Source organism: Patella vulgata, chromosome 2 (assembly GCF_932274485.2).
Source record: "Patella vulgata chromosome 2, xgPatVulg1.2, whole genome shotgun sequence".
Lineage (NCBI taxonomy): Eukaryota > Metazoa > Mollusca > Gastropoda > Patellidae > Patella > Patella vulgata.
The window spans coordinates 41,091,390-41,211,397 of NC_065880.2; the positions used below are offsets into that span (position 1 = coordinate 41,091,390).

The 120,008-nt window shown below is 33.0% G+C and overlaps 2 long non-coding RNA genes across 2 annotated transcripts; one reads left to right on the forward strand and one right to left on the reverse strand.

Moving 5' to 3' along the window:
* Positions 1–4,974: 4,974 nt before the first annotated feature.
* On the reverse strand, positions 4,975–95,728 carry LOC126811512 (uncharacterized). Its single transcript, XR_007675616.2, has 7 exons — positions 95,448–95,728; positions 66,965–67,082; positions 63,819–63,847; positions 50,233–50,321; positions 30,649–30,701; positions 20,979–21,030; positions 4,975–5,897 (listed from the first exon to the last, which is right to left on the reverse strand). It is a non-coding gene; the product is annotated as an uncharacterized LOC126811512 (long non-coding RNA).
* Positions 92,445–97,231, forward strand: LOC126811513 (uncharacterized). Its single transcript, XR_007675617.2, has 3 exons — positions 92,445–92,701; positions 96,353–96,485; positions 97,072–97,231. It is a non-coding gene; the product is annotated as an uncharacterized LOC126811513 (long non-coding RNA).
* The last annotated feature ends 22,777 nt before the right edge of the window (positions 97,232–120,008 follow it).

Consider the following 120,008-nt stretch of genomic DNA (forward strand, 5'->3'; position numbering starts at 1 on the left):
ATACCATGTAAAACGTATCTATAGTTAGAGTTTTATTAGACTAAAGAATAGGTCGAGTCGTACAAAACATGTCAGTAAACACAGATGTAGATGAGAATCGTGCACTTTTTAATTGTGGATATAGTTTTTAAGACAAACCCTCTTTCATCCTAAGTTGTTGATGTTCACGTAAAGCGAGTAAAGGTGATTTGGTGCTACGGGAAGGGTGGAAGCTGGCAGTGTACGTCACTGTACTTTCCACCCATGAGCACATGTCCACAATTTCATTTAATTGTACAGCTTCTTTAAAAGTAATTGTACCAGCATCAAGGATCGTTTTGAGAGGGGAAATTCACAAAAAAAAAGCAGCGAAGTAGTGGAGAACAACATAATTAATATAATATATAGCAGTGTTTCCAAATCTTTTTGCACTTGCCGATCCCTTGCGGCAATTTATGTAAATCTCCTTGGACCCCTGTTTGAGAATTACCGACCGATATAGTATGGTAAATGCACGTGACGTCACAGTATTCTGTTATTACGAATACCATTGGTATGCGTTTTAGCGCCATTTGTAACAAGGGACTCGAAGAACGAGGCTAGACATATTCCACAAGTCATGTCAAACGGTGACCACATATTCTGACGCTAGAGATGGCCATTCGATTGAGACTTTTGGCGTATTTCGCCGAACTTAATTGATTTGAAATTGGAGTAAAAACAGAAACGATTGAATGTAAATCAGATTATATACACTCATATTACATTATTATATGCATTGTGACCCATTTGCGTCAATTTCTAGGTCCCGAATATTAGCGATTTAGCTCCTTTAAACCCAAAATACCAATAATATCGCTTAAATTACCTATTTCTACAAATCTAAGTGGTGGACAAATTATTTTTTAATTAGGAATGCTCAGTCACAGCAGACTACGTTCTTGCAGATTGAAGTATAGTTCGTTAGTATTACCAACTTTAAACAGCACTAACAAAACAATTTTGTACCTTCCTCATCCCGTTGCTTTTCGCATAAACCTACTATTTGTACAACGAACGTGTAGGTTTGATTTTCAAAATTGTTTCTAATTTTCGCGTTAGATGCACGATACATATATTCAGTGCTACTAGATTTACATACAGGTTTTTCAGGGTGAGACCTCGGGCCTCAAAATTTACGGGGACAAGAACTTGGTGTAGGCCTGCTCTATAACAGTTTTGTCGCTGTCATTTTCCTTTCTTTAATGCGCTTTCATCCTCGTCTTTACTTAATTTTGTATAAAACTCTCTTCCATCTTCCTTTAGTCATGAGGGTGGAGCCTAACAAGTAGATTAGGCTACGGCCTCTCTTCGACTAAATCTGGCACTATATATATTAACAAATGAATTAATACACTCAGATAAACTGGGTCTCCAAAAGAATCTGTCCCAGTTACAGAATACTTGAGCCAAATTAATAATAAAAGTTTCAAAGAGTAAGTCATAGTGCCATAGCGATAGAGGGTGGACCTAAGTAAACATATTCGTGTTGCGCTTGTGCACGATTTGTCAGATATGCTTTACTGATATTGCTATCAAATTTCAAACAATCGTTTGGAATTTTCTTTCAGCCCTAAGGAACGAAACTAGTCCTTGCCACTTTTCTATTTACAGCCAATGGGCCAACACGTTTATCAAATTATGTTGATTGTTTTGAGTAATACACGAGTCTCCAAGATTATTTGTTTTTATATTCTCAAAACATTTCAAGATATTCCTGCAATAAACAGGGTTCCTTTACATTTATATAACCATTATGGAATCAATCATGCAAAAGTGCTTTACTTGTCATTCTTTGCTTCCATTTTCGTGACAGATCACGTCCATGCGCTTGATGACGGGGGAAGAGACAATGGCCTAACCCTCTAACCCTAACAAATATTATGACATATTCCGAATATACAAGCTATATATTTCGTTGTACTCGTAGTCTACTGTTTTACATGCTCTATACCCAACCGATTATAGAATCGTGCCAGGTTTGGGAACTGTTTGGCATGCTCCAATGAAACCGAACAAGTTACGTGCCGGTTTTAAGCCTGAACAAATTATTAATTTATAACAGCAGATAATTCAATATTTTAACCCAAACATTCTGCTGCAGAGCTTTTCAGTATATCCGAACTGTTTTATTATTAGTATAAATCTTTATTAGGTGTTGAATTTCTTATTTATTGATTTGATGTTGCATTTCTTGTTAATAGATGTATTTTTTCTTTTTAACTTATTGTTATTGGGTCTGTTTATAGTATGTCTATCATTATACTTTTAAAAATGTGATAGATAAGGTCGGGTTATTTCTTGCATTTAAAACTAAATATGGTGCCGAGAAAAACCTGGCACTGAATCAAACCACGGCATTGACACAGCTACGTCCTCACGTCGGTCAAAATACTCCAATCACTTGTTAACTCCAACCAGCACCAAATGTTTACTTAAATAATAAATTACGTTTTGGACTTTTCTTAAATATTCAGTTTGTCCCTAGAAATATCGTGTACGGACTCGGGGGAGGAGGGATGACAATATGCGTTTCTTATTCAAGGGGTCACATTGACGGACGCAGGATATTTGGTGGTGGTGGTGGTGGCGGCGTTCAGGAGATCACTCCCGAAATGTTTTTGAAAAATGGGAGTGTCAATGGTGATTTGTGGCGCTTATCTGGACAAGAATATAACATTTTATAACATCATCTGCAATATACTTTAGTATAGTGAATTAAATTGTCATTGTTTCATTGAAACAAAATAACAATGGATTCCCATCTTTTATTCTGTTATTTAGGGGGGGGTGGGGGCATGGGATCCTAGGGCCCCACATGGATCCGCATTGCAAATGGAACAAATGCCAGCTTAGCTGAGAACTTAAGCACAAAGATTATATGTACTTATTATCTACAGTCACTAAATTTAAAAGATGCCCGATTAAAAAGAGAACATTTTTTGATTTTCTCAGTATACTGGCTTATCAGAGGTCGAAGTTGTTCCAGAAGAAACCAAGTTTCAAGCGGTTTTGATGCTGGAAGACTGACCTAAGTTTGACTTATTGTTATGTACATAGACCTTTTGTTAACCCATTAATAATTTTTAATCAACACATCCATCATATTTTGACAGTTCAGCACCCTTCCTAGATTTGGTTATCATCCTTCCTAGATTTGGTTATCAAGGGAATTGCGACTATGATGTAAATGTTTGCCCAATTTTCGATCGTTTATTTCAAACATAGCCCAGTCACCATCTTCTGGAGCAATTCTCCTGGGATAAAACGGACCAACACGCTCATTTTATGAGGATGATTGTGCACGTACATGGAAGTATATTTTTACCATTTAATGATATTGGCGTCAACAAAGATGTTTCTTATCTGATATACGGAATGGCACAGAGTGTTTATCCTTATTACATGTTTAGTGTGTGATACATTATAAACATATACGTTCAATGACAATGCACGTATTCCTGTTCGTCGACGCTCTAGTTGAGCATGTCTGCGTTTTCTTATTTTGACAATAATTGTCCTCCTACATCCATAGATTCCATTTCGTGCTTCTTGTATAAATAATATAAAATATACACAAAAAATATTTGCTGACGCGACATCGAACTCGATTTATGTCATTTTAATTGAAAAAAACCCATCAAATTTGTTTTTTAATTAATTTAATTTACATAATATATACATGTTTCTATCTGATTAGCGAGGTTTGCTTTATCACAAGGGTTTGTATCCAATCTTGCTAAGTGATATGGTTTCCAATCTGCATGGTCTCCTGATGATTAAAGTCAACAAAATCAGTTTTCACAATGATCTCAGACTTTTTGAAACTATGAAACCACTATGAAAACCAGTTTCGTCTTTAAATTCCTCGCCTATAACCTTCTGTCTAGTCTTGTTGGAGCTAAAGATACAGCTAAATACAGATATTGCTAATTTAATCAAAGGAATATAAATATACAACCTGGTCTTTTTCTATTAGCATGAAGCGATATATATACTAGTATTAATGAATTAGTAATACCTAAAATTGGTTACATTTTAACACTACAGACTGTTCTATTCATAGGTTCAAAATACATTGCACATTTGAGCAGTAAAACTATAAACATCTAATAAAGACCCCTTTTTAAATTCAAATATCTTTGAATACACTTCACAGACCAAATGGTTCCAAATATAATAAATTGACATAATTAAATTTTTCTTTTAGCTCTGTCATTTTAAGATCTAAATTAAAACATCATCATCCCCATAATCTAGTCCCATAATATTTATCAGAAATAATGTTCTTTACCAGATAAATACTTTATCTAGATCTAATTTTGAAAGATAAGAATAATCATATAAACAATTTAAAATTCCAACATTTTTTTTTATCTTGTTTTTTTGAATCATCAAAATAAATTATTAGAATATTTTGCTTAACTATATGTCACTGATGCGGAATAGCAGAAATATTCTTTTTAAGTTATCAATCAGCGCCATGTCTGTAAAATATGCTGAATTAGTGGAATAAGTGGAAATTCCTTAAGAAAGAGTTAAGAGATGTGCTGAAGATGGTCATAATCTAAAACTAAACATGGCAACCGAGTGTCTGTTTATAAATGAAAGTATTAGCGGGTCAATGCTGTTTCTTTTTCTCATGACCTATTTGTCATTTTACTGCCTGTTTAATTTCAAAGTCAATATTTTGGATTTGGTTTGTTGAACTTATGTTTAACACATACTGACCTAATGTTAACACTTAGATTTGTGGTCAGTTTCAAATACTATATACATGTATATATATTTATATATACTTGTAAGTATGTAATTAGTAGATTGCTGTGCAACATACACTTTATGCATGTAACTAAATAAATTAAAAGTAATTCTTGTGAAACATATAATATATAAACTTGAAATTTATTTAAACTTAACATTCATACAATCAATTTTTTCTAAAGATACCATGTTTAATGTCTTAATGGCAAGATTTTTCTACATCCCACATAAATCTCATTACACAGCTAATAAAATCACCTTGTCATAATTGTCAACTAAAGATTACCTTATCTTCCGGTAATTGTTATATATTTGAGATTGACAGCAATTAAAAAAACTTTTACTCGGATCAGCAACTGATGACTCCTCAATATTTTAACTTTTTTATTCTAAAATCTAAGTGGACCTCTAATTTTGGTAGTATTCACAAGATAATCTACGCCCTTAACAATATTGTGACTTTTTTTATTATAGATGTTCAATCTAAGTAGGCAGGCTTCAAGTAATATTCACAGGTAAATCTTAATCTGTTCAAATTATGTTTAAACTTATAATACAATATACAAGTAAAGAGAGTGTACTTTGATTTCTTTGACCTAAGTAGGTTTATTTATAAAATTCAAATACTACTATTTGAGAGATAGAGTACTAGAACAAAATATTATAACACACCTTTATTTACCTCACAAATCAATAGTAACTCATTTTTCAAACTTTGATTGATATAGTTCAAGGCCAATCAAACAAAAAATAACAAAAGAAATTTGTTAATCTACCAACTCCCCCTCAAAAGTTTTACCCAACACCTCCCACACCACATGGGTGTGAACATTTGAACATTTCTCACATCTGCTGTGTTACATATAATGTTGACAAGTGTACTTGTCACTGACATGACAGTATGACATTGACATGTCATCTGTTATAAATCTTGGTTTATCATAATATAACATAAATCTTATAAACTGTGTAGGAGGTTTTTCTTTCTGCCGTTGTAATATCAAGCATACATCTGGAAGTTGATTGGTTATTTAGAATGACAATTGTGTCACATCTTTTCATCTGATGTACAAATCAACACTTTATTTCCTGCAAATTCATCATGATCAAGTAACCTGAAAAAATACAAAATACAACTTTGTCTAAATGTTGTGTCAAATGATGATGAAATAACATATTATTAAAGTAACTGTGCATGATTTGTATATGGAAAATATTAAATCAGATTTCTTACAGCTTAATCCACACTAACATGTACTAAGATTATTTAACATTTAATTAAGAAAAGAAAATTAAAATCTCAACGCTAGATAATGTCCTGGCTTGTTTTCAATCAGATTGAAACAAGTCTATCAATAAGAATTCACAAAACATAAAGATGGCGGTGTATAATTTTTACATAAGAAGCAGCATAGATCTATGGAATTTCAGTTCATCGTATATTTGTAATTACTGAAGAGAATTTAACTATTCTGGACTGATATTCCTATGAGAGATTCAACTTTTACAATATTGTAGTTTGCAAGAGATTCCTATATCACCTAAATAACTCTCAGAGACTTTAAGGTAGTTTTTAGTTTTAACATTTTGAAGTAGGTAATAATTCTATTCTAACAAGTTCTACAGTTGATAGACCTGATTGTTAACGATTGTCACCTTCATGAAATATAATAAATATTAATATTCATAAATATATATATATTTTTAAAATAATGTGTTTTGAAAACACTGAATAGTTGTACACCAATAGAAAGTGGTGGCCCCAGGTGGGACCCCAAAAAACCAGTATAAAACAATTCACTTAATGTTATGTTTCTATGAAACATACACAAAACCCCATCGATACCCCAATTTTTCAAAATAATCTCAGAAGAGGACTACTGATCTCAGCCAAATATCCTCTGCCAACAGAACATCATTTGATTTGTCACCTGGTCAGATGGATTAACGTATAATCATTATTAACATGTTTTAATACACTGTACTTATTATTAATAATTATTTTACAAGATGGCTGGTCATTAGTCTTGACTGATTTAACATGGCCCATGGCAACAATAAGAGGAAATATCAACTTGTTTTCCCAGCTGTCATAATCAACACGTCAACCAACATGATAGCTTATTCAGTTCACACCAAAAGTGGTGTAGACCAACACGAAAGATACAAGACATTATGATAAATGATATTACACGTCAGTTACCTGTGGTCAGTGGTTATCTGAGCTGACCAGGTGAGACAATCTGACACTATTTTGGACTGTTCACACTGACCCAAGCATCATTGGCTCTTTGAAGTGACAGTAAGATTAAAGTAATAACACGCTATACACCATCTTATAGATATTAATTGATATATAATTCAACTGGGTCATATGATTAGATTAATAGGTATAGCTTGAGTAATAATAGGTATAAGAATTAAATGATTACAACTTCACCCGTGTCATCTTGAAAACAGATTGGAGAAACATTCAAAAGATTTCAATGTGCTATATTTTTTTATGAATAATCAAAAACTGTTAGCCATATCATCTGCTTCCCAAAATTATTGTTCTAAAAAAGTCAGTATACCTAATATTTTTCACAAAAGTCATTACTCATTGTAACATTAGTAACAAGTAATATTTGACTGTCAGTTTAAATTTATAAGACAAATTCGCAATCTAAACAGCAAATAGAATACAAATATATAATGTACTGATTTAATAGTAAGTGCAGCAGGACTGCACCACACACAAACATAACCCATAAGACAAACTTGTAGCAAATCAGGCTACTAGTATTCTTTTATTATTCCAAAAGACTTCTACATGTGATGTCCAAGACCATCTCTTGTCAATAGCTATGATAGTCTAATATACTATTCAGATGCTCAAGTTTAGATGGTCTGAAAGCCCTAGTTAGCTTAACTTTGCCTACTGAATGTAAAAATGGAGCAAATTGGCCACTACCTGTTTTTGAGAAAGGTTTATTTCCTAAACTGACTTTTACTAGCCATATGATTGATTTGGCTTAAAATTGGTTGGCTTCAGCCAGAATGAGCCATGCACATTTCATCACCTTTTGAGGAAATTTGCAGTTTTAAGTAAGAGGTATGCATGCATAATTAACTATAACATGTGAGAATAGTTAATCTGGTTTTGTATATAATCCATGTGAACACATATACTTTCCTGGTTAAATAGCAAAAGCATTCTGGGCAAGACAGTGAAAACAATGTTAACCAATTAGGGCTACCTAAAATACTTTGAAGTAACTTATGCATATGCATATCAATTCTTTTTGAAAAAGACACATGGAGCATATTACTGAACTGTAGTTGAGGACATTCTTGAAACAGAAAGAATTTTTCAAAGTACAGCTTAAGTAATAATAGAACAGACAAGAAGAAAAGTTTGAAAGAAAGTTGAGAGATCTGTATTTTACCTGGGTTTACGTATCTTCGTTATTTCCAGAATGATGGAAACTGGTTGTTATTTCTCACCTTTAAAACATCAACTGTATCTCCGGCGATTGTGTAAGGTCGAGAATTTCATAGTGGAATGTTAGAATGTGGAATACAAACCAATCTATATTGATTTAAACAAGGTGTTTTTTTTTTACTAAACTCATTCAGTGTGAGAAGCAGACAATCAAACCTTAGCACACATTTCTTCATTTTTCCAAAAACAACCTCCATTTTTTTCTATATATTTTTAGAAGCATAAACGAGCCAAGTATGTAATCATTAGTTGTTGTTCCTAAAGCATAGGTTTGATCATACAATATTTGTCTTACACTTGTTTAAGTTAATCTAAACGAAACTGGTAATTTATTATGTCAATCTACTAACAGAATTGTTTGGAAACATTCAAATAAACTGAACGAGCAATTCAACAGTTTCTATTGAATTTCTTTAACAAGCAACTTCAAAAAAAAAAAAAAATCCTGCATATCAAATTCAATGGCAAGAAAAAACCTAGGTATGTCAAAAGAGACATGCTTTATTTTCTTAGTCAATAGAGATATAGGCCAGGACACAATGTTAATTTTTCAAAAGGTTTGCTTGCCAAGGTGTATATAACAAAAGATAGGTTTAGTCAAATTTATAATTATTTATTCACTGCTGCACTTTTGATGTATATTTCGTCCTCCTCACGTTTAAATTACAACCCAAAGAAAAGAAGCACATCCTTTACGTAAGAGTGGAAACATCGCATTGAATAACTGATCCTTTTCAAAACTAAATAAACTTTGATAACCTACTAGGGTCTTCACTGCAGTACAGATTTCAGGTTTTGCCTTTCGATAACTAAATCTGCAGATAAAAATATGGTTGTCAAGTCTGTGCAAAAAGATTGACACAGCTTTTATTTTAGTAAGCTTTTGTTCAGGCGAACAATATGACCATATCAAATAAACCAAAACTCTGGTTAAAACCCCGGGATGTCAATCATTCTGTCTCAAAGACCGGGTCAATTACATAGAAATACTATCTAACATTACCTTGTGCGTTTTATTGAAGGCGATGTACATGATATTTTGTTTGTCGTCTGCTAACCTCCCTAAAATAGGAGTTAACAGTACATGAATATTAGCCTCTAACTTTCAAGATTTACTGATATTATATTTCAACAATCTTGTTAACTTCAAGCACAAAAACAGCTACAAGTCCACACTGACTAATGTCCTTTATATTCTTCCCTTGAAGGTACATGAACATGAAACAGTAATTGTAGACTTGTGGAAAAAAAAATCAAGTCTGTTTGTTTATTAATATACAAGTGTGGCCAACAGTCAAACACTTTGAAGATTTCACATTTCTTCTATTGCCTGCATAATCCTGATAAATCAGATTAAAGCCATTCAATCAAATCTTGACTTTGTTTTTTTTTTGCAATATTTCAAAATCTGACACAAATATTGATGTAATATTGTAAAGAAATATAAATTTGAAGGTAGTTTACAACTTAGTTTTCAAGAAAATTCTTCAAATTGAAAGAAGCTATTAAATTAGAACATTAGCTTTAAAAATTTCATCCAGACAGCAGCTTTCTGCCTAATCTTTTATTTCCAACTGTCAAGGGGTCTTTTATCTGCATGTCAATGTGATAAAGACGGGAGAACCCTCATCGTAAAGGCAGTAGAAATAAATCCTTCAAGTAACTTATAGCCCGTTCAGACGCTTAAGTTGAACTGGTTTAAAAACCCCGGGGATCGTTAAACCAGTTTAAAAAACCCTGCTCGCGACCTTTCTTCGAGAAGGCTTTTTATTTTAAACTGGTTCATCTTAGTCGTCTGAACGGGTTGGCTTAAAAACCCCAGCTCCAGCTTGCTTCGAGCATGCGCAGTACGCAGTTAGTTACATTCCTGTGAAAATATTGGGGTTAGACAGTGCCAATGTTATCGAAAGCGTGCGAGAACCGAATAAAGAATGTGAAGCTACCCATGCGCAGTTAACTCTAACCTCCGACCGAAGAGGTCAGAATAGTTAAACTGGTTTGGCTTATAGTACGTGTGAATGCAACACGATGCTGTCTTAAAAACCCCAGCGATTATGAACTGGTTTAAAAATAAGTGTCATGTGTTATTCTCATCCAGTTACTAAATGCCACTTAAACAATTTACAATCCTGAACCTTAGTTTATCATCCCTTTTGAATGACTAGGCAAACATTCCTTTAATCATACTTTCTTTGACTTTGTTCATTTTTGATAAAGTGACCTCCCTGAACAAAAAATATTTAAAACTGACTTGGATATCTTAAACATTAGTATCCAGATGGTATTGGAATATTAGGAATTAATGATTTTTTTTTTATCAGTTTTTCAACTCATGCGTCATATCTTAGTACAGAATACAAATTAGGTGACATAATAAAATACTAATATAATAGTGAGTAGTCTTTAGATATTTTTTTTTTCTTATCAATGAATAGAGTTTCACCACCATTCATAAAACTTTACTACAGACAGGGTACAACGTGGAGTATATATAAAACTCATTCATGTTCTCATCTGCTTCACTTATTCACTAATTCTTTTTATGTGTGGCTACTCAAATCTCATTGATGTCAAGTTGAAATTGTGTTATTCTGGTTTCCTATACAAAACACAGCCGTCTGTTATTGAAAATTACATAGAGAAATCACTTCAAGGGTGGTCCATTTGCATAAAGATATGCATGATCTCGGATTGAAATAGGACACTGACTTCTCCTAAAACTCCAAAGTTTTTTCTGTAAATTCTAAGTTAATAAAATCATAGTCGAAACATGTTTAGAGCATAAAAACTTATGTCAGTCTTTTATGTAATTTTTATGTTGGATTAAGATGTTTCTTGACAATTATTTGAAAAGAGGATTGTCAGTCAGAAGGCAGTAAAATCCCATAAAAGAACCTAAGAAAATTAGTTCTTCAAGCAAACTCTTCACTACAACAAATGTCAGCCACTCACCAATGACTTCTGAATATCACATCAAATGTTAAATTTAATTCAAATACACCTAAAAATACATTGAACTTAAACATAGAGTGTCATGTTCTGTCAGTAATATTAGTGAAACATTTATATAAATATTTGAAAACACGATTGTAAAACCATTTGGATGTCAAGAAATAAAAATGAATCTCAACATTTACACATTTATTGGAAAAACAATCTGACACGGCCTGATATATTGTAGTCATAATTTGAACCAATTTATAGTTTCGATGGCGATGGCTTCACATGTAATAAAAATCATTTTGCATCATAACTTCAATATGGTTTCCAAACAGGTGCAAATTTGCATATTGCTTTCGGCAATCTTGCACTTTTAAAAGTTAAATTAAATTTTAAAAGATAGGTTGTTAGGCAATGAAATATACGCCCACAGCAGCCAAGTCGTCTGAGCAATCAAAAAGGGCTGTCACATATTTTTCTTTTGTCAGTAATGAAAACCCGAAAACCTGATTAGTCATTAGAATTAGTGTCGATTGTTTGTCTCATGAAATTAACCACCTCTAGCGCGTCATCAAGATTTCTCAAGTGATCAAGGGCTGTAATTATCGGAAATCGTTGAAAAGCAACATGCATCTCATAACCTTAAACACTGTGTATTAATTTTTGATCAATCGGATACTAACTTTTGCCTCTAAAGTGTCCACAAAATATTTCAAAGTTATGAAGGGCCATAACTCTGGAAGTAATTATCGGAATTTGTTGGAAATCAATAGGCATCCTCGCCTCATGACCGTAAACACTGTATAAATTTAAAGTCAATTGAATATTAACTTTAACCTCTAGAGCGTCCACAAGTGATCAAGTGCCATAACTCTGGCAGTAATTATCAGAAATTGTTGAAAATCAATCTGATTCCTCGTCGCATGATCTTAAAATCTGTGTATCAATTTGAAGTCAATCGGATATTAACTTTAGCCTCTAGAGTGTCCACAAGCAATTGTTGAAGCCGGACCAACCTACGGACGGACTGTGGCCGTATAAAAACAAAATACAGATATTCTAATGAATAATCATGAACTAACCTAATTCAAAACTCTATTTTTGGTTTCCATTAATTCTGTCATTCTGAAACAATTCAAATAATCAAACATTATCTTCCATCTTTCAAAAACCATTGCTACTCACTGTCCATTATTTCTGATACTTTAATGACTGATCATGAACTTTCCTAATCCAAAAATCCATTTCAGGTTTTACTAAATTCAATCATTCTGAAACAATTAACCCTCAGAGTTCCGAATTTGAATATATCATCCATCTATTAAAGATCTTTGCAACTGTCCACCATTTCTATTTAGCAAAGCTAAAATCTTGTTCTAATTTAAAACCTATAACAACCTATACTAAATCTCCACCACTGTGAGATACCAAAATCTCACGACCTTCCAGATAACCTTGGATTCTCTATGCCCCATACAAAACATTATATGATAAAACAATACAAGTTAAGATAAGAGGATGACAATAAGATGGAAATGGGCTCACAAGTTCTGATAAAGGCAGCAATTAGTACCAGTAGAAAAGCATTTATTTCAATAAGAAAGTTCATTAATTATCTTGAATATCTGGTATAGAAGCTGAAACAGTAACAGTTTGTACAATATCAAAATAATAGACAGTGACAGAATACATGAATGTTTTCTATTTCTTATGGATTAATTAGATTATGTTATATTTCACCAATTAAATTCTTATATAATCTAGTCAAATGGTGATGACATACAGATGGGAATAAAATGGAATTTTTGTTACAAAAATACAAATTATTGAGTAATGATAACTGATTGTGTTGTATTGTGCTACATAATGTCCAAGAGTCATAAGTCCATAGTTCTAGCACAGACATTTGGTAAGAAGAAGAGTTTTCAAATGTTTTAATTTCCTGAATGTGTCTTGGAAGATCATTACAGATGTTCGCACCATGAACTGTATGCTTCCCATACAGACTATCTTATTTTTGAACACACAGTAATGTAGAATCTGTAGATGATCTAAGGTTAGGTCCAGATTGTTTATAGACACAAAAGAGTTCTTCCAGGTACACAAGCACTAAGTTCAAAAATGGGTAAAGTTGATTTTTTAAAATTAAGTAAAAATTATAAGGCCACCATGCACTGCCTAAAAATATCAGTGTGTTTTATGAAACATAGATTTTCAGGAACTGTGCAATGGCTAAAAGTACTTTTTTCTATAAAGTACAACTTATTGAAAGACTGTCCACTAAATAATCAATAATTCTTAATCAAAAACAAACTTTATCATTTTATATTATAACAGTCAAGAGCTTTTATTAAAGTATTTCTATAACCTAGGGGATAATGCTAAACAGAAAACTTCTAAAGAATTTTAATTAAGTTAACCATCAAGTTGTACAAAAATATAAATGTATCAAAATGTCTTTCATTTGTAATAAATGGTACTGTCTCGCCTTCCAGCCAATAAACCCCATAAGACAAATCCCTCATCATTCTAAATTTAACCTAGTATTTACCTAGCGATTATTAGGATGGTCCTACAATATTTTTGACAAGACACGGTTTTTGACAGACATGGGTCATGTCTCATGGCCTGAGGAAAACGAAAAAAAAACCACATCAAAATATGACAAAAAGATCATGTAGTTTTTGTTTAATGTTTAACATTACATAGAGAAATGGTAATTGGGTTATTTTTAGACAAGAAAATGTTACAATTGGGGTTGAATTTTTTTTGGGAAGAAAACACCTGTGTCGACATAGCCATGGATGTCATTCCAAGGCTGGTTTTGAAGAATTTCTGAATTGTGCTCATGAATATTATAACCAGTTATTGCCTATGATCCCATTAAAATATTCTGCACTAAAGCATGTATATATCTTATACCTAATCCAGAAGCAAATTAGATTCATTATGGTTGCCAAACATATAAAAGATTTTAGTATATAAACATATTTTCTGCAATTGAGAGAGCCAATCTGCATTCCAATTGGTGCCATAGACACAAGATATACAATTCTAAACATGGAACATGCAGTGATATTTAAAATCTATATCACGGTCTAAGTCATCTCCTAGTTTTTGATGTTTTCAGAATCAGGTGTTCAAAATCTAACATCAATGGCCTAATATATGTTTTACCTACTATTATTCAGGGGCTGAACCAAGGTGAAGGTGAACATGTATATTTTTGTGGTTTTACATAAAAAGACCTTGTGAACATTGATATAACACTCATTGTCTATTGCGGATCTCAAATTTTCTAGGATATGGTTGACCTGTTTGAGCTACCAAGTCAGTGCAACATCAAGTTACAGCGAACATGAATCATAATTATTGTAATAAGGATTATTATATGCACACTGTATGTCGGATTATTATCTACCTTTCATACAATACTAATAACAACAGACTTCTGCATGTGTACAATTCATTCAGCAAGAAGATGACGCATATTAAAAACACAACATTTACACTGTATTTCACAGTATTTACGCTTTACTTACAAGAACATCATGAATATACCCTTGCAACATCGTAATTCAAAATGCAATAAATAACTTCCGGCAGCTTATTCATGTAATATGTAATGCTGGCTTCTACTTTTATTTTCTAATCAATATCCGTTACACATAATACATGTATACGCATAAAACAAGCGTCCAGGTTTAAATTTTTTTTAAAACAATTCAGAATCCTTGAGAGAGTAGACAGGGGTGACACAAGATATGTGATTTTAAATTATAAACATAAAAGCATTAATAATAATTTATTCTGTGAGAGTATTTTCTTTTCCTTTTATTGCTAATAAACTAATCAAATCCAGTCATTAAAGCGGAAATTATTAAGTATTTCAGCGCTCTTTCTCTCTGGGGTTTTATAAGGCTTTCACCTTAATAGCTGTTCTCCTCTTATCAGAAAATAATTATTTGCCATTTGGCTTAGTTTCTAGTTATTTAGTTTACTTTAATCAAGCAGTGTTATCTATCACTGGCTACCTTAACACTTGAAAAACACTTCTCATGTTATTACACTTTAACATGCATTTGATCATTGGGTCAGTTTCACCCGTCATAGAGTTATCTCCCATATTAAAACCAGCTTGATGATACTATGGGTCATACATTGGCTTACTTTATTGTACATGATAACAGAATCCTTTTTTTTTATCATGTTTTATCCAATGATAATGTGTTTTGAAAATGGGCTGAGGTTTAGGGGTTATCGAAGATGATAACCTTTGTTACCACTTATTTTTGATGTTTTCAGTTTGCAGATTCTTGCTTTCCATCTGCATGCAAATGGAATTTTAAGGTATCTTCCCAGTTATATAATATTCTTAATTAACTGAAATTCAAGTAATTTTATTTTTTTCATAACTGAAAAATTTTTGATAAAAGTCAAGAAAAGGTGGATCCTGTGCCATATAGTTGTCGAATGCTATAGTTGCTCTTGCACTAATTCCTCTGCGCCTACTAAATAACCAAACCCTAATCTGTGTCCATGCCTTTTTCCTACACGTCTCACTTAATAAACCTTATTTAAATACGGTTATCATTTCATCTCCTCAATGGCTCCAGCAATCAGCGCCAGACACCTATCTTTGTCAATGTGTTCCCCATGCAAGTGCACTGAAATCAGTTAGATTTAAGTGTAAGGTTATCATCAAGAAGGACCTACAACATTTCATTTTGCTCACACCATATCCATTACTGACAACAATAGTTAACTACTTATCACACTTTATCTTTTGTTTAAATTGCATATCTAGCTTCTGTTTACATACGTCTAGTATACCCATCACAAAATTGTACATTTCTATTTTAAAGAGACAAAGGTAGTCTATCAACTTTAAACAAATTTTTTTTTAGGGTATATTTTTTCGCAAGAAAAGAAATGTAATCCATTCAGGAACAATATAATTAATAACCTTATACTCCTCGGGTTACCAAAAAGATCTGAGTAAGATATCCTTCATTAGTTTTCATTAAGCACCTTGACAACAACTACAAAATATACATTGGAGTCGTGTATGTCCGTCTTCATTAGCCCAGTCAGAGCAGAACAGTAGGACGTTAAACCCCATTTCATTTCAAAATATCAACGACTCATAAATCGATAAGCTAATATGTCTATCCCTGAGCAAAGTACTGACAGATTTATTTCTAATTTGAAAACATCAGATGTAAATGAATAGTCAAATCAAAATTAATGTTTTACAAACATCAAAGATCTCAAAAGCACTAATGTCCATTTAACTTGTTTATAAATAAAAGTAAACTGCAATAGAGTACTGTGACATCATACGAAGAAGGTCTTTATGTAACTTAATGTTTTAATTTTGTTAAAACAATCAATTCTTAAAAAATAATAAAGTACTTCCTTAAAAAAAAAATGTCAGTTTTAATCCTAAATTTAATGGTACTGTCTGGCCTGACTAAACCATTTCCGCTTATCAACATACATAAAAATGCATAAAATTTAACAAGCCCTTGGATGGTATGACCCATTAGTAGTGTTAGTGATATATGTTTTTTGGGGGTTTTTTTTGGGTGGGGGGGGGGGGGGTAATCTATAACTATATTATTACATTGTTAATCCTTTAGCACTTGGTACATGTAAATATTAACTACTCCTTTTCCCTGAAAAAATCTGAATTAAGGTGATGCATTTTACATTGGGATTTGTAGATCATTTTTGAAATAAATTGAAACTACTGCTCCCTAGAATGCCTCAAATCACAGAAGTTATAGAAATAGTATATATACTGTCCTTAACCAGTTCACGGCTATTCATAATAAAACAAATTAGAAAGCCAAAAATATTGCTTACAAATAAACAATAATTGTATTCTATGGAATTTTGCCTGTCTGTATCCAGTTCTATTACTAAATACCAATGAAACAGATCAACTGAAAGATTGGAGACAAATCTGCAAATCCATTCCTGATGATGCAGACTACTTTTAGTTTCCAATTCTCCAATGGTCTTGATCCATCCAGTCTATATTGACTTGAGCAGTATAAATATTAGTCTGGACAAAATAGCAGCTATTGTGTATATATGGTATATAATTATAACTAACAGTCTAGCTGTTCAATTTTACAGTTCCAGAAATGACTTATTCAAAATAGTGTCAAATACAACAATTTGCGATTTCAAATACAACACAAGAGGTCATTTTTCCTCTTAACAAATCCTAAGACGTAAGAAAATTTCCACACGAGCTTGAACACTGTATACAAACTTAGTACTATATTGCCAAAAATATATTTGCTATAGGTGAAACATAGACACTATAGGCTGGAATGATCAAAACTATATGACTATGCCATAGCCACCATTTATTGGTCCATGAATAATTTTCATGATCTAAGCTGTTTTATCAGATATTGAGAGTGTAAATATTTGCAAATCTTAACTATCCTTGTTTTTCTAAAATCAGAACTTTCAATTTCTCTCAGTATTTGAAGGCATGTGTTAGAATAAGTGTCTAAAGCCTTACATTACCAATATATCAACAACTTGTATATATAAACATGTAAATAGAGAAGACACAGAGTGTAATAGTATCCCTACCACCCACCAGGACACAGTTTCAACCATTCCCCATATAGCATTATCTACATCCAACAGGTTCTAATGTACATCGCTTAAATTACAGAAATAATCTCAGAGATATTCACACCATTTTCATTTCATTCCAACCCATCAGACTTAAACAAACTATGAAATTGAATTCCAGTTGCAGGAGAAAATCTGAATTGAGGACCTTCAAGGGCAAAATCATCGCTTCTCCTCAGGTCGTCATTTTGTTTTTATAGACACACAAGCTGCCTTAATTAACATAATCTTTTAGAAATTCGCATAATGATATGAAATCTTGTATTTTTCAATTCCATTATTTTGAAAAATTGTGAGTTTGCCGGACAATGAATATCAATGGATAAATGAATAATATAAAGAGGGGGACACCTACAGAGCTGTGCACTTTTCACAAGATAATTCTCCATGTAGGCAATAACTTATTAACCGCAAAAGCTGTAATTCCAAATATATGTTGTTTTAGCATGAGGTCAAACACATCATGTCAAGTAATCTCCATAGGCACCTTGTAAGATTGCATTTATCTCAATGTATTAATATCAAGAACTTCTTGCTTTATTATTTTTGTTATTAACTTCAGAACTTTTAAATTCCTTTTCCTGGCAGGAAGATAAAAGTAACTATTTCAAATAAATTCCATGTTTGTATATATTTCAAATATTTGATTTAATGTAGCTAAGTCTCCAACTGAATATCATCCAAAATCTTTGACCTTGAAAACATGAATTATTTGTCAATTTAAATCAACATTATTATAGTGATTTTACTGGGAAAAGATGGGCCTCTAATCCAATATTTAAGACAAATCAAACATTTTACAATTGGTACACGAATCGTGTACCATAATGCGTTTCAGCACGATTTGTAACAAGGGACTTGAAGAATGAGGCTAGACATATTTCACAAGTCATGTCTAACGGTGACGTTGTATTCTTATATGGAGAGCATGTGCAATAAATACTATCGGTGTAGACTGGAATAACCAGACGCCAGAGACTGATATTCGATTGAGACTTCTGGTGTATTTCGCTGAACATAACTGATTTGAAATTAGGGTAAAAACGGAAACGATTGAATGCAAATCAGTTTATATACATTCATATTACATTATTATATGCAATGCGACCCATTTGTGTCAATTTCTTGGTCCCAAATATGAGCAATTTAGCGCCTTTAAGGGAATGTTTACAATGACTGATATTCAGATAAAATTCTAATCTGATGAAGATATCAATTCTTACGCAAAAAACTTGGGCAAACTGAAGAAGGTATAAAAATCATGATATATCAATATATATGATCTCTCTCTGCACATTATAGTTTGAACTGGAGAGTAAAGTTAGCTGATTACATCATGTCAAATACTTGCCTCTATTTCACCCAATTCTTTCGACAAAAGCAAAACAAACAAAATCTAGAAACAACAAACATACAAGTCGAAATATCATCTGTTGTATTTACATGTAAATCTAACGGAATGCGATTCGATCACGATCAACGGTATAAGAGGTCTGTGTAATCAGTTCTTAATATCTAGAATAAAAAGTTGACGATCTCTAATCTTGGTGGTCATACCAATATGGCCATCCGCCAACTGATATCATATCATATCTTAATATCAGTAAGTTAATCAGGGACTTGCCTTCAGAGGGAAACTTATCAGACGACACTGGTGAAGAGAGTTTTGCTTATTGATAACGATAATTCTCATAGTGAGTGTGATCTCTTTAAACAAACACAAAATTATAAACAAAATTTATAAACAATCATATAACTTAAAGGGGCAGTTAGCGTTATACTGTTTAGGATAGAGGATTCACCGCATCAGGGTGCTCTCAGTCAAAATTGTCACCAACTCGAGATAAGCTCAAAATTAATTAAAATTAATAGAGTACAAGTCAACTAAAACTAAAAGTTCATATTTCAGTATAAAATCCCAAATGTCAACAATTTCTATATTTATGTTTTATAGTAAATGTATAGTATGAATTTACAACTGCTATGTATGGGTTATATTATATTTCTTAATAATTTCAAGAAGGTTTGACTGAAGTACAATGGTAAAACTAGAATTGGGCGGAGATATTTGTAAGATCATAACATGATTTCCTGATACACAACAAGGTATATTTACTAGGAAGCACATTCTCCAGTCTTAAAGAAGTAATATGTAATATTTATGAGATATTTAAGCCATAGGTCAGTTTGTGGTCTCACATCTCGATTATCATTTAAATAGACCTTCTGTCGAGATAAAAACAAGTTCTGTGGTAAGAAGTATATCTGATCTGTACCAGATGATGATCATCATTATTGAGCTAACAAACAAACACGGAAAATATGTATTGCATTCCATTTTTATGTACCTTAGATATCATATTAAATACATGCAGGTGATTTATGATAACTATCCTCCTATTTCTATTCTCTCTCAATCTCAGACTGATTATTTCACTATGAAATTCAAGACAAATTAACTCCACCCTTCTTTTTCAAACCCACATATACTTTAGTTGACAAATGGGGGGAATGGACATTTAATAGGAATAGATATGCAAAGAATCAACCATAAAAACAAACAAGAGTTTGGGAATTTTTACCCACTGCCTCTGAATTTCATAAATGCTTTAGTATATTTTAGTTTGTTTCACTTTTCAAAGTTAGTAACCTTTATTATAATCTGTCTATTATAACTAAACCTATTTGATTTGGGCAAAATAAAAATTGAATTAAGTTGATCAAATGTGTTATTTGACTTGTGATAGGGCAAGATATTTGGTAATATTACACATTGGTTTAAAACGATCAAGATGTACACAACATCAGTAAGATCTTAACTCTGGCTTTATCGATAAAGAAAGACAGATTGTCATCCCACAAAGGAAATCAACATATAAAATCTATTGAAATTATTTTGTTGACTCAAAGAGATCTAGTCATTATAAGTTTGTTGTAGAATTATTGTAATAATTATATTTTTTAGTAAAGTAATAAATAATGAAATACCAGATCAGTGTAAAAAAAAAAACACTGCTAAACTTAGAAAATGAAATGAGGTTTAATATCCTTTTTTTCTGCACTCAATGGGCTAATGAGGAAAGATAATAGATATAAGTTTAAAAAAACTTACCAATTCTACAACAAATCAGTGGAACCTTAAAGATAATTTCTGTTATCAGTGTCTGAAAGAAACCAGTACATCATGTATAAGCATTAATATTGACAATCTGGATTATGTACAAGCCTGGAAAAACGACACTGGTCATTGACACTGACTGTCAGGTATGTATTTTTTCTGTGTTTTTATTGATTTAAATATATGTCTGGCACAAATTTCAAAATGTCAGACACTAGTTCCATACATCTTGTCAGGTACAACTAAATCCCTTATTTCCAGAACTGATTATGTACATGGATTGTGAAATTTTAAATTACTTCCTTTTGAATATTATCTGATTTTTCTAGATGTGTTTGCATATTATCTCCAACCAATTATAAGAAATACAGAGTTTAAATTGTGTAGGCGGATGCAAGAATTTCCAGGAGAGACATCAACTGGATTGGCAGCAAATGTGTCTAGTTATTTATCAGGATAAGGAAAGTCAATTTTTTCTATAAATTTGAAGTTTAAATTTCATCAAAGATAGATTGAGAATTTATGAAGGAGAGGATAGAAACCCCTTTACCCTGGCAAAATGTTATCAACATAGTTAGGATTTTAGCACCAAAAAACAAATTCATTTCACTTGACAAAACCTTGTTGCTCTAGCCATATTTTATAACCTGTATAGTCATAGTTAGGCTTTTAGCACTAAAATACAATGTTATTTCACATTTGTCGATGCCTAGACTTACTTTTTATAACAGTAATGTCATTTAAAATCTTAAAGAGAAATAGTACTTTCTATAAGTACTAAATTCTGGAATACAGACAGAATTTCATGCTTTATAATCTTTCATTCCTTCTGTTACATGTCAAGGTGTCAGACAGGTAGGGTGACTCACAAATTTTTTTGGCTTGAATAAGGAAATTTATCAAATGTTTTTTTTACATCCTTTACAGGTGTCACAAAACACAGGTAAAGTCAACAGTAGATATTATATATTATTACTAGTGTACATATATACTGAACGCTTATATGCTTACATCGGAAATGATTCACTGAAAAACAAACTATTTGGGTCAGACCTACCCATGTATTTTTATGTAATATGTCAACAGTTTTTATTCATGATACTTAATTGTGTAATTAATTGTGAAAACTGACTTATTAAAAGGGAAAGCAGACACATCACTTGGACTTGATTACATTTCTAGCTCTGACATTCAAAAATATAAAGTTTATTTTGATTTTTTATAACTCTTACTGTATTCATTCCATATCAGTTATCAAATAATTGTTTGAATATTCATTTAATTACATTAATAGATATTTAAAGAAATTTGAGTCATTACAATATATATATATATATTGAGAAAAAGAGAAACAGGGTTTAATGTCCACTCAACATAAACTAGGTTATTTCGGGACTAACACATGGTTCAATTTTATTTCAATAATTCGCTTGCACGTAGGCTTCTTTAGCAGTGGGAGGAAACCGGAGGGCCCAGAGAAAAACCACGAGGTTGGACAGGCTACCCTACTCCTTGTCACATACAATCACACCAGTTAACTCAATGACAGACCTTATGATACAGCGTGCATGTGCTAACCATTCGCCCCCCCCCCTTTCATTACAATATAAGTAAGTTGAAGTCAAAACATATCAATCAATTCTCCATCAAAAGGACTTAGGTATAGTGAAGTGTATTTTAACAGAAAGTTAAACTGGATTGATTGTTTGAGACATAACCAGTCAGTTTAACTGAGACTAACAAATCATTTTCTAAGCTAACTTTGTTCAACACAATCATATACTATTACTTTCATAAATATCTGTAAGCTATGCAACTGGAAAATCAGGCCAGTCTCTAGCAGTGATCTATATTCCAAATAGCACTTCTTAGTGATTAATGCAATGATGTAGGCTACACTTGTGTTTTAATATAATATTTCAACAAACTTTCAATTCTTTTTTCATTTCAGCACCACATATATATCAGCTTAGTGCCATGACTACAGACCACCTTAGTGAAAATTATTATGTAATGGTAACAATAAAATTTTACTCTCTATTTTTCCTGAATCAACTTCAAAGACTTTAAAGGGCATTGGAAAAATAAACTTTTTAACCTTTTTTTTAAAAAATGAAATGAATCCTTAAACATTAAAATATCATTTGCATGTCTTGTTAAATCTTAATCAACATACAACAAAACAAAATCTTAAACTGATATAGATACATAGCAAACTGATTAGCTAAGTTCAAGAATTTATGTAATTTCCAACAAGGCGAATGATACAAATAGTATAGCTACAATGTGCGAACAAGTTTACAGAAAACCCATCTCAACCAATAAGAAAATATTTAGCATGAGGAGGTAAACGAAGCCATGTTGTAAAAGGTATTTACAAACACGAGATCTATGTAGACTGTTCATATTAAGATTGAAGGCAGGAAAACACTGGCTGACACCATGCACTTAATTATTTACCAAACACCCTAAAATACAATGGAGGTCTTTATGATGGCATCATGTGGGTAAACAGGCTTGTATCGCTATTGTTGCTGTGTCGATACGCCAGGCGAATCACAGATCAATACATAAACAAACACAGACCAATGCAAAGGATTTAGATGTTTATTTCTATGTCTGTGAGGGACAAAAACTTTGAGCCTTTCAATTCTTCTACTTCTGCAAGCTTTGACCATTTTAGCCAATAAAATTTCAGCTATTCTTTATCTCCTAATTCTTTCTCAAAACATTTCTTTAGATTTTGCTTGCTGAAACAATTTAACTGATTTTGTTAGATTTGTCTCCATTTCTCTTTTTTTACAACACATTTTTAACTAAACCACAGAGTTTGAAAAGGATGTGATCTCTTGACAGTTATGAGCCAGTATCTTTTGATATCTTCAGAAAACTTAAGTATTTAATTTGTCAAAATCACCCCACTGTTCATTCACTGTATAATGAAAAGCAAATAATTATTTTAATCTTTTCTACTCCAGTGAAGAAAGCTGAAAAGTTAGGGACACAAATACATCTTATTAGAATAGCCAGTTAGCTATCATTTAGAAGCGAAAGTCTTTTTCTTTCTAACACAATTAGAAAAAATTATCAAATAAAATTACTTAGACCATTATAGAGTTTTGCTATAGTCATTTTTCCTTATTGACTAATGATACACATCAAAATTGTATGGAATTATGGAGTCACAGGGCTCAAGTGTAATGGCACTAGTTCACTAACCACGATGTTGACTGAAAAAGCTTTCCAAGATTTTCCAATCTGGTTTCCCTTGTCATTTGTGTAGCAAGCATGGATGGCCTGAGAGGGAAAATAGACATTCATTTCGGTAGGGTCCTATGTATACCACTGGCAACACATTCAAGAACTCCTGATAGCTGGCAATTGAAACAAGAGCCTGAACAGTATTTCCCTCATAGCACACTTCCATCTTCATTATCCCAGTTGGTTTAGGAAAGTAAGATGTTAAACTCATTTCATTTTATTTCAAAATACTACAAATTCATCTGATTTAATCATCATTTTTTTTTATCCGAAATGACTATCTAGCCTGGATGACAAAGAATTCCAAAGACTGGAAGAATTATTTGTTTCAATCTAACAAACAGCAGACGTGAAATGTCCGCAACACATTGTACCTATACACACAGTAGTGTAGTATTTTTACAAACATACAACTGCAAATCAAAGGATCCATTGTTATAATCCGAAACATTATATTTGTAATTTAAAGAAGGTCAAATGACAGCAGCAAAGAGGTCAAGCACATCAATACGAACTTGGTTATGTCATGGACCTTGCGCTCGACCTGGAAGTTATAATATTTACAAACCTAAGATAAAAACAATTGTATTCCATCATTTATTTACCCATTTTATAAGATATTTGGACAATTTATTTATCGAACTAACAATCCACTTAAAAACCTGTTTCAAATTTCTATAAGATTTTTTTTTTCTTCTGAGAATTTAACCATTTCCAGACGGAGAAAATAACCCATGTCCCCATACTTATCTGAACCATCCATTTTATATTATCATCATATGTAAAAATGTCACAGAGGAGTTGAATACAAACTTATTGACATTGTTATTGAATATCTTTTAGTTAGAGCATTAAAGGGTACATGGCTCTATTCTTTGGAACCTTAAAATAGATGAAAATGGGTTTAAAAGCACATATTAATGTAATATGAATGTATATAAAGTGATTTATATCTTTTTTATTGTAATTTCTAATCAATTATGTTCCGCGAAATATGTGAACAGTCCAAATTGAGCAGCAGACGTTTACGCCTGCTTAGTCCAATCTATGCATTTTTTAAATTATTATTATTTTGACGTATGTGAATCAGCCATTACTAATTACTTCTGCATTGTCTTGTAGGATATGTTTTTGTTGTTTATTACAAATGACGCCCAAAACCATAGAAATACATGACTCGTATACTGATTTTAAAATATTCATTATGTTTCAAATATTGGATATTAGCACCATATATTTTCACAACACGATAACTATATCAATATTGATTGAAATGGAAAAATATTGAATTTTAGGTTTATAATTTCAAATTTTATGGAAAATATTGAGTAAGAGGTGTGCATGATTTGTATATGGAAAATATCAAAGTTCTCACCTCTTAATCCAGACTTGTATGTACTCAGATCGATTATTTAACATTTTAATTAAGAAAAGAAAATCTAAATATCAACTCTATCAATTAGATTTAGCAAAATGTAAAGATGACGGTGTACCATTTACATAGAAGCAGCGTAGATCGATGGAATTGCAGTTCATCATATATTTGTAAATACTTACTGGAATTTCACCATTTTTGATTGATATTCCTATTAGAGATTCAATTTTACAATATTTTAGCTTGCAAGGGATTCCTATATCACTCAAATCCCACTCAGAGAATTTAGAAACATTTTCCTAATATAGCCTTTTTTTAGATGGAAATATAATAAGACATTTATGCTTATGAAATTTTTCTAAATGGCACCAGCAATTCTCATGTTTGTCTGTTATAAAATACTTCAACTCAATATTAATTAATGGCTGTATTTTTTTCTATCTATATTCGTCAGTATGGCTGGACTAGAAATTCATGTGACATCATCTCCACAATGATCTCACATTTTCAATTTAAAATTGTATATCAAATTGATTAAAATTGGATCCTGTAATAAATTGGTAAGGACTTTCGCCTTAATTTTCATTACTTCCTTGCCTCCCTCCCATATTTGATAACCCCCATCTTTTTTATTACCACACAGGATGTTAAGTTAAATGTAAATTGTTACTAAAGTGAACAATAATTGCTTGAGCAGAACCATGGTTCACTAAATTTAATCTATCATAAAATAGTTATTTAATTAACCAAATATAATAGTATTCTTCCTCTTAATGCATCATTGACTCAATGACAATGGCAATTTTTTTTTATATATTTATAATATTTTTAGAGTTGTATTAGAAAATAAATTGCTGTTATAGTCTAACATATTAAAAACAAGATAATTTTATCTTCAAAATAGATTTTTAAAAATTATGGTGCGGGTCATGTATAATTTTAAACATATTACATAAAACTTAAAATAGGGGGGTAAAAATTGTTGCGTGTTTACTGGGAGGATTTAATATTCATCAATAACATGGTATCAATTTATTCTCTCCTTACTTGTGTCACAAATGTTGTTTTGTAAGAATGAAGAAAAAAGAATCTTGAATTGTTTGATATAGATATGAAAGTCTATTAAAATTCTAAAAGAAATACTGAATTCGAACTGTCACTTCTTTTTTACAGTCTCACAAATGTAACATATAACTGCTCTTTTTTACATTATCAAAATAGAAAAAAATCTACAAAAAAATGCCAGAACTTCAAATATTTAGACAAATTTCAATGCAGTATATAGATGTAAATGTATATATTCAGTATTGAAGAATGTCAAGAAGAAAACTATGGCTATTTTCTAGGGTTTCAAAACAAGTGTATATATGTTTGATCTGAGTTGGGTGACAATACCGTTAGACTAGAAGGCGACACCTGATAACATCATCTTTATCAGTTTATAAGATGAGTCCTGTTTCATTCATGAAGACAAGTTTCAAGAGTTGACCTGAATTGTTCGGTTCAAAACACTTTAACAGTAATGTTAAATAACCTCCCCTTTCAAACCTTACCATTCATCCCATACACGGTTGTAATGAGCCCATTGTAAAACCTTTTCTTTAGTAATGGGACCACGAAGAGTCGAACATCTGGAAGACAATGCTGTAATTCTATGTTTATTATCCCTATTAGCCTGTTCAATTTAACTCTTATTTTCAGATATTCAATTTTCAATAATTAGCCAATTGTTCAATTTATTACTGCTATTTTGATGATATTTGCCATAACGCTTGGTGTCATGACATCACATACTCATACAGAAAATAATCTTCATGAGAAAAGTTTGACACTATTTGTCCTCTACAATTATTAACATAACCAGCGAGATTATTGTGTTTTTCTATTATTCATAATTTTTGGCAACTCTTTAAATTACCATAATTTTATTCTAACAACAAAAATATTAAACTTGGCATTCCCTGGGTGCTTTTTACAGAACACAGCCTATTTTATCATCTTAATATTTTTTTAAAACTATATTATACAAGTATGGAGACATGCAATTATCTAATAAATCAACTCTTCAATTTATACCAATTTTTTTTCCTGTGTATTTTTAACTTTCTGGGTGGTTTTTAATTCTGTTTTTTGTATTTCATGTGAATTCTAGGTCCATTTTCTTACAAAATTTCTTAATGTATAAATTTGTACTGGTCTTTTTATGAATTCCGCTTCTTTTCAAACAGTAATAAACAAGTACATTAGTACAAAATAAAGGAACCTCAAATTGCATTCTTTCTTACATACAAATTCAATCTACATACAATTATATACAGATTTGACTAAATTACTTACACGATAAAATTTTCTATAATAATTCATTATAATTTTGTTTTTTAAAAAATTCTGAATTTTGATGCAGGTGCACAGAAAAGAGTGTGTAATTCAAGCGATCCAAAAGACGCCCTTTAATTCTTTATGTGAAAATAATAGTAGTAATACATTATAGTCAAGGCAACAGAACTAATTCAGTGAATTTAATTTTAATCCATTATGTTGCCGTGAAAAGGTCGTAAATGAGATTTTCTTATAAATATATTTATTCGGTCAGTCTTTCTTGTATTATTATATTTTCTATAACAAAACCCCTGCATAGCCCAATATATATATAAAGTAATATGACATCAGTGTACAACAATGGACCAGTGGTGGGTCCAAATGTACAAAAAAGTATCAAAGAAAATTATTCAAACCAAGTCTAAAAAATTATATTAAGTCAAGAAAAAAAGATGAATTTGTATAATATGACTCGTTTTATAACTAAAGTATAACATCTCTATTTCATACAGAATTATGCACACTGGTAACAGTAACTCTGATCAGATAGCATTCAAGTAATCATACATTAAATCAATATAGTTCTATAAGAAAAAATCCATTTTAACTTTATAGGACGAATCATATTTTCAATATTTCAAAAATAATACTGCATGAAACCTAATTTGATAAATCAAAGGTAATTTTACATCACCTCGAGAATGTTTTTTTTTTTTGCTGTTTGTGTCAAGTGTTATTTTAATTTAACAGGCTCTTTTTTCCCAATATATGGTTTGGATAAACTAATGAATCCCCCCTCCCCCCCAAAAAATAGGTTAACTAATAATATCATATTATATAATTGATATAGAGATAATAGAGATAAAGTTGGCTAGATAGAAACATTTATTAAAAATATCTGACCTGCTAGGTCAAATAATGATAGCGGGTCAAAGATGAAAAATTTTATATCTACAAAATCAAAAAAAATTTTTTTTTTTTTTATTAAAAGCCATATTGCTCCATATAAAGTTTGGTTAAAAGCTTGTCAAAATAAATTAAAATCTTTGAATGAAAACTTATATGACGCAAAGCAACATTAGTTTACTATGTGTCCTATGTAGCGTTAAATTTTCATAGTGCGATTGTAGGTGTCTGGATAGATATTTGGGAGCGATGAATGGAAATTTCAGGTCAGGTAGATATATAGTAAGTAAACATACACCTGTGTATTACTCATATTCTGATTCATACATTAAACAAATTTAATTGCTCGTTCAGCAAATAATACGAACATCACAATTTTTTCCCTTCTAATTTAAAGTCCAATAATTTGGTATTTAAGTAAAATTTTAAATACAGGTTAGGTTTCTTTTGTTAAATTTTGAATGAAGACAAAATTCCTAATGTTTGATTTATCGGTCTTGACTTGACTACGTTAGTTTATATTTTTCGTTTCAGGTATCGTCTTAACTTAAATGCCACACTTAAAGATTTTTTTATACCCTCTTGTTAACTTGCTATAGCAAAAAAAAAATATATATATATTTAACACTGATTTTTATTTACTTCTGTTAATAAATCATTTTTTTTTCTTTCTATTTACATAGAGAAAACCTGTAGGAAAAAAGCATTAGACAAAATGCAGGAAATAGCCATGTCATGAAATTTGTGGACTGTAAATGAAATAAATAGGATTGGGTTTAATTCTACAGATCTACCTGTATATAACTATACACTTTCCCAGACTATTTTCTAGTTGAAATAACAATAGTAAATTTTAGCTAACAATAATGTGAATAAATTGTGGTAGATTACACCTTTTCACTAAACAATATCCTGCAAACAATCCATACCATCATAATTCATACACAATCCCTGACACCCCAGACAGTTGACAATAATTTTCCCCTATTCTATTGTTGTCCCCAGCAGGAAATGCAACAATGCCTGTCTTGCAAAAAAGAAAACCCCTCAGCTTTACAATAATACCCCTATGACTTTTCGTCCAAAAACATTTAAGCATGCACCCTTTGTGTGTCATAGCCAATTCTATGTAATTTTCATATTCACATTTAATACTTGTGCATATCAACAAAATAATATAAGAAAATAAAACGTTCATTGGGCTTTGTCCAAATAACAATGCTAGCCTGCTGTTTTCGACTCCATGGATTGGCTTATGTGTAGGCATCTATTGATAATAAGAGATAATTACCTCAATTCTCCATTTCATTCTATATTTAATAACTTATAACTCAGTAACGATGGGCAATAATATCTCTATTGATCATTTTTATCTTCAATCATTAAATATATTGATTTCTATTATTATTGTCATTGGCAGTATTTGGATTTTATCTACTAAAATAAAGCTGGCTCTTTCACGTGTCATAATTTGACAGAACTCTAACATAACAGTAATTGCATGGGAATTTGTTTACAATCCAATTAAAAAAATATTTGTTCACACAATTGGGCAATTTGTTTCATGGGCTAACAAAACCCAATAGAATGTATAAGAACTGGAGGTTATTTCTTTCCAGCTTAACAGTCATATCCATATTACTGCAATTATTTTTTCATTAACCTTTTCAACTCAGAGCTCCTGAATGCTTCATGTAATGTTCCTTGTACCCTGGGGAAAGTAGGAATGCACCCTTAATTATTTTGTAGAAAATTTCAAATTACCTGAAACAAATGAAAAGGGTTAATTTCAATGAAACTTACCAAGTCGTTGTTCAAATATTACATCTTTTATTTCTCCGTTACTCCATTTAATCCTGAAACAAAAACACAAATTGTTTTAATATGTCTGTTCTATATTCAAAAGTACATTTTAATCTGAGCAGTGATTCAATTTGCTGCTTAAGGTCAGTAATAAGAAAATATCGGGGTTTTTTGGGTTTTTTTTTTTTTAGAAAAATCAAACCTATGAACATCATAAGTGGATCCCAAGAGGAAGTGGACGGGATATTGTAGTGCAGGTAACTAGGATCATCCCATCTTTTCAAAATTCATTTACCGACACAGGAAACAGTTCTATTATCTATGGAAAACAATCACTGTTTATCAACTAAAGCAGCTGAATATTCTTCCAGCTATAAAGGATCTTTAATATAGTTTACTAGTGGTACCACTAATGGCCTACTACAAAAGTTTTAAGGTTCTTTTACGAAAACTAGACAATGATTGACAACCCAAATATTTTCATTTTATAAGTAAATACACTTTAAACAATTTTTTTTCAAAACCAGGAACTCTCTCTCTTATCAAAAGATATAAAGAAAAACAATTAGCAATATATCTTTGATTCTATTTAAAAAGATGTAATCTATTTAACATGAATACTAAAATAAACAAACAACATCGTGGTCGGCATGTGCAGAGTTTTTGCAGGCGTCAATTTAAAACAGTACAACAAACCCTATCTTATATCTTTAATACAAAACTTTCATTGACTTATTGAAACCAAGCATATCATTTCCTAATTACTGAAAGAAAAGTTGTGCAAAGAAGATCACTCTTAACTTTATCAAAGATTTGGGTGTAATTCCAAAAGCATAAATTACATAATGTTTACAAATTTAAAACACTCCGACACATGCTGGCTACATTTTCTCAGTTCATATCTCATGTAATGATAATAAAAGTAAACAATATAAGCGCCATTCAGATCTTACACCAACATCCGTCTGCCCACTGCAGACATATTGTCAAACCAGCGATAACATTTTAATGAAAATATCACGCAGCTTCACACCTTTCTTGCACCAACTACCAATTTTTTACTCTTAAACGCTCAAAACGCAGTTAATTTCCCATGGTATAGATTAAGAAAATTCAAGTTAGAACTTCCCAAATTGTTTGAAATATTTGCTTCTTTCAATTGGCAAATAAAAAATGGATGTTGGTATTGTTGAAAAGAGCAATTATTGATTATTCATCTTTGCCCCAATACCAACATTTATCAAGTATGAAATCTGAATGAATGTCATTTTAGCACAATGATGACTACAAACTTGTCAAATCATTCCATGACAAGTTTATTTGGAAATTTTTGATAAATATAAAATTTCTGTGTCCTCTGTAATCAGAGATCTATTTCAACAACACTGATGATTCTGTGTTTAGTATGGGTTACTATAATAGTGGTGGATGTCATGCACAAGGCAGAGTAAGCTATTTGTTTCAAAACTACTTTGCATTGGGAAACACATTCCCATGCAGTTAAGTCCATGTACTACACAAATTTTGTCCTTTTTTTTGGACAATAAATTTAATTGCCCTCTAGGATCAAATATACAATATCTATTTTATGATTATGTAGGTTGCGAGGCAATGAAACACATTCCCACATATACCGTAGTCATCTGAGCAGTCTATAACAGTGGTCTCATTGTGGATCTTTGGTCAATTAAATGCAGAACCATAATTATACTATCATTATCAGAGCACTGACATCATAACTGAATACTAATTCTTAAAGTTTATTATTGGAAATAGTTGTAAATTTATTACAATAATCAAAATTCAGTACATTCAACCCGTCTTCATTAGCCCAGTCAGAACAGTAGGATGTTAATACCCATTTCATTTCATTTCTAAAGATCAAATCTGTTGCTGGAGTGTTCACATGATTCTACAAAGTGAAATATCTCTAGAAGTTAAGAACGGAAATCTTTTAAGATATTTTTTTTACCACAACAATATATATAAATTTCAAGATTCTACAAAGTGAGCCAGGGTAAAAACCCTTGAAATAATTAACAGGAATCGTAAAATTCTATAAAATTATTCACTGTTTTAAATCTGAAGTAAACACATAAATATCAGAAGAAAACTTCTGTCACTATAGCAGCATTCATAATATTTTATCAGGTTTAAAAGGACAATAATTCAGGCAGTAATTGACGAAACTGATAAAATTCAACAAATATTTTAATTTCATTAATCTGTCTACATTGTACAAATTATCAACAGATCTCATGACAAATTTTGATGTTAGAGCAAGTAAACACGGGTAATTATCATAAATTGTTGATATTCAACAGGATAAATTTACATAAATGTTCAGAAGCTCTTACATCTAAATGAATGCTAGAATATTCACAAAATTTCAAAAGATAGGTTGCCAGGCAACAAAACATACGCCCACAGCAGCTAAATCGTCCGGGCAGTCAACAAGAGTTGTCGCATATTTTTACTTTTTTCAGTAATGAAACATTTATAATACACTAAAATCTGATTAAGAGCAACAACTCAGAAAACCATTAGAATTTGTTAGGTATTTATAAAGTTCTGCCCCATGCTAACTTTTTGTATACAAAACTTTTAATACTGTATCATGAATTTAGCTGTTCCAAGTCATAAAAATTCATTGAAAATCAATATACTTGTTCGTCTCAAGATCATAAACTCTGTGTATCAATCTGAAGTCAATCGGATATTAACTTTGGCCTCTAGAGCGTCCACAAGATTTTTCAAAGTGATCAAGGGCCATAACTTTGGCAGTAATTATAAGAAATCTTTGAAAATCAATAGGATTCTTCGCCTCATGACCTCAAACACTGTTTATAAATTTAAAGTCAATCAGATATTAACTTTAGCCTTTAGAGCATCCACAAGGTTTTTTGAAGTGATCAAGGGCCATAACTCTGGCAGTAATTATCAGAAATCGCTGAAAATCAATAGGCTTCTTCGTCTCATGACCTTAAACACTGTGTATAAATTTAAAGTCAATCGGATATTAACTTTCGCCTCTAGAGCGTGCAAAAGATTTTTTGAAGTGATCAAGGGCCATAACTCTGGCAGTAATTATCAGAAATCGCTGAAAATCAATAGACTTCTTCGTCTCATGACCTTAAACACTGTGTATAAATTTAAAGTCAATCGGATATTAACTTTAGACTCTAGAGCGTCCACAAGATTTTTCAAAGTGATCAAGGGCCATAACTCTGGCAGTAATTATCGTAAATTGCTGAAAATCAATAGGATTCTTCGTCTCATGACCTTAAGCACTGTGTATAAATTTAAAGTCAATAGGATATTAACTTTGGCCTCTAGAGCGTCCACAAGATTTTTTTGAAGTGATCAAGAGCCATAACTCTGGCAGTAATTATCAGAAATCGCTGAAAATCAATAGGCTTCTTCGTCTCATGACCTTAAACACTGTGTATATTAATTTAAAGTCAATCGGATATTAACTTTGGCCTCTAGAGCGTCCACAAGATTTTTTGAAGTGATCAAGGGCCATAACTCTGGCAGTAATTATCGAAAATCGCTGAAAATCAATAGGCTTCTTCATCTCATGGCCTTAAACACTGTATGTAAATTTAAAGTCAATCGGATATTAACTTTAGCCTCTACAGCGTCCAAAAGCAATTGTGGACGCCGGACGGACGGACGGGGGCGACGACAATATACGACCACATTTCAATGTGGGCGTATAAAAATCGATTAGGCTTTTTTATTTCACTGATGTCAACAGATAAATTTATATAAATAAAGTTCTACAAACTGAAACAAGGGTCTTAACTCTGGAAGTAATTTACAAAAATTGTTAAAATTTGATATGATCTTTCGTCTCACTAATTCACATGTTTCAACCAGGTGAAACAAGGCCGACAAGGGTCATAACTCCAGACACAATTAACAGACATATCCAAAATTCAAAAGGCTTCTTCGTTTCACTAATTTAAATGATGCATATAAATTTCATACAGATCAGAGGATAAGGTTCAACAATGTGAAAGAAGGGCCATAACTCTATAACTAATTAATGGAAATTGCTTAAAGGATGCATATATCTTTCATACAGAACAGATGATAACTTTTGTTGTAAGAGCATTCACAGTGTTCGACAAAGTCAAACAAGGGGCATAACTCTAGCTATAATTAACGGAAATTGCTAAAATTTAGTAGCCTTCTTCGTTTCACTAATTTAAAGGATGCACATAAATTTCATACAGATCGCATTAAATATTTTGTCATTATAGAGGATTCACAAGGGGCAAAAATGTGAAACAAGGGCCATAACTCCAGTTGAAATTAACAGAAATTATTGAAATTAAATAGACTTCTTCATCTCAGTAATGTTAACAACATATATCAATTTCAAAACAATCTAATGATAAATAAAGTCAGTAGAGTGTTCACAAGAAAGTGTGGACGACAGATGGACGGATGGACGGAGGCAACAGCAATAAACGACCCCATTTCCATGTGGGCTTATAAAATTGCTAACAAAATGATTGACAAGGATGAAACAATCACATTTCAAAATGGATGGATAAATATGAAACTGAATATGTATAGGAGGGTGGGGCTCAATAGCATTCCCATCTTCTTTCCCTACTCTCAAAGTTTGACTTCACATAGACATTTGTAGCTGTAAATTCCTTACGTTATTATAACATGACAAATTGTAAATTGTGTGCAATAAATAACATTTTAATTTTAATAATACAATAAAACCCATTTACAAAATTATGTGTCGTGAAATTTATACCAACAGACAAATATTTTAAGGCTTTCACACAAAAAAACCCAAATCATCAAATTCTTCAGGTATCTCTTAAAACATTGTGCTCTAGTTTCATTAAAACACCGAATTCCCCCCTTGACTTGACAGATGCATGACTGCTGCAAATAGCTGACTCTCTTATATGCCATTTTAAAAATGTCATGATTTTAAAGTTACAATTTCATATTTTCTAAGAAAGTCAAAACATTATTATTTCTATGTCTTTTGCTCAATAGGTTGTCAACTCACTATACGATCATAGTTTATCTTTCTCACACTTAAAAGTCTTCACACCGGAAATAATAACACAATTACCTCCCTTGTTTTCCTATTCCCTACCATGGAATGGCTATCTTCAAACGTTTGAATTTGAAGATGAAAATGATATTTTTGCCAATTTCTCAACTGGCAACTTAAACGCCTGAACAGGCTATAAGAGATTATATTAAACCAGTTTAACAAATAAGTCCTCTTGAGGACATATGGCGAAACAGAGATTTTAAACAGGTTTTGTTACCTCAGCTTTAAGTTCAGATGACGCAAGTTCAGCTAGCTTAACCATTGCCAAGATTTCTAAATCAATCTAATCTAACCTATGTAAGAGCTAAATCTGCCTACTGCACTTTTATATTCTAGCTTCAAACATTATATAAATTATCATTCAGACATTTATTACCATGACAAGACCATAATCAACTCTCTAGGGCATTGAATGACTTGGATATTAAATGGATTAGATAATCAAGACTTGTGTTTAATGGCAATGGTACTTGACAATCAAGACTCTTGTGAAAACTTCAAAAACTCATAACTTCACTCAGATTAAAGTAATTTGAAATTTTCAATATATTTATTTCTCATCTACAAAAACTCATGCTCGTCGGAAACTGGCCTTTAATTTCAAATATATGTCAGGGAAAGACAAAGAATTGTTGACAAAATATATTGCAGATACTGACATTTATCAGTTTGTTTGCTATTTTTGTAGTTAACTTGTTTTATAATATATGCCATACAAATTGTAACGGCACCATCAAGAAGAATATTAATCTTGGGACTTTTCTAAATGCATTCTTTCAAATCAGTTTCTGACAAAATATGAATATATAAATGGAATGCTGTTTCACAACACAGGGCATATATACCATATGTTGGTTTTTTTCCTCAGATCATAAGGTGGGAATAATTTTGCCAAGACAGCTCAGTTTTCATCAATTAGTATCCTTTTGTTCACACAGCTAATTTGCCTGTCCCTCTCAAATAAATGGACACACCAGGCTTTAATCTGGTAAGAGAGCTTTTTAGGAAAATTGCATAGGTTCTTTCCTGCCCTTGTTATAATTCAAATCTGGAAATTCTAGTCACAAATTGTGTTCCCTAACATACCTTCTGGACTTATATATCCATTATGAACATTTTATTATAAATTTTGACCTCCTTTGAGGACTAACTGAAACAGGGGTCAATTACAAATGACCTTAAAGATATCCCAAGGGGTTCTTATATGTCAAAATACTAATATTATATTTTAGAGCACCAATATAATGTTACCATGCCTCTTGGCAAAACCGCTTAAGCTGGTTATCTCTTTCAGACCTACATGAAAGTTTATTAGTTCCAATCTAATATCATGCAAATTCTTTTTTATGTCATAAATTTCTAGCAGAGTTGGTTTTTAATACTATAGAGTTTTGAGAAAATGTCAAAAGTGGACAAAGACATTGACATTGCTTTTTCTAGCCAAGTAACACCGATTCAGGAACATTGCCATAAAACCTTTGGGCAACCAAAAAAACAATTTGGAATTTCCATAAATGGAGAGAAAAAAAGATACCATTTCTATTTTATGGCATTTATGGCACTTAAAATAAACAAACAAAACCAAAAACATCAGATTTAGCCTTTTGTTGAACTGTACTTAAAAAGAGGAAAAATATGTTACACACAAGCTGCTGGATTTGTGGAATGATGTTCAAGGTGAGTATTGGACAAAGCTGGAGAAACTAGCCTTACCACAAACCAATCAAATAACTATGAAGCCCTCAGTCGAAGCCTGTGATATTGACGACTCATTGTAGAATGTCTTAAACAAAGGGAAGACAAATACAAGTTTAATTGTTCAAGCAAACTCTCTAACAGTTTATACAAGCACTGTCAAAACTTAAATAGAAAACACGAACACATAGTGTTTATTTAGAAGGTGGGAAATCAATCAGGCTTAAATATTTCAAATGATAAATGCGGTGAGCGGAGCACTTCATTCAAACAAGACTTCGACCATGTCAACCTTTTTGATGCAGATGCCCTATTTGCAAAATCTTTATGTAATCTTTATATAAACCCCAAGTTTCAAAACCAAGTAAGAGATCTGTTGTCATTTGAGATTATAATTCAAAAGTTTATCTTATTATACAGACTACAGATGGATTATCGTAATCTAATATTTTAACACTTTCTTTTCAAAATCCTGGGGTGTTTTCTTGACAATTTTAACATTTTTTATTCATTCATAAAATCTCAACATCAAGCAGCCCTTTTAAAAAGTGTGAAAATTCAATTGCAGAAATTTAATCCAATATTTTTACTAGTTTTTGACAAGTTACATTAGATATCTTTTATGCATCTGATTCATTCAAGTTTCGTCAACATTGAAAACATTGTTTTGTAGCCTTAGTGGGGAAAACCAGCCTTTTGTAACGACATGGGTAGCCAACAAAACAATACCTGAGTTAGGTAACCCGATCTGTATTTCCGTTGGTACCGGCCCAAACCTGAATGAATCTCGAGCACAATGTATTTCTGTCAATAGCTTAGATACAGTTACCTACTTACAAGCTAATTTTCAAAACATACATGTATATAACATGTCAAGTGTATTGAAGCAAATAAGGTCATACATTAAATTTCCTTGTGGAAAGTTTTTAAAGAGAAGAAGTTTACAAAAATAATATGATGACTTCAGGTTATAAAAAGTTAGAAAACTTTAGAAAACACGCATTACCCAATATTCTTTATGATTTTAATGCCCAAACATGCCAACTAATGGTCTACATGTATATAAGTTTAAGACTATGCAAAATAAAAATAACTTTTTAACAAAAAAATATTTTGGTATAAAAATTATTCAAATTGATCAATGGGTGTATAGTAAATATTATGTTATTTTTTCATACAAGCCAGTTTATTCTTCATAAAGTTTCATTTATTCATGGATGTGCTCAATTACAAAATATCAACAATTTTCACATAAAAATACATGTATACCATATTTTTGACTTTAAAGATATATGTTGTGCCTTTAATTGCAGTTTTTTGTTTGTAAAAAAACATTCTTTCTGAGTATGAATGAAAATGTACAACAGGTGACAAGAAGACGAAATTTAAAACTTATCTCAATTTCAATCTGTAACTTCCTAGATGAACAGAATGATTAAAGAATGAAATACCATACAGAATTATTCTGGATGTTTTGGGGGTTTTGTGAGATTTAACAGGATATTGAAGAGGATGGAATTTAATAACACTAAATGATTTTATATAAAGATTAAACACACTTTTTATTAACCTAACATGCACTTGAATTTTAGACAATTGATGATATAGATATATTATGATATCAAGTTTAGCAAGGAGAGAAGAGAGACCTTATTTTATCAAAGCAAATAAAGATGGTTTCAGATTAAGAAAAAATAACAAACTACAGTAGCATAGAGAAAGACAACTTCATAAAGCTTTCCATATCACCATTCTTAACAGCAGATGAAAACATTTCACATGTCAAGTATTAAATTTTCTCTACTCCTCCCAGAACGTACCAAGTGTAAAAGAATGGTAAAACATTAAATAGAATGTTTATATAGTATTATGATTAAGGCTATCATTACATAACATATACATTCACTATCTTCTATATAGCATCAAATTCTAGTGTTTGCCATCCTAGAGACTCCCTTTCACTCACCAACTCCTTCCTTTGGTGCCATCTAATCACCAACTTCAAATTACCATTCCACCATTTCTGATCGGTCTGCTTTTGACTTATCTTTAATCTTTATACAAATTAATTTATCTTATTACAACATAATCTTTATTTAATGTTTTACCTAAACATGTCTAGCTAATAATAACTTTATAATTATAATTTCATCTTCTTTACTCAATTTCTTTATTATTATCTTTAAAAGTTAATCTTTACATAGTTCAGTTCTCCAAACAATTTTTTTGAAAGTTTTTTTATATATTTTTTCTTGAAGCTACAATGAAATTTAGACATATAATTGACAAATACCACACCTGAAGTATTTAGATTTCATTTTTTCTCCTGTTTTATCAACATGACGAAGTCAAGGTAATCTTAGAAGAAATGCATTCTTCTGGCATAACTAAAGAAAGATGATTTAATTACTTTTGCATTAACCATAATTTTGTTTCCACCAAATCTGTATTTATAATTCCATATAAATGTTTTGAGAAAGCTTTCTTTTTCTAGCTATTAAGACTAGAGACTGATAGAGGATGCTACAGGGTTCCCTTATTCATCGGGGATTATTTCACTGGTAGTGCTGATGAATTTCAAGACTTTTCACTATCTTAAGAATAATAAGCTAAAAGACAGGCTAAGCCTTCTCTGAAAATTCTATAGCACAAATAATTTTATTGTAAAATAATGACTTTGGTAAGATAAAAACTGGCATTGACAAGATATACTTTCAGTTTTTTTCTTATCAACATGGAAGACTAAACAACAGCACTTCAACCACCAAATGGTAACACTAACAGCAAGAAATTAACCACTTTTAAAATGCCTTCCATAGGTGATTACATGAACACAAACCAACTTACATGAACACATTTACCTATGGTTGTGTCATAGGTCAATAAAACATCATGTTTGTTATTAATGTTGTGAAAAATACTCTCTTTGAAATAATTCATCAAATGTTGCATAATATCAGCAACTAGAAATAAGAACCAAGGTTGAGTAAATATTAAATCAATATGTTCATATCTCTTTTCCAACACAAAAGATAGGTTGCCAGGCAATGAAACATAATAATGTCCACAGCAACTAAAACATACGGGCAGTCAACAAGAGTTGTCGCATATTTTTACTTTTGTCGATAATGAAACGTTTATAATACACTAAAATCTGATTAAGATTAACAACTTATTAAGTAATTATCAGAAAATCATTTGTTTGACCCATAGTAACGTTTAGTATAAAAAACATTTAATATCATGGATTTAGCTGTTCAAGTTATCAAAAATCATTGAAAATCAACTTGTTCGTTTCAAGACCTTATAACTCTGTGTATCAATCAAAACAATTATATATAGGCATAAACATGGTAATAAAATCAATCAGATGATAACTATGGTCTCTGTAGCATCCACAAGTGATCAAGGGTCATAACTCTGGCAGTAATTATCAGAAATCGTTGAAAATCAATAGGATTTTTCGTCTCATGACCTTAAACACTGTGAATAAATTTTAACGTCAATCGGATATTAACTTTAGCCTTTAGAGCGTCCACAAGATTTTTCAAAGGGATCAAGGGCCATAACTCTGGCAGTAATTATCTGAAATCTTTGAAAATTTGAGAGGATTTTTCGTCTCATGACCTTAAACACTATGTATAAATCTAAAGTCAATCGGATATAAACTTTAGCTGCTAGAGTGTCCACATAATTTTTCAAAGTTATCAAGGGCCATAACTCAATAGGCTTCTTCGTCTCATGATCTTAAACAATGTGTATAAATTTAAAGTTAATCAGATATTAACTTACGCCTTGAGAGCGTCCATAAGATATTTCAAAGTGATCTAGGGCCATAACTCCGGCAGTAATTATCGGAAATTAGTGAAAATCAATATGCTTCTTCGTCAATCAGATATTAATTTTAGCCTCTAGAGCGTCCACAATACCGACAGACGGGGGCAACGACTATATACGACCACATTTCAATGTAGGCGTATAAAAATGATTTAGATTATACAAATAGATATTAAGAAGGAAATGTCTCAAATAAAGATGAATAATCTCACAAATAAAAAGAAATTGAAATTTGTCCATTTCATCCTTGTAAGAATGTTAAGAGAATTCTGTAAAACCTGCAGGACTTCAAAGAAATAATGGCACCAAAAAACTTTTTAGATAACTCCAATTACTGACATCGCATGTTATTATACTTGCCGTTAACAGATATGTTTATTTGAACTAAAATTCATATAGGGGATGGCATTACTTTCAAAATATTTATCAAAATAAAGTCCATGTTTTTATATCAGACTTTTGTCTGGACTGGCAGACACCAGCATTCCATTTAAAGATATTTTAAGATTTAGTTTTGCTTTTTCAGTCTTGCATCATTACAGATATCACCATTTTGTCAAATCAACTTGAGTCAGGCTAATCACATCCAGCCAACAAAGATGTTTAGTTTTTTAAAGGGTGTCTGAACTTGATATACATTTGACCCTATAACTCCAAATATGTTAAATATACAAGATTTTTAACATTTACTCAGTGGTTGTTGTAATAATTTCATAGAAACTTGAGATTTCAATGATTATATGGAATCTTTTTTTTTTATACTGTTGTCTAGTACTATTATTGATACCTTTCACCTTACTCAAGCTCAGTAACAATATCTAACATACCGTTCATAGTTTTATCAATGGCAGAATTCAGATGAAAATCTTGTCTGCTGAAATATACTATATTATTACTGGTGACCCTGATATTAATTAAGAAAATGTTTAATAGGTCTTTATACCTTAGTTCTTAAAGATTTTAAGACATTAAGGTTTGATCATATATATATATATATATATATATATATATATATATATATATATATATATATATATATATATATATATATAGGTGTCTAACCATAAATGAGTTAATAGTTTATGTTACATATATTGTTACCAACATCAATTTCCTAAAACTGACACTGAGTGACTCATTTTATAAATTATTGCATGAACCACAGCATATCATTTCAGTGGACTATATTGTTTCCCTAGAAGAATAATACTTCTAAAAAAAAAAAAGCTTCATCTTTTTCAACAAATATATTTTTTTCTAACTGATAGCAAACACATTTAAAAGCTGAACTAGAAAGACATTAGTGGAGTGAAATGAACCCTTAAAAAACACAATCTGATATGAACCCTGGATACCTTGGTTGCGCACGGATGATTTTCATGAAATGATTTCGTAGCCTACATTTAATATTACATAGGGTGAGCATAGAAAAAACGGGCTAAATATGCTGTACGAGATACATAACTCACAAACTTCATTCAAGAAATGTCTTTTTCTTCTCTTGTATAGTAATAAGAATATGAATACATTGCTATACTATCTGACAACTTTTAATATACTACTGGGCTATTGCGTACTATGGTCCTTTTATAAAATTTCTTTTATACAAATGCCATAAAAAATATCTTTAACTGATAAACATGCATCAAATACATTTTTCATTGAGGGAAAAAATTATTAATGATGGACTGCTGAATTCCCAATTTTTATCTTCTATCAACCTGGTCTCAAGAAGTTAATCAAACTCGGTTATATTCCTAAAATTATTTGTGGAATGTGTTGTTACAAAGGACAGTATTTACATTTTGAATTACACTTGCAAAATAATACTGAAATTTGTATCCCAGAAATTTTCTAACAAAAAAACTAAAGCACTGACTGGACAGAACCCCCGTGAAAGACATATATACATGTATGAAAGCAACAGGTAGTTAAATGATATACTAAATGAATAATAGGTGTGGTGTCGGCTATAAATTTACTTTTCCCCTTCTTTTTGTACATAAACAATTACACCATTTATAATTGATGCGAATTAGATGGTACTTATTTATAATAAATCAGTTATTAGTACAACCCGACCTAATGACACTTGCCTCATCAGAAAAAAATATTTTCACATTTGTAAATTCAATCTATCATAAATTAAGACCATTTTTATATTAATAATGTAGATATGTGTCTTTATAGCTTATACAATTTTATTAAATAGCGACAATAAATACATTTTAAAATGAATTTGAAAGTAATAGTAATAGGTACTTTTTTTTAAGATGGAAGACTATTATGTATAATGTAGATCTATCGGTATTGTCTTTATAGCCTATATTTTATAAAATTGCATTGAATAGCGACAATAAATATTTTTTTAAAATGGATTTGGAAGTAATAGGTATTTTTTTTTTAAAGATGGAAGAGATACTATTAAAATTGCATTATGAATGAAAAGAAAGGGTTATAAAATTTTCACCCTCGAAAATGTTTGCTGTGAATGTTTACCTTTTGATTCAAAATCAATAAAATTCATGTTTGATTGTTTTTCTGACAACATAACACTTAAAAGAAAGCAATTACATCCATTCATTATACTGATATCATAAAAAGTTGATAATATGTTTGTTATTTAAAGATGCACAATGTAAGATTTAGATAAAGAGATGGTCATTCTTGCTATAGTAGTTTAAAAGATAGGTTGCCAGGATGGATGGACGAACCAACGGCTTTATTCGTCCACATTTCCATGTGGGCGTATAAAAATAGATATTGAAAGATAAATATATTGAAAATTTCTGTCAAATTACTGCATTCTGAGCTATTATGGCTGTTTTGAGAATAGCAGAGTCATTGCTACTGTTGTTACGATAGTAAACAAAGTCTTGATTATCCATTTCTTAATTAAATTATCAAACAACGATCTTGTTTCAATCCATTGAAAATCGCATTTGATGTGAAAAGAAAGACCTGCAATAGGAAGATTTAGCTCTTACATAAAGCGCCTTAAGTGGGCATCACAAAAATGTTGATATGTTGATTGTTGTAACTTTGCATTTCAAAAATGTACATTGTTTTAATTGTGCATTTGATAAAGTTCTATCTGAATAATGAATGGATATAAAAATGAACCCAAAGTGCTATTTAGATTCACAATATACAACGATATACAGTCTATTTTAATAAATGTTTAATCATTTTTTAAAAAATATTATAGCTATTACAGCTCAGTGACCAGTATTGAATAGCGATATTAATAAATCATTAATATTCATTAGATCAGTGCTGGGACATATAGCTTAAAGAACATTTTAGTTTTCATTCATGAACACGATGGGTGAACTTTGCGATCATACTGTGAGAAAAAATACACAATTTACTCCAATCTCCACGGTCCACTCCACGACTTAATACTTATATTATCATTGAATAAAAACGCTTGATTATCACGCGTATTTATGTGTTTTTTCATAGAAACAGACATAACTATTTCAATTATTCAAAATACATGTACTTATCACCTTAGGAAATAAGAAATATTTCGATCTAACGACCACCTTGACGCCATCGAAAGAATGCGAATTCAAATGATAATTTATATTGTTATGTGGCCCTTGTAGTTTTTTTTTCCTTTCAAATACCTCGGATGTTCGAAGATATGCATAACAAGGCAGATTTCGACTTATAACAAAAGTCAGTGACAACAATAGTGTGCTTATCTGAAAATCTTGTTGTTGGTGTCTGATATGAAATATGTGATAAGAATGATATTATCAAAATAACAAGTTAGAGCCTGTAACTCATTGCCTGAAGTTTACTAAACATCACACATAAAACCGGCAGTGGTATTAAGACACAAGTTTTTTTCCAGTTATTATTTTGACAACCATAAATGACAAAACTACAACCATTTTTTTTTTTGCAATTATAATATTGAATCACATCTCAATTATTTTATTTTTTCTTCAAATTTTACATATAAAAACTGTCTAAAATCACAGATAATGGGTGTCTCTGTAAACATTTCAACACAAAACTTTTTCATGACTGAAGCGTCATGTATGGATTATCTTTAAATCAATCTACCAAATGTATAAAAAAAGATTTTAAATTGATATTATCTTTGCAGCAGGCATCTTCTTTTTTTGTGTTTCAAAAAATAAGCAAATTAAAAATTGATGTAAAAGGGCTTTTCCAAAATTTAATTTTAAAAGGCTGAGTTAATTGGTACTTTCACTGAAATTATGTGTAGAGTGTATAATGTTCCAAAGTACCATTGAGATTTAATCAGTAATAATTTGTCTTAAACTCTACCATTTATGTTCTTGGTGAACCCTTTCTGCTTGTTGTTCTTTAATGTCAAAAGCCTTTCATTTTAGTGAAGACTTCTTTTTTCCTTTACCATAAATACAAATATAGGCACATTTTATTAATTTTTAGCTGCTCTCTTTTTATGAAAATTAAATTTTGTAATGTTTATAGTGATAAACTTGAGTTAGCTTATGCAAAATGTCCCTTTACTACTAGATAGAGTGCAGAGACAGGAGACAGTGATTGAAACTCATTTACCTTCGTGGTTTAATGTCTACTCCACAAAAGTGATATCGCAAACTTTTAATGAAATTGTTCATCTAAAACTTGGTCCCCAAATAATGAACAAAAAATAATACCAATATATTAAAAATCTATTTTATTTGTTTAAATTTAACATTTACCTCAAACTAAAGCAATTTAACCATCAATAAATGTCATCAGAACTATTAAAGATATCTTCGTCATTTTTTTGTAAATAGACCATGATGGGTTAAGAAAAACCCTGACCCCCAATGAATTACTTAGTTTAAGTAAATTTTATTATTGTCGATTGTACTAATGTTTCTAAATGCCATGTCATCATACATGTAACTTAAATCACATCAAAACTGAACATTAAGAGTAATTGTTTCATAATGTCAATACTACAAGTTTATATCCGAGCATAGATTCATCTCCTTCATCGTGAGTTTTATGATCTTACATGACATTTATACCACAACTTGGTCACGTCTTCCAACCTTGTAACATCAGTAATCATAAATATCTTAATTTTACCCATAAAGATCACACAAACCTAGGGCCTGTGCAGGGGGGGGGGGGGAGGACAGCTAGTACACTTGTCCAGCAGCCCAGAGCCTAGAGGTATGCCAAGTAATGTTTTTTAAAACATTTTGGGTTTAATTTAATAAAAAGAATACACTGTTATTTGATAGTAAAGTAGAAGAAAATCTGTGACTTGTTCCACTTGAAGCTCAAGTCACCGTCAGTGTACCTAGACCCCCTTCCGTTTGAATCCAGTTCATCATGATTTTGGGTATTGAAAAAAATAAACACATAGTTTATGTAATAAAATTATTTCTTTTTGATATTTTGGTGTCTGATGGTCACGTTTTTTGTTTTTTCATTTGTTTGTTTGTTTAAAATTTCCCGTCTAAATCGCGTACATCTCATTATTATTACTTCAGTAAAACTAAATCTTAGTAGTTTCTGTGTTTTAACAAAGTGTCCTCCAATTAACCCATTATATACGCCAAATGATGCTAGAGACCATGTATCTGTCAAAATATTTGAGCCAGGAGGGCCCTTTTGCGGGCCCTGTACATGCCCACCTCTATCAAAACTACTGGTTGGTCTTAGAAAATCATTTAATATAAAACAATAAAATTACCATGAAGATAGCTACATTAAAAATATACATTTAAAATGTTTTGGCATTTTAGCAATTATTACAAAATAAATCATAGGAATTATTGAGTAGGAGCTAATTAGACATAAATAAGATTTTTTAAATTATTTTTGTTGAATTATCTACATGAAAACAAAACAATTATGAAAGTCACACATTCATGTTTCACTGAAAAAATAAAAAATATGTGATGTAGATTTACAAACCTAAAGGTAAAATGACAACTTCAGGTTGTTCACCTCTTGAGGATTTTTTTTAATAAAAGCTATAAACATGATATTTTGTTTTTCATTTAAAGTCACTATTCAATAGTCTTAATAAAACGTTTAAATGGCATTTATTATATGGAATACAACTTAGATGTTTATTTCTGTCAATGACAAGGGTTGTTCACTTGTCCTTCTGAAGCAAACAATTGTGTCATGTTTTAGTATGAATATTTTTCCACGTCAGAAAATTAAAATGTTATAATTTAATCGCAAGAAGGGATTTAGAATGGGAAGGAGCCAAAATGCTAATCCATCATCATTGTACCTAAACATGTCTATGAAAAATATCTTTAACTTTGTGACCAAGACCTTTAAATGAAGACCACAATAAGATTATATATTGGAATTGGAATTTTAGGGTAGGCTATTTAACTGTAGGCTATGATCTGTGATTGCAAATGCAGGAATAAGAATAAAATTGAAAATGTTTTTTTTAAAAAAAAACAGAACAAATTCAGGGTCCTTGTTTTCTATCCACTTCAGTGTCTGTGACAAATAAAGGAGATAGAGAATAAACCCTTCCATCTGCTTTCACACAACGTATCAACCAATTTGTGTCAAATAGTACAAAATTGAAATGGAGAAATGGAAGACCCACTTTAAATCAGCATTCACAAATTAAATAACTTAATAAACTTATCTCTTGAGGTCCTGCATAAGTCAGGGGCCTATGGGCTACAGCCTTTAAAGTTCATCATGTCTTATTAAATATGTCTAATTAAGAAATTGTTCAAATAAATTAGCTGAACATAGCTAAAGAGAAACCAATATTTTGATTTTTAGTATCACAGACTTCTATGATAACATTTCAAAGATTTTGGGGAGAGCTATAAAACCACTACTTGGATCCATGCCCATCAAAAAGAAAAGATGTGTATAAGAAATACAGTCTAGTAAATTAGAAAATGGAAACCATACATAACAAGGGAAATAACTCTCATTTAAAGCCAACTTAAACTTACTATGTAGCCCACATTTTAATGTTTTGGATAAGAACAAGGATTGTAGATTAGATTGTTGAATTAAAAATTACCTTTAGAGGTAATTCTACACTTTTTTTTTTCCAGAAAGAAAATTTAGCTATGTGTACATTTGCCTTATTAACTTTTTAGGAGTCAAACTCAAGTAATGCAATGCAATGCAAAAATTCTGTAGGCCTAAGATCAATGATCTTTTATAAGTTGTTTTATTTTTATTTTAACTGAGGATACTTTCAACTGTTGAAGATTTTGATATTGCAAAAAGGTAGGTTTTTTTTAAAATCCAACTATAAACCTCTAGACAGAGTCATACATCAGACCTAATGGTAGGCCTACCTACCAGTACCTTTCTCATACTGCAGTTAAAGGGGGATAATTCAGTATTTAACTATTAAAAATTACCAGAATTATTTTTGTCTATATACAAATTTATCTTACAGAAATTAATGTTTTATCTTTATCTAACTAAGATAGACTTTACACAAATGAAAAACACACATGCTGTCAAAGGCTATTATTTAAGAATTCTTTCTACTAGACTATAAACCTCTGTCATTTCTTTTGGAAGTTAATTTATTCTGTATGAGGAATAACCTTCCATATGGGAATTATATTTTCTGATACAATTTATTCTACACTTTAAAATATAATATATGGTTAGGAGGTTATTTTAAACATTGTAATTCTTGGTTGGCTTAAAAGTGTTATTCTAGGCTTTGTCGCCTAATACCCTGTAGGCCTACATTGAAATTAAACGGCATACATTTTTGGGGAAGATGCCCTGGAAATATAAATTTGTGTTTTCTTTTATCTTGTGTTTTGTTGCCTCAAGTTTTTCCTTCCCCAGAATAACCATGGATGGGGACTTTCTCCAACACATCATTGGTAGGAAAAGATAACTGCCGGATAAAAATATTTGCTGTAGGAAAGCACTGTAGCCTAAGGCTAATGGCTCCTTGTATTTATTTTGTCACACGTTTTATCTTTTAGAAACATAACCACATACCGTACTTCAACATGCAGGTCTGCAATTCTTATCCTTACTTGAATCCAAGACCTCCTTTGAAAATGTTACAAATGATGCAAATACTTTCTCAAGCCTGGACACAGATACAGAATACAGTGAGAACCAGAGATGAAATTTGACGTTTTATGTTTCTTCAGAGCGTCAGATAATTGAACTAGGTAATAGGATAAAGGTTTATTATATATAAATTTAAATAAGTCTGTTCTGAAAGACTGAAGCACGATTCACTAACCTATTCACTACATCTAATTAGCAAAAGTTACAGCCAAAATCTTGAAGCACAGAGTTATATATAATAGCTGCATGTACTCAATAAATTGGAGGTATAAAGATAACCAACAAAATCTATCAATAGTAGCTATCAAAGAATAATCTTGACGACGTAAGTGAAAGATACTGTGTAAACTGATTTAAAAAACAACAAGAAATGGAGTTATTCCCATTAGACTTAAATTTCACTGGTCAACACAACACTATAGTTTTACATGATAATCAGAGAATCCTAATCAAAAATGTCACTCACTAATAAACAGTAAAATTGTATTCCATAGAATTGTGTCCTGCGTATTGGCATAAATATAGGGTGAAGCATGAAACAAAATTCAGCTATAATACAGCCAAATCTCAATACATCTTCTGTAGAATTCACAAAAGTTTACACTTTACTATATATTCTCTAATTGCTTTCTTCTGTTTCTGGGCCAGGAGCTACTTCTTATTGATGTTGTTCTTGGGGGTAACGATCTTTAAAAAAAGCCTGAGGCTATGCTTATTCATGAACAATCAACATAAAACTAAGCAAACGTGTTCCTTGTACAATTGCGCATCGATTGGTGGCTGTGATGATGTCATAGACAGTTTCTGTAAGGTTTGACAGACAATTCCTTAATTTTAAGGACATTATTCTTACTTTTCAGCACAATTTATTCTATAGATATATGGTATATGAGATTTCATTGACAACTTACCATCATTTGGGATAAATCCTCACATCGTACATCATTTCTCATAATGAAATATTTCATACATTTTTCCTAAATTTATGCAGCAACAGCACCTATAAAGAAACAAACAAAATCATTGTTATAGTGAAATAAATACCAGTAATAAACCAGTTGATGTTATTTGCCCATCCGGATTTCTGCTTACTCCTAACCCTTCAGTTCATTACAGACTTGATGATCCTATTTCTAACCCTACCCTGGAACTTTACTTGTCCACAGATTAATAAGACATAAGGGTAGTGAAGGGCTGTGAGGATTTGTATACACATCTTTTCCTTTGCTACCTATTCTTAATAAGTAAAATAGAAATGTTTTTAATTCTGCTATTTCATCAGTTGATGGAAATTTCAAGGAAGGTTACACCATAAACTATATTATATCACTTTAATCTTTTCAAATTAAGTACTCTTTAGCCACCCATAGATTACAAACATATTATTTGGCAAAAAAGCAAATATCAAAGGAGTAACTTGGCTTTTCTGGACAAATAAATATACAACTCATACTAAAACTATGATCAGTGATAGATAATAGGCTTAACAGCTTTTCTGGCTGATTAGCAACATCAACAGGTCATAAATGTTTCACCTCCCCTAATATACATCTGAGTAGAGCAGACGGCATGACAACTCCAGACAACCCAAATAATCACCATAAATTACAGCTGCTTAAGCTCAGCAAAGGTTTAATTCTGGCAAGGTGTTGGACTTATTTCATCAGTTAAATAAAACTTTCAAACCATTATTCAACAATTTATTCCAGAACAGTGAATTATTTATCTTAGCCAGGACTTTATAGCTGTATCGTGCTGTTCTAGACCATTTCTAATCCTAAATTTGAAGAAAATTTTGGCAAGTGTACTTGGCCAGACATTGCACAATTTGAAAGTCATGTGGTGCATTTTTAGTTTTAAATTTCATACACAACTAGCTCGCATAGCTTCCTCCAATTACACACCAACAAATGTATGTTTAACATTTTATAGAACTACAACAACACATATTATATCTTGGTTTATTCATTTCATCTTTTATGGCATTTTTTTTCTATACAAGTAATCACATGCTGATGCAGCCCTTTCTGAGTGGTTGGAAAATATATCTGTACATCCTACATCTTAATTAATCAACAATCTTTAAGTTAAAAATATTCTTTAACAAAGCAGTCTATGAATTAATCAACATTATTCAAATAAAAAATCCTTGTTAACAAAGCAATCCAGTAAATAATGATGTCTTCATCAAATAAAACAGCATGACTTACTTAAATTTGCACTTTGTAATTCATTAAAATTTCCTCTTTCATAATTCTTCTTTTTCTATGTTTGACAAATGCTTTAATAAAGCTTTCTAAATTACAGACAGTGGAACAAAAAATTCCTCTTTATGACAAGTGGTTAATTATATGATATTATTTACCTTCCCACAAAAAATCTGGTATTTCTAAGTGTCTGAATTCTAGTTTGTAACATATGGTAGCCATGCAGACCAGGGCTACAACTACAGCGTAACCTGACCGTTCCTCTTGGTATGATGCCAATATACATTACAAAGGGTGGAGCATTATTTCCTTGTAACTTATAGTAAATACTAGATGATATTAACCTACAATATACAACTAGTCAGCAAAATCTCTCCATAATATTTACCTGTATCTTACCATAGACTCTAATCTTTACTATAATTACATACACGATAAAATAAACCATATGATCATTATAACTGACAGGCTATATATTCAACTAATTTTCTCTTATCTGAAGTAATAATAAATGAATGTAATGCCAGAATTCTTTAAGATTTAACCCTTTTCAAAAATAATATTGACATAATTTTATGTAAACTATTAAAGTAGACATGATACCTAGCTGTCCAAGTCAGTGGTTATTACAGAGTTGTCCCCCTTTAGTCTTCAACCAAAAAAAAAAAAAAAAAGTGGATTTTTGGGGAGTTTTATTTGTGAATGGAAATTTTCAATGAGAAATATGCAAATTTGTTATTAAATCTATCTTTAATATTTTTTAAAATCTATCATTAAATTTTTTAAAATCTATCGTTAACTTTCTTTTTAAAATTTTGTTTTCATTTTCTGTTGAATGTTTCAATATTGGGTCTGTTTTCTAATTAATAGTTCAATTACTTTTTTTTTGCACGATGAACTAATCAAAATGCTTTTTCAAAATTGCATCTTATCATCACTGTTTGATTCTTAATCTGAAATCTTAATGCATATATGCATATTGTAACCTACTTTTTTGAAAACTAGAACAGCATTATTTTTTTTTTAAAAAAAAGAATCGACTCGTCCATTTCCTGTGCACAAAAATTCCCAGATCTGTATACTGCCTGCATGTAGGTGAACTTAAAACATTCTATATGACTGATAAGGTATGGTATGTAGAAAGAATGAAGGTCATTCACCCCCAAAAAACAAAAAAAGACAACAGTATTTTCTACAGATAAAATAACAAGCCATTATTTGAACCTTTTACCTTCTTATCTACATGTTAAATAGTTGTTCTCCTCATCCTTTGTTTTCTAGCCACAAGCCAAATTCTTCATGAACTTTTAAAAAATTAACAAGAACAATTTATAAGCCTTGCCAAGAAACCTATCGCAGCTCTCTCCTAGAACAACGAATGTATTTAGACAATTTGTGATTATTTTATAATGCTATGGTTATATCTATATATAACAGGCAATTTATTCTGGAAGTGCTATATTAAATTTGAACTTTACTTTATTTATGAATCATAGGAAACCCATAATCATGAGACAGGCACTCTTTCACAATCACATGTTAATACTGAGATGGGGATTTCCCTGAATGTCACCTCAAACAGGATGAACTGCAGTGTTTTAAGTTGAATTTTCGTAATCATTAGAAGTTCCTGCTAAATGGATGTGAACTTTGCTCAAATTATTTTTAAGTCTCTAAACACTTGCTATATGTACTTAATTTTTGGAAGTTTCTACTTTGGATTATCCAAAATCATTATTTAAACCTGACCACTTCCACACTTGTATTGTACACCAGATCTATTTTCCTTATTATAAATTATTATAATGATGAAATCCTCTATTAAATGGAAGTAAAATTTAAGCTGTTTCACTTCATGATCAATTTGTCATAATTTGCTATAATTTATAAATATGCACTAAGTCTTTACTTTCTAATCAAATACAGATTTGTTCAGAGCAGTATTATTCATAATTGCTTATGCACTGTTAAAAGGCCCAAGGGTCTCCATTGGTTAAACATGATACATATATATAGTGCTAACCGTGCCAGGACCAGGACTTGGACATAGTGAGCTGAAAGGTTGAACTGGCAGTGGGAGCACCAAAGTACCTGAAAGGTTAGGGACCTGGTAATAGTTAATGCAGCCATGGATTTGTTCACATAATTTCCTTTTCTTTCATTCTATATAAATAATTAATCCTGTTCAAAAACTGACACCGAGGAAACTACCTGTGAGACTTATTTGGCTTCATTCCAGACAAAATATTCTATGCAGAGACAATTAATCCAGTATCAAATCATATCATATATGCAATTCTGTATAATGCTAATCAGCCGTCTGGTCATAATTTTTTTTTTTTTTTTCGAACTGACATGATTGATAATTATCATTATACAACCACCAAACAATCAACATCTCAGGTCATCACTGACACGTGTAGGAAGCTTTGCATTATATTTGCATATTTCATAAAACATTGCTGAGGACTGAATCATAATTCATTGCCAGTGAATAATAATATAATAATATTCTATTATCCTATCCTTGAATATGTTATACTAATGTAATAATAATCTGAACCACTTGATACTAATAAAACTTTAAAACAAAGCAAGAAAAACTCTATAACAAATAGTTGTATAGTTACATCAGACACCCTGTTGACATAAACACGCCACAACCACTGCCAAAATAACCAAATATTTACAAATCTAAATTAATGAGATGGTAAAGACTATAATTGGAAAATGCTTAAATGTTGAGTAAAACAATTCATGACACAGATAAATGAGTACTTCTGGACTTACTTCAGAATAACCAAACCAGAAACCTACTTGAGATTTAAATAAGTTGTTCCATCAAAAATATATTATTTGAGTTTATGCAGTCTTTAATTGTGTGGCAGAATTTCCTTTGGCTATCAGTCTGAAATGTCAAGACCTCCAGAGTGGAAATGAGAAAGAATGTTTGTTAAGTTCATAATTTAGCTGGAGCAACCTTCTGGTACCATAAGTGAGATCTTCTTTGGATTTTACTTGAAGTATCTTGAGATTTTACCTAAAATCATCCTACTGGAAGTAAATTGCTCTAGATGACTCCACAGCACACATATATAGCACATACAACCTTCAAATATGACCTATCATCTTACTTAAGAGCTGTCACTATTATTTTTAAATTCATAAATATCGACAGATCTATAAAGCTGAAATTTGTCATGCTGTTCTTTACAAGTTGAAAACTTATCAATGGGTTAGGAATATATATAAATATATATATATATATATATATATGTAACCTGATACAGGGCCGGCGGAAGCAATTCTTGATTGGTGGGGCTTCCATCCTAGGTCCTTATAAGCGTGGGTCCAGGGACCGCAATAACCTGGAGGAAAGAGTACTTGCGGCCAAATTATTGGGGGGGGGGTAGCCCCCCTACTCCGCCGGGCCAGTGATATAAGATTACTAATGATTCTTCCCGTTTAAAGAAACAGTCTCCAAATTTGCGAGACATCATCAATAAAAAGCGGTCTTAAGTCTTAAGATAAATCAAATATTAAAATGTGACCATATAACCTATTTACCTTCTTTAAAAACCTCACAAGATTTTCTCAACAGTGTTGCGTAGCTAATATATCTTTGTAAAGTTGTGTATCTTTGTATAATTATGTACATGTATGTATCCTTTGTTTGTTTCATGTATATTTTTATTTGTATATGCACATAACCTTGTAAGGTTTTTTATGCAAGAAAGTTTCTTCTTCTATAATTATAATGAATCCCCATCTTCATTTGTATGAGTGACTTGATAATCATGATGATTCCTGTACCACTATAACTTCCCCAAATATAGACATGAATATCCAAACACTTACGGAGTGTGAAATTTGGGGTCTTATGGACACAAGAAATCTGATAGTTTGTATTTCTTCAGAAAAGTATCATAGTGATTCACCCCAAATTGACCACAATCACTCCCTAACTCAACCAAATAGGTTTTGATGAAACTTGCATTCTCACTTACAACATTAGAATACAACAATGATGAGTCAATTAGTGGTACTTGAACAGAAATCAAAGAGTACAGCAGGTCACCGCAAGTGGAAGATAGGACACTGAGTTTACATAAAGATCAAAATTGTACCTTCTGAGAATCCTGTAGTATTTGCATTCACATACAATTTGATTGGCACCCTGAGTTAACTTAGGCTACTATAATCTCCAAGTGAATTCAGCAAAAAAAAAAAAAAAAAAAAGTAGCTTTGAAAATTATCAATATTTCTACATTCTTACCACCAAGTGAACCAGAGATAGATTTTACAAATGAATTATTATTGAATAAGGCACAGCTTGTTGGTACATAGACAGTATAGATTTACAAAGTAATCCCCTCCAAGTTAGTAGTAGAGCTATACCATACTAGTATATTGTTAATATAACAATACATTACTATAATACTATAGATCATTGGTTGTAACCTAATACTACTTAATAATGATTTAACATAGGTCATGGTTTAACATCAATCATGCTAAAATACATATAACACCCTATTTAATCAATAGTAATTTAATGAAAAAAAATATATCAGATTTTAATAAACTGAATTCCTACTCCACAATAGTCATGGATGTTCAGTCTTTTAGATTACATTATGACAGCCTATTTACTTGATTGATTTGGCACAAGCATATACAACATATGATACACAATTTTTTTTAGAAGTAATTGTAGCCCAGCTCCACTCCCCTCCCCCTCTTTATTCCGGCCCTGAATCATGGTAACAATCCTAATGCTTTTAAAAGTTCTATCAAGACCAACAGTGGGATATCACTTTTCTTATTTGGAAGTTTCATTATTTTACAAAACTAAACATTTCTAACTAATATCCCCCTAAAAACAAAACATTTTACATACAGTACTCTTGCAATAGGGTGGGGGGGGGGCATGTCTGAATGATACTCGTTTAGTCTAACCTACATATGGTGGGAGATAGTTTTGGAATAAAAGAGTTATATTACTATTATCTTAATCTAAATATCTATATGGCCAGTAAATAAAAACAATAAAGATATACCAACTTACCAGGCCAACCACACACCTCATAGACCTTTTACTGATAAAATCCTACTAGTATTTGCGGTTTTACAAAAGAATGTTCTGATAAATAGGATTAATTTATGAAATATGACTAACATAAACTATACTTAGATCAAATTACTTTAAGACTTCATGTCATATCATGTCGATATACATATCTTAAAATATATAATTCCTTCTTTTATTATACATTTGAATCCCCGATCACATTCTTGCTCTGATTATTTTAACTTATGGCAAAATTTACACTGGCTAAATTCCTAACTAATTCACTGGCATCCATACTTTAAGCCTATATAAAATTCTTCAACACTTCTATCAATTATTCTTCAAATTGCTTTCAGCATCAAATGACACTGATTTTAACATTCTTTACAGTTCTCTCTTTACAAATATGGACAATAGGTACAATAGTGATGTAGTTTATGGATTTTAATGGTGTCATGGTTGTTACCACTCAACTTCATATGTGTCAATTTATTCATTCACATTTAAATACTATGCTACTGCTCTCATTCATCACAGTGTATCATAAAATAATTGAAGCAGGAAGCCGCAACATCAATAACCCATTCATAACTTTTATAAAGTCCAACTTGTGTAAGGGTTTATGTCAACAGATAGTCCCAAAGCGAGCATGAGCTAGGCATAAATATTTCACGCATTAGCCTACGACCTCGGGTATTTGGGTTAATCCAGTTTTAATATACCACCTATGATTGTTAAAGCAGACAGAAAAGCTAGGATAGCTGGTGTAAGTATTGTGGTTTATCTGGTGTATAATCTCTTCTATACAGATAAACTGCTATAGGCTATTATTTGTTGAGGAATTTCTGCCTGTAGAAACCAAGTAATCTATCTATATCAAACCTACATCGATTAACATAACTAAAATATACATCATCGTATGAACATTATACATATGGTGAAGAGGGTAAAAATCTACCTCTATATATACATTGTACATAGTTTACATACTTTACATCAAATATATGTTGCAAGATGGTCATGAAAGACAAGGTGATTGGGATTAAACACATGGTAAAATAACTTAAGTTTCAAAATAGTTTAAGGCGATTGGAATAAAACATCTTTTAACATGGTAAAATAACTTTCAAATAAATCAAGGCAAATGGTATAAGACATCTATCATGGTAAAATAACTTAAGTTATGTTCAAATAGTTTGAGGCTATTATATGCATAAAAGACTATAAAATAGCTGAAGTTATGTTCAAAATAGTTCAATTAAGACATGAGTCGTTTCACTACAATACTGTAACCAAAATAATTTCCAGTTTGTGTTGTATTAACATAAAGATCTAGTATAAAGATTTTGTATCGAAATGCAAACAACCACCCAGTTAGAAAAATACAGCCTCTTTAGTACTGTCCTTATATTATACAGCTAGTTTTCTAGTAGAATAGCTGACAAGTGCATATAACATCTATTGTACATGGCCTCTAATCTTGATGGAAAACAGATTGGTTCATTATTCTTTGATCAAGTGTCCAATTTCTAAACTCGTATTTTTCTAATTTCTGCAAATTTTAGGCCAAACCAGTTAGTAAGAAATAACATTTTAGTGGCTGTTATACCATTCTAAACATCAATTGTATTAGGCAAGATCCTTGAACCAACCACACAACATTTTGAAAATAGATAAATCCTTTAAATGATGCAAACTCTAAAACTTTAAAATAATATACAGATTAACCATTAAAATCTGCAAATATCTGCAGTAATAATTTCCGTGGTTCAACAAATGCTTAATCATACGGAAATGCTAAAATGAAACATTGTAAGTCATTCTTGATTAATAATGCATGAATGTATTTTCAGAGCTAAGTTGTAAATAGAACACTTGATCTGAGTAAAACCAGATTAGAATGTAATCTATATGTCAAGCAAATTTATTTATTACCCGTATTCCTAAAATGTCTTTTCTTTTTGATTCAATAATTTAACAACTGTCATGAGTAGGTGTTTGACAAGTTGATGGTAACACACCATTAAATATCCGATACCATGATCAATAATTAATAATTTAAGCAACGATTCATCAGCTACACAAACTTTACAATACACAAATCTAATTTCTATTGGTAAGAAAAGAACTACCAGTAAGCACACTATAAGCTTTCATAAATTATCTTTTTGGGAGATAATACATATTGACATAAAGCATCATTTAAATTACATAAAACTTGAAAATCAACTAATTTGCAGATTTTACATAATTTTGTTTTACATTCTTTCAATTTTAGATTTAAACATAAAAACAAAATCTGCGGCAGACTAGATGAACTTTACATCTGAGCATATTATTCGCATCTTTTACATAATCATAACCAATTCTATTGTTGAATTGAAATACTCCCATTTGTAATTTGAAGCAAGTAATTTAATTAAATAATTAAATGTGAATAAAAAGAGTCAGGGTCGTTAAAAAAAGAAATGGCATGCACAACGCGTGATCTTAAGAAATGGTAAAAGAACCATGTTGCACTACAACAATCATGCATGTTACTGGTATTTTTAGAAGAACTCTTGACCGATTTATGCATGTATTACTTACTTCACTCACATTTCCTCCCTGTAGAGTATTTCTGATTTATGTATTTTTAACAAGACCTACTTTGTTTACCATGGAGTGACAAATCACTTAAGATATGTGCCTTGACTTTTTTTTAGCCAAGATTTTAACTCCTACATTTCCATAATAAAAATGAAATAAAATGTAAAAGTTTAAGGATGTCATAAGAAAAGTATGTATAAAAGTTTCTGCCCTCATCTGGTTTCTTACATATTTATGTTGCAATAACCTACGTATAAACTAGGTCAGTACTAACTTAACGGTATACCTACACTCACAGGAACAGACATACAGTTATATATAGCCTTTTTTCACATACAGGTTGTTTTAACATCCAGTCATCATTCAACATTCCATCCTATAATATAAACCCTGAGCTACATTTCACTTCTGCTCAACTGAAAACTTCCACCAAAAATAACTCTTCTAGTATGTATACAATGTGAAATTTGTAAAAACGACAAATTACTATCAGACAGACTGTTATTAGGTTTATGTATTAGTTAAGTTTTGCTCTACGCATTTATCTATGCATACATGTACATAACTTGAGTTCTTTACCCACTGTAGTTTGTATAGTTAGTTAATATAATTATTTACATAGAAATCTAAAATAAGTGTGAATAGTATACATCAACATTCCTGTACAAATCATTTGATAAATGTAATTCTATCAAATAACCCATTCCTGAAAATTTTGGAATCGTTTTCAAACAAAACTGTGAACAAGGAATAATGCAAATCAGTTTAAAATAGAAATAAAATCTCTTCAAATTCAACAATCTTTTAACTCCAGGAAAAATATCTGCCAAGAATGGGGGAAAAAACTCAAGGCAGACAGTGCACTGAACTAGTTTTCAGAGTTTGTACAAGGTATGTGGTATATAAAGCAGAAGTTATGTCACGGAGGATGTTTATAGATATATCATCTTCACCATCTACATCTGAACCACAGGAAGTGGTTACCCCACACATATTGAGACAATTAGACAATTCCCACACTATATCACATATTTTATGTTCCACATCAAATAAACAAATAACAAATCACAGAGAAAAAAAAACTTCCTTGAAAATTACTTTAAATGTCTGACTCGCCCATTATAAAGTGTCGTCTGCTTTCATCCCCAACAGCTTTAACCTCATTCATTCTCAATACTTCCTATTTAATTTACAAACTCATAGTTATACTTACTGACTCATCAAATATATCTAGTTTCATTTCAAGATCCTATTAATACCCGTAGTTAACATTGGATAAGTATTATAACTTTATACATTAACATAATTCATCAGATATGGTTTTACTAAACATCAAGAAAATCTCTTTAATGAAAACTAGTTTTTACCTTTGCAATGTTACTAACAAGTTTATATATTAATATTTTTTCACCATCATCATAAACCGCTTTATACCCAGTGTTTTTATTGATTACTGCAGAAAAACAAATTACTTTATAGATTTCCAACCTACACATACATAGCACAACATATTCATTTCTTTTATTGCAAATAAAAAACCCTGTGCTCTATTCATTCTAATCAGAAATAGATATCAAATGTCATAGAACGGATATCTCTAGGTTTTATCACACAACTTTAAACCCACTTCATTCAAATTTTATTCCAACTCGAGCTAAAAATCAATGACGCCCAACACGTGTGAATTGATGATAGTGATAATAGCGTATTTTATTGTTTCATGTATTGAGCAATATGTAACAAATACTTACAACTATAATACAATGTAGATCACAACTCACATGTCGACATACAACATTTCCCTGCTGTGAAAGTCAGTCTGGTACTGTGTGGGCTTTACCATTATTCCATCTGGTGACATCCCACATCATACAAGTCACATACGTACACCTCCACATACATACCCATCCAAATCAAATGCTCTCCAAAAATCTTCACTTGTTCAATTAATGACAGACATTTCTTACTTGTCAAATAAATTATTTACATACTTTTTCCATTTCACGCCAGAAAATGGTGACAAACATCAATTTGTGTGGATGGTGTCTGAACATGTGACTAAATATGGCAGACATTGGGCAGGAAAAATGCCATTAGAGCATCATGCACCAACTGATACTTACGGAAAATCAAGATAAAGGATATCCAGACACAAATATAGACTTCCTTAATCCACTCCCTCAACTATATTCTATTTGTAACTATTTTTATCTTTTTTAGTACTTACTGTAGGAAATTCTTACTCAGAATATAATACCGGCTTCCATTGCTACTTAAAGGATCATATAACAATCTACATATTTATATTAAACACAGACGACCATTTAGAGTAGCATTTAATTAATTACCTAGAACAACTGCTTGTGAAACTGTATTAAGATTATAAATTTATTTCACAATGACTATTTTGTGATTGAATGTTAAACTCCATTTCTCTTCCTCTAGTTCACAATTTGTATACAATATTTTCTCTTTATAGGGATCTATATCCATTTCCCAATATTTCTATTTAAAGTAAATTTTCTTTCAATCCCGAAAGGTCAATATAATAATATCATTTTTCAAATTTCTAAAACGTAACATGATGGTCAATAACAAATGAATGTTTAATCAAAAGTAAGTCTGGATATTATGACTCTCTGAAAGTACCATCTTGTGCATCATTTGGCTTATTTCTTCTGATCTTTACAGTTTATTGTAGGCGTCAAATATTTCACCATTTTTTTAACCATATAATATGTAAAATTAGAGACCTGTTTTTCACTAATGATTGAGCAAAATATGTAAACTACAAGACAGGATATGAATGAGTAATATGGACCCACCCGAGCCTCTAGTCATATCAATCCACAGTCATTGTTTAAATTAAAACAAATAAACTTTCAAACATTTAATACATTTTTAACCCAATTATTTCTATTCAAAAAGATTAAATTCTCCAGGAATGAGCACACAAAGCTGCGAAAGGCACATAATTGTTATGTGTGTATTAATAAAATGGACTGCAAAGCAAAGCACAAAATGATTTACTCTTTCTCTTAATATTTGTCTGATGGAATTAGTTTTAAATTGCCATCATATTCAAATAATTCATCAAATGTTTCAACTTATCCAGGTTTGACAAGCACCAACTTAACCAGGTTTGACAGGCACTAACTTATCCGAGTTTGACTGACAGCCGTTAACTTATCCGAGTTTGACTGACAGCCACTAACTTATCCGAGTTTGACAGGCACTAACTTCAGCATTTTGATTTCTCAATTTACTTTTTATAGACAAGCAAGAAAATATATATGTATAATTTCATTTAACAAAGAAGACCAATATAGACCCAAAACTATAGAAACTTGTTGAATAGCAACACTGAATTTTGTGGCCGGGACTCTAGTAGCTATTTATTTATCAAGAACTAGAAATTAATTGGGTTTGACCTAAAGAAAGAGAGAATAATATATAGCACCATCCGATACCATGAGCAATCAAATTCAGAAGTCCACAATACAAAATGACAAATTAGCGTAATAGTACATGGATCTGTATTTTCATGGGAAAGCAGTAACGGAAAAGATTTATGTTGCATTTAATAACAGATTTCTAAAACTCTCCACATCCTTATACCACTAATAAATCTTGTCTTGAAAGAAATCAGAAATCAATGACAATTTTTTTATCAAGAACCACAACCAATTCACATAAATATAAGGTAACAGACCATCTCAATAAAATAAAAGAGACAAACAACTGCTGTTTATCTTGACACTTTCATGTTGCATGTAACAATTCCTGTTAGAGGAATTTATTTAGCATTATTCTAGAGATTTGTCATATGTATAGAAATTTTTCATATTCTGATTGCCAGTACAAAAGATTTGATAGTGTGGTCACATCTTAGATAATTCTATATTCTATGATTTTTGCATTACAATACATATATTTTAGGTATAAATATTTAGAACAATTTCTATGCAACCTATTCATCTAATTATCATTCATCTAACTCCCATTTAGTAAAAAAAACACCATTAAACAAAATTAGTAGATGTAAAGCACAGAACCTAACAAAATGTTTTGAGAAAATAATACAAGAGACTTTATCAACTTTTCTTTAGAAACCTCCATGCTAAAACAGATTTACTTACATGTAGATAAGAAATAAATCTGTCTGCTCTAATCTCTGCTATTCAGGTGTAATTTACTTATGTATACAAGGTACGGTTGAACACTCCCATTTAATGAACATGTTGCATACCTAGATGTCTAAATGATTGATAATTTGCCTTTCAAATATGTATATATATAATTGGGCACGCGTAGGTACATTGAGTACCTTATACATATATAACACACATACTATTTATACATACATCTACCTTTAGAACCCAGATGGTGCCGACAGAGATGTCTTTAACATGGCTATACTTAAAAGACTTTTTCTTCTAATAATTGTTGTTTAATGTTCGATTAAAATACAATTAAAGGTCAAAAAAGTGTGCCACATCTGGAATTGGAGGTCAGTTTGCAGGGACGTGCCTTGATAAATCAAGTAAATTATTGTTGTGATGAATACTGTTGTCTGCTTGTACATTGTACCTGGAAGAAATTTGTAAAAGGAAGTTTATTAAACACTTACCACAACTGTTTAACTTCACTACCTTTGACCTGAAAAGAATTATAAAGTAGGTTAAAACATGCTCAAAAGTTGTTCACCTTGTATTAAAAGCATAAATGTTGTTCACTTTAAATATAAATGTTGTTCATCTGGTATTGAGAACATAAAAGTTGTTACCTTTATAAATTAAAAGATTGGTCGTGAGGGAACAAAACTTAAACCCACAGTCATCCAAGCAGATCTCAATGGTTAAAGGGCCACTTATTAGAAATTGTTGAAAATCAAACACTGGGCATAAATTTCAAGTAAATTAGCTAGATGTCAAATTAAGCCTCTTGGGCATCCACATGCAATTATGGATTATGTACGGACAGGGGTGCCGACAATATATAACCTCATTTCAATGCAGGCATATAAAAAATTTCCTACTTCAACTTTATGCAAAAGTCAATGAAATTCTTGACATAACAGGTATCCCAGTTAGAAGATGAATATTGAAGTGTGTGTTATAACACATCTTTTCTCCTACATCTCAAATAGCTCATGAATAATCTCAAAATAATATATAACATTCTATGTGGTCTTTTATCTGAGTTCTTATGCCTGAAGGTGTAAAGGAAGAAACTAACGCAGATCTTCTATATTTGTAACTGCTAGTTATCAAAGCATCAATTGACTTTTATTCTGTATAGAAATATAGGCTACAGATAGGTAATTGCCAGGCTAATGTTTAAATGTACATCATATACAGATAATCATAAATTCTTTAGACAAATTACTATAAATAACCTATATTTGATTGTGTATATAATGATATATAAATACATGTAATATGGATGAAGCTGATTTGCCATCAGCTGCCATCAGCTGTCAATGAGCTACTTTTATAATGTTTAATAATAAGCACATGGTTTTATAAACAATGACATCTTAATATAGTTTGCTGCAATTACATGAATTTCTTTTTCAATTGGATTATCAATGATCGACTTAGCATCAGAAATCACATTTTACCATACATATCCAGAATTAGTATAGATTGGCTTAGCATCAGAGATCATATTTTACCATAAATATCTTTGATTATGAAAGAATAACTGCATCAGAAATCACATTTTACCATAAATATCATGGATTATTAAAGATTGACTTAGCATCATACCATTAATATCCAGGACATCCATTCTTATTTAACAGTCCTTCCAGGATTGTCATATCAAAACACTAGTCTGATAATGGACCATTTTCTACATGGATTTAGGTACTCCTAAATATCTAAAACTGAGGGTCTGGGTGGGCTAAAAATTAAAAGTCTGGATGGGCTAATAAAGTCTGGATGGTCTAAAAATTAACAGATAACTCGTGAAATGATTCCAGGGTTTGTAAATTATTTGAAGGGGGTGAAAATCTGTACAATTGCTCTTTCTCTAGAGACACCTGATGGCATCAGGCAGGTAAATTATTTTTACCTTGGGTTAGATATTTACCCCATTCATGTAAAAAATGATCCCCAATCACATCCTGGTGTAATGAAACAGATGATTTGATAAATGCACCAATCACAAAGATCTCTATTGACCTCATCTTCACATCTGTTGCAGGTTTTGTTATCAGGATAAAAATAACCACAGCCCAAGATATTCAATATGACTTAACTTTTCCCTGCTTTATTGTCTGACTCCCCTCCCCCCTTTAATTTAAACATTATGATGAAAGTAATAAATCAATGCAGATTTTCAAGAATCCTTAAAATAACAAAGTAACATCAAGAAAATGTCTAGATCAGTTACTAAATATGAATATGACAGCTGGTGGTGATACAAAAGGTTTTTTTTTTAACAGCAGTCAATTCTGTACATCTGTACTTAACAGCACCAAACTTAGCATTCCATTTTCAATATTTTGTATGCTTAAATGAATTGACTTTAGGTGTCAAGATAGACAAAGTTCTCAAATAAGTAATTACTTGCAGCAATATGTTGATGTATAAACATTTTTTATCATAAACCCCCCACAAATAACCGACTCTAGACTGATAATATTTTGATCGACCCAAGCAACAAAATCTGGATTAAGCATTGACTATTTGAGCTTTCCTGGAATACTGATTCATATACTTTTGTGTCTCTCCCACCAAACAGAATAATCCATGAAGCAATTGTTGGATGCTCAGATTTTTGTGTGCGTGTGAAATACCTTATTTAACGTCTGATGCCATTGAAGTGATATTGCAGCTTCAGAAGAGGGAATCATAGAGCGGGAGTCTGCCAGGTGGCATATTAATTTTCACAGATTTTTGGTTTGATTGCCCTTTATGATCAACAGAACCCTATTTACCATTATGATTGTTTGTATATCTGAGGTCACCTGGATTGTCCTGTCCTGTGCTATCTCAAATTTGAATAAACATCCAATAATATAACTTGCTTGTGGAATATCTGGGATACTTCAGGTCCATTCAAGTATTGCTAGAAAAAATTTGTGTTTAGATTCTGTAATCAGTCTGTGTGTGTAGTTATTAAATCAGTTTCTACCATGTAATGTGATCCTCTATGACTTTATAACTATATCTCACTTGGTCAATCAAAATCAATTGTCTATGTCAATAGTCAACTAAGACTGGCAGTCAATCGATATGGTTGTGATTTGATATTTGACGATAATTTATCACCCCTGAGATTAATCATTATTAAACAAGTGGATTTTCTCCCAACAGATGAAAAGCTTCTTAAAATAAGCTGATTTGCAGTGCCTAAAACTTGACAAAGTGACAACTAGCTCAGGTTGATATTCCATGGCAAACTTTAACTCTGCAAACTGTTTGTTAAATTTACATCATTGACTTGCTGTGTTCTCACAGCAATAAGTACATAACTTTATAAACATGGCTAACACGTTCAAATATTTTTTTATAAATTCAGAATGATTTTAGCAACTTCGTTTCCTACAAAATCAATAATCAGAGTACATCAAAGGCCATCTTGAATCAATTTTGGAACTGAAAAAGATAATCTCTAGTTAAAGAGTCTGGTGGGTTATAATGAGTAACTGTATAATTTAAATCTTGTAACTCATTTCTAGTGGAAATTTCACTTTACACTCAAAAAATATTCATATCCCCTCAACTCTATTCTCACTGCTTTCTTGTTAAATATCAAATAACTTACCTGAGATTCATGAATATAGATCACAGATTACTGAAATTTTTTCTGCCATCATTTAATATATCCATCAAATTCACTTTCCAAATAACTTGCTGCAATCTATCAATGGGCTTAAATCAACCTGAAAGAAATAAAACACTGTTGAGTTCTTTAGGCATAACCATTCCATTCTGCTATTTATATCCACTGAAGGAATGGCAGACAGGCAACAGGAGTTATTTCTGTATCACAGAGAAAATTTATACAGTATTCCAATCCACAACTATTTTACAATTCTAATATTTCTATATCCGTTCAAGTCAAGTTTCTTGGTCGAACACTAAACCCTCCCTATATTATTTTTATAATCCATTGTTTAAAAGTCCTATGTCATCCCTTACCATTTAAGGAATGTTTTTATTGAGTAGACCTAAGTAGAAGATATGTGACAGAATAAACTAAACCTTTGTAATTTTGCTCTTTTTTTCCCACATTCTTTTCCACGTGAGTGAATCAAACATTAAAGATATGGGCTTATATATCTCAGGACACATCTCATACCGGTTACAATACAGTCTTTGTAGTGTTAGATGAAACAGTTTCTCATATATATATATATATATTCTGTTATATATTCAATATACCCGACCCTAATACTCATCATAGAGATATCACCAGAAAACAATGAACAGGCACCCTAAAAGAACAACTGTCCGATAACCGATTTACTGTCATACTGGAGAGAGAAACAATTGAAGCCCATATTGTTCACTGATAAGATTTTTCTGTTGTCTCCAAACTTACACGAAGTACAAACCCCCATTGTGTTAACGTACACATTCATCTCAAATACACCTCAGTTAACTATAGGTGTGTCAGACGCTCTACTGTATCAGTGAACAGACAGCGTATTATTCCACATTTATTCTACAAGTATTCTCAACAAACAGGGCAATTTTTATTATCAAATATTCCCACTCATTGGCCTTTCTGCAAATATTACGTATTGTTCACAAACTCAGGTAGTCATCGTATACATACACGTAGCACAGCCAATCGACAAATCAAATTTTACCGTAATGAAAACCTAATCCTTACAGGAAATCACAAATAATAAAAATCATCGAACACATTTCAGTTGTTGTCCTTTTCTATATTTATCTGCTGCACATATTAAATTTGAACATGTTGGTGTTTCCTGTTGTTTTCAAGATGGTTGCCAGGTACAGACGTAAACTATGAATGAAATAAAGACTAGAAGCTTTATCACACAATATTGAATGAATACCTATGAATGAATGAACTGTGTAGTAAATCATTAAAGATGTATTCACTGTGTAAATTAAAATATACATAAAAGTTAACAATAACACCATATATATATATATTAGACTATAAAACTGTAGGCTATTAATAACTCAATCAATCATTATCAATATAATAAAATGAATGAAATTTTATATCAAGTAATTGAGCATCTCTCAGTTCCTCTTCATGTTACCACATAGACTAATACCTTGATTAACTCCATTAGCACACTTTGTAACAATAAGTTGAACATATTTTAAAAGTTTTGAGGTAAATCAGAATAAATAGATTGTAGACTTATTGAAGGATCTAATGTATCACTCCACACATTGGTCCTATCGAGACAAACATATGGACACTTTTCTTCCCTTAGTTACGTGATGTAGAGGAATTCTTTCCATACAGTGTGTTTCTGCCTACTCTTTTTCAATTTTCAACTGCCACAGACTTTTTAATTGGATGCTATTTATGTACACAGGTGAACCTCACCATCACCCCTGACCAGTGAAGGCAGGGTTTGAATATTCTTCCTGCGTCGAGGGTTCTGTTTGTTCCACGCCAGGATTTGCACCCAGGTGATTCCAGCGCCGGATTAAGCAAGGTGTTCACAGTGGGACCCAGCCCCCCACTCCACTAGGGGCTCCCAACAAAAAATCTTAGTTGCCCAAAAAGCGATGTGAGCATAGTTGCACAAAGTACTCCATCTGCTAGTAGCAGTGATGGGGCCCTCTGAAGCCCTCCATGAATTTTTAATGTCCTGGACATTCAGACAGACCTTTTCAATCCATGGTAGGCCCATGTTGCGGTTGAATTTGGTGTAATCCGGTGCTGGAATCACCTTGGTTGATTCAGCGCTGGGTGATTCTAATCGAACGACCAGTGCCTCCACAAGCCCCCCCCCCCCCTATAGCCTTAATAGTTGCCTACACATATTAATCAGTCAGTAGCAGTAATACAATTTTCAGACTTTTTTGTTTTGCCAACCGCGAACCAGTTTACCGCCAAAATACTTGAGAATCTCAAAATATAAGTATTCAACAAATACCAAAATATAACTTATTTATTACCCCATCCAGTAAACTACAAACTCTACCTTCTTGACACTTTTCAACTATTACAGCTAACCGGTTGGAAACAATTCTCAGTGTTAATTAATCAATATAAATATCTATAAATTTATGTTCATTTATCATGATTACCAGCTTGTTAATCTTACTAACAACATTCAATTGTCAATATTCAATTTACTTAGCAACCAGGTATCAAGTACCTTCTTAGACCACCATTATGAAAAGACCTTTGATACAAAACAATAATACTATTAAAGACATCCTACATCGAGACTACAATCATCTTTTTGTTGAAGTTACAGCTATGTAATTTTTCAAACAAGAGCAGCTTTGATGATGTTACAGCCATTATCGACAAGCAACCACTTCGCTTTCTAAGAACAGAACCGATTGTATTTTTTTTTTACACCACTTTTAATGAAACAATGGATCTCTTTTTAGTTTCAAATTTGTAGTCAGAAAAATTACAAAACTGTGTTCAGGTGTGTTATTTTGAACATTGAGCTGAATAACTATAGAGTATGTATATTATATATGAGTGTAAGTAAGGTATTTGAATGAAATATATATATAATATACAAAATTATATCTTTAACCTACATCTAATCTTATTTAGAGCTTTTATTTCCACCAATGACAGTGATGTAATATAATCTTCTTTTTACACTAATTGAGGGAGACTCTAATATAGTTAAACCAAATCTAATTGAAAAGTTCTGAACCTCGCATTAACACACATATGAGTGGGGGCCCCTGACAACTATAAACTTAAACCTCAAGGTATTTTTTATCAGATGGGGATGAACAGCCACAAAGTCCCAATAGTCGAGCATGGTACATGTGACCATAGAACAAAAACATGGCGCGGTTGGATAGCCAAATGGTTAGCATGTGTACCTTGTATAAGGTCTGTCAGTGACTCAACCGACATGGTTTTGATTCCCCGGTTGTACATGACAAGGAGTAGGGTCGCCTGTCCAACCTTGTGGGTTTTCTTCGGGTCCTCCGGTTTCCTCCCACTTCTATAGACCCCTACGTGCAAGCGAATTATTGAAATAAAATTGAAATAACCTAGTTTGCGTCAAGTGTAGGTTAAACCCTCTCTCTATCTCACTCTCTTTCTCTCTTGTTGTCCATATTGGTTCTTTTGTAGGTAATGGAAGCATTACAAGACATTAAATACCGACATTAAGTAACAACTCATGAAGTAATTACCAGAAATAATTAAAATTTGATAGGTTTTAGTTCTTTCTGCAGCTAATATTGATTACATTTATTATATAAAAAATGTAAGGGTAACCAAAAGATAACTTTAGCTGTTTTGAATTATCGAAAATCATTGAAAAGCAATAGGCTTCTTATGAACATAAACATTGTCAATCAGATAATAACTTCAGCCTCTAGAAAGCTCACCAGATTGATTAAGGGCCATAACTACACAAGAGTTTTGATCAAGGACAATCACTTGGGTGAGAAATTATCATAAATTGTTGATTGATAACTTCAGCCTGTTGAGCATTAAGAAAAGTATGGCAAAAATGATTCAGATGACCTAAAAAGGTGAACCACCCCTGTGTGTGCGTGGTACTGTATGTGACATTTAACCAATCAAACTATGACTGTGTTCAATATTTATTATCATAATTAATCAACATTAGACTAATTAATACAATAAATATGATTCAACATGAATAATATCCACCTGTTGTGATGTATTTTGTACCCATGTGCAAGTGCATCATCCCCAAGCAGAAATATCTTAAAATGCAGTATTGACAACCTGCTACTAACGATGTTATTTAAGGCCTGTGAATAAAACAGGTTAATAATATGTGAACGGTGCATAGCAACATTTATATTAGATGAATTCAACCACCTGAAGCTCTAAATGATGCTTTTTCGAAGAAATACAAACTTTCAGTTTGCTTCTGTGGAAAGTGATAATCTAGTCACCTAATGAATTTAACAATGAATTTCCTTGTATACCCTGTTAAGCAAATCTAGCAATCATTTCCGAACAGTACATGTATACTCAATACACTTTTTATCAATATATCCTTCTCCTTTAAAATACTCTCTAACATGGATACATTTCTCAGTTCATTGAATTCTAAATATTCCAGCTATAAATTAAATCTAATTTCCCATAGAAGTAGGAGTTAGATGCACCCTCTCTGTACAGTCCACCATGTACATAATCTAGTAGATGCTTAAAGTAGCTAAGTTTCTAACTCAATATCATCCAAAGTCTTCAAGAATGAAAACACGAATTATTTTTCAATTTAAATCAACTTGATGTTGTGATCTTTCTGGGAAACGATGGACTTCCAATATCCAATATTTAAGACAAAATAAACATTCTACCATTGGAAATCGTGTACGATAATGCGTTTCAGCGCTATTTGTAACAAACGGACTCAAAGAACGAGGTTAGACATATTCCACACCGTACGATAGTCCCAAAATGATCTAGTTTGCGTTGAGTGTACGTTAAACCCCATTTCTCTCTCTCATCTCTCTCATCTCTCTACATGTAGCGATAAATATAGTAATTGTAAATGTTTTCCATAGAATTGTGTCCAGTGTATTTCAAGTTCAATTACTACATTCCATTTAAGCAGGATGAGAATTTGATTATGTATGGTATTGGGAATTCAGCATGTCCTGGGTTACCCGCATTGTGAGACTCTTGTATATTTTAAATAGATTGCATAGCAAAATACATGTAGTTGGCAACATGACATATAAGTTACATGTTACATATCACATGAATGACCATAGAACATAACATAATTCTTAATAAACATGACAACCATATAATTATATAACAATATATTCATTCTTTTTTTTTGAAATGAGCACATGCAGGATAGTGTTTGTCAGTAACACCAAAAGCCAAGCAGGTGATTGCAAAGAAAAGGGAGAGAATAAATACTGTGACTGCTAAGGGTCATGGTAAAATTGAGAAATGACAAACAAGGCAAGAATGTAGTTGGTATGTAAATCACCTGAGAACGACCCCAACCATGACAAAATACTACAAAGGCTGTACTTATTTATACTGTTAAACTACATTTGATACACTTATGTTGAATATCTACATAAATCAGATATGACATGAGAAAATATCTACAGGTTTTTACAATAGAATAAATAGGTAAATCTCTTCTTTTACCAACTAATAGGATGTTTTCTTCATTAAAAAAAAGAAACTATAGAATATGGGATTTGACCATTTCAACATGATCAAAATAGCAAATTGGCAAACAAAAAAAAAAGAACTTCAATCTCTCAAAAAAGAAGAGACTGATAAAAGATTAAGAAAATATTCTACCCTCTCAAAATCATTAACAGAGTTCAGTTGGTACACTTTATTGTACTTGATACCAATCTTATATTTTTTGCCTTTTTCTTGACTTATGCTAATAATTTAATTCGTAGTCCCATTATATGCCATGATGATTAATTAAAATCAACATTATATCTCAATTATAACCTGGACTGGTTTTGCAACATGTATCAAAAGTTTTGATTTCAAATATCTTAGAAATGTATCCATTTCATTCAAGAATAAAAGGCAAACCAAATTAACAATCTACGAAAATGTTGTAGGACAAAAGCAAAAGAAACTGAGTTAGAGTCTCCAGCTAGTTTATTATAAACTAGTATCATAGATTAGGTTTTGGTAAGGGTTGCTCAGTATATATACAGTCTATTAAAATCCCAGCAGGCATCCCACTCTCTACAACTTTGTAAAACTATATCAAACTAAAGCATCTAATTCAATCATTTCAAACAATTTGAGCTTACCATTCAGTTCAGATATGAATCTGTAGAGCTACCAATGTATGTGACAGGAAATATTTGATCATCCATCTAATCAACTTATATACACCATGATCTATGACAAGAATCAACTTGAAGCTTCACCAACATATACAACAATAGTTGTTATCCTTGTAGAATAACTTAATAAAGATATCATTTAAATTTCAAATCTATTCTTGCCTCGAAAGATGATTATCGTTCATAGAAATTGAAAGCTAATTAATCTCAATAAAAACATAACAGTCCAGTACCGGTACATTTCACTAATTCTGCAATTTTCAATTCACACATAAATATTCCCATTATCTATATGCCAAATTTAGAATTCCAATTATCACAAAGATAAAACTAACAATTTTAATTAAATAAACTGTTTATTACAAACAGCTTTGTCAGATTGATCTACACAAATATTGATTTTAGTTATAGTGTTTCTAAGGCATTTAGTGATGAGAAAACATTGAAATAATACAAAACACAACCATGTGAATAACAATCACTATTTTAGTTGGTGTCTTCGAGTTCCACTATCACAAATTTGATTTCTCATCTTTTCCTTATAACTAGTGTTTATATTGGAACAAATGGGTTAAGGCAGTCACCCTAAATTTTCTGGATTGGCAATTTGATGAAAGTTGCAGTGTTTGGAAATATATTTGATGGAAAGTAGAGGATACAAAATCAATTCGAAGAGACTGATATTAACTTACTTATTGATTTTAAAGTAAGACTGTATTGGTGTTGCCCTGACAAAATTTTTTCACACCATATTCAAATCCCAGAATCAAGGACAATAACCCCTCCAATTTCATTTACTTATTGTACATTTATTTAATCTTATAACGATGCCAGATTCTGTCAAATATTTTTCAAAAATTGTGTATATTTATATGAGACACAAAGATGAACAAACACACTTTGTCAGAGGATTTACAAAATTGTCACCCCTCAGACTTGATGTCTACTTTATCATCATTTCATAACTACCCATATCTGGTCTTTTAAAGGCCTGGTATGTCAAGTATTTTCTTTAAATAACTTTTTATTATTCTGTTTTAGTTTTATGTCATGAATCTTTATAATAATTTTATCATTAAACTGATAAGATATACCACATATTTACATATCACATGTATATTATACATATATTTCCGAAAGCCAAAATTAATTTTGAAATGTTATAAATTTTGATTAATTTCTTCTGTTCTGCATATACCGTAATTGAGAATATTTCTGAGATATATTTAAACTCAGCCTGACTTCTCTTTCTTCACGATATATATTGATATGTAACTCCCTTTATAGATTAAGACAAATGGTTATTACATTTATACTTTGGAACAAAACACCTGCTAAATATTGAAGAAAGTGAGCAATTATAAAGATAAGTTGCCAGGCAACGAAACATACGCCCACAGCAGCTAAATCATCCGAGCGGTCGACAAGGGTCGTCACATATTTATTCCTTTCTAGGTCATTGGGGGCCTGTACAAGACAGTTCCATACAGATTAGAATATAAATTTTGTCGTTTGAGGGTTCACAAGGTTCTACAAACTGAAACAAGGGTCTCAACTCTGGAAGTAATCTACAGAAATTGTTGACATTTGACAGGCTTTTTCGTTTTAATAATTTAAATAATGCATATAAATTTCATACAGATCAGATGATCACTTTTGTCATTCAAAGGTTCACAAGGTTCACAATCGCCATAACTCTAGAAATTATTGACGGGAATTGCTGAAATTTAATAGACCTCTGTTTCACAAATTTAAATGATGCATATAAACTTCATACATATCAGATGATAACTTCATCAAACAAGCGCCATAACTCTAGAAGTAATTATTGTAAATTGCTGAAATTCAATAGGCTTCGTAGTTTCACTAATTTAAATAATGCATATAAATTACACAAAGATCGGATGACAACGTTCGGCTATAGGGAGTTCACAAGGTTTAATAAAGTGAAACAAGGGCCATACGCCCATAACTCTAGATGTAATAAATGGAAATTGCTGAAATTCAATAGGCTTCTTTGTTTTATTAATTTAAATAATGCATATAAATTTCAGAAAGATCGGATAATAACTTTTGGCGTAATAGTGTTCACAAGGTTCAACAAAGTGAAACAAGGGCCATAACTCTAGCCGTAATGAACATAAATTTTTGAAATTAAATAGGCTTCTTCATATCACTAATGTAAACCACGTAAATCAATTTTAAAACAATCGGATAATAAATTTTGGAGGTACAGCATTCACAAGAAATTGTGGACGACGGACGGACAGATGGACAGGGGCGACGGCAATATACGTCCACAATTCCATGTGGGCGTATAAAAATGCACTGTCATCTGATTGATGAAGATATTAGCAAACTTCATTTGGCAATGCCAAAGCAAAATCCACATCGACAGAATACTTTAGACTACATTAACTGACTTTATGGAAGAATGATGTGAAAAATAGTTTTTAAATATACAAAATATTTAAGTTAATTGGTTAAGTTAACAACCTTGGTAACCCAGGTGCATTGATTTGTAGCATACGCTGTTGATGGTGGATCTAGTGAACTTTACATGTTGTTAAATTGTTTTCAGATACCTCGTTCAGCAGTTGGTTAATCATATAACGTTTTACTCTTCTGCACCAACTGGGTAAGGAAGGTTTCTACCATCAAATACCTTTAACTTAGAGTATATAAACCAGTTCTGGCTAAATTAGATACATGTCGAATGACCTTTATTAGTGAGATTTAATGTTACCTGTTTCCAGAATATTTGTCTTCAAAAGTGACCTTATTTTTGTTTCATCAAAGCTCAAAGGCTAAAACTTAAAATAATTGCACGGAATTTGCTGTATTTGGTTGTTATTAAGCCTTGCTTTTTCCTTAAAATAATTATTATTGTGTATACCATGTTCAAAGTTGAAAATCTAAGCCATTTTCTGCAATAAATGCATATATCACATTCCAATAATAGTCTTTTGATACAGAATTTAAACTGATGCATTGTGGTGTTTTGAGTCTTTAACCCGAATGTCTTATTTAGAAAGAACTGTTTAGTTATTACTACTAAATTCCCACAAAACACTTGTAGATCAAACATCTCCTTCAGATATGGCTTGCAACAAAACTTAAGTCATTAACCCAATTTCTGTCTGCACATTCTATGAGTTCCAGTAAACTAATTTTACCATCCTTATTCTCCTTGGTATATTTAGCATTTTAATATTACCAGGTACTAGCAAGCGTTACTATTAACTACAAGCTACAAGCATTACATAACTTGCTCAGCTGGCATGCTAGATCAGCTTACCAAAAATAACCATCAAATCTGTACAAAAATACTCCTCAGATAAGGCTCACCTGTTTCAATACTCCATCATTGACCATTTAATAGTTTTCAACTCACTATTACAAATTCTTTAGTTGAAATGATAAGATCAACCACTTCATCAACAATTGTTCATTAATCGCACAATTTTTTTTTGCGTCAACACAAATTACTAGTGCATTTGTGTCGAGAATAATTTACCTTAATTGTGTTCGTTTGAACTACAAACTAAAAATCATGTAAGCAATTGTTCAATTACTACCTTGACTACAAAATTCCATCAACCTTTCTCTGCTTGGTATAATATATGTGTTTAAAACAAAACCTGATAATTGTTGTGATGATAAAATAAAACACCAAATGTGGTATTCCTTTATTATACAATTGTTCAATGTCTTTTTTTTCACTCATTAATAGTATTGCACTCTCTTTTTTGTAGACTTATATAAGATGAAATAGTACTTCCACTACAAAATAGGATTTTCTTATTTAGGCTATTATTAACAATGTTCTGTTCACATTATGATATTTAGCCATGTTGAGGTGATCCCTAGAGCAAGACCGCAGATTAGGCATAAATAAATTTTTTTTACAAGAATTGATAAATTTTATAATGAATCAATAAGCTGGATGAACCTCAAATTTTTCAAACAATCTAATATAAACATGCCTAATCAATTATTGCTTTATTTACCAGAGTTAAATACCCAAATACTTTAAAATTTCATAACTTTTGTCATGAATGGATATAATAAATAGCTTCAAAAAATAACTCTTTTCTATCAAATGCTAAATATATGATAATCACCCTGTTCCTTTAACTATATACAAATTTACATACAACTAACTGGCTGACTAGATCAAGATGTTGTTAGTTTAGCCCAGAATTTCAGCTATGTATACTTTCAAAAAATGTCCCTACCTTTTTATATACAATGTACCTACTATACTTACATCAATATACGTGCAGGACTACCACGTTGCTAGCTACATATATCTGACTATATATTCTCTATACATACACAACTCTTCTTTATATAAAGGGTGGAGATATTAAATTTTCTCACCTACCTTTCAATAGCTCTAGGTCAATTTCCCATGAAAAGCAATAAACATAGGTATTTTTGAACCAGGGCAAAGGATTTTTTCTGGTCAAGAGCAAAAACTAATCAAAAGGGCTGTAACGATACACTAAGTGACTGTTTTTAATTTAATGCTACAAGGGTTAACCTATTGACCAAATTAATTTGATATCTCGGTAACAAGACAAATTTAATTGGATATCTCTATTACAAGACTAAAAATATAATTAGGGTTTTCCTTGTTCATATATATACAATGAAGTCCCAAACTTGGATCACTGAAGGCATCCAACTTCTGAAGTTTGGACAGGGTATATTATTGAACCAGAGAGGCATTTTACATAGTCTAGGCCTGTTCCACGATCACATTCAAATATCCTGAATAAAAATATTTTTATAAAAAAAAAGACAGATTTGACTTTGTCTAGAGCAAGCCTTAAACAATATTTTTATTCAATTTGTCTGAATGGGATTATGGGATTGGGGAATAGACTTAGCCCCTCTCCCTGTGTTTTTGAGCTACCTTTATCAAGTTACAGTCATGATTCCATTGATAACAGCCGATTCTGGTCAAACCTACTGCACTAAAGAAGTAGAGAAGATAATGTGTGCATCATGGGGTAAAAAAATTGGATCATGATAGACTAAGATTAGGCAGAAAGTCTACAATCTGAGACTAATTCTGATCATTCTGAATTTAACTACTGCCAATTTTGGAAATATATAAATAATGTTGTGCAAACAATGCAATATGATACAGAGCCAATTTCAACTTTTAAAACACCATTACTTTTAGTATCTAATTTTAATTCCATTTTTCTAACTTAAATAATTAATAAGCTTATTTTATATTTCTACAGAGCAATAATAATAAATCAAATATCATCCACAAAGTGACAATTACAATTAATATTTCATATACTATCATTCATTATAGTTCATTATTTTGTATATAGGTGGGGTGGGGATGCTTGGATCAGGAACTGGGGCCCAAAAACTCCACTCATCTTCCTGTTCTTCTTGTTCCTCTTCTTCTTAGGAGCGGCTCTCTATGATTTAAGTGCCATTATTGTCATGAAACTTGGCATACTTCTTCGTTGGATAAGTGTGAATCGATTGACAAGACTGATTTCAGATGGTTGTGATGACATCATGCATGGTTCCTGGTTCGTATAGTATGCTCATACTTGTTATAAGTCCCCATCTTCATTAGCCCAGTCAGAGCAGAACAGTAGGACGTTACACCCCATTTCATTCTTGTTTGATATAAACAACGTCACATATCTGTTCTACGGGTCAGTTTAATAAACTACCAGACATAAATTGTATATTCTGTTCTGTTAAATCAAACATTCCTTTATTAACATTCCTGGGTTGGAATGAAATTTTCTTTTTCATAAATAACTGTCTTCAAAGTGCAAATAATCAAATTCTAATATTCAGTTCTCTGTATATGTTCTTAATTATAGGAATGAAAATATAATTTTTTACGAGCACTTTCAGGTGCTTCATAAACCTTTAACAAAAACTCTCTTAAACAGAATGTTTAATTCTTCAACAGTGGAACAGTTAGTGGAGTACATGTTTAAAAGAGATTTTTGCTGATATTGTAAGATTTACTGGGTTACTATTACCAGTAAAGCGAACTCTGCTATGACATTTACAGATGAACTAAATACTTAGAGAGGAATGCAAGGTATGTTCTATATACATCGTCATCATTATAATACCTTCTTATACACAATCTTATTGGCTTACTTTCTGAAATAAAACACAGCATTTCTACAATCAAGATAGGTTGCCAGGCAACGAAACATACGCCCACAGCAACTAAATCGTCCGGGCAGTCAACAAGGGTTGTCGCATATTTTTACTTTTTTCGGTAATGAAACCTTTATAATACACTAAAATCTGATTAAGAGCAACAACTCACGAAGTAATTATCAGAAAACTATTAGAATTTGTTTGGTTTTTATAAAGTTCTGCCCCATGCTAACGTTTTGTATGCAAAGCTTTTAATATCATGGATTTAACTGTTCAAGTCATAAAAATTCATTGAAAATCAATATACTTGTTCGTCTCAAGATCTTAAACTCTGTGTATCAATCTGAAGTCAATCGGATGATAACTTAAGGGCCATAACTTTGGCAGTAATTATCGGAAATCATTGAAAATCAATAGGAATCTTCATCTCATGACCTCAAACACTGTGTATAAATTTAAACTCAATCAGATATTAACTTTAGCCTCTAGAGCATCCACAAGATTTTTTGAAGTGATCAAGGGACATAACTCTGGCAGTAATTATCGGAAATCGTTGAAAATCAATAGGCTTCTTCGTCTCATGACCTCAAACACTGTGTATAAATTTAAGGTCAATTGGATATTAACTTTGGCCTCTAGAGCGTCCACAAGATTTTTCAAAGTGATCAAGGGCCATAACTCTGGCAGTAATTATCGGAAATCGCTGAAAATCAATAGGCTTCTTCGTCTCAAGACCTTAAACACTGTGTATAAATTTAAAGTCAATCAGATATTAACTTTAGCCTCTAGAGCGTCCACAAGCAATTGTGGACGCCGGACGGACGGACGGAGGGACGGGGGCGACGACAATGGAAATTGTCATGGAACAGAACAATTATGGAGTGACCTGAAGAGTTGAGTGGAAAGGAATGAATGAATAAAATCAGATTTAGCATCCTACTTTTCAGGAGTGAAATGCATTAGAAATGGAAATGAAATGGAATTGGGTTTTAGAACTTTTGTTCTATTACCTGATTTTTTGATTAAGCTAATGGGAGGTGCGAGAGTTTTCCAAATGCTATAAGCATCAGAAGAGTGTGTGTTTCCCATTTTATGATCTGAGTTAAATTAAACATGAAAATACTGACTTGCGCCATATCTACCACTCCTAGTTGACATAATCTCCTGTTCGAATTCCCATTACCGGTAAAATTCCATGTAATTAAGAAATATTAAATATGACACGCAAGATCTACTATTCAGAGATTCCTTCATCTATTCGAATTCCTAATAACTAATACCTTGGTATGTGAATAATATCCTTCCTAACTGACATCTATAACATCCTTGTTTATATACAAATATTTGTCCTGTTACACTTCATGATTCCTATGTTTCAAAAAATTGCCCTTGTTGATACTAATCAGCAATTAAAATCCAATGGAAGGGTTCAGCAAAGTCAAATAACGACCACAATTGACTAATACTAAGAAATGAAAATCTAACCAGGAAATTGTATACAGAAACCAAAACTACCAACATCATACACATATAACTTCGTATAACATACTTTAATATTGATTACTATTATCGTAAGCTTACTTATTATCAACAGTTCAGTAAACTTGTCTGATGTTCCACCTACTGAAAATATTAACTTAATTAAAACTACACTAATATGTACAAAATGAGGACCTGCGCACCTGTATAATAAAATAGCAGGAAAATAAATTGAAACTAAATTAATAATCAAGTCAAAACAATTCTGAACTAAATATCTTATAAGTAGCATATTATAATTATGAGCTGTGAATTTGTTTTCAATTATTTCAAAGTAATTATACTTAAAGATCTGAATTCATGGCAAGAATATCACTTGTAATCTTTATGCCACTTTTCTGTTGATATCCATTCGCAATTATACACTGGTCCTTCCAGTAATCTAACAAAAAGACAAAGACATTGGCTAAGTAAAAGAGACAATAATAATGCGCTTTGCGTCATGGGTTTAGAGTTTTTGTGCCTCCCTCAAATTTTGCACCCTTCCCAAATGGAAAACATAACATGGTTTTAATTCTTTTCAACTCTATTGACAGATAAGATGCTGATCTTTATTATTTCATAATGATATTGCTTGACTACATGTATGTCAAACAGACACTGTGCCCATGGCTCAGATATTTACAATTCAATTCTAGTATGTCCATCAGCAGCCCCATGCCTCTCCTGGACCACCTAAACCATATAAATATTGGGGTTTTGTGCCCCCATAGGATCTTGTTCATCATGCAAAAACACTGCATTAGGAATTGGCTAATTTGCATGTCTCAATTCTTCACAGAATATTAAATGTTTAAATGTTGTTAATTTGAAACATGTAAAATATTCTGATATCCTGCTGTTTTATGAAGTAATTAATCAACAAACTTTACATAGAAGAATGTTAATTAAGTAGGTGAACCACCTCGAAACACATACCTTACCTATGATTTATAAACAAGTTAAATCTGTTTCTGTAGCTATGATGAGTGTTTCATACTGTTTCATTAATTATCATTCAATCAAATACACTTTAAAAAAAACTTTTGTTTTTGTTTTTAAATGCCACTACACAGTTAAATGCTGAATTTATATTGCTTGCAAAATCTGAGATAAATCCATTGCTGATAAACTTTTTCAGTTGCATTTAGTTAGATACTTTTTTCAGTTGCATTTATAAACTGTGTTGGAAATACACAGCCTTTATCATTTCTTTTATTATAATAAGAAAATCCTAGTCCAGATATGGTGCAGTTATAAACATTAGATGCAATCATAACTGTTAACACATATTGCTGAAACAGGTGTTTTATGTTCAGATTTACTAATCATCCAGACTTCTATCAGTCTTCAAAGAAATCAACAATTAATGTTCAAGAAGAATGGTTAATGCAGAGTTTTTAACAAGCAAGTTATCTTTAATAATAAGATATTATAGGTTATATTTCCAAAGTGTAAGTGATAATGCAGGTTTAATTAAAGGCCATCACTGTTCTATCTCAACCACTACATAAAGTCAACAATAATAATTCTATAGCAGCATTATAATCAAATGGCATCCACATGTCTGGAACATATTGACATTGTAGACTGATAATGAAAGAGCAAGAAAAAGAGGTGTTAATGCATTAAGCTAGCCAGATTTTACAGATATTCCATGGCATACTATATGACTCGTTTCCAGTAGATACCAGATATTTGCAAGTGTCAGCTTTTAGACTAGGATGGTGGCAGGTTTTGGGGGGAATTCCAGGTTTTGTAGCACTATAATAGATAAGACTAAAAGTGTCCTTATGGTCTTGGCTCTCAAATCAAAATTATTAAACAGTCACTGGTCTTGTTGCACATGCATCCAAGGACATGTACATGTATTTTTTGAATAGAAGAAGGTCTGTTATCTCAATACAAAAAACTGGTCATTGTGTGAAACCTGACAAGTGAAATATAGGAAGCAAAAGATCCTACAAATAAAAACAGTTTTAACAGCCTAACCAATGCAGTGTTCAGTGTTCTATAAGGAACATTTTGCCTGGGAAACTGTATTTCCACCTACTCTTCATCAAATTCCAACTGTCAAGGGTTCATTTATATGTGCATGCTAATGATCACAAAGGCAAACCTCATGTTTCCATCCCATCCAAACAACCCGACAGGTCCCCCATTTAGCACCACTGGCAAGGGGAAACAAGTCTCGACCAACACAAGAGATCGAGTACAGAATCTCTTCATCGAGCCATATATATATATATATATATACAAGTCCATATTTAATAATAAAATCAACCATTTTAATATAGCCCAACTATCAATTTTTTAAAAAAAAAATATGTTGTAGATTATTTTGAATATGAAACAAGACCGTTTGGCTACAAAATTGTAGATTAAATTAATAAATCATTTTATTTTAATGCATTTTCTATCAAGCAGTCTATCAACCATCTTTTTGTTGTGCCCTAATAATAATATAGTTGGCTGGGTTCCTGTGGCATATGGTACAGAAGTCTGTAACAAAGAAAATCAATTGACTTTGATAATATCGATGTCATCTTTAAAGATTTTACCTTTCTATAACCACGTCTAAATCTATTACTACAATTTATGTTGGTCGCTGTTAAGAGGATTACCTCAGCCAAGTGGTCTTTACAACAACAGCGCCCTCATCTGTCAATCAACTAATCTCAGTCTAGTGTGACAATTTTGTCGATGGTATAACAGAAGTTTCTTCAAAAGACAATACTAATAACACTAATAAGCTTAATAAGTTGAAAAGCTACATCAACACCCCTATGTTTACCTTTAAAGCTAATCACATCCTCAGTTACAGACAGACATACAGCAGAGAACCTGTTTGGCACAATCTTCGTCTTTTTATTACGTCATAGAATTCGCGTGTCTTTTTCCCGCCTTAATAAGCTTTTACTTTCTATTTCGTGTTGGAATTACGTTGTTGGCATTAAAATCTGATACACAACAGAAGAAATCCAGAATAGGGTTTGTCTGGTTACGGTGAACTTAACAGAAATGCCCTATATATTTATATAGAAATTCCGATAATAGAAAGGCAGACTTACCTTTGCTTACGATAAAGCCGATTTTCAGGAGTAGCCTATTAAAATGTTAGCCATAACAAAGTCATTCAAACATTAAACTGCATTCTGGTCTCTCCCTTTGGTGTTGATTCCACCCAACAAGACCAAATATATCACGTGGCAATAAAGTTGTCACGGGATCCTGACGTGAACTGAACTATTTGAAGAAATGATGCTTACACCACGTACCGGAGACAGACCTAGAGGCCCCGGATGGTTCCTGTAAAACTCCAGGGGTTGATTACAATAAGATAATACTGCTTGTTAAACTAACAAATTAACTCACTATCAACAAACACGAAATCTGAAACCAAAGATACAGATAGGGGCTAAATTCCTCCCATTGTCCAAATACTGACCTTTTACTTAGTAAAAGGTAGGCGAGCTACATTAGATTAGAGCTTAATTTCAGACTTATAAAAAATATATGTTGAGACTGGTACGGGGGTCTCTATTGTACAATATGTTGACCCATGAGTTAGAATATACATACTGATGTAGTGATAATAATATTATAGACTAGTCTATTGTTCTGTCTAGTCCACTAATAACATATTATACTCACACAACAATAAGATATACAACTTATTTTATCTGACTTAACTAAATATGTACAGCTGCGATGTTTGGGACATCGATTTGTCTGTCATGAATATGTATGTCAAGTAAAAGTTGCATATTACATTTATTCTTCGACTGATAAGGCAAAACAATAAAAATGGGTTGCCAGGCAATGAAACATTTATCCACAGCAACTTATTCTTCCAATAGTGTTTTCGTACTAAGAATCTTTAAGTAAATATATCATACTGTATATCAATGTCATGTTGACAAGATTATATGGCATAATCAAGGGCAATAACTCTATAAGTTGTTGTCAGACAATGCTGTAATTGTTATTGATCTCATATATTTAAAGTAGGTCAAATAATAAGTCTGTATTAAAACGCCCACTATTTTGTGTTGCCAGACATCTGGTTCGTGGGTTGAACATTATTATAGCAAATTCCACAGTGACACTATGTATATCCACACGTTACCTATCTATCATAATATATTGGTTATTTATCTTTCTGTAATATATATACGAACCATAAAATATTACTAGAACCATTTACGTGCCTAGGACATAATCAATGGTAACGTTACATGCACTTCCCAAATGGGAAGCAGTACCATGTGTTTAAAAAGTAAGCACCCACCGCCCCACACGCGGCACCCGTCATATCCCTGCGAGATTATCCATCTATCGATTGAGAGTCTCAAGATTTATTTTATTTGCACAGCAAGGGATTTTCATACAATCAAACACACCTAACGGAACCCAATTGCTAGTAAGAATAATTCCCAGGGCTTCGCCAATTAAAACTCAGCACACCATCAACAATGACAGAATTCCACTGATTTATCAACAGTAATTGAACTTCATGGATATGCCACATCGACAGAATTCAATGAAATTGATAAGAAACACCACAACACCTACATTATTAACGACGACGAACTTAATATCGACTGCGACGGAAATGTGTGTTTCTCCAGTGACAAAGACTTACTAAAAGTGAATACGGTACAGAGAATTATGCCATAGTGACTTTACCAACAACATGTCATTCACTTTACTAAAAGTAATAAAACTTCAGTATACTTTACCAATTACTTTTTATTTATCAAAAGTTGTTAAAAGTTCAATGACTTTCATAATGAAGTTTCGATGACTATTATCTTTTTTATATATACATGTACTTCAATAACTTATACCAGAAATGAAACATCATGAATGAATTTTATCGACAGGAATAATTCGTCATTAATATTTTAAATGGGATTTATTGAATTTGGTGACCTATAAATTTCAGGCTGAACAGTACAATGAAAATAATGTATATCTCGCCTTACTCTCTTAATTTGATTTCAAACTTTTACACCTTGTATATTGGTAAAAGATTCAGTTGGTATACACTTGACACTAATTATGCAGCCCAGTTTGAAACTAAATATGATCTGGATATTCGGGGTTATGTGTGTGCCCGTTAGAAAATTATGGCGATTGTGTCTGGAATCCAGAAACCGCCCTTGATGAAGTCTTCGATCGAAATTTGAATTTAAGATAAGTCGCCGGGCAACCAAACATATGCCCACAAAAGCTAAATCGCCTGGGCAGTCGACAAGGGATGTCGCATATTTAGTATTTTGTAGGCAATGGCAGATTTTACAAGACACTGATATCAATTTCATAGAAATCGAACGATAACTTTTGTCGATAGTGCGTTCACAAAGTTCAACAAAGTGAAGCAAGGCCCATTAACTCTAGAAGTAATTAACGAGAATTATTGAAATTTAATAGGCTTCTACGTTTTACTGATCTAGAAAATGCGCAAAATTCTGCATAAATTTACCAATTTAAATAATGCATGTAAATTTAATACAGATCAGACTATAACTTTAGTCGTTAGATAGGTCACAAGGTTCTACAAAGTGAAACAAGGATCATAACTCTAGAAGTAATTAACGGAAATTGTTGAAATTAAATAAGATCCTTTGTTTCACTAATGTAAACAACATATATAAATTTCAAAATGATCAGATGATAAATGTAGTTTGTGTCGTCTGTGGAGTGTTCACAGGGCGACGGCATATAAGGGCGTATTAAAAACCTACGACTACCATAATTTGAAGTTCTATATTTGGGGCACGGAAAGTTAACAATGACAGTTTCTGTCTCCATAGTAAATTGCACCGTTCATCGTAGCTGTAGTAATATATGTGAACATTTCCTTGAAGTGGCGAAACATCATTGACAACGACTATCTTGCTTAATTCCAAATTTTCACAAATTTTCTCATCGCTAATGTAAACAGTCACGTTCAGGTTGATAGCCATCATATAGGTTTATATTAAATGAAGATTGAATTACATGTATACAAATCAAATGACCGTACAGTAGACTGAAGTATCATAATTGTTACCCACACCGTGTGAACATTTGATGGTACGTGTTCTACAGACATTTGATCGTTCATTTTCAGTGTTCTTGACCAATTGTCAAGTATATACCATAATGATCATAATGACATCCCGGATGAAGCTTAACCAATTCATTTAGAGCAATAATGACTGTCATTTATTAATTTTAATCAAAACGTAATTAAATGCCTAAATTTGTGTTGAATTTCAGGAAAGCACGATCATTTTATTCGAATGAGGATGCTATGAAACAGGTTGCAGTTAACAAACACAGACAGCTTATAAGACCGTAAACGTCAGTGTGCGTGATTCATCCGTACTGTGAATGTGATGCCAATTTGGGTTAATATAAAATAATTTACGACGGGAAACGTGGAAAAGGAAATAGATAATTATATCAATTTTATCAAGCACTACTGCCAAAACCACCTACATTGCCTCGCTTGAGTCTATATGTTCTTTTAACTTGTTTGAACAGATATAGCCAAACATATTGAACATGTTCGTACTTGTAAGCTCTAATATAAATAAATAACATTTAGCGCTTGTTAAAGCTGAACGTTGAAGATGATAAGATTACATAGGAATTTCTACATACATATATATATAATACAGAGAAGAATATAACGGTATTTTATCTCTCAGAAAAGATCCTAAACATCGTGTAGTTGTGTCTTTGCATGCTGTGAGTAAAGAAAACGTGATTTAAGAAATCAATGGTATTATTTAAAACGATTAAAATAAAAATCTGTTTTTTTCTGATAATATTTGACCTTTGCTACAGCATTATTAAATCTCCGCGCACTTTCTTTTAAATATGACAAAATGGGGTTCTAAACAAATTTGATTAAATTTGAATGCTGCATTCCAAGTGATGTTGTGGATATAGATGTAATATTTGTTTCAATAATAATATATCTAACCCTATAAATTATATACTTTAACACTTCTTTATTAACCATAGCGTTTAATCCCCTTGGAGAAACAATACATCAATTTTTAGTGTGTTGTTAATTAGAGTAACTAATAGGAGTCCACCAGGGTAGTGACATTCACGCACTATTTTACAACATATCTTTACATGATATGACCATGTACAATATTGGCGCTCATTTGACAGAGTAATGCTCGTCTTATTGTCAAATAATCAGAAATAAGTTGAAATATATTTGAAGAATAGGCTACATCATCAAACAAAATTCGCTGAGGAGTGCAAAAGGAACATTTAAATAATGATACTGATAACATAATAATTTTGAGACCCTACGCTTCCTGGGAAGATGTGATGTGTTGGTGTTGAGGAGCAGACAGGAAAAGTGTCATGTTATGTTGTAATCTTTATTCGATGAATACAAATAATTTAAAGATAGGTTGTCAGACAACAAAACATACGTCCAAAGCTAGTTAGTCGCGTCCTGGTAGCCCATAATGATTGTGGTTCTTTGTCTCATTTGTCTGAATTGGTTTGTCTCACTTATCTTTACATGGTTGTCTCATTTATCTGGACATGTTTGTCTTATTTATCTGAACGTGTCATACACATTCTAGAGCATTCACAAGATTCTATAGGAAACGAGCGAGTGCAATAACTCTGGAAGTTATTGTCAATTTAGAAAAGATGAGATGATATTGGCTCTAAAGTTTTAACAAGAACTTATGGACAAAATATTATGGACGACGGGCCGACCGACCGACAGACTCGGATGACGGTAATGTACGGCAGCATTGCGAACCATGCATTTTCAATGCAATTTCAATAATTATTTCAACAACCGGGTAATACTAGGTTTAATACTAGTATCTGGTTTCAGGAATGACGAATCATGAAATTTTCAGAGATTTAGTGTATTCAGTGAATGTCGTATAGGAAGTTATTAGTTGTTAATCACCATGAAGTAAATTTCCTGATCAACTTATTTTCGAATGCTATTTCGATTACCTTTTAATTCAACTACAGCAAGAATATTTCATAATCAAAATCTATGAAAATCCGAATCCATGAAAAGCATAATGGAACCACAATTTGATTAAAATTTGATGTGTATTTAGTTCCGGTTAAAAAATTTTTGAACCGTTCCAAACACTTGGTAATCTTTTTGTTATTGTTCTTCTTATTGGGCGATACTCTTCATGATCGCAATGAGGAAGCCATGGGGGACAAGTGAGTAAGGTGCTGCCTCGCTAGCCTGGAGGTCGCGAGTTCGATCCTGTTGTTGGCCGAGAAAGTTCATCGGAATTTTCAGGCGTGGTTTTCCCCTGTCAGTGGTGCAGGACGGAGGGCCTGACAAGGACAGCTGCCTAGTCGTTCGGATGGTTAAAAAACCAAGGTCCCGTATACACATTGGCGTGCACGTAAAACATCCCTTGGCTGTTGGAATTCGTTATAAGAATAGGCCTATAGCGCCGCTGTCCGGGCACAATTTCCCTCGTAGCACACTGTGTGGCGTATACCCGTCGTCATTAGCCCAGTCGGGGCAGAACAGTTGGACGTTAAACCCGATTTCATTTCATGATCGCCATGAAACAGGGCATGGCGGACATCCAATTTGTATTTTTATATGACGTCAAAATTCAATTGTGGCAGCGGTGGTCGGTCCCCAGTTTATATTGTACGGTAAATGAATTACAAGTGTAACCAACATAAGAATAGAGAAATGAAGATCTAATTCTAATCAGACTGAAGAAACCAACTAAAACAGTCGCCTTGATCATTGAAATTATTTAGAACCTAAACTAAATTAAGAATTTATTTTAGTTGCACGTCTACTGTAACATTTGAACTTTTTTTATATACATTTTAGGCGTGAAAGGTTTAAGAAATCTCACGCAGCTGTCTGGTTGGATTTAGTATAGTTGTGTCCCCCGCCTCGAAAAGGTTTCAAAGGTTTTAGTTTAATACACCATTGCCCTCATGCTCATTAATTACACCCCACGTTTTAACGTAATTAATGGGTTGAAAATTAATGAGTTTGAAATTTACACCAGCTTCAATTCAGTACACAGTAATTATATCATTTGTCAAGGTATATAAAACGATAAGATAAGAACGCTCTATCAACTTGGAGTGTTTTAAACATGAACATATTAATTGAATCTTTGCATGGGGTAAAGTTAGAGTATTAAATAAACTGCTATTAAAGTCGTAAGGTAATTCTTAGAAATGGGTGGTGTTCGGGTGGTAACCTTAAAAGGAAATTTCTACATTCATTGACATGCTGTTGATATACCTTTGTTTTAAAGACAACCCAATTTCGTTTGTGGGTCACACAATAAGAAAGGGCTGAGTCCGTCATTCGTAAAATGTCCCGAATAAAATATTCCGTGTAATCACCCAGGTGTAAAAAGACCCAAGGGGAGTATATATGGCTCTATTTTTAGAACCTTGAAATAGACAAAGATAGGTTGCCAGGCAACGAAACATACGCCCACAGCAGCTAAATCGTCCGGGCAGTCAACAAGAGTTGTCGCATATTTTTACTTTTTTCAGTAATGAAACTTTTATAATACACTAAAATCTGATTAAGAGTAATGACTCATTAATTAATTATCAGAAAATCATTAGAATCTGTTTGGTTTTTATAAAGTTCTGCTCCATGCTAACGTTTAGTATACGAAACATTTAATATCATGGATTTAGCGGTTCAAGTTATCAAAATTCATTGAAAATCAATATACTTGTTCGTCTCAAGACCTTAAACTCTGTGTATCAATCGGATGATAACATAAGCCTCTACAGCGTCACTTCCCCGGTTGTACGTGACAAGGAGTAGGGTCGCCTGTCCAACCTCGTGGGTTTTCTCCGGGTCCTCCGGTTTCCTCCCACTGCTAAAGACCCCTACGCGCAAGCGAATTATTGAAATAAAATTAAAAACCATATGTTAGTCCCGAAATGACCTAGATTGTGTCGAGTGGACGTTAAACCCCCACCCCCTCTCTCTCTAGATCGTCACAAGATTTTCAAAGTGATCATAGGCCATAAATTTGGCAGTAATTATTGAAAATCGTTGAAAATCAATAGGATTCTTCGTCTTATGACCTCAAACACTGCGTATAAATTTAAAGTCAATCGGGTATTAACTTTAGCCTCTAGAGCGTCCACAAGATGTTTTTGAAGTGATCAAGGGCCATAACTCTGGCAGTAATAACTGGAAATCGCTGAAAATCAATAGGCTACTTCGTCTCAATACCTTAAATGCTGTGTACAAATTTAAAGTCAATCGGATATTAACTTTAGCCTCTAGAGCGTCCACAAGCTTTTTTGAAGTGATCAAGGGCCATAACTCTGGCAGTAATTACTGGAAATCGCTGAAAATCAATAACATACTTCGTCTCAATACCTTAAATACTGTGTACAAATTTAAAGTCAATCGGATATTAACTTTAGCCTCTAGAGCGTCCACAAGCTTTTTTGAAGTGATCAAGGGTCATAACTCTGGCAGTAATTATCCGAAATCGCTGCAAATCAATAGGCTTCTTCGTCCGGACGGACGGACCGACAGGGGCGACGACAATATACGACCACATTTCAATGTGGGCGTATAAAAATGGTTCTAAAAGCACATATTAATGTAATATGAATGTATGTAAAGTGATTTATATTCAATTATTGAAAAAAAATATTGTAATTTCTAATCAATTATGTTCCATGATATACGTGAACAGTTCAAATTGAACGGTAGTCGTTTACGCTCGCTTAGTGCATTCTACACGTTTTTTAAAATTATTATTTTGTCGTTTGTGAATCAGCCTTTACTAATTACTTACACATTGTGTTGTAGGATATGTTGGGTTTTTTTTTTGGGGGGGGGGGTGTTGTTCATTACAAAATGGCACCCGAAACCATAGGATACACGACTCGTGTACTGATTATAAAATGTTAATGGTGTCTTAAATATTGGATATTAGGATCCTATAGTTTCACGGCATTATAACAACATCAATATTGATTGAATTTGATCAATATTGAATTCCAATTCGTGTTTTCTTTTTAATTTCGAATATAATGGAAAATATTGAGTTAGAGACTTAGCTCCCTTAACACAAAAATTTGTAGACACACGAACTGATCAATGAAATGTTCTCTTAAAGATGGGTTCCCGCGTACAAACTGGGTGATTTAATGGTATATATGGACTAAAAACATATTCAAACTAATTAATTTGTCATAACTTTGCTTCAAATCCTTCTCAAACATTGTAATTTGAAGGAATGCCCTGCTATAAGAATTGGATCAAACCAGGTCATGTTTATGTCACGTGACTTACCTCTCTTGGAAGTCAGAGGAAAATTCATTGCGTACATAAGACGATGTCTTTTATCGCTTACTATTTATTACAAATATCGAATCCTAATTAAATTCTCGGATTATCCACTATCCGCGTCTTTTTCCGTCATTTTTTATCTGAGAAAGTGGTGACGTCTAACTCTTCATAAAGTTTATCAACTTGAACATCCAGCGCTCAATGTTCGCGTGTGACCTTTGACATCACGCGTGCAGAAATTACTAATCGTCGGGCTGTTGATTAGGGGAACCCTTACATTTTTGTCCCGTATACGCTCCATGAGTGTTTTTCGGGGAATCCAGTATTTTTCTAGTAAGATTGGATATTTCTACTTTCTATATATACCAAAATTACCATACTTTTATTGGAAATAATCACCCGATAAATACTTTTCTGGGACCCATCTTTAAACCGTTTCTATGTCGACTGCAGTTTTGTGGAGAGTAGGCTTGTGAACTAAAAGTTAACTCTGGTAAAGACGGCACTGGAAACTGATGAATTATCAAGGGAACTGCACAGGTAATATAAACGAAAGTAATAACCCAGATCAGCTTTTTAAATTGAGCAATCCCACACCCTGTTTGACGTCATTTTTATTATGAATTATTAGTATCACACTGTGTTTCATTTACATTAATTGGTGATATCACATAATGTCAATATCATCATCTCGCACTTTGAATGCCCATGCCATCCCATCATCTAATGATATAGGATAAAGCACACGACCATGGCACTTTTCTCATAAAAGTGTTGTTTTACAATTATTTTTTTTATGTTGCTGAGCGGTGGTGGTGTCGGGGTGGGAGGGGGGGGGGGGGCTCGGGGCTCTGGGCTCTGTTATCTGGGCTCTGGATCCGCCCCTGTTAAATATATCCGTGGATCTTGGACAAATTGTTAGCCAGCTTCAGATTTCCTGTAAACTAAGACATTTATTTATGGACATGGTGTTTCTTTTCTTAATCTGTTAGAGATAACAATGACCATTTTGCACCTATATCTATCTAATTAATAAATTACCACTAGTCGAATGACGTATGCCAACTGACGTGGGTGAAGTCAATAGATTTCTTAATATAACTATTGGTGTTATCCTCGTGTCGACATTTTATAGTAGGTTCGGATGTCTTCCAAAGATAAGACATTTTCATTGCGAAATTCGGGTAAATTATTACTCTTACTCTAGATGATAACGGCCCGATATTCCTTCGTGTGTGTATCTGTTCTACACTCCTTTTTTGTTTTAAATGAGCTGAATGGCACACATAAATTGATGTGGGAAAGTCAACGCAGACGTCAAATTGTGTGTTGTACGGGTATTCTGCGTTTTCTTTGTATAATTTAAACAACTGTTTCGATTCAATTGCACAATTCACAGACTTTGACCTTTATAGCTTGTTTATTCTACTTTTTACATGTTGGGAACTTTACTTCAAAGAATTCTTACACCAATATTTAGGTTTGGGCTCGACTTGGCTACATTCCACAGGATTAAAGCGTGTGTGGGGTCAGTTATAATCTGTCGCCTATATTAATATCCCAAGCACATAAAAACACCTCATATGACAACCTAGAAAAGCATAACACCGGAAGCTGATTATCAATAATAACCCCCTAGACTGTAATCTACATCGGCAAAACCGTCAATCAACTCATTTAGGATATATGACTGGTCTATTAATACGTTTATTTCTTCTTTTTCTTTAAAGTAGAGGTGGGGGGGGGGGGGCATTAGTCATGTTATAATTCATAGTCATTACAGTCATTCATATTTTCACTAATCTTGTTTTATAGATAATTTATACGTTTTATTCAAACTATTCGTGAAAACAATTGTCACAGCATCGTTTTATAAGTCATGTAGCCTGGCATATCATAGTTTTATAAGTCACTTTTCTTGTCATAGCATCGTTTTATAAGTCATGTAGCCTGGCATATCATCGTTTTATAAGTCACTTTTCTTGTCATAGCATCGTTTTATAAGTCATGTAGCCTGGCATATTATCGTTTTATAAGTTACTTTTCTTGTTATATTATCGATTTATAAGTCACTTTCCATGTTATAACATCGTTTTATGTCATGTATCTTGTCATTTGAATATAGCATGGTTTTATCAGTCATTTAATCTTTACAATATAAGTCAAAAGAGTTCTAATAGGTTATGCAAATTCTTGTCATATAAGTCAGTTGTTGTTGAATGTCGCGTGTTACTTATAAGGTAAAGAAAATATTCATAGAAAATACACATGATTATTCCCATCAATAAAACCTATATATTTATTCTCATACATGTCTCCTAGACCTATCTTTATATAGGATACACTATTTCTCAGAACTGTATCAGAACAATTGTTCTCGGAACTGTAGTTTCACAGGGACGTCTTTAAAATCTTAATACGACAAGTGCCTGGTGAAATTATTGATAATCCGGGTAGTACAACCAACACCAGAAAACATTTGTAATTAAATTTGAATAATATCGTAATTCAAACCGAGCTTAGACTCATTAAATTACTGGTAATTCCAAACACCGTTAAACTCCTTGAAAACCACTAAAACATTAGAAATGAAATGGCGTTTAACGTTTTACTTTTGTGAACTAATCGTTTACTTAGCTTAGCAGATGTATCTGAAAGGTTGCATACAATTTCAAAGCATACCTATGTGAACTCTTCGAACGAGAAGTGGTATCAGGTGTTCTACAAATATTAAGTATACCTACCACGTGTACGACACACATTACTACCTATAACTGGTTTAAACCTCGATTTCAGAATTCAGAATCCCAAATTGTAACTATATACTCAAATAGTTTGGGTTTTTTACCAACTGGGGAAGACCTAAAATGCGTTAATACCTTTCTACACCGTGAACAGAAATTCCACTATAGAAAGTGAGGAGAGGTGGGGCTTCCCGTCACAGTATATGTCTCGTATGGAAATGGAGACATATCAATGTTTTCACGTGTCTAGAAATTATATGCATATTCATATGCAAATAATAATAGCCTACCATATTAACTAATTACATTGAAGCACGCATAAATTCATGATGCAAGTGTACAAGTCAATTTATAGGATATGGAAAAATACATGTTAAGAATATATTCAGAAGTAAACTTGTTTACAGTTCATGGATATAAATAAAACATTTACTTACGAAAACAGGTCAAGTAAACAACGTGCTTTTATATTTTATAAAAATATTAGCATTAACAACTATTTGAACTATTTTATACAAAGAAATAAGTGTAACGCAACTCACCAAAGGTATACAATAAGAATCTCTGTGTTTTCTGATGAATAAAGGCGTATTGTGCTGTTTTATTGGCCTCTCCAATATTACACTACCTTCTGAGTTGGGTTCCCACATTGCGGCTGTGAATCTAATTTCATAAGACCGGAAGACCGAAACATAATCGTCACAAGTAACCTAGAAATATCTCCCGGGACTGGCGCTCTATTAAGTTTGCAAGTGTTTAGCCGAGTTTCATTTTGCCAACATACATATTACGAACTAACAACTTGCTTGTGTCTTTGTTTGCAAAGGGAATTTACGAATTGACAGCCCAATAAACATAAGGTCCCGCCCACCGTTAGTCAAACTGGAGGTATAGCACACTGATTGGTCGGCTTATGTCAATATTGACATTATTGACATACCTGGCATACCGCTGGGCTATTAGGCTATAGCAGATGATAGTAGAAAGTGCAGATTTGATACGGCCTATGGTCAAGACCTACATCACATGTGTAAAGTGTAAAATAAGAAGAGCATTGTATATAAATATAATGTTTATTCCATGGACTTAATTAGTTCAACCTGTGGTCAGGTGCATTAAATATTTTTTAAAAGTAAATTTATGATGAGTACAAAGGTATAATCATATGATACTACTTTTATATAAAAACAATACTTTCTTCACTGATAAATAATATTTGATTAAGCGATATAATCACAAGTCTGGCACCTACATGTGTGAACTTCATGATAGTTATTTTGACATGTTTTTAAAAAAAATAGTAACCTATTGTGAACACTAATTGAGTGTTATCCAGAAGCAATAGTCCACGTGGAGTCCGTATTTTACAGTCCGAAAATTTCAATTTAAGCAGTGTCAGATTAAACCTTTAGGGGCCCTAAGCACCGATTTTTTTTTATATTTCAAGGTCTAAAATAAAGGATTAACCCCTGATTATTAATATTCCTGTTGTATGTGAGGTTCTGTTTATTAGACCTGGTTCAGCTGCGCCATTTGCACCATGGTAAATCCGACACTAGAAAAAAACAACATTTTCTTTGGTGCGTATTTTAATTAATATTTAATCCAGGGCTAATTTATTCCTTAGTGTGGGGCGAGGGTCAGTCGTTGAATTATTTTCATGCAAAATTATGATGGAAATAAGTCGAATGGGTCGAAATCTATTTATGGAAACGTTTTCCTTTTCGTAAATAATTAATATCTAAATTTAAAATGAACATTTTGGTTTTATTGAAAGTTTAAAATGTGTAAAATATTTGTATCAAAATTGTCGGTACAATGGTTCACGCGTCTATCAAAATCAAACTCCTCATCGGTCTAGATAATTGCAAAGATGCGATGCAAAGGTCATTTGTCCATGGTCATCTAGGGTCACAGTCAAAGGAACTAACAAAAGGATTGCGGCAACTCCCACCGCCCCTCTGGTTAAAGGGTCACCACTATCGGGTCTGGGCTTTTCGTTATGTCTATCAAAATCTAAACACTTAGCATTCAAGATAAAAGACTCGGATACATGTCAAGTAAGTATAGATTTTATCAATATTTATTTTGTACTCAAATATTGCATCCTTATTATCCTATAGATAATAGTAAATATCATACGCAGATACGTTTTTTGACTTTCAGATTGCATCGACCATCATCTGAGGGACCTGACTTGGAACCAGAAGTTCTTAGTCTCTCATAGTTGGACAAAAGAGAAATGGTCCCAACTTACTGAAAATCGAGATCAGACTGGTGTAAAGTTCTGTATATCACCCTAACCAAACTATAATAAAGATATATATGAACCACTATCAAGACTCAATGTTGTAACTAAAGGACAAAAAATATATAATCAAAAATTGTACAGAATGACAAATAAATTGATACTCAAACTGTTATATTGAAATCTGGTGTTCCCCGTATGGTCCATTCTTATTTTCAGTGTACACACATGATACAGTGAAAACACCACAAGAATCTAAGAATCTACGCGAAAATGCTCATACCTAAATTTAAAGTAGCTAAGTCTCTAACTCAATATCGTCAAAAGTCTTCGACATTGAAAACAAGAATTATTTGTCAATTTAAATCAACATTGATGTTGTGATCTTACCGGGAAAAGATGGACTTCTGATATCCAATATTGAAGACAAAATAAACATTTTACCATTGGTACACGAATCGTGTACCATAATGCGTTTCAGCGCCATTTGTAACAAGTGACTCGAAGAACGAGGCTAGCCATATCCCACAAGTCATGACAAACGGTGACTCAATATTCATACCTGGAGAGCATGCACAATAAATATTATCACTGTAGACTGGAATAACCAGACGCTAGAGATTGTCATTCGATTGAGACGTCTGGCTTATTTCGACGGGCAGAACTGATTTGAAATTAGAGTAAAAACGGAAACGATTGAATGTAAATTAGTTTATATACATTCGAATTACATTACTATATGCGTTGCGAACCATTTGTGTCAATTTCTAGGTCCCAAATATTAGCGATTTAGCTCCTTTAATTATATAGTTAAGTGCTTTTTTTTTAAATAAATATAAATATTAAGCCGTGTTAGTATATTGTGTGGGTATAGTATTGAAAAAACACCAACCAATAGGTCTATTTCATGATGCCTTTTGTAATACGTCATATTAGATGATAAAACCAAAACTTAATTGATTTTTTTTATTATGTTTTTAAAATTGTGCTTAATTTATATTAATTTGAGAGAGTTTATTATATTTAATACAGTTTTGTTTTTTGCTCCATGCATATCAGACATAAAGGAATTAATTGGGATTGCCTAGGGTGTCGCACCGCCTGCACCGACCTCTTATAGTGTGCCTAAAGCCAGGTAATGAAATAGCACCGACCGACTGTGGTTTTAAGTAAAGAAATATTCAGGCAAACCTATGATTAAAGTTGTTTATTATGAATGGACCCACTGTATTTCGTTTTCTTCCCCGAACATGCTATAACAAAGCATCCATTTACAGGTTTTCTTAATACAGCTATGTCATTCATCGTTCTTGGTGATCACACATGCGGTCTGTGGTTTGTTTTCGCATTCCTCGTCGCCGTCTGCCCTGTTTTGCGAAATGATTTAAAACGGGGTAACGATGTTGGTACCGCACGCCCAATCCCGACCTGCTTTTAATATATTGAAAGGGAGGTGTCACGTTTCGTTCATCTTATAAAGTCCCATGAAAACGTATTCTACAATCTTGATGTATATCCACCTGCTCATGTTATGCAAATCGTCTCCATGAACAACAAATATCGTATCAACGCTAGGTTCACGGTGCAATATTTTCTTTCAATCCACGGGCCATTGTACAATACAATATTTCTATGGATAGTTGAGAAAATGCAAATTAACCCCTTTTTTCGTTTAAACTTGAAATTGAAAATACAAAATATTCCTTACCTATTTGTTTAAAGGTAATTTAATTATAGGAAAAGGAATTTTGATCTAAAGACGTCAATATGAAAACGGCGTCTTGTTTATCACCGGCACGTTTTGGCGTGGAATGGAGTTCTTGTATTTCATTCAATAGTATCGAGCTTTTAATCGACAGCAAGAAACGCAACAAAACTAAATGAAAACTATGTACTAAATGCTCTTTTTCGCAACTGGTAATTGTAGTGAAAACCCATGCAGGAAAGGAACATTTCGAAATAACAAACATGGAGAATAATGTCCATCCAGAAGCGACGCCAAGTTACTGTGCTCAATTATTACAGAATTGCAGGAATTTTCTTTATTTTCTCAGAATCAAATAAGTAAGACTTCTGATCAGATTTCAGTGCAGGAATTTCTAAAAAGGATTTACAATACTGGTGAAACTGGTTGTTCAAAGGTTGTTCTACAAAATCTCCACGGTTATTGAATGTTCAGTGTACAGTAAGTTTACTTAGATACCGCAGTTATGGCCGATGATAAAGATACTGGCCTTGAAATTAGGTGTGTGTCGTAAATTTATTTTTAAAAAAGTATTTAGACCACATAGATTTTGAATGACTCATTCATTTAAACATGTACGCAATCTTTCAACGTATATACCAATTCACTTTATCATTTATCTGTCAAGGAAAGGGATTTTAGATATCTGGATATGATAAAATGAAATTTAAATACTTGACAGTTACCCCCTTTTCATGGAATGTCATATGTGAATACGTGGAAGAAAATTTAATAAAGGGCTTTGTCGCTTAAAGATTATTATGTAAGGGCTAAATTTGTCTATTCCATGTCTTTATTTTGGCTTCAAATGTTATATACACTATTATTTAGACATGTATTCACACGAAAAGCCTACAATAATTCTCTAAACAATCGGATGGTCGAGATTTAAATGGAGCACCCGCGAAATTTAAAAAGCTAACGTTAAGACGATAATCGGTATTCGAGACTAAGTCTCGATTGTCAAGTACGTTGCTACGATACACCCGCGAGATTTAAAAGCTTAACGATAAAAAGGATACTCGCTAATCAAGGCTAATTCACGACTGTCAAGTACTGTTGCTACGATAATAAACAATATATGGTATATCTTGTCAAAACTTTAAACTCTTGTAACTTCACTCAGAATAAGGTCATTTCATTGACATTTTCAGTATATTCATTTTTTATTATCTATTATGTAGCAAGAACGGTCAGCTCTTATCTAAATCTCGCATAATGCATCTTTTAAATGACCCACACCTTAGAAAAAGAAGGTGTACTGTTAACAGCTATGATAGACATATATTATCTCCAACAAAAGTTTATCCCATTGAACTCGTTCGCCCTCTCCCTCTCCCAGAACTTTGAAAGGTGATTTACCCACACAAGTCTCATTTAATTGGAACTAGTGATATACTTTCCGACAGGAACATGTAAAGTATCGTCAATGATCTATGAAATACAATAGAAACGACTTCTCGGCGGGGAACGCTTACGGTTAGGAATCGAATCAATGAATAACATTGTACTTGTAGGGGGAAATTACCTGAACAATTTGTTCTGTCCATGAATGGATTAATACCTCAAGATATCGCCCATTCAACCTCGCCGTAAAACAGAAGAAGAACACCGTTTTGAATAAAAGTTTTACAACGTCTTACAGCTTAGTTCTGTGGCTATACATGTTTACCAGTAAGTTGCTAACAGTGGCGGATCTAGAAGCTGTGAATGTGAATGTGAATGAAGGGGGGGGGGCAGTTCCAAATCTAGAAATCTAGGGCACTATCCACAATCCCACGCCATATCGCCCCGGTAGATGGTGTTGCCTATAGTTGTTCGCCGATTGTTATCTCGCCGGAAAGAAGTTGTATTCAAGTTCACATAAAGTTCATGTAATATTATTATTGTTGTTTATTTTATTATATTTTTTGGTAATCTTAGGTGCGCTTATTTGATCTCATGGAGGCGGGAGCCATCAACCACCCCTCCCTCCTTAAATCCGTGCCTGGTTGTCAACTATTCGTTATGCCCATGGAATGGATTGATACCTCAAGATGTATCGCTTCCAGCTTGGTTCTTTGACTCTAGGTTGCTAACGGTCATTATATAATGGCTTTAAATAGATATTAACCGTATCTTCAAATTATTATGTCTTCAGGTATCCGCCCACCATACTTATGTTACCGTTTTAATAATTATCGACATGAAATCAAGTCTTTATCATTGATCGACTGTTGAGCCATTAATAACCACATGCAAAGATAATTTTAGCCATACTTCATCTGACTTTATGTTTAGATCGACTGGAAGTCTGCATTTGTAAACTAGTGGATGGACAATAATCCTTGAGCAGGGTCCGTTAGAGGGGGTGACAGATGGAAAACTTGTCCAGGTGACTGGTGCCTAGAGTGGCCCGGAGTAATGTTTTAAAATTGTTGGTATAGATTAATACAAAATAAATATACTGTTACTTAATCGTGAAGTAGAAGAAAACCGGTGACTTCTCAATGTGTGTACCTAGTGGCGTGGATAGGATTCGAATCGGATTCTGTCAGTCCACTTTTTGGGGAAAATTTATGTATTTAAAACTATTAACTACCTGCCCGGGCCTTACGCCGTGGGGGACCCGGTCCGTCCTCGTTTTGTTTGAGGCTCTCGCCACCGTCAGGCTATCCGGGCCCCGGCAGGTAATCGTTGCCTGGTCTGGGCCAGTAGAATGCTACAATGATCGTGAGCGCGCCAGATTCGCGCTCTGTGGACTGGTATCGGATGATTAAAAACGAAACTGAAAGAGAAGCTTTTACTTTCGTCTTCGTTTCGTTGGGTGCTAAAAATCGCGATGTTTTCCAATATTTTTGCCACATGTGGACCTTTTGCCGACCACTGACATCGTGATTCGTCACTAGTAATATGTCCCGGAGAAGCTTATTATCTGTTCTGTCTGGCAATTTTAAGCAGGTCTTAATGGCTTACCACGTACTGTTTGATGAAGCTATTGATGTGTATACACGGAAACTTCCGTCTGAAACCAGTTCAATATGATTTGGGGAATTGAACAAAAATATAAAAAAATAGTTTATGTGATGAAAACATTTTCTTTTTGATATTATTTGGCATGTTTTCTATGTTTCAATTTGTTTGCCTACTTAAAATTTCCTGTCAAAATCGTGTACATCTGATTATTATTACATCAGTAAAACTTAAACGTAGTACATGACGTTTTTGGTATGTCATATTATGTTGTGTTAAATCTCAGTTTCTGTATTTTAGCAAAGTAACCTCCAGTAACTCCAGATATACGCCAAAAGGACACTAGAGACCTTGTATCTTTAAAAAAAATTCTATCCACCCCACCCCCATCTTGCCGAGTCGTTGTCTATGAGCAGTGTATAGACACAGGGCCCAGATACCAAAGTTTACCCGAGATCTGGAATTGGAGTTTCATGAGTTGGCACAATGAAGCTTGAAAACTGGATAACATATCAGATTTGTTGTCATTGCTATATTTATTATATTGTTAATAATTTATTGATTGTTGCATGATTGTCCTAGATCTGTATACATGTTTACAGCATTGTGTCTACTTTTATATCTCGGTGTAAAAAAGTCCACATGTCTTTGAGATGGTGTTTTTCTTGTGGCAAATGCAAATGCTGTAGTATTTGCATAATAGCAGCTGTGGGTAACAGTTTAACAGCAAAAGTATAATATACTAATTTTTGGGCCATAGGTTAATGTGTCGGGTCAAATGTCAACCCATTGAGTCAAAGGTCATTTGCATAATTACAACGAAGGTTTCAGTGTTCACATAGTAGCACTTATGATTTAATGAATGGATTTAAAGATAACAAAAATAAACATCACAAATATATGATGTTTAAATCATAAGTGCTACTATGTGAATACTGAAACCTTCGTTGCTGTATTTTCTCGCGATGTTTATCATCTTTGATGTCTCATAACTTTTTTGATTTTAATGCCACAATCATGAATATTACACAGATTTGTGGCAACATAGTCGTTTTCTTTGAATCGACGTAAACAAAACCTACCGACTTATAATCCCTATGGCCTGTTTGAGGTCAAATAGAAATGTTAACCTTATTTTTGGGTCAAAGATCAGATAAACTAAGTCAAAGATCAAAGTTCATGCATGTTGGGTCAACGAAATGATCCCCTTCAGAAAGCCAATACCTTTATCAGAAACATATAACATGTTCTATGAATTATTTTTTACCATTTGCTCAGTATCAGATACCAGTGATAAAACGCCAGTTTATGGGGTGAGTTTATAGGTTTAAAAATAGATAATTAAAATAGAATATACTGAAAATTTCAGTCAAATTGCTTCAATCTGAATCGAAATATTAGGGATTCAATTTTAGGCTAGCCTCGGGCGCCATAACTACCTTTTGCACAATAATAAACAAAGTCTCGGTTATCCATTTTTACGTTAAATCATCCATCATAAAAGGTATTCACATCCACTAAATATCGCAGGTTAACGATGGCATTGAGAGTGATAGTTGATTATGGTCTTGATAAGCTAATTAATGTTTATTTAATAATTTAGATAACATTCCAGGCCTAAAGAAAGGCTAGCAATAGGCAGATTTAGCTCTTGCATAATGCATGTTTAAATTCCTGGTCTTTGTACGGTTACGACTGAAAACTGGCAGGAAATAACTATAGTACTTCTTTCACAATAAAAAACCAAAATAGACCCATTTCTGGCATCCACTTCTGGCTATCATGTTGCTCTTTTAATTATATTGGTATACTACAACAATTACTACGTGTAATGCCATCTACCTTCTTAATCTAGAAATTAACCCCTGATATTCTGGGATCTGATTAGCTTCACAGTACAAATATAGACCAAATGTTGGTGAACTGGAATTCTAAACAGCAGACGTTGTTCCACGTCCCATTCACTTCATTCAAATACTTCATACCGGAAGTCGGCTGTTCTGGCAATGAAATGTATACCATTGTGCACTCTGGTATTTCTCAATATCGTTTTCAAGACGAAACTAACTTTCTGTTAGAGCATGAAAAATGTATTTTACTTCAGATATTTGTAATTCACGAAGCTTGTATTTCCTGGTTTTCACTAGTGATTTTTAAAGGTCGATGTTACCTTGAAAATCGTTCGGCACGGGTCAATGATAGCTAAATCAGCTGCTCACACCAGATACATATTTTAATATAATTATTTCAATTTTGTACTTATATTGACGACCTCTCATCTAGCCGGTGAAAAGCTGCTTCATATTGTCTATTCAGCCATATCTCAAACAGAACATAAAACTGATAGACCATCATGCCCTTCAGACCAATATCACAAAACACTTCGAATTCAACAAAATTCATTAGCCCATAGTAGGTGCAGAAAAGAAGGACGTTGAACCCCGATTCATTTCATGTGATTTTAATTTGACTGGTCATATAGCTACGAGTAAACAATTCTGTGCTTCTGTCATAGCTACTATCACCAGTCAAAAACACCACTTTACTTTTTAAGAAAATTATTAAATGTCTTTGCACCTATTTTACACCAATAAGAGAATATATATTGTTTTCCGTTTAAAGTTAGGGTTGTTTTTCTTTGTAAGTGAAATTCAAGAGCTTGTAGAAATGCCAAAAAATTAGCCGGAAGATGCATCTCTATTTAGCCTGCATTCATGAGTGATGCTTCAATTCGATTTTTTAGAGGTGTTTGTGAGACTAAACAAGCTAGGCTTTAAAATGAGTTTTATCAGTTTACACCAGTTTGATCAGTTTGTACCTGTATAAAAGTTCAATAACCCACGTCTTCTCTATATTCTTACGTTTAGTTTTATATAAAACATGACATTAGAAGACTCCACCTTAGACTAAGTTCTTTCTACGTGACTGGCAGACGACAAGATGAAAGCAACCTCCAATTACCCTTTTCTTATAATTACACATATTCTTTATTCACTTCTCACTCTACATTTTAAAGTGACACTACATTCATTTCTGAAATAAATGAGGAGATTTACAATTTTTTGCTCTGAAATCTTCACCGATCTCCGAATATAATTTCACAAAAAAGCGTATTAAATCCGACTCCGCCAATCGTATACACCTCAATACGGTGTATTATTGGATATACAATTTAGTTTTAAATTAAAGTATTAATTACGGAGGTAAATGACTTCCCATGGTGTGACTTTAAATGCAGTAGTTTGTCGGTGGTCTCCATCAATGTGGCAGGTGTACTTGTAAAGTAATTGATCAGAATTAGGTTTAGTATCAGCCGCTTAATTTATGCTTATAAGAAATTGATATGACACAGTGGGCTAAAACTTATTTCTAGTCCTGTTCCATTTTTTTTTATATTAAAGATATTTAGAAAATCCGGACATCGTGATTTAGAAGTGAATTATTAAAGAATCGCCGAGCTGTTCTCTGTATTCGATACCACAGTGTTAAATTATGAAGGTTTTAAATTGTACGAAATGACAGATTTTACCTTCTACTAAGTACATGTAGCTTCGAGATTTCAAATCCAAGCTAAAGCGCTCCATTAGTTCTAGGTTGGCAGGGGCAAGAGTGCAGGGGGTGGTCCAGGGGCTTCTCTAATGCGGGGTTGGGGGGTTCGAGGGTCCTCCCCGAGAAAATATTGAAAATCGGGTGCAGAAACGATGAAATCTGACGTCTTCTGGCAGGCTACCAGTTAAAACCTATCAGATCAAAAAACTACACAGATCGCTAGAATCAATAACCGATTCGGTTCACTTCGGCAACATATCGAACAAAAATTGTTATACAATTACATCGGATATATAAAATATAAAATCTTATCATGACATAGTACGACAACGTATGTACTTAAGCAAGGTATATTTTGCGCTGCTGCGATCTAGCAATGAACTCTATAACTACCTTAGATCTTTTCGTCCATCCGATTTTTATGAATAGATGAATAGAATCAAACTGTGTGCACCCGCACTCAAGACTCCACTCACTAACAGGAGAGTGTGGCAATTCTTTGCGGTGCCCCTGTAGAGCACATGTTAGGTCTATTTAATACAATTATTTACTTTTAATTATTTTGTTTATTTGTTGTTGGTGGTGTTTTTCATATGTCGATTAATAAAAGCATTGGATCACTAAGTTACTTGCCGTATTGGGAGACGCGGTAGCTCGTGTATAAGGTGTTACCTCGCTAACCAATTGGTCTCGGGTTCGCTTTCGGTAAAAATTCTTGCGATAGTCCGGCGTGGTTTGCCATTGTCAGTGGTGTAGGACGAAGGGTCAGACAAAGAACAGCGCCTTGTCGTTCGTATAGCACGAAAAACCGAGGTCCCGTGTACATGTAGGCATGCGCGTAAAATACCCCTCCAGAAGAGAACTCTTGTTAGATGCCGTTTATCGATGCTCATTGGCGTGTCAGTAACTGGTGAAGGTGTAAAATGTGGTGAGACGGGGAAGGTAAACAATGGTGTGTGAACATGTATAATTGTCTGTAGTCAATGTTGACATATTATTAAAGCATCGTGTTTAAGTGTGGAAGGAGATTTGTAAGGTTGATACACTCAATCGCTTTGTTTATTTGGTTAAAGAATGTTAAATATACACGGTGTTAGTTAAATAAATTTCATTCAAGCTAACATACTATCATTCATTATGTCAAACTAGAGTGTGACAACCTTGATACTTTTATTTCTCTCTTCCAGTTTTTTTGTTTCTATAAAACGTTTCTTCAAATTACGAAACAAATACCGCATTATGCTCAATTTAAGTTATGGATATGATGTGTAAAAATATGCATATCTATAACATATCTTTCACTGTCGTTACTTTGGGCGCTATTGACTAAAAACGCTCTTGTGGGTTCTTGTCCGTGATTAGAATAATTTCGAATGACTTCCTAAACAGGAAATTATCAAAATAATAATACCAAAATAGATGATATATTATGACATCTAACAATTATAATTGTCCATGAGGTCGCGGAGCACTGTTCGTGAGGTCGTGGCGGACTACTTTTGAAAAAATGCTACGTTTTCATGAAAAGCATATAAATTTCTTATCTATACACCTTGCCACATTTCCAATCGCCGCTCCTCTTTCATGCCCACAATTTGTTTCGCCAGTTTCTCATTACAACATTTTGATCTGGAAAGTGAAACTAGTTTAAGGCGATTCCCACTCTATCTATAATATCCGATATGTTCTTCGAGGGGTCGCGACACTGGTTTAAATTATATCAATACTGCACTATATACAGAAAGAAAGAACGCAATTACATTGCATAAAAAAACTTACAAGGGCGAGTGAAAACATGAATAATAAAATACACAGGACGTAAACAAACAAATATGTCCATAGGAACATAGAGATATAGTTACAATAACATACATTTTGAAAAAAGGTCCTAAACTTTTTAATAGTCTACTATTTGTGTTCATCAAGAACAGATTAAAGTCCATTAAAAGTACTGATATATATAAAAAAGAAATTATTTTATAAAATTGTTGTTATATATGTATATTATTTTATATGTATATTACATTACAATTAATCACATGTTGAAGAATTTGTTGCGTGGGAAGAAACATATTTAGTTTTTAAACAGGTCAGAGAGAAAATGTTGAAAGGTACTTAAAATGAATGAGTGATAGATAAGTCACTGAAAGTATATATTATTTTGTTTTTAAATCTCTGCTTTATTTTTGGAAACTTGAAATAAACGAAAATGGGTCGAAAAGCACATTAATGTAATAAGAATGTATGCAAACTGATTTACATTCAATTTTTATACGTCCACATTTTCTGGTGGACGTATATTGTCTTGTCTGTATCGGACCATAACTTCATGGATTGTGGCCCCTGATTGTACGAAAAATTTCGTTTTTAGCATGGGGAACACTCTAGAAGTCACAATTTTGATCCGATTTTGATGACACTTGAAATGCATATTTATAACGCAAGGATCATGGTTCCTTTCGATATTCGCGCTTATCGGATCTTAACTTCCTGAATTATGGCTCCTGCTTGTAAGAAAAATCGCGTGTTTAGCTTATGGTCCCTCTAGAGGTCACAATTTTTATCCGATTTAAAAAAACCGTTTTAATATATCACCGTTACACTCTAATGATGGTTGAGTTCGAATTCCGTGAAAATCAGACCAAAACTGCCGGACAAAATGGCCGCCCCTTGTACGCAAGTAGTGTAAAAATATGGTATATCAAGGTTGTGGACCCTCTAGAGGTCACAATTTTCATCCGATTTTGATGAAACTTGGAATGCATGTTTATATCCCAACGATCTTGGTTCCTTTCTATATTCGCGCATATCGAATCGTACTGAATTATGGCCCTTGATTGTACGAAAAATCGGGTTTTGAGCTTGTGGTCCCTATAGAGATCACAAAAAAACAAAAACGTGTGAACATATCACAGTTATACACTAATGATGGTTGAGTTCGAATTTCGTTAAAATTGGACTAAAACTGACGGACATAATGGCCGCCCCTTACACGTAAATAGTGTAAAAATATGGTATATCAAGGTTATCGACCCTCTAGAGGCCACAGTTTTTATCCGATTTGGATGAAACTTTAAATATATGTTTTTATCATAATGATCTAGGTTCCTTTTGATAATCACACATATTCGAACGTAACTGCCTGGATTATGGCCCCTGATTGGTCGAAAAATCGCGTTTTTTAGCTTGTGTTTTCTCCAGAGGTCACAATTTTTTTTACCGATTTTAAAAACCGTTTAGATATATCACCATTCCACCATAATGAAGAATAAATTCGAATTTCGGGAAACTGCTCGACAAAATGGCCGCTCTTTGTACGCAAATTGTGTATAAGTATGTAATTTTTATCCGATTTTGATGAAACTTAGAACATATATCTCAGTCCCTTTTGATATTTGCGCATTTCAGACCATAACTTTCTAGATTATGGACCCTGATTGTACAAAAAATCGTTTTTGTTTTTTTAGTTTGTTCTCTATCCATCTGTGGACGCTGGTTATTGTCATTTCGGTGAAATACGTAAGCAGTCCAGATTGAATGTCAGTTGATTAGGCAAGGTTATTGCAGTCTACACGTTTATCTTGGGTTTTTTTTTCATTTTTGTCGATCAGCTATTTTTAATTAGTTCCGCATTGTGTGTGTTGCTTTGTTCATTATAATTGTCGCTGGAGGCCATAGCTTTAAATTTTCTTTGTCAACTTGGGAAAAGAAACGTTATTTTACAATGAATTCAGTGAATGTAAAGAGAGCGTGTAGTGTTTTATTTTCAATTCTATCCACTGTCATTTATTGTGATTTAAGAACATTGTAAAACTGTGTATGGATATTTAGCCCAAGGCGAGTCTAAAACTATATGAACTATGTAACATATAGTTTATTTATCAGCTGTTTGGCATGTATATTAAAGAAATAAACGCACATCCCTGTTAACGTCTTGTACAGTTTAGTTTCTTCCTTGACCTATGTACGTGGCGTGCACGTAAAAGAGCCATTGGAAGTTGTATTTTAGGGAACAGCAGGCGGAAATGCCGCTGCCAGGGCAAAATTCCTCCCCTCGCATTGCACATGTAATCACAGAAATGATATTTATTATACGTTAATCTAAAAAAGACAGGATTATTTTGTCGACTTTAAATCCCATTCAATACTGAAGAAGTCGGAATTCGTGCCCCTTTTTTCTTGATTACATTGTCTGTGTCTAGTGGACGTTAACCCCATTTATTTGTCTTTCTCTCCTTGACTTTTCGAAAAGTAGAGCAATTATACACCGTTGAAGAAATATATTAATGGACCCATCGGTAAAAAACCCAACTTTTGTTTTGTTTTGGGTCTTTTTGAAAACAAAGAATATGTTCCAATAATATGTTTGGGTAAGTGAAGGGTCTTGGTTACTATTAAGGTTTGTAGTCATGTTCTATTCGTATTAATTTGATAATAATATTAGGTTATATTATTGGGATGGTAGGTCACGAGCGTTTTAGAATCCAAACAAATAGTCAAGTTACCGCCCAGTCAGTATATTTTTCAGTAAACTATACATAATACATAAACTACAACTACAATAGATATGTTCTGGGAATCTATATTTTATAGACTGGTTAATCAAACAACCCTAATAACTCACAAATGAACTTTTGACTCGAGTAGCTCCAAAAAGCATTTTGATGATGTGTGGAGTAATTACAAGGTGATATGGGGTGAAATGAACCGTTACAATACTATTAGCTGTTGACCTCAGTGACCAGTATACCTTACGACAAGAAAACCTCTTGACAAGCTGGGATTTATTAGTCGTTAGGGAGGGGTTCTCAGCGACAGTTTGTTGACAAAATATAACAAAAACAGACTTATAGTAAATTGTTCGAGGGTGGACATTATATTTGGTTAGGTTATAATCAGTCCTATCTTGACCACAATACATTAGCATAAATGTATATTGTATACGCTTATATCATATTGTATATGTGACCCTCCAGTCTGTCTCACAGACAGAAACGACAAAATACACTATGTCGATCAAAATTAATTATCGAAATTAAGGTTTTCTCACTGAACGCTTCAAAAAGAATTAAGTAATAAACGTCCAGAAATTCCAATTTTGCCGTTTAAGAAAAATGGCACTACAAATGACAATTCTCAAGATCTTCAGTCCAGTATAGGCTTACCATTTTGTCTATATTGTAAAACTGTGACTTATTAAATTTTCCCCATGGTGTGGAAATCAGACGGTCTGCGATCAGACGGTCTGCCTTTCCTTTCATGTTTCATTGGATCCAGACCATCATAGACAATCTAGGGCTTCATTCACGATCTGTTTATCAGAGTCCTCCAACCTGATTCCTCCTGCAGGCCATCTCCCATACGAGCCAAGGTAAACAAGAATATCTTGAATAGAATGTATGTGAAGAACCTGCTAAAGAGTTTATCGGAAAGGAAATAAAACAAAGGAATACTGAATATTAAAGATACATTATGGGAGATTAGATACAGAGCTGAGAGTTCTCACTATACTAGTTAAAAACTAGATAATATTTCAGTAAAATTGATCCACTCTGAACCGAGAATTTTGCGATTGAATTTTAGGCCTAGCCGCGATCATCATAACTAAAGTCGGTACGAAAAAAAACATAGGCGCGGTTATCCATTTTTTGATTTAATCATCAATGAGCGTTGAGCAGCAGATCGGATTTCAATCCAGTAAATATCGCAGGCTAGCGATGACATCGATAGTTGATTATGGTCTGGATAAGTTAATTCATGTCTAATAAATAATTTAGATGACATTTTAGGCCTAAAGAAAGACCTGCAATAGGCAGATCTAGCTCTTGCATAATGTTTAAGCTGAAACCAATCGTTTTGAGGTCATATCAAGGGATATCTTATGGAAACAACTACAATGCATTAATTTTCACATTATCATTTTAAACACGAAGTTAAAAGTTTCATTTTACATGAAGATGTGTTCAGTTTTATATCTGTACAATGCTGGAGAGCATTTTGCAAAGGCAACGGTATTTTAACTGAACAAGCAAAGCAAAGATCGGCTTTTCTAACTCTGAAAATTAAAAGGGCCCGCTACTAGCGGCAACTTGATGATAGAGCAACAACGACTAATACGAAAATATCCACAATTTATTCTAGTGGGTTAAACCCTTTATTGAATACAACAAAATATAAGAAATAGAAGGTATAACTAAACCCACCATAGTATATAATATGTTAAAAAGATATTGCTGTAATATTAACAACAATAAATTTCCCACGGGTCTCTAATTCACATAACTACGGGGCTCGGTAAGGGACACAAAATGTAAAAAAATATATCTGGCGCGCTAGTTATTATGAGGTGCGCACCGGAAAACTAAGTAGCGCGCGCCAGATAACAACTTGAGTATTTTTTAAGGCTAGGAGACTGACGTTCACTATTAATTAATTATATGCTATGAAATGTAATCAAGAAACCTACCAACTTGCTAATCTATACATAACAGGGAATAGTTCGAAGAAACTATCAGATGCATTTGGATCACTTAATATTATGTTTTTGAAAATCTATATCTGTTGGTTCTTTAATATGAAAGTGCAAAATAGAAAAAGATTAAACCCCAGTGACACATTTTAAGGGCCATAAAGCTGCTAAATCCGCAGAGGTTGGATGGCTGAGTGGTTAGCACGTGCGCGCTGTATAAGATCTGTCATTGAGTCAACTGGCGTGGTTTCGATTCCTCGGTTGTACGTCAGTCCAACCTCGTGGGTTTTCGCAGTGTCCTCCGGTTTCCTCCCACTGCTAAAGACCCCGACGCGCAAGCGAATTATTGAAATAAAATTGAACCATATGTTAGTCCCGAAATGACCTAGTTTGTGTCGAGTGGACGTTAAACCCCATTTCTCTCTCGCTAAATCCGCCAAACTATATTCAGCTTTCAGTCTGTATCCTATAAGTAGCTTTCAGCAATAACATTGAAGTATTAAAATAAAATAAATTAAGTGTTAAAGTTATTCCCGAGAGTCGAAAACGTTGTTTATTATTTAAATCATATTTTGTTTATGGAAAGCTCAAGAAAAGATTTTGTGTGCGGAGGGGGCGGGGCAGCTTCACAGCTATGAGCAAATCGACTTTTGAAGTAGAGAGAGAGGGGAGAGAGTGATCTTTATTAGTGAGAGGAAACCGGGTGAATCGGAGAAAACCTACAGCACAATTCCCCCCAATTGCACGATTTCCCATTTCGTCTGAAATAGGGACACTCCCTAATACTGTGATGAATGTAATTTATCAGGCTGTTCCAAAAGGGGTAGTGCAGGGTCCGGAAGAGATCGATCAGACTTTCTTCTGTTGGGGCCTGGTAGCTCAAATGGGAGAGAGAGAGAGAGAGAGAGAGAGAGAGAGAGAGCGTCTGCTCCACGCAAACTAGGTCATTTCGGGACTAACATAAGGGTCATTAGCAGTGGGAGGTTTCCGGAAGACCCGGAGAAAACGCGCGAAGTTGTCCAGGCGACCCTACCTTTGTCACGTACAAGACGAGAATCGGAACCACGTCACACGATTCAATGTCGGTCCTTATGAACGAACGCGCACGCGTTAAACGAACGCGCACGCGTTAAACCATTCAGCCAACAAATCATTATTTGAAGTTTTGATAAGAGTAGCGTGGTCTCCTTTGTCTTTGCTACCATTGTTACAATAATAAATAAAATCGCGATTAAAGCAAATAATCAAATAGAGGTCTTGTTTCAATCCATTAAAAATCACAAACAAATGATGGCCTAGAGAGTGGATTATGGATTTGTCATGTGAATAAATGTCTAATTAATAATTTATATAACATTTGAAGCCAAAATAAAGACCCGCATTAGTCTAGTTTAGCTCTTACATATATAATGCACCTTTAATATTCACGAATCGTATAATGCTTATGACAAGGGTGTGGAATATAAAGTCTTATAAGAATATACAGAGTTCAACTCATTGTGTGAGCTGGGCCGGAATGGGTGCAGGGACTAGCGCGTAGGGTAGATGTATTAACGGTGTGTGTGTGTGGGGGAGGGGGTGACTGGAGGACCCGGAAAAACCCACACCTCCTGTCTAGTGTCTAGTCGTTCGGATGGGACGAAAAACGTATACCTTGATGTGCATGAAACAGAACCCCTGGCAGTTGGAATTCGAAATATGAGTAGGACGCAGTGCCACTGTCCTTGCAAAATTCCAACCGTTTATGACGCCATCTCAGGTCGATATATTCGGCTCATATCAACCGCTGGTGACGTAGATGATGGAAATAATACAAAGAACACAGAAATAATTTTTTATTCTTTTGACAATTAAAAATTGTTATGGTACAGTTTATAGCATTCAGGACCGAAATAGACGGCTTGCTTATCGGCATATTTAAATCGGTTATCCATGTCTAAGATATCTTTCAGAATGTTCTTAACGTCCACATTTCCATTATTTCTCTACAGACTCCAAGACTTGAAAGTATTTATCGCCCAAGAGTTTCTTTGTAATGTATTTTTGGGTACAGTCCACTTAAAACAGGCGGCCAAATCCTTCTCTGAACATACCGAAAACCTTCAATCACGGTTCACTGTCATAATTATCGGAAAAGATTGCCTTTTGATCCAAATTTTCTTCAGGCTTTGGATAGATCCTCATCGATATTTGCATTCACATCTATTCCATCGTCAATATGTTGGCTAAAAAGGATTGATTATTCATCTGACTTCGTACTTTTGCTTTCAATTCAATTACTCCAAATTGGCGACGTATAAACAAAAAAACAAGCGTACATTCACGTGATTACTTCGGTAATTTTCGCTATTTGGCGGAAACTATAGAGAGAGAGAGAGAGAGAGAGTGAGAGAGAGAGAGAGAAATGGGGTTTAACGTCCACTCGACACAAACTAGGTCATTTCGGGACTAACATATGGTTTAATCTTTTATTTACATAATTCGCTTGCGCGTAGGGGTCTTTAGCAGTGGGAGGAAACCGGAGGACCCGGAGAAAACCCACGAGGTTGGACAGGCGACCCATACTCCTTGCCACGTACAACCGGGGATTCGAAACCACGCCAGTCGACTCAATGACAGACTGTATGATACAGCGCGCGCACGCTAACCATTCAGCCATCCCCCCCCCCCCCCCCCCCGGAAACTATAGAGCAATTATGCAATCATTGTTGCCTTTTAATAGAAGAGCCCATTAAATTTAAGGGTGAAATAGCGTTGTATATGTAAGATATAAACCCATTCTCTCTCGCGTGTTCTCTATCATATCAACCTCGGGTAGGTTAATATCCTATGCGCACAGCGTTATCTATAATAAACTAATTTATTTATATAGTCCGGTAATCGTGTCGATTTACGTATGGAGATAGTTTATTGTTTTTCGAATATTTCCTCCAACCCCCAGGCCGGCTTCGTTAGCCGGACGTTAGTAGGACGTTAAACCCATTTTATTTCAATTTATTTCCCATGCTCTCTTTGTCGCCAACTACGGCGTTCCACTACCTGACCAGTATCCTCCTCGCTTTACCTGTGTGTGATCCCTTTAATGTTCCCGGAGCTGCACAGCGTAGTGGACGCTTACGACTGGTCCCCGAATCCATTCGCTTATGTTAGTTTTTATATACGCCCACATTGAAATGTGGTCGTATATTGTCGTCGCCCCCGTCTGTCCGGCGTCCACAATTGCTTGTGGATGCTCTAGAAGCTAAAGTCAATATCCGATTGACTTTACATTTATACACAGTGTTTAAGGTCATGAGACGAAAAAGCCCATTGGTTTTCACCGATTGCCGATAGTTACTGCCAGAGTTATGGACGCTCTCGAGTCTAAAGTTAATATGCAATTGACTTTAAATTTATACACAGTGTTTAAGATCATCAGACCAAGAAGTCTATTGGTTTTTAACGATTTCCGATAATTACTGCTCGAGTTATGGACTTTGAAGAATCTTGTGGATACTTTAGAGACGATGGTTATCATCTGATTGATTTCAGGGTTTAAGGTCTTGAGACGAACAAGTATATTGATTTTCAATGATTTCTGATAACTTGAACAGCTAAATCCATGATATTAAATGTTTTGTATACTAAACGTTAGTATGGGCCAAACAAATTCTAATGATTTTCTGATAATTACTTAATGAGTTGTTACTCTTAATCAGATTTTAGTGTATGGTAAATGTTTCATTACCGACAAAAGTAAAAATATGCGCCAATTCTTGTTGAATGCCGGACGATTTAGCTGCTGTGGGCCTATGTTTCGTTGCCTGGCATCCTATCTTTTTATTATTTGAAATGCCTGTGTATATTGTGTGTCTTGTCCGTGAGTTTGTCTTGTTTAATAGTTTATGAGTGGTGTGGTCCTCCTGCACTTACTAATCCAGATAAAATAGCGACCTAAACCATACCTGTAAGTGAAGGTGAATAACCTTTTATTATTACAACATCAATAGTTCAAACCAATAAATAAAACATTATGTATATAATAGTTGCACCTGTTACAATTGTTTTTATATACCAGTTGGATATGACTATTACCACATGGTTCCTTGTCAAAGAATATTACCATCAACTACAGAGTATAACTCTAGTCTGACCTACATGGTACCATAATGACCTTGTCTGTACTAGCCCACTAACATCGTGTTGTAAATAAAGAAGACTGCTTTACACGTGCAATAACCCTGATCTAGCTAATAACTCATTCAAATAACTTCAGTCTAAAACCACGTAGGCCTACAACGATTTCACTGTGTGTACAGGATAGCTGAAAAGATTTGGAACTGGTGTGGGAAAACATCACAAAAATTAAAAAAAACGGTTTGGAGAGCAAAGTCCCCGGCGAAATGTTTTCCTGAGGTTCAATATGGAGTGAAATGAAATGAAATGGGGTTTAACGTCCCACTGTTCTGCTCCGACGGGGCTAATGAAGACGGGGATACGCCATACAGTGTGCTATGGGGGAAATATTGCCTGGACAGCAGGGCTACGACCTACACTTGTACCGAATTCCAACTGCCAAAGGATATTTTACGTGCACGCTAATGTGTAAACGGGACCTCGGTTTTTCGTCCCATCCGAACGACTAGACAACTGCCAATGACGAGGGGGAAACCACACCGGAATATGGAGCGAAGAAAACATGTACTGGAAATGTTGGGCGTCACTCAAAGGTGATGAATTTAGCACAGATTTAAATTTTTTTAAAAATTTCATTACCTTCAAGTAGTTTATGTAGGTTCTGTTTTGTCAAAGATATATTATTACATCGTAATGCATTCAATCATTTATCTTTGTATGCCTAAATATATTTCACTGGGTTGGTAATCGTGATAGACCAAACAATGAAAATGATTGGATGAATTAAATGATAAATAGCTCTAAACAATGAATGTCTGACCTGGTTTTTCGGATAATTTCAGGGTTCTTACAAGCTTGCCAAGAAAATTACTCTTACTCAGTTAGCCTGTCAGAAACATAAATTATATTGGACCAATCAGATCACAAGTACGTGATAATTCCGGCTAATTTATGCAAGGTGTTAAACGGGTATATCCCAAGATGGAAGCGGATGGGAATCCCTACATAGTGCATACCTACAAATCAAATACACGGAAATGATTGACTCCACAGTCCACACACACTATCCTCCGACATAAGGAACTATTTTTATCGTACCGCGTTTAATTATTAACTATTGGTTAATTTAGGAAGGTTTTAGGGTTATTCAGATTGTCTTCAGTTTACGTGAAATACAAAACACAAAATCCACAACCTCTGTTGAACATGTTTCGGAAACATGAAGCCTAACTCACCACATGCACGACACCCGTTTTATGAGTCGGGTCAACTCCAATAATAAGCTATACCAAAATAAACCCAACATATATGGCACCTATTGTGACATAATGTAAGAATTCTATGATCAAAATATTATCTTGTTATCAGAGGGAGTGCTTATGTACGGGTGGGGTTTTCTTGGTTAGCTGAGCCTTGAATAAGATTCAACTTCTAATGAATTGATTTTTGTCAGCTTTTATATATTGAGAAATCATATTTTTCATATCATAAACCCTGCTCTTGCCCCTACAACATTTTAAAACTCAAGATCGCACTGCTGTTATCGCTGACGGAATAGCTCTCCAGGGGTCATTGGTAGTCGCTAAAGGAATCATCGGTAATAATGAAGGAATCAAGCTTAATCATTGACGGGTCATTGGTAATCACTTGCATGAAAACAATGGTTAAACACCGATGGAAGCAATGGTAATCACTGATGGAAGCAATGGTAATCGCTGATGGAATCACCAGTAGACGACCACGACCACTTTAATGTGTGTGTCTTTACTGTGGTTACATATGTGTAATGTAATTTGTAACACCAGAACAACATACCACCCCCGCATCACAAGATTCTTAACTGAAAACCATCTGTTGGATCGACACGGAAGAGATGTTATCTTAGATCTGTTCACATGACACATATATTACGCCATGTACATATAATTAACAGACCAGTTGGTGTGGTCGTATTATACAGCTTCTTGATGCTATTATATGTTTTAAAGAATTTACAAACCATGTTATGGCCGCTGAACAGCTGTCATATATATATATATATATATATATATATCTTCTTAATAAGTTTATCTTTTTACAGTTCTGAACATTATGTTCGCTTTCCTGCACTTGAACTAAGTTATCATTGACATTCTTTACGTTTTATTGTTTTTGCCATGTACCCACATCCTGGGCTATTAAAACAGCATGAATAATCTAACTGAAGGCTATTTTCTGATGTCCACTTGTTCATGCATAAGAGTACAAGGATTTGGAAAAGAGAATGCTCGTTGGCACAATAATTGACTGTAGGAGTGAATTATTTTTTTTAAAGAATAGTCTTGCACACGGTTGGAATAGTACGCAGAAAGGTGAGTGCGACAATCAACCTTCTTAAGTTTTGGATATCAGGTTCAACAGATGAATCTTTGTCAACCATCGGATCATTTCAGGTCTAGGGGAATCTAAAGCCTCTCCACGCACCAAGTACAAAGCATCATGATTGCTCGACTCTATCTGGAGGAACTTCTAGACCAACACGAGTATCGAACCCCCGTCAGTGAGCCAGCATCTTACTTATACATATTATACATGTATACTACGCGACATTCAAATGAAATGCTTAGAGATGAACCAGCGCGTTCGTGTGGAAGTGCCCATAACACGTCGTCGAAAATAAGATCAACCGCCATGAAAAGAGAGACGTTTATGAAGTGTGTGATGTAAAGATCATTGCAGTTTAGAAATTGCACATGTTGCAGTCCCATCCCCCTCCGGCGCGTCACTATCAACGACTGACAAAGTTTTAGTAACTGAGCATTTTAATAAGCACCGCCGGTGGATTTAAAACTATACCTTTTTAGGCTTGGGTTAGGTTCAATGGTTACTAGGTAGACCGGAAAAGGAAGATTCAATGTTTATCGAAGGGAAAGAAAGAACAAAAGTTACAAAATGGTACAAGTGGTACACAAGGCATTTTTAGATAGACACTGCGTGAAATGTGACCCTGCATTAACCAATATTCTACGACCTTAGCCATCCAACCAACATTTTTTCTATCTTAAAGTTCATTTGTAGGTTTCATTATCACGTCTGCATTAAAATTCCATGACGATTATGTTTATTTTATGTACTTGTTAAACCATTTATCTTAAATTCCTCGAAAGGAAATTGGATTCAAATATGATTGCTGGTGGTTGGCAGTTTCGAGCTATGTTACATAAATTATTAAGGGCCAGATTGGCTCGAAGGTATGACGTTGGCTTAAATCCCGTGCCATGTTGTCTGAGAAAGTTCCCTAGATTTTCCAGCATTATTTCTTCTTGTAAGCGTAGTTGGTCAAGGGCTGAGTAAAAGGGGAATAACGGCGCTCTTTTCGCCACATATCAAATGGCTAAATCTGTTTAAGGCCAGCTCAATTTTAGTCAAGGTCGCTGAGATGTAAATAAGGTTAGGGCACGTGATTGTTGGCGAGATTATAGGTTAGGGTTAAGGTAAGCATTAGGGCTTGGTACAGGGTTAGGTTTAAGAATTTTGGGGGAGAGTGTACAAAATATACCGCGACTCTAAAAAAGCTACAAATCGACTCGAGGATGTACTGGGCGGGCGTCTACAACTTGCCTAGTCCTTCGGATAGGACAAAACACCGAGGCCCTGTGTACACCATTGACAGCGCGTTAAAGATCCAACGAAAGTTGAAAATCGAAATAAGAGTTGTAGCACGACTACCAGGGCAAAATATCCCTGGCGTATGCCCGTCTTCATTAGCCCGATTGGTGCAGAAAAATAGGACTTTAAACCCAATTTAATTTCATTGGTTACTAGTTATATATCGCTTATGCGCTATCGCTAACCATGTTTGAGATTTTTTAGACCAATTCATGCGATAAATAATAAAACTAATTGCTAAGAGCCCAGTTGTGTACTGCACAAAAAAATCATAGTTCGTGCTGGCCTGGCCATACTCTTAACCAATTTGGCCGGAACAGTATTTTGTGGTTTTAACAGCAAAGTTATAGTAGACATAATGAGAACACCTAACAATC